Source organism: Salvelinus namaycush, chromosome 4, assembly GCF_016432855.1.
Source record: "Salvelinus namaycush isolate Seneca chromosome 4, SaNama_1.0, whole genome shotgun sequence".
NCBI lineage: Eukaryota > Metazoa > Chordata > Actinopteri > Salmoniformes > Salmonidae > Salvelinus > Salvelinus namaycush.
Window position 1 is genome coordinate 38,985,579 of NC_052310.1, and position 144,179 is coordinate 39,129,757.

The following is a 144,179-nucleotide window of genomic DNA, read 5'->3' on the forward strand; positions in this document are numbered from 1 at the left end:
AATTCTCGCTCAAAAAACTCCCGTGGCTTATTTTTCAAAATGGCATGTTTTGGTTCTAAATTGTTGCCCAAACATGAAGATTACATCGAGTTGTGAGATAGTACTATAACACACTTTGGCTGAGGAAAGGCACCTTTCCCAATATAAGTGAACCCCAAATCAATGTAGTTCTCATCATATTTGCACCTCTTTGATGGTCCAACTTCCCGGTCTGTTGTTCGGTGCTTTCCCGGGTAAGGGGACAGTAGCTTTTCAGCTGCATCAGATTCACAACTGTCATGCTAGCTGGGCTAACAACAAATGTAGAATTACTGATGCTAGCATTGGATGTACTCGCAGAAGCAGAACAACTTGTGTCATTGACAGGTGCAGGTGTAACCTTAATTTAACTAGGCAAGTCATTTAAGAACGAATTCTCATTTACAATGACGGCCTAACCCAGCCAAACACGGATGACGCTGGGCCAAATGTGCACCTCCCTATGGGACTTCCAATCACAGCCGGATGTGATACAGCCTAGAATCGAACCAGGGACTGTAGTGACACCTCTTGCACTGAGATGCAGTTCCTTAGACCACTGCGCCACTTGGGAGTACTGCTACTATTGCTGGTAGTAGCAGTACTACGAGTAGAGCTGGTATGTGTCTCTATGGACGCAGGCCTTTCTTTTCTTGAACCATTTATCAATTTTCGAGCAAACAGAATGAGCAGCAGCTACGTTTGGCTACATACGGACCGTTAGTGTAATTCCCGCAAGAGAGTAACGGTTGTGATTGGATGTTAATTATTTGACTAGGCTACCTGTATTTGACATTGTGTTGTTATTTCGCTGAACACTAGATGGTTTAGTTTTATTTTTGGCAGTGAAACGAGGCTACTCAGGCGAGAAAAAAATCTCACCCAAATGTATAGCCCCGTTGGAAAATATAAATGGACTGTTTGAAAATGTGAAGATGTTTTATTAAAAAATATATATATGTATTATAATAGTTTTTTAATGTGAATCACATTTTTATTTGGCGTACCCCCGACGGCATTGCTCGTACCCCAGTTTGGGAATACCTGCCTTAAAGTAATCATCTCATCTCTGCTCAGGCAGTGGCAGTCAGCCAGCCAGGCCATTTAACGTTGTGTGCTCCCCATACTGTAATGTCTTTAGTCATCCTATTTAGCTAGCCTGCCTAAGTGTACTGCATTGCTTTCTGACTAAATCATTTTACTAGTTCTTTTAAGTAGATTAGGTATACTTTCACAAACTGTCTCTGTCCCTCTCATCGTTGTGTTGTGGAGGCTACATTCCTCACTCATGCGGTCTATGTGTCTCTAACCTAATGTAGCAGGCATAAAAGTGTATCCGTCCAGAGATATGTACACAATAACAAGATGCTCATGTCTATGAGTCGTTGTCCCAAAGGTGGGAAGGCAGGCGACAAGCTACGCTTAGGTCCAAAATAAGTCCTTAGAAATGCATTGGGCTTATTTTGGACAGATTTTGTTGAGTAAAACTTCTCACGTCGCCTCTTCCTCTCTGATCAGTCTCTGAGCTGGAAAAAACTGTCACAATGGATTATGGTCACTGTAGTTAATTTTCCACATTTAGGTTGAATATTTGCTTAATGAAAACTACAATTCCCTTCAGCCCAGCGTCCCACATAATTTGATTTGATTTCTCAGATTTCTCTCATGAATGATCTAATTTCTCTAGAGAAACGGTGCTTTGGGCTCACAAAAAGAACGACCTAAATGGAATTCAAGTAATTGACCCGATGTTGGTCAATTAGTTGTTTAATAACCAAAAAACCCTGGAACGTTGGAACCTCTTGAAGCTAGGGGGCAGTATTTTTATGTTTGGAAAAATAATGTTCCCAAAGTAAACGGCCTATTTCTCAGGCCCAGATGCTAGAATATGCATATAATTGGCAGATTAGGATAGAAAACTTAATAACCAAAAAACCCTGGAACGTTGGAACCTCTTGAAGCTAGGGGGCAGTATTTTTATGTTTGGAAAAATAATGTTCCCAAAGTAAATGGCCTATTTCTCAGGCCCAGATGCTAGAATATGCATATAATTGGCAGATTAGAATAGAAAACACTCTAAAGTTTCCAAAACTGTCAAAATATTGTCTGTGAGTATAACAGAACTGATTTTGCAGGCGATAACCTGAGGAAATCCAACCAGGAAGTGCCTCTTATTTTGAAAAATCCCTGTTCCATTGCCTGCCTTTCCTCCATTTAAAGGGATATCAACCAGATATCCCTTTAGACATATGTCTCAAGCTTTTATTCTGAAAAATGAGCGAGATTTATCACATCGCGTCAGTGGACTGCCAGATGTCCTTCGATTAGTTCATGAGCGCGACAGCGGTAGCTCGACATTTTCTTTCTCTCTTGTATTGAATAGTTTAGCGTCCGGTTGAAATATTATCGATTATTCATGTTAAAAACAACATGAAGATTGATTATAAAAAACGTTTGATATGTTTCTATGAACTTTACGGATACTATTTGGAATTTTCTGTCTGCCCGTCATGACCTGCACGAGCCTGTGTATTACTCAACAAAACGCGCCAACCAAATGGAGTTTTTTGGATATAAAAATTATCTTTATCGAACAAAACGAACATTTATTGTGTAACTGGGAATCTCGTGAGTGCAAACATCCGAAGATCATCAAAGGTAAGCGATTCATTTTATTGCTTTTCTGACTTGCGTGACCAAGCTACTTTGCTGCTAGCTGTTTGTAATGTTTTGTCTACTGATCGATGTCCTCACACAAACGCTTGGATTGCTTTCGCTGTAAAGCATCTTTTCAAAATCTGACACAACAGGTGGATTAACAACAAGCTAAGCTGTGTTTTGGTATATTACACTTGTGATTTCATGAAATTAAATATTTTTAGTAATTTAATTTGAATTTGGCGCTCTGCAATTCAGCAGATGTTGACGAAAATGATCCCGCTAAAGGGATCTGTGCGCCATTAAATGCTTGGCATTAAAAGTATCACATGGAATGTTTACTCATTCAAGTGTGCTGAGCACAGAAAGAAAATAGTGTAATGTGTTTGATTGAATTTTTAGTAATTTAATTTGAATTTGGCGCTCTGTAATTCAGCAGATGTTGACGAAAATGATCCCGCTAAAGGGATCTGTGCGCCATTAAAAGTATCACATGGAATGTTTACTCATTCAAGTGTGCTGAGCACAGAAAGAAAATAGTGTAATGTGTTTGATTGAAATGAGATGTCTGCGTGTACGTCTACCCAACCATGCATGCTGTAAGAGATATGCATGATTAACATGAAACACTAACCGAGCGTTAAACCCAACAGTGCATGCCGTAATGTGGGAAGATATGTGCACATGCCTAAGTTAAGGTCCAATGCCGACCTGAATGCCTCCCATTGTTACGCTGATTTGTTTAGAAGAGATGCTACGTATGATGCTAGTTAGTACCCAACCACACATGGCGTAATGCGATTTGTAAGACACGAGATGTTTTCTGCTTTAAACCCAGCCGTGCATACGGTAAACGAGCGATGGGAACACATCCCAAAGAGTGTCTGACCCAAAAGCTGAGTGTTTTATGAACGCGGCTTAGGGAGCAGAGGAAGAAAGACCATCCTGGTCAGAGGCACCCATATCCTCACGTCTTGGAATATTCCCCCTTTGCAGGCAAAGATGATTCAGGAGCCTTTCCTTCCCTCTGGGACAACCAACCTCTTATCCCGAGGAAGGAATACCATTGTCTGAGAGTGTTTGTAGGTCAATTGCTGGAATGATAGACATAGCTTCTCCCTCAGGGGAGATATCCAGTCTGACATGACTTAAAACCTCTTAAGGCACCGCCCCCTTTTTTTATTTTCACCTTAAATGACATACTCAAATGTAACTGCCTGTAGCAAGGATATGCATATTCTTGGTACCATTTGAAAGGAAACACTTTGAAGTTTGTAGAAATGTGAAAGGATTTTTACATTTTATTTAACTAAGCAAGTCAGTTAAAAACAAATTACTTTTTTCAATGACAGCCCAGGAACAGTGGGTTAATTGCCTTGTTCAGGGATAGAAAGACAGATTTTTACCTTGTCAGCTCTGGGATTTGAGCTTGCAACCTTTCGGTGACTAGTCCAATGCTCTAACCATTAGGCTACCTGTCACCCATGTAGAATGTAGGAGAATATAACACAATAGATCTGGTAAAAGATAATACAAAGAAAAAGCCAACCGTTCTTTCGTATTTCTTTTGTACCATCATCTTTGAAATGCAAGAGAAAGGCCATAATGTATTATTCCAACCCAGGTGTGATATACATTTTGGCCACTAGATGGCAGCATTGTATGTTCAAAGTTTTAGACTGATCCAATGAACCATTGCATTTCTGTTCATTTCTGTTGTATCAAGACTGCCCAAATATGCCTAATTTGTTTATTAATAACTGTTTATGTTCAAAATTGTGCACTCTCCTCAAACAATAGCATGGTATTATTTCACTGTAATAGCTACTGTAAATTGGACAGTGCAGTTAGATTAACAAGAATTTAAGCTTTCTGCCAATATCAGATATGTCTATGTCCTGGGAAATTGTCTTGTTACTTACAACCTCATGCTAACCGTGGAAGGGACACCGATTCCGAAGAAGTTTTAAACAACACAGAAGCATACTGCTTTACCAGCTGTCCATGTGGCAGCGTTTTGGGTTTGATTCCCACAGGGACCAGTATGATTTTGAAAAAAAATATGCATTCACTACTTTAAGTCACTCTGGAAAAGAGGGTCTGTTAAATGTAAGACTGTTGCTGCAAACCAGGCTGTTGCAGCAACTGGGAGAGGTTTGAGTTGAAAGGAAAGTGATTATTGCATGAGTGAGCCCATAGGTTAATCAGCAACCATGATGGACTTGCCATGCTCATAGGCTGAAGTTAATAGGTGAAAGCATTACACATGCTTGTTAATAGTGAAGGAGGAGGTAACATTATGACACTAACCTATACAGTAAATACCTCCTATGCTGACGAAGTAACATTATAGATACCTGCTATGCTCATGAGATAACATGATAAACACGGGCTATACTGATGTGGCAACATTATAAACACTACCGTATAAATAAATACCTGCTATGCTGATGAGTAAGAGAAAGCCACGTGAGTTATGAGTTTACAAGATGAATGAAAAGTGAAGATCCAATTTACAAAAAAATACACGTAGGCTGATTAATTCACTATGGAGCGGAGAGCAGACCAAGCCGTAACAGTTTGAACACGACACATGGCTCAATATTTGGCTGTGTCATCACATAGTTCCATGGTTAGTGCAGGCAATAGACGAGTGTATACCCTACTATTGTACACTATTCTCTCTATGTACACTAATCTTGCAACATTACCATGGGTTAAAGAACGGAATGAAACATTTAAAAAATCGAACTAAATGATTGGATTACTTGAGAAAAATGAGTTAATTATCTTCCCTACACATAATCCCAACCCTAATCAAATTATGAAGTAATTAATTTGCTCCTCTCCCCACTACATGGCAGAAAGATAGGCTCACTTGAAGCATGCCCTAGAGTTAAGGTGCTTTTGAGTGACATTGGAAGAACGGTTGAGGCTAGAAACACAACTAGTGTATGGTGTTGTTCAGCAGGAAGCCTACACGTGACCATGTGAAATTACCTCTTCACAGTGAAAATTTGGTCCCAAAGACAACAAGGACCTCCCCAAGAACTGTGAATGAGCTAGCCAACCATCCTTCAGGTTCAGTGGATTAATTCATTCTCATCATGGTCCTTAATTTTCTCCCTGCAGTTACACTGTATTCAACCCTGTGGAACGGGTTGAACGGTCAATTCTTAACATAAAGAAGTGAAACTCAGGGCTTTGTTAAAGTGTCCCCTTTAGGCCGTACATTGCATTTCATCTTCCTGTAATTCAAGGAAGGGACTTAATTGGAGGTCAAAGGGGTGTTTTCTAAGGGTTACAAAGGTTGAATTACCAAAATTTTACATAATTGTGTCACAGCACTAATTACATCACATTGAAATAATAATACAGGTTCACTTAGGAATAGTCCTGTTCCTCAGGCATAAAAACTAGTCAAGCCCGGTAAAGTGAACCTGTTTGACCTCAGTCTCACAATGTTCATTCAAAAATGTATGAGTGTGTCAAACCAGTCTCATTCACAAACTCAGAATACAAACATCGGTTCCACACAATAATAATGAGCTCACGATTCACAGTATTCAGTAACAATAACTCAGTATATAAAGCAAACAAATACGGAGGAGATCCCAATGAACACAAATGAAATACCGTAAGTTAAAAAGTTACCAGTCAGTTAGTCGGGTCCGTCAATTCAATCTGTCCATGGAACTCCAGCAGAGAAGAGCAGAGATCAAAGGAGACTTGGCTGTTATTTGTAATCCAACATTTTAAATTAGTGGGTTTGATCTGATCACTTGTTACATTTTAGACACGGCTACAATGCACACTTTATAACCAGTGGTGTAAAGTACTCAAGGAAAAATACTTTGAAGTACTACTTATTTTGGATAACTGTTCTTTACTTTACTGTTTATATTTTGTTGACAACTTTTACTTTTACTCCACTACATTCCTAAAGAATACTTTTTACTCCCAAAATGATTCGTTACATTTCGAATGCTCAGGCAGGACAGCAATATGGTCCAATTCACGCACCTATTAATATAAGGAATTTGATGTATAACATTTACCTTTACTTTTTTCTTTTACTCAAGTATGACAATTTAGTACTTTTTCCACCACTGTACTCAAGTACATTTAAAACCAAATACTTTTAGACTTTTACCTTGAGTCATTTTCTATTAAGGTATCTTTACGTTTACTCAAGTATGACAATTTAGTACTTTTTCCACCACTGTATAAAACACAACAAACGGGATGAAAGAGCTTTGGAACTCAGTTTTTGAACTTTCTCATTCACGCAACAGTCACCATTGTTTGCATCTGATGCGGGCTATTTAATGGGAATTAAAGGGGAAGCACAGCATCAGCAGGGGATGGACGGAGACGGTTCATTTAGGGCTGTCACAACACACTTACAGGTTAGCTACTCATCAGACTGAGTGGGGTTCAGCAGTGTTGGTGGTATTGGTCTGCAGAAGCCTATACCCTGTGTCAGGACTCGTTCTTCCCAGCCTTCCGGCCTTAACACTCTCAAAGTTCAGCAGGCAGGCACAGCTCTATGATTTACACACTGCAGAGTAGTAAAAACAATCTTATGAAAATGTAGAATGTTTGCTGAAGAAGACGGGTGCAAAGAAGAAGAAAATATTACTCAAATGTGTTGGTATAATTAGGCTCATAGCGTCAGGCATGCTGCCAATACGCCACTCCCCTTTAAAACTTACTGGTAAGGGCCTGAGCGTTTCCTACAATATGTTTCTATTTATTGATATGAGACTTTAGAAGGGGTTAATTAAGAGTAGATGTAATAAATATCTCTGTATTTATGAGACCATGTTAATGGCAAATCTCACGGAACACTTTGAAATTGAATCCTAGCTTCCCATATAAATGGCCTAAATTATAATACTGGGGCTATAAATTGTGTTGTCGTGGTGACTAGGGGAGTGACCTAGTTAATGAGAGTTTAAGTTTCTATTTGACCATCATAACGAGACGCCTGTTTTCAATATAGACGGGTTACAATGGTGCACTATGGAATTGCTCAAATATAACTCCGATGTACTGTATATTTCACACAGACAAGCCCTGGATCCCAGCAGTTTATCATACCAAGCTAATGATGAGCAAGTGGACACAGCTCTCACAGTGGAGTCAACCAAGAGTCACAGAGTTCCAAACAATAGTGCTAGGAAGGAGAAGGAAAAGAGTTCACGCACAGGGCCACGCAAACAAACACACAATGGAATATGTGAAATCGGAGCACATAGACTGTAAACAAGTCAACACAAGTGGCCTAAACAATCTTTAAGAATCGGATAGCTATTCCTGAATGTCGGGCAATGTACTAGAGAACAGTCCCCTAGTGAGGATACAGGGGGAAACACTTCAAACAACAGAGTTCAGGAACGATGGAGACCACAGCATACTACACACACTAGAACTATAAAACCCAAACCTGAGTAAACATACACGGAACCACATCAGACAAAAGCAGGTCTGGCTGAAACCTTGAAGAGAGTTCAGGCAACGATGGAGGGATACAGGGAATGACTGGGTCAAACGGAGAGACAGTTTCAGGGCTTCGACTCCCCACAATATATGTACGGACTGTTTGGTGTGTGTGTGTGTGTGTTTGTGTTTAGACTTTGTGTCTTTGAGGAGGCTGGATTGTTCGTGACCTAAGCTCTGTTCCCAGGATCCGGACCGGTCCGGAGAGGACAGATTAAATAAACTAGAAGCACTGATAGAACCCAGGCCCGGCCCAGACCCTAGACACACACACGGACACACACACACAGATGAGCTGCAGCCAACACAAACACACTCTTACCGTCACGCCCCTGGAGCTGCTGGGGACACTGTCCACTCTCTGCACACAACAAATAAGCCAGGTCTGCCTGCAAATGGACCATGACGAGGTGTGTGTTCATAAATCTCTCCACATTCATGTACCATAGAAAAATCCCTATAAAAAATCCCTCTCTGCATTAACCATAGTTATGGTGTAGGTGTAAACAGCACTAATCAATCGCTCCTCTCTCCCCCTCTCTCTCTCTAGACCCCCCCCCCCCCCCCCCCCCCCAACACTCTGAGAGAGACTGCAAGAGAGAGAGCAAGAGAAAGAGAGAGAGATACAGTAGATAGAAACATACTACCCAGATTTTGACAAATATATACCGAACTTTAGACAGATCACTGATGTACACAAACTCCCCGTCCTGTTTGGAGAGGAGCAGAAGTCAGCTAAGTTGGCAGCTAAATGTGTCACCCTGTACCACAACCAGAGAGAGATGGGATAGACTCAGCGATTGTTACCCAGCTAGCACATTTGGTTCCTTTGAAGTTGTGGGAACGTATGTTTTTTGTTTGACATTGGTTGTCGGAACGAAGCCATACGTTTCCTGACTGGTAAGTTTCCTGACAGGTACTGAGAAGGTTTTACTCTGGTTCCTTGAATATTTTTTTTAGGTTTTATTAACGCTTGAGAATAGAAGTTGTAGGTTATTTGGATGTTTTTTGAATTACTTCCTTAAAAGTTTCACTGAATGTTTCAAGGACTTTTAATAACACTGCTAGCTTTATTTGGGTTAACTTTTTTGAACTCCAAGCACAGATAGGACACATGGAAATGAATGTCCTTAGGCATTACTGTCCGGTGTATGTGACAATAAAATAAAATAAATAAGTGAATCATGTGAACATTTGATTTTTTATTGTGACACAGCATCAGGGAGATTCAAACCTATGATTGTCTGTTCTCTATCCATGGAATTAGTCCACTACGCCGCCATACAAAGCATTCAAAGCTGTTCATTTGAGTCTATTCCCATTTCAAATGGAAACAAGCACTCGTTAAGATCAAGTTTGGCCAATTAGACACACCTGAACACACTTAAGAAGATAGTGGCTGGAGAGAGTTTTGTTGATGCTGAGAACAGAATGAATGTGTTTTAAAATAAAATTCTTAGAACATTCTCCTGTGATTTTTATGAAAAGTTTTCTTAATGTTCTGAGAACATTCCCACAGAAGAACGTTGTTTCTTAACGTTCTGGGGACAATTTGAGAATATCATTTTAAATAGAACCATGGGGAAACCTGTAGGAAACGTTATGCTGAAGAACTGAATTTCCCACAGAAGAACATTGTTTCTTAACGTTCTCTTAACTATTTGAGAACATTCCCTATGTCAAACCAGTTGGAGAACGTTTCTAGAACATTAACAAAATTGAAATGAAATGTAACCATTGAACTTTTAGGAAGTGTTCTGTTAAAGTAATATAATACCAATATATATTTTATTTTCTCAAGTTCATTAAAGGGGCTGAGAATGTTCCATTGCCAAGCAATTATCCTGCACCAGTCCCAGAAAGTTATGGGAAGGTTGTATGCAAACCTTCTCAGTACATTATGTGCTAGCTGGGTAGTGTTTTTGTTTTGTTTCCTTTTTGAAGGATTTTACTCATTTTATTTCTGTACATACTCACACACACACCACCTCATGGGGGACCTGTGTCGCCCAGTTGGTAGAGCATGGTGCTTGCAATGCCAGGGTCTTGGGTTCGATTCTCACAGGGGACCAGTACGACAATATACAGTCACCACTATAAGTTGCTTTGGATAAGAGTGTCTGCAAAATGATTAAAATGTAATACACTTATCCTCGCACACCCATACAAAACCATGTGCACAAGTTGGCTTGCGTGCGCACACACTACTGGCACCTTCATGCACATCTATAGATGATTTCATTGTTACGCTGCATGATCTCATTGTACTGATATAGAGTGCCTTCAGAAAGTATTCACACCACTTGCCTTTTCCACATTTTGTTGTGTTATACAACCTGAATTTTATATCAATTAAATGTATATTTTTTTGTCACTGGCCTACATACAATACCCCATAAAGTCCAAGTGGAATTATGTTTTTGGTCATTTTTACAATTTAATAAAAAACTAAAAGCTGAAACGTCTTGAGTCAAAAAGAATTCAACCCCTTTGTTATGGCAAGCCTAAATTATTTCAGGAGTAAAAATGCGCTTAACAAGTGAAATAATAAGTTGTATGGAATCATTTTTAACATGAGTTTTTAATGACTACCTCGTCTTTGTACCCCATTTGTAAGGTCCCTCATTGTACGTTTAGCTAGCTAGCCGACTTTTACATACTACAGATAGTTAACTTCATATTAGCTTGTTATCTTGATGTAGGCCTATTTATCATTGTAAATTAAAAACTCATGCTCCAAATGCATTTGTAGATAACAGCAATGGATTTGGGTGAACGGATTGTCTGCTTCAGCTGTCAGAAAAGGGAGTAGGTGTACTTCTTAGATAAGCAAAGTTGTGGGATGACATTATGCAAATATTCTCCCGTTTTAGAGCCTAGAGAGGAAAACTATGAAGACAGACAGAGAGATAATATTCAGGTCTGTTAAATTTTAATAAAATTAAGATGGTTTCTTTGTGATGTCTGTCCTCAGATATGGAGAGTTGTGAAAGCCTGTCTGCAGATGAAGAGGTCCCAGTGAATGTCCCAAGAGACTGCTGGCACATCCTTGTATGCCATGGGTTGTATGTGCACTTATGTTAGCAAATGATGTACACAACAATACAGTTAAAAGTCACACACAATGTGGGCTACAAACCTATTACAACTGTAGCAGGCCAAATCCTTCTCCTGGAGGTATGCTGGGTGTGCAGGCTTCTATTCCAGCCCTGCACTAGCACACCTTATTCAAATGATCAAACCTAATGAGTTGCTAATAATGTGTATTATAATGTGTATTATTGCTGGGCTGGAATAGAGGTCTGCTCACCCAGGAAATCAAGGAGTGGAGCAAGGTTGGCCACCTCTGGGATGGACTTTTTTGTTCACCTGATATTATGCTTTAGTAATAATAGCGTACTTACTAAAATGTCTAACATTTACAAACAAGTTTGATTATTTGTACATGTTTTAAATATTTTGATTAATTCAATGTTGATTCATTCAAGTGAAGTGTTTATACTTGTTTTAATCATTAACATTCATCACAGATCACAATTCTGCAAATAAAAAGGTGTGAAGGGGATCTGTCTCTACTTTGTCTGTTTCTGTGTTGCTTTCTCAAATGAACATGAACTTTTTGTCCCGTTGTGAGCTCTCCAATTTAAAATTATACCAGTAGATAAGATATATGAGGCTAACCGTACGCCAGATCTTCGACATAATTTTTCTGGCATGAAAATGTTTGGTGCAAATCCAACCCTTCTATTGTAGGTACAGTACCGTACATGAAAATAAGGAGCTGGCAATTTGTAGGCTAATTCAAAATATCAAAAAGGGAAAATGTGGCAGGGCGAGTGTTTTAATTCTACCTTGCTTATTTGCAGAGAATGATTTTAGAATACAGAGACAATCAGAAGGTCAACGGCATGGAAGCGGATTGCAGATATGTTGGTGTGGATGGTAGGTGAAGAGAGATTTGCACAATGTTTGCAAGTCAAAGCTACAATTTATTTTACCCAAAGTACCCATTCATGTCCATGTAGGCCTACTGTATGTATTTTACAGGAAGCGAGCAAAATCATCAATGTCATGACACAAGTATAATGAAAGAGCCATAAGCTATAATATATGAGAATCTTAAGGCTAGGCGTCCCGCTAGCGGGACAACTTCCGGTGAAAATGGAGGGCGCGCAATTCAAATAAATAATCATAAAAATTATGGATATTAAACATTTAAGTACATACAAGTGTCTTTTATTGGTTAAAAGCTTAAATTCTTGTAAATCTAACTGCACTGTCTGAGGCTTTAGGCTGTAGGCTTTACAGCGAAAGCATGCAATGCGATTGTTTGAGGACAGCGCCCCACATCGAAATATTTTTCCACCGGCACAGGTTTCATAAATTCACAAATAGCGATTAAATATTCACTTACTTTTTGAAAATCTTCCCCTGATTTGTCATCCAAAGGGTCCCAGCTACAACATGTAGTGTCGTTTTCTTAGATAAAATCCTTCTTTATATCCCAAAAAGTCAGTTTAGTTGGCGCAATCGATTTGAAGAATCCACTCGTTCAACAGGCAGAGAAAGGAATCCAAAAAGCTACCACTAAATTTTGTTAAAACAAGTCAAAATACATTTCTATTTAATCATCAGATACCCTAAAATGTAATTAAACTATAATATTTCATACGGAAAGAAGTATGTTCAATAGGAAAACGATATTAGCAGGTGCGTGTCCTCTTCGTCGCACACGCATACACGAATTTCCAAGTCTGTGTCCCTGTACTAAAACAAATTATTCTTCCTCATTTTGGAAGAAACAAGCCTGAAACCTTAAACAAAGACTACTGACACCCAGTGGAAGTCATAGGAATTGCATACTGGGAGCTAGATTCCATGATTTCCCTATACGTTCCACTGGAAGAACATGGGCTCTCAAAAAAAAAAAAAATCCATGTTGGTTTTTCTTTGGATTTTCTCCTACCATATCTATTGTGTTATAGTCTCCTACATTCAAATTTCTACAAACTTCAGAGTGTTTTCTTTCCAATGGTACCAATTATATGCATATCCTGTCTTCAGGGCCTGAGCAACAGGCAGTTTACTTTGGGCAGGTCAGTCAGGCGGAAATTGAGAAAAATAGACCCTAGCCTGAAGAAGTTTTTTAAGGTACCATAATCCAATTGGTAGCATATTACATGTGCAATTCATGCTTAGTGTATCATTTACAATGTTATAATTCTTGTTACTGGTGATTTCTGTCCTTTGGTGGGCAAATTTCAAAATTACTCAACACATTTACAAATGGTGGCTTTGATCACGGTTTTCAGGTTATTAAGGTTGCCTGATGTTCATAGCTAGCAGGCAGCACAAGCAAACACTGTTGTGCAAATCTCTCTTCACCCACAATCAACACCAACAATCTCTGCAATCCTCCTCCATGTCATTGACCTTATGATTGTGTCTCTTTATTCTAGCGAAGCTAAATTTGAAAACCAGACACAACGATGATTGGCTTTCCTCCATATTTTTTGGTTTTCCTTGCCCGGAACTAATGACAGGTGGAACTATGTTTCATGAACGGAAGATTTTCAAGCAAACTTCAGCGGTGGCCGTGTGCAATTTGCATAGTAGAGCAGAGATTAACTTGTTATATCGCTCCGCTAGCAGGATTCGCGCCGTTCACCTTCCCACAATCCCCTGGGCATTGCTCCGTGTGTCTCCGTTGAAAATTAATGGGGGCGGAACTTTGTCTGGCGAATTCGGAAGTGGAGCAGTGCATTTCAAACACAGATTCAACCACAAAGACCGGGAAGGTTTTCCAATTCCTCCCAAAGAATAGCACCTCAATAGGTAGATGGGTAAAAAATGTATAATATTATGGCGTGCACCCAGTCACTAAAAAGACACAGGTGACATTCCTAACTCAGTTGCCAGAGAGGAAGGAAACCGCTCAGGGATTTCACCATGAGGCCAATGGTGACTTTAAAACAGTTACAATGGCTGTGGTTTTGTAGTTACTCCACAACACTAACCTAATTGACAGAGTGAAAAGTGAAAAGAAGGAAGCCTGTACAGAATAAAAATACTCAAAAACATGCATCCTGTTTGCAACAAGGCACTTAAGTAATACTGCAAAAAATGTGTCAAAGCAATTAACCTTTTGTCCTGAATACAAAGTGTTATGTTTGGAACAAATCCAGTACAACACATTACTGAGTAATGCCTGCATTATTGTTTGCCACATGTCCTTAAATTGTATCAATTGTTTTTCTCGGTCACCCATGCTATTTCAATTTTTAAATAATAAATCATTAGTTTCTTCCATTGTGTTATTGATGGAGGATTGATTGATTTTCATTTTTAGTATACGTTTTTTTCAAGGTGAGAGATGAGAAGATAATCGTCCAGTCCATTGGATATCTCACTATACCCCCTATGCCATGTCTTGAAGTATGCAGGGAGACGGATTAAAAGTTTACATTGTAAAACTTCTGACAGCCAACTCTCTAGCTCTGCCGTTAACGTTTGGACTTTACAGCATTCCTAGAAAGCATGGATTATTGAATCATTGTTAATTTTACACTTCAGACATGACTGCCATTGTGCTGTCGAATTTGTGAATTTTGTCCCTTGTATAATAAATTCTGTACATTAGTTTATACAGGATTAAGTGTCCAATTTCGATAACTGTAATTTTGTTAGTTATGCTTCCCTCCATCTTGTGCCAAAATCAGTTATTTTTAAGTCTTAGTTCCAATAGTTTTTTTTGTCTAAGAGTTTGTCAGTTGGATATGTTCTCTGCAAGGTTTTGTATATCTTACCTATAATATGAACATATTGTTCTGGCTCAAATAAGATTCCCTTTCTTTTGCTCATCAGTTGTGATATGTAACTTTAAGTTAAAAGTATTTGAAACTATTGGTCAGTCCAAAATTGCTTTTTAATTCTGTCATGGAAATGTATGTATTTCCTGTTACCAAGTAATTTACGGTTTCTATGCCTTTATCTGTGAATTCTGAAAAGCTATCCAAGGATTGTTCCATAGGGTTGAGGTTTTAGGAGTGATATTGGTTCTTGTAGAATACGTTCCATTTTCTTCCATATTGTTATTGTGTTCTTAATTATGGCTGCAGGGGCAGTATTGAGTAGCTTGGATAAAAAAGGTGCCCAGAGGTGCCCAGAGTAAACTGCCTGCTCCTCAGCCCCAGTTGCTAATATATGCATATTATTATTAGTATTGGATAGAAAACACTCTGAAGTTTCTAAAACTGTTTGAATGATGTCTGTGAGTATAACAGAACTCCTATGGCAGGCAAAAAATCCAACCAGGAAGTGGGAAATCTGAAGTTTGTAGGTTTTCAACTCATCGCCTATCGAATACACAGTGGGATATGGGTCAGTTTGCACTTCCTACGGCTTCCACTAGATGTCAACAGTCTTTAGAACCTTGTCTGATGCTTCTACTGTGAAGTGGGGCCGAAGGAGAGAGGAATGAGTAAGGTCTGCCATGAGCTGACCATGCTCTGACCATGCACGTTCACATGAGAGGGAGCTCTGTTCCATCGCACTTCTAAAGACAATGGAATTCTCCGGTTGGAACATTATTGAAGATTTATGTTAAAAACATCCTAAAGATTGATTCAATACAACGTTTGACATGTTTCTACTGACTGTTACGGAACTTTTTGACATTTTGTCTGCTTTTAGTGAACGCACTTCGTGACTTTGGATTTGTTTACCTAACACGCTAACAAAAGTAGCTATTTGGACATAAATGATGGACATTACCGAACAAAACGAACATTTCTTGTGGAAGTGGGAGTCCCGGGAGTGCATTCCGACGAAGATCAGCAAAGGTAAGGGAAGATTTATAATGCTATTTATGACTTTTGTTGACTCCACAATTTGGCGGGTAACTGTATGGCTTCCTTTTGTGGCTGAACGCTGTTCTCAGATTATTGAATATTGTGCTTTTGCCGTAAAGCTTTTTTGAAATCTGACACAGCGGTTGCATTAAGAACAAGTTTGTCTTTAATCTATGTAAAACATGTATCTTTCATCAAAGTTTATGATGAGTATTTCTGTTATTTGATGTGGCTCTCTGCAATTTCTCTAGATATTTTGGAGGCCTTTCTGAACATGGCGCCAATGTAAACTGAGGTTTTTGGATATAAATATGAACTTTATCGAACAAAACATATATGTATTGTGTAACATGAAGTCCTATGAGTGTCATCTGATGAAGATCATCAAAGGTTAGTGATTCATTTTATCTCTATTTCTGCTTTTTGTGACTCCTGTCTTTGGCTGGAAAAATGGCTGTGTTTTTCTGTGATTTTGCGGTGACCTAACATAATCGTTTGTGGTACTTTCACTGTAAAGCCTTTTTGAAATCGGACACTGTGGTGGGATTAACAAGAAGTGTATCTTTAAAATGGTGTGAAATACTTGTATTCTTGAGGAATTATAATTATGAGATTTATGTTGTTTGAATTTGGCGCCCTGCACTTTCACCGGCTGTTGTAACGGCAGTCTATTTCTTCCTCCTCCTCGGACGAGGAGAGGCAAGAAGGATCGGAGGACCAATGTGCAGAGTGGTAAGTTTACATGATTTTAATGTTCACGAAAACAAGACACACTACAAAATAACAAACGAACTAACCTTAACAGTCCCGTGTGGCACAAACACTGACACAGGAAACAAACACCCACAAACCAAACGTGAAACCCAGGCTGCCTAAATATGATTCTCAATCAGGGACAACGATTGACAGCTGCCTCTGATTGAGAATCATACCAGGCCGAACACAAAACCCCAACATAGAAAAACACACATAGACAACCCACCCCAACTCACGCCCTGACCATACTAAATAAATACAAAACAAGGGAAAACAGGTCAGGAACGTGACAGCTGTTGTCATATCGATCCCGTTTATGGGATTGCAGCCCTAAGAAGTTTTAACTATGAAGTTCTAAATGTTCGTAGCTTTATCCTTTGAAAATAGACACGTGAAAAGATTATGGGGATGAGCATGCACATCTTTAGTATATACCCATTTTTCCTCTTTAGTCCATTTAACTATGTGTCACAAGTAAAAGCCTCCGGTAGCGAGTTGATACAATTAAGGTTAAAACCACCCTCAGACTTAGGAAGATATAAACTTTCCTTTTTATTCTATGAATTTTATTTGCTCATATAAAGTCAGTTATGAAAGAGTATAGTTTATTTTTTAAATGTCTTTGATGGGGTAATTGGTATTACCGAAAATAAATACAAAAACTTTGGGAGCCATGCCATTCGAAGAGATTTATACTACCTGTAAGGTTTATGGGAAGATAATTCAATTTAATTAGATCTGCTCTCATATTGTTAAGTAATGGAATAAAGTTATCTTTATACAGTGCATTCGGGAAAGTATTCAGACCCATTCACTTTTCACACATTTTGTTACATTACAGCCTTATTATAAAATGGATTAAAACAAACATGTCCCTCACCAATCTATAAACAATAGCCCATATTCACAAAGCAAAAACAGGTTTTTAGAAAATGTTTCAAATGTATTATGAATCGAAAACAGACCTTTTGCTATGAGACTTGAAATTGACCTCGGGTGCATCCTGTTTCCATTGATCATCCTTGTGATGGTTCAACAACTTGATTGGAGTCTACCTGTGGTAAATTCAAATGATTGGACATGATTTGGAAAAGCACACACCTGTTTATACAAGGTCCCACAGTTGACAGTGCGGGAAATATGAACAGAGCAAAGTATAGAGAGATCCTTGAAGAAAACCTGCTCCAGAGCACTCAGTACCTCAGACTGTGGCGAAGGTTCACCTTCCAACAGGACATCAACCCTAAGCACACAGCCAAGACAACGCAGGAAAGGCTTCTGGACAAGTCTCTGAATGTCCTTGAGTGGACCAGCCAGACCCCGGACTTCAACCCGATCGAACATCTCTGGAGACTTGAAAATAGCTGTGCAGCGACACTCCCCATCCAACCTGACAGAGCTTGATATGATCTGCAGAGAAGAATGGGAGAAACTCCCCAAATACAGGTGTCCCAAGCTTGTAGTGTCATACCCACGAAGACTCGAGGCTGTAATCGATGCCAAAGGTGCTTCAACAAAGTACTGAGTAAAGGTTCTGACTACTTATGTAAATGTAATATTTCATTTTTTATTTTTAATATATTTGCAAAAATGTCTAAAAACCTGTTTTTGCTTTGTCATTATGGGGTATTGTGTGTAGATTAATTAGGGGGGAAACTATTCAATCCATTTTAGAATAAGTCTGTAATGTAAAACATGTGTTTTGTTGTCACTTATTAAGCATCCTAAGTATTTAATATTTTTGTGGTCCACTTAAAGGATTGCTGTAGATCATGAATTATTATTTATATTTTTCCTATTGCCATTATTTCATTTTCTTTCAATATTAACGTTATATATTTTAGATTATTCCCCCCAAAAAATGTTTTATATTGGTCAGGTTTATCAGGAGATCATTTGCAAATAAGTTGAGTTCATATACATTTTTACCAATACTTATACCTGTTACGTTTGGGTCCTAATTCTTTCTGCGAGTGGTTCAATTGCCAGTGCAAACAAATCGGGGGAGAAGGAACATCCCTGTCTTGAGCCTCTTTCTAAAGCAATTTCATCAGATCGTGTATTATTTGTGTATATTTTTTATTTAAAATATGAATGCAACAAACAACAATTTCTAAACTTTTACTGAGTTACAGTTCATTTAAGGAAATCAGTCAATTGAAATAAATTCATTAAGCCCTAATCTATGGATTTCACATGACTGGGATTACAGATATGCATCTGTTGGTCACAGATTCCATATAAAATAACGTAGGGGCGTGGATCTGAAAATCAGTCAGTATCTGGTGTGACCACCATTTGCCTCATGCAGCGAAACACATCCTTCGCATAGAGTTGATCAGGCTGTTGATTGTGGCCTGTGGAATGTTGTCCCACTCCTCTTCAATGGCTGTGTGAAGTTGCTGGACATTGGTGGGAACTGGAACATGCTGTCATACACGCCAATCCAGAGCATCCAAAACATGCTCAATGGGTGACATGTCTGGTGTGTTTGCAGGCCATGGAAGAACTGGGACATTTTCACCTTCCAGGAATTGTGTTCAGATCCTTGCAACATGGGGCCGTGCATTATCATGCTGAAACATGAGGTGATGGTGGCGGATGAATAGCACGACAATGGGCCTCAAGATCTCGTCACGGTATCTCTGTGCATTGAAATTGCCATTGATAAAATGCAATTGTGTTCATTGTTCGTAGCTTATGCCTGCCCAAACCATAACCCCACCGCCACCATGGGGCTCTCTGTTCGCAGCGCTGACATCAGCAAACTGCTCGCCCACACGATACCATACATGCTGTCTGCCATCTGCCCAGTGCAGTTGAAACCGGGATTCATCAGCCAGTGGCCATCGAAGGTGAGCATTTGCCCACTGAAGTCGGTTACGACACAGAACTGCAGTCAGATCAAGACCCTTGTGAGGACGACGAGCATGCAGATGAGCTTCCCTGAGATGGTTTCTGACAGTTTGTGCATAAATTCTTCGGTTGTGCAAACCCATAGCTTCATCAGCTGTCCAGGTGGCTCGTCTCAGTCTGAAGAAGAAGACAGATGTGGAGGTCCTGGGTTGGCGTGGTTACATGTGGTCTGTGGTTGTGGGGCTGGTTGGACTTCCTGCCAAATTCTCTGGAAACAAGTAGAGAAATGGTATAGAAATGAAAAATCTGTGGCATTGTGTTGTGTGACTAAACTGAACATTTTACAGTGTTATTTTGTTGTCCCCAGCACAAGGCGCACCCGTGTAATGATCGTGCTGTTTAATCAGCTTCTTGATATGCCACACCTGTCAGGTGGATGAATTAACTTGGCAAAGAAGAAATGCTCAATGACAGGGATGTAAACAAATTTGTGCACAGAATTTGAGAGAAAGAAGCTTTTTGTGCATATGGAACATTTCTGTGCATTTTATTTCATCTCGTGAAACAATACATGTTGTGTTTATATTTTTGTTCGGTATAATATTTTTATTACATTTATTATTTCCGCTGGAAAGTTGAAAGCTTCCAAAGTTTTGATGCCTTTTGGGCATCAACAGCCATTATTGATCAATCTATTTATTGTTGTTTTGTGTATTGTTTTAAACTGAAACATGTTCTTTGTTTGTAAGTGTCTTTTCTTAAAACCTGTTATGGACAGGGGGCAGTGTTTCCACTTTGAACGAATTGCGTACCCAAACGGAATTTCCTCCTACTCTGCCCCAGAAGGTAATACATGCATATTATTATTACTATTGTATAGAAAACACTCTGAAGTTTCTAAAACTGTTTGAATTATGTCTGTAAGTATAACAGAACTCATTTGGCAGACAAAAACCTGAGAAGACTTCCAAACAGGAAGTGAGAACTCGATTTTCAAAACAGTGCCAAATGATACCCCATATAGTTATGGATAAGCAAACACTTCCTAGGGCTTCCACTAGATGTCACCGTCTTTAGATTTTGGTTATATGATTCTACTATAAAGGAGGGGCTCATAGGAGCTATTTTACTGAGTGGTCTTCAGAAATCTGTCTCATTTTGCGCGCGAGCGAGAGAGAGTGCTCTCGTTCCAATGGTCTTTCTTCAGACAATGAAATTCTCCGGTTGGATCCTTATTGATGATTAATGTTAAACACATCCTAAATATGGATTGCATACATCATTTGACTTGTTTCTACGACCTGTAACGGAACTTTTTGAGTTTTTGTCTGGAGGGATTGCTCGTGCGTCATGAAAATGGATTCGTGGGCTGAACATGCTAACAACACGTGGCTAAATGATGCGCTTTATGGAACTTTTCAGTCATTTATTGTCGTACTGGGAATTCTGGGAGTGCCTTCTGATGAAGTTATTCGAAGGTAAGTGCATATTTATAGTGTTTTTGTAGCTTCTGTTGACGCCAAAATGGCGACTATTTCTTTGGCTGGATTATGCTCTGAGCGCCGTTCTCAGAATATTATTTTTCCGTAAAGTTTATTTTGAAATCTGACACAGCGGTTGCATAGAGGATAAGTTTATCTTTAATTTTGTGAATGACACTTGCATCTTTTATCAATGTTTATTATGAGTATTTCTGCAAAATCACCGGATGTTTTGGAATCAAAACATTACTGCACGTAACGCGCCAATGTAAACTGAGATTTTTTTTTATATATATATATGCACATTATCGAACAAAACATGAATGTATTGTGTAACATGATGTCATATGACTCATCTGATGAAGATGTTCAAAGGTTAGTGATTAATTTTATCTCTATTTGTGGGTTTTGTGAAAGCTATATTTGCTGTGAAAAAATGTCTGTGCTTTTTTGGATTTGGTGGTGAGCTAACATATATATATGTTGTGTTTTCGCTGTAAAACATTTTAAAAATCGGACACGTTGGCTGGATTCACAAGATATTTATCTTTCATTTGCTGTATTGGACTTGTTAATGTGTGAAAGTTAAATATTTCTAAAAAATATTTTTGAATTTTGCGCGCTGCCTTTTCCAGCGGAATGTTGTGGGTGTTCCGCTAGCGGAACCCCTGGGCGAGAAAGGTTAATAAACCCTGTTTGATTGATATGTATCATGTCTGATAAGACTTTTGCAATTCTATTGCTTATAAGCTTTGTTGTTATTTTCTAGTCACAGTTTATTACATGTATGGGTCTATAATCAGTAGGGGATTTTCATAGTTTTAATATAACTGCAATAACTGTTTGATACATGGAAGTAGGAAGTACTCAGTTGAGTGTGACACGTGTGTTGTCATTTGTGTAAATAGGGGTGCTACTTTGTCCCAAAATGTTGAATAGAATTATATGGGAAAGTCATCCATTCCTGGTGCTTTTCTCCATGCAAATGTTTTAACAGTATCTAATATTTCTTTTTGGGTGATCTCTGTTTTTAATGATTGTTTTTTTGTCAGCTGATAGTTGCTTCAGGGTTGTTGAACCTAAGAAGGCTATAGGATCCGTCCAACTGTTGTTTAATTCGGATTTATATAAATGTCATTAACCACGTTGTTATTTCTAATTACCACATTTGTATCGTTATCTTTTAAGATTATCTCTGTTTTAGCATGTATTCGTTTTAGTGAGAGCTGTGAGATATTTACTAGGTTTATTTGCCATTAAGTAAGTATGAGCATGAGATTATTTTATATTATTATTATCTGGGAAGACCCAGATGCAGACAGTGTCGAAGTAACAAAAGTTTATTACTAGGGGCAGGAAAAACGACATGTCAAGGGCAGGCAGAGGTCAGTAATCCAGATCAGAGTGCAAAAGGTACAGAGCGCAGGAAGTCTCTGGGTCAGGGCAGGCAGAGGTCAATAATCCAGGCTGGTGTGACAAGGTAGAGAAACGGGCAAATGTTGCACAATCCAGATCTGTAAATTGTTAGAAAGCCTCACATCTGTAATCGCTGCCAAAGGTATTTCTAACATTGACAAATATAAAGATGTTTCTTCCACTGTGACATTACAGAGTATTTTGTCTAGATCATTGTCCATTGATCAACCCTAATTTGTATGTGGGTAACTCTGGTTCTTCCTTTCCTGTGTTGGTCCTCATGAGAGCCAGTTTCTGCGACTGCACTTGAAGAAACGTTCAAAGTTTCAGACTAACACAGGAAAGGAAGAACCAGAGTTACCTCTGCTGCAGAGGATAAGTTCATTCGAGTTAACTCAGATTGCAGCCCAAATAAATGTGTCACGTTCGTTAAAAGGATCGGACCAAGCTGCAGCGTGCGTAGAGTTCCACATTCTTTAATAGTGAAACTTACAACAAAGAATCTAACAAACGTGCAGTATTGCAGTGCACAAGGCAACTATACAAAAACAAGATCCCACAACACAAATGAAGAAAATGGCTACCTAAATATAGTTCCCAATCAGAGACAACGATAAACAGCTGTCTCTGATTGGGAACCATATCAGGCCAACATAGACATACAAACCCCTAGACATACAAAAACCCTAGACATGCAAAAACTAGAGTACCCAGCCTAGTCACACCCTGACCTAACCAACATATATAGAAAAAACAGAGATCTCTAAGGTCAGGGCGTGACAAAATGCTTCACATAGTTCAAGTAATAGACACATCTCAACATCAACTGTTCAGTGTTCCGGACTGACTGACCTATTAGGTCTTTTACCAAATATGGCTATCTTCTGTATACCACCCCTACCTTGTCACAACACAACTTATTGGCTCAAACGCATTAAGAAGGAAAGAAATTCCACAATTTACTTTTTAACAAGGCACACCTGTTAATCTAAATTCATTCCAGGTGACTACCTCATGAAACTGGTTGAGAGAATGCCAACAGCGTGCAAAGCTGTCATCAAGGCAAAGGGTGGCTACTTTGAAGAATCTCAAATATAAAATATATTTTGATTTGTTTAACACTTGTTTGGTTACTACTGTCACGTTCCTGACCTGTTTTCCCTTGTTTTGTATTTATTTAGTATGGTCAGGGCGTGAGTTGGGTGGGTTGTCTATGTGTTGTTTTCTATGTTGGGGTTTTGTGTGTTCGGCCTGGTATGATTCTCAATCAGAGGCAGCTGTCAATCGTTGTCCCTGATTGAGAATCATACTTAGGCAGCCTGGGTTTCACGTGTGTTTTGTGGGTGTTTGTCTACCGTGTTAGTGTTTTCACCACACGGTACTGTTTCGGTTTTCTGCACTTCGTTTATTGTTTTGTATTTCAGTGTTCAGTTTCGGTTTTAATAAATCATCATGAGCACGAACCACTCTGCATATTGGTCCGATCCTTCTCGCCTCTCCTCGTCCGATGAGGAGGACGAAATAGACAATTGTTACAACTACATGATTCCATGTGTGTTATTTCATAGTGTTGATGTTTTCACTATTATTCTACAATGTAGAAAATAGTCAAAATAAAGAAAAACCCTTGAATGAGTGGGTGTGTCCAAACTTTTCACTGGTACTACACTTTATATATTCCCCTTTCTCTAATTACTATTAGCATGATTTGTTTTTACTGTTATTGTGGATGTCATTATCCCATTTTGCTTTAGCAACAGTGGCGTTGTCATTAAAGCTAATAAAGTTGAATCTGATAAAGAGAAAGACAGAGCGAGAGAGAAAGAGAGAGACAGAGTGAGAGACACAGAGAGTAAGGCAAGGAAAGCTAGTTAAAGAGAGGGAGGAAAAGAGAGAGAGAGAGAGAGAGAGAGAGAGAGAGTAAGAGAGGGAGAGAGAGAGAAAGAGAGAGGGAGAGAGAGAAAGAGTCCTGCAACTAGGAAAAGTCTGAGAGAGGGAAAGAAAGAGAGGGTAATTATCCAGCGCAGCCGCATGAAGGAGCAGCGTTCCATACTGTCTTGTGCACTGGGACTGGGCGAGGATTTATGTCCTGTTTGTGTTGTTGGGGAAGAATTAAGATTCCAGAGGAACCAATGTTCACCCCACAGCCCACAGCCTTCATCCCTCCCAGACTCACTGTGCTCCCCCACTGCTACGGCTTGGCCTCTCACTGGGACCAGAGCAGGCCCTGACACACAAACAGACACACACACCTCCACTGACACGCATACATGTTGCCTTAGCCACGCACAAACATTTGTCTCAACACACGCCAACCATGTGACCTGCAGACCTTCAAACAGAGTCCTACTATGAACAATTTTTGTCCAAAGAACTGTACCCACAGCTACACAATAACACCCTCAGCTACGTCCATGGTGTGTGCTTGACTAATTATTCACTAATGCAATTCATTGTGGAGGTAGCTAGCACATAAGCGCCTTGCTGCACCTTTCATACCTGCTGTGAACGGCGTGTGACAAATGACGTTTGATTTGATTTGATTTGAATGAAACACTAGGTCTATGGTCTCTATTCGGGATGTGTTGACACTTTTTGTAATCGGTACAGAAAGTGAGGCGCCACTGTAGGACATGAAACGATATCTGTGCCGCTTCCAACCGCGCACAGCGTCAGTCCATGGCTCCCAGGCTCCCTGCCTCCCCAGCCTCTAAGCCTCCTGGCACCCTCCACAGTCGGCAGTCCTGTGCATCCGTTTCATTTATGAAGTGTGAGTCCAGAGCCAGTGCACATATGTGACACACATGACTCTGATGTCATGTTTTCATCAGGAAAACGCCAGCCCCTGCTTCTCATTTACAGACACACTCCTGGTTGAGACCCGCTCAGCCATCTCCTCAACCCTCCTGGTCAGAGGCGCTGTAACGGTTCTCGTGGGCTGAAGGAAGAGTGGACCAAGGTGCAGAATTTAAAGTGTTCATGATTTAATCCAAAAAACCACATCGAACAAAAACAACAAACAGGAGAACGAAAGCGAAACAGTTCTGTCTGGTGCAGACACAAAACAGAAAACAACTACCCACAAACCACAGGTAGGAAAAGGCTACCTAAGTATGGTTCTCAATAAGAGACAACGATAGGCAGCTGCCTCTGATTGAGAACCACACCCGGCCAAACACATAGAAATAGAAAACATAGAACAAAAACATAGAATGCCCACCCCAACTCACGCCCTGACCAAACTAAAATAGAGACATAAAAAGGATCTCTAAGGTCAGGGCGTGACAGGCGCTCTGGTATGAACGCGTCCTCTGTCGGAACACACCCGTCCCTCTGGTCAGAGATTAGAGAGGAGGGCTGGAATCTAGTTGTGTTCCATGCTAAATCTTCTGGGTGCTGCTGTCCTCTCCTAGATACATATATTTTTGTCGCTAATTTCCATGGAAATTCATTAGAAATAGAACAATATAATACCGTTTTTTTGCGATTGCTTACACACTTGTTGCGGAATTTGGCTCATTGTGTCAAAACTCTGCGCACAAGCCAAAGAAGACACACCACTTGGAGATTAACATCTCACGTCTATGTCAAAATGAAACTCTGCAATCAAAACCTAACAATCCTTTTTCAAAATGGCATTTTTGCAACAAAACGATACACACATGCACCATTTGAATGACTCTTTCAAAGCAGCGACACGTTGATGTACTTAATACTAAACACTGCTGTCTTTAGTACTTCATAAAGCTTTTTCATTTTCTCATACAGGCTTCTGTGAAAGATTGTTCCAGTACAGTACATCTACTCACATTTCAATGAACACAAGAATAGAAAGGCTTCAGAAAAAAAGATATACAGCTTATTTTTTGCCGTTGCAGGTTTTTACAACAACAAAAAAAAAACACAAAGAAAAGTTGAATTATAGTACAGTAATCAATACAATATGTTACTGTAAACTCTCGCAAGCAAAAATAATTACAGTAACGTTACAGTGCAATGGTAAACAAAAAATAGGGTTGGGTCAGACACATTCAGTCAAAACTACAAGCTACAGGCAAGGCAGGTGCCCCGGCAGAACACCTAGGTCACATACTGCTTTGTCTGAATGTATCTATGCAGTGCCAATAGGACACAATGTACTGCCATTACTGTATTACAGTATAGTACAGTGACACTTACTTGCACAAAGTCATAGCGAAGGTCTTTGACTCTAACGCTGTTCCTCTCAAATGGAACCCTGGACAGCTGCTTCGTCGTAAGTTGGTGTTGATGCAGAGTGTCGACATACTGACACGGTTGATAATACGGAATGTTGTGCGGTCTGCGATGATTTGCTCTCGTAGTTGATGTAGGCGGATGGTGCTGTTTGCCAACACCAGATTGACAATGGCCAGTTCCTGTTCATGTGTGAACAGACGTTGCCTTCCACCCTCAGGAGGTCGTCTGGCAGTTCTGTAGAAAATGCAAGAATGTGATGTCATTGGTTAGGTTATTTTTTACATACTGTACTGTCATACTGTACACAGTAACATCAACTGTATTATATGTACTTCACAGCACTATACCTATTTGTTTGGTTCACTGAGGAGCATAGGCCTAATTTTGTAGGACTACATTGTATTGTACTGTGATGCAGAATGATGTGCAACAATTACATAGGTACAGTCTAGTGTAGAACGTTGAAGGTATAGCTGTTCTCCAGTCTAAATGTCTGTATTATGGATGCTACCGTGTAGCGACTCAGGTTGGGCTGGACTCTCTGCCCAGCCTCCCTCATCGTCAGGCCATGATTTATGACATGGTCCACCAAAATGGCCCTGATGTCACCGGAAATATGTCTCCGTCTATTGCCCAGTCCCCTTCTTTGTTCTTGTCCTCGTCCTCCTCCTACTCTTCCTCTCTCTCTTCCTCTTACCTTTTCCCCTTCCTCTCGCTCTCACTGCCTCCATGTTTGCAAAGTTCTCACAAAAGAGGTGAGCTTACCTGAGGTCTATTTGTGGTGCTGATGCTCAGACTAATTGGTGTTCAATTACTGTAGAAGTGTTTTCATGTGTGTGTGGGTGGGTGTTGCAAATTTCCGGTATGTTTTGCATTTTGAATATAAGTGTTTTCCCAATGATTGCAAGAGATTTCATTCTTGAACGAAGTGTCTAATGTGAGAACCAGTGGGTAGTGTTTTGCAAGTGTGTTGCAGAATTGCAAACAAAGTGCAAAGCAGAACATGTGTTTGTACTTTTGGTGCCTTTGTTTAAGGCATGGTTACAAAAGTTAAGGTTATGATGCTTTTGTCCGAGCATTCACTTTCACTGTGTAAACAATGAAATGTCAAAGTAAATCTCTCCACACTACAGATAATGTTCTAATCGTGTACTGTGCCTTTGTTCATGATTCCAACAAACTGACCAGCAGCCTGTGCTTCTCTATAGCTCAGAGTTTAGGTCCGGTCTTTATACAGGGTTGATGATGGTTCCTCCCTATTAGATGTATGTACCAGCACCAGAGGCTGGTTAGGACGGTGTGTTGGTTCATTCCCCAGTACAACTGTTAGGGGCACACCCAGTGACTAAGCGACTGCCCCAGTTTGAGTCCATCATTCTCCTAACTCAGCAACCAGTCTGCCTCTTTTATTGCGGCAATTTGACTTGGTCTAGGGGTGTGTGTGTGTGTGTGTGTGTGTGTGTGTGTGTGTGTGTGTGTGTGTGTGTGTGTGTGTGTGTGTGTGTGTGTGTGTGTGTGTGTGTGTGTGTGTGTGTGTGTGTGTGTGTGTGTGTGTGTGTGTGTGTGTGTGTGTGTGTCTGTGTGTGTCTGTGCGTGCGTGCGTGCGTGCGTGCGTGCGTGCGTGCGTGCGTGCGTGCGTGTGCGTGCGTGGCACTTCTTCTTTCACATCCAGCTCAGTCTCACCAACCCAATGCTCAACACCATTTCTCCACCTAGAAGCCGTCCAGATATCAAACCATGTCTCCAGTTTGCTGGAGTTCTCAGTTCTCTCTTCCCCTCCCCAACTCAACTCAACCCATACCTTGTATCTTCTTCTCTCTAACCGTGCTCTTCTCCTCTCCTCCTTCTTTTTCAAACTAATTTCCTTCTTTGTCTCGACATACTTCATCCTTTACTTTTCTCTTTCACTTTCTCTGGCTCTCTTTCGCTCACATGTACTTTCTTACTTTCTCTCGGACCCTTATTCCTTTAGCCTCTCCCTCCTCTCTCCCTCTCTTCCTGCCTCTAACTCCTCTCTCTCCCTCTGTCTCTAATTCCTCCCTCTCTCTCTCTCTCTCTCATCTCCTCTCCCTCTCTTATTTTCCTTGGCAGATGACAGAAGGCTATGACATCTGCTGATGATCTAATCCCGCTTGCTGTGGCCAAGACCAAAAGAATCAAAGAACAAAACGTCTATTTACTTTATATTTCACTCTTTATTTAATCTTGAAACCAGAAAGGGCCTCCCTCTCAAAACTCTCTGTTAATCACTTTAATTATACTTTAATAAACCCCACTGTGTTTGGAGTGCTGCTCTCCATTTCGAGGCAGAGGTTTGGCTGAGGACTCAGTTGCTGTTGATCCAAGACAAACACAGAAAGACACAGATCTTATATATATATATATATATATATATATATATATATATATATATATATATATATATATATATACAGTTGAAGTCGGAAGATTACATACACCTTAGCCAAACACATTTAAACTCAGTTTTTCACAATTCCTGACATTTAATCCTAGTAAAAATTCCCTGTCTTCGGGCAGTTAGGATCACCACTTTATTTTAAGAATGTGAAATGTCAGAATAATAGCAGAGAGAATTATTTATTTCAGCTTTTATTTATTTCATCACATTCCCAGTGGGTCAGATGTTTAAATACACTCAATTAGTATTTGGTAGCATTGCCTTTAAATTGTTTAACTATGGTAAAACGTTTCGGGTATCCATCCACAAGCTTCCCACAGTAAGTTGGGTGAATTTCAGGCCATTCCTCCTGACAGAGCTGGTGTAACTGAGTCAGGTTTGTAGGCCTCCTTGCTCGCACACGCTTTTTCAGTTCTGTCCACAAATTTCTTATAGGATTGAGGTCAGGGCTTTGTGATGGCCACTCCAATACCTTGACTTGGTTCTCCTTAAGCCATTTTGCCACAACTTTGAAAGTATGCTTGGGGTCATTGTCCATTTGGAAGACCCATTTGCGACCAAGCTTTATCTTCCTGACTTATGTCTTGAGATGTTGCTTCAATATATCCACATAATTGTCCTGCCTCATGATGCCATCTATTTTGTGAAGTGCACCAGTTCGTCCTGCAGCAAAGCACCCCCACAACATGATGCTGCCACCCCCATGCTTCACGGTTGGGATGGTGTTCTTCGGCTTGCAAGCCTCACCCTTTTCCCTCCAAACATAACAATGTTCTATTTTTGTTTCATCAGACCAGAGGACATTTCTCCAGAAAGTACGATCTTTGTCCCCATGTGCAGTTGCAAACCGTAGTCTGGCTTTTTTATGGTGGTTTTGGAGCAGTGGCTTCTTTCTTGCTGAGCGGCCTCTCAGGTTATGTCGATATAGGACTCGTTTTACTGTAGATATAGATACTTTTATAACTGTTACCTCCAGCATCTTCAAAATGTCCTTTGCTGTTGTTCTGGGGTTGATTTGCACTTTTCGCACCAAAGTACGTTCATCTCTAGGAGACAGAATGCGTCTCCTTCCTGAGCGGTATGACGGCTGCGTGGTCCCATGGTGTTTATACTTGTGTACTATTGTTTGTACAGATGAACGTGGTACCTTCAGGCGTTTGGAAATTGCTCCCAAGGATGAACCAGACTTGTGGAGGTCTACAATTTTTTTTTCTGAGGTCTTGGCTGATTTCTTTTGATTTTCCCATGATGTCAAGCAAAGAGGCACTGAGTTTGAAGGTAGGCCTTGAAATACATCCACAGGTACACTTTCAATTGACTCAAATGATGTAAATTAGCCTATCAGAAGCTTCTAAAACTATGACATAATTTTCTGGAATTTTCTAAGCTGTTTAAAGGCACAGTCCACTTTGAGTTTGTAAACTTCTGACCCACTGGAATTGCGAAACAGTGAATTATAAGTGAAAATAATGTGTCTGTAAACAATTGTTGGAAAAATTACTTGTGTCATGCACACAGTAGATGTCCTAACCGACTTGCCAAAACTATTGTTTGTTAATAAGAAATTTGTGGAGTGGTTGATAAATGAGTTTTAATGACTCCAACCTAAGTGAATGTTAACATCCGACTTCAACTGTATATATATATATATTCTGGACTCTGACATTGCTCGTTCTGATATTTCTTAATTTCTTAATTTTTTACTTTGTAGATTATGTGTGTATTTTTTTGTATTGTTAGGTATTACTACACTGTTGGCGCTAGAAACACAAGCATTTCACTGCACCTGCGAAAACATCTGAAAATCTGTGTATGCGACCAATAAACTTTGATTCGATCTGCTCTGTTAACTGCTTCCTGTCTACCGGTGAGACCACTGGCTGACCACTAGTTCCTGGGAACCACGCCATAAGAGGATCGAGAGATGGTGTGGATGGACAGAATACGTGTGTGTGTGCGTGCATGCGTGTGTATATCAAGGGTGTGTCTCTGTATAGATAGTAGGTAAATTTTCAGAGCTCCAGGACGTTGCATAGCCCTCCTCCTCCTCCAACAAGAGGGCCGTTGTATAGCCAGGCCATGCCGTGTGAATGGCTGAACGAAGGTGTGAGAGGGCCACTCCCCCCCGCCACCCTGCACCTTTTATTCCCACCACATTCTGTCAGTTCAGCAGTTGAGCCTGAATCTGAGTGGTCCATGGGGAATCCATGTGTTTGCTTTTCTGGGATCAGTTAAAATCATGCATGTAATAAGGAGAAAATAGCTTTTAAGCCTGCCTGTTGGAAACGGTGCCCGCCGAGCCGCAGCATTATGCCTTATTAAACACAGACCGGTGAGAGCGCATGAGGACAGTGCAGAGCATAGGGCGACGGGGGGGGGGGGGGGGGCGACGGGGGGGGGGGTTGAGGTTTGCGTGTGCGTTTGTAGGGAGACCAGCCCTAAAAGAGACACAGAGGCACCTCTCACCAGTCCTAACCTACTCCTTGTCTTTCCTGATATCTCTCTCACACTCTCTGCTAATCTGCCCAGTCTCTCTGTCTGTCTCTCTGTTTCTGTGTGGTTCTGTGCCCTAGGTACGACTTAAATATAAAACAGGCCTGTTGTAGCAGGCATGTGTTATATCTGCCTGTTATTTATCCCACTGGCCAAAGCTCTGACCACAGAACTCTTTCTAGAGGAGGTACTCACTGGATAGACCTATATGTCTCAAGGAAGATGTGACCTTATCTGGAAGGACTGGAGTTACAACAGGCATCAGCATGGCCCCCTCCAACAGGTCCTTTAATCTGTGGCAGGTGAGGTGATTATTGAGCAACCCTATGGTGTATAATAACTCGTCCTCCACTTTGATTGACAACTTAATGCCGTTGCCCCCTGACGAGGGATTAGGCCAATGGAGGCTTTGTGCTTCTCAGAATGCCTCCACTGTGACACGGATTGTAGTAAAGACACACTGATCTCTGTTCAGCGTAGCCTCTCTGTGTGACAGGACTTTAATAAGCATGGACTGATCTGTGATCAGAATCCTCACTCTGACAGGCCTTTAATGAATATAGGCTGGTCATAATGGCATCATACTGATGGAGGATGAAGGGCTTATAAGAAGGTATTGATGCACAGCATATATAATTCATAGTGTGTGTGTGTGTGTGTGTGTGTGTGTGTGTGTGTGTGTGTGTGTGTGTGTGTGTGTGTGTGTGTGTGTGTGTGTGTGTGTGTGTGTGTGTGTGTGTGCGTGTGTGTGTGTGTATTAGAGGTCCCTGCGCTGACACGGTACCATGAGGATCAGCCAGGAAAAGCAGTGTGGAATGACGGTCGGTGGAAATCATTCATTTGACTACGCACAACTGAATGGAACTTGGCACAGTGGAACTCAGAGCTTGCACTGATTAAAGACAGAGAGAGGGAGATACGCACACACACACACACACACACACACACCGATCAGATACAAAGAATGAACATGCACACTTAGACGTGCATTCATATAAATACACATGAACATATTTCACATAATGTACAGATGTCAGATCTTAACTTGATCACACTTTTGTCACAGAGAATTATCCTACTGCTTTAGGAAATTCAAATGAGCCTTGTGAGTCCCTGAAAATGAGCAGATCTCCTCCTCTCCATGCGGGGGAAGTCGAGTCCTTGGGATCAGGGCCTGTTATCAAAATAATTGATCTCTCGCTCAAACGCTAGGCCTAGGTCCTATTGCTGCGACATTCAAATGTACAAAAAATGTATCTGAAATGCAGCCATACACATCAACAACTGTCGTTTTATATAGATATTGGTCTACACTAGGATACAACAAATAAGTGTCAAGTGTATCCTAACGTTACGAATGAACTGTCAAACTTTGGTAAAACTTTGGCCTGTGATGGTGTAGCGACTAGGGCCACTGCCTTCAAGTATAGGCCTACCGTATCGGCGTGGGTTTGATTCTGTCCCACGCCCTTCTGGCACAAATATCAATATTACCCCCGATCTTGATAAGAAATAAAAATAAAATAAAATAATAACAGTAGGCTACACCAACATTAGTTTCCATTCATACATAATGTTGGGTAAATTGCTACAGTAGATTTGCCGTGGGAAATAAGGAAATATTTACTTGACACCCAGCGTCATAACACATTATGACATAATGTGTCTTAACAGCTGACATAACTTGTCATAACCTGTCATAATATGGTCATAACACTGTCATTCCCCATATATTTACACCTGTTATAACATACTGTATATTGCGTTATTTTATGGCTGATTATGACACCTGGCGGCGATTCAAAATATTTCTTTAGATATTCAAAAACTGCAAGATTATTTTCTTCCTGTGACGAAACGAGTCAAAATAAGGTCCAACATTTGTACTGACACGCTATAGGTGAGAACCGGGGCAAAAGTAACACTTTTAGTTTTTTTCCTAATTACTCAGAGATCGATAGAGCTAGAGACACCATATATTATGACAAACAATTTATATATGTGACCCGTTTCAGGAAACTAGGCGTATGTCGAGGGTCACTACTTCATAGGAGAGCCGATTGAACGTTAACTTTTTTTTGTATTGCTAGTACTATATGGATTGGGATTATGGTTCCTTGTTCAGCTACCTAGCTAGCTCCATGTATAAACCCAGTACTCCTTAAAACTGACTGTTAGCTAGCTAGCTGATGTTAGATGGCTGGCTCGCTAGCTAACATTACGTTTATGATCTGTGTGTAGTAATGTTATCTCAGAATGCCATTTCGCATTGCAAGTTATAGCATAATGTTAGCTAGCTAACTAACATTGAACCTATTTGGTTGACTTTAGCTAGCTATGGCAATTGGTTTGTATCGCTAGTACTCTATGGTTTAGGATTATAGTTCATTGTTTAGCTAGCATGTCTGAACAAAAGACTCGCCAGGTGATTACATGACCCATCAAGTTAGTCAGGTGTGTCTGAAGGTGATTACGGCTATCTATTGTATAATAATGCCAAAATATTTGTATCTGGAATTTGTCTTTCAGCATCAGTAGAACACACCTGACTCTCCTCCACCAATCATACAAGGAGAATGGTCTAATGCCTCCCATCAAAAAGAGATCTGGCCGAAGCAAGCACAGGTTACACCTAAAGCGTGAGGACTTGCAGCGAGTGGTGAACTTCATCAACAATCACGCAGAGGATAATGCAGTAGTATTACCAGGAAGCCACCCAGGACACAAACACTTTGATGGAAAGCTGCTGCCATCCCATGTGACAAAAGCAGCGGTGTGGTGTCTCTACAAGGAATCGATGACAACACTTGGTATGTAAAGCATAAACACATTTTTATTATTTAATTTACCTACTTTTATTGATCTCACATTATTTCAGTATTTTCCAGAGGTACGTGTAGTTGGGCTGTGTGTTATAATTTTAACTTCCAGTTTCCAATATTATGTTTCTGTATGCAAGGCTGCTGCTCTGCACATTTGCAGGTAAGTGAAACTCTCCTGATAATGACGCATAAAAATGTTTCATTACGTTTTACATAACATTTTCTTTTTATTAACTTATCTTAATGTTTTTTTGTTGTTTGCAGGTGCACTATCCTTCTGAATCTATGCAGCCAGGTCCCATCTACTTTTCAACTCCTCGCAGCTGCAGTGGCCAAAACAAGAGCAAGTTTGTGCTCTGGTATTGTGCCTGGCAGACCATGCACAAGCTGAACCACAGTCTGGACCTTCCTGATCACAGGCCACACCAAGTTTGCCACCGGCTAGTACTTCGGCCTCATCAAGCAGCACTTCAGAAAGACCAGCGTGAACACTTTGTCTGAGATTGCTGGTGTTGTGAAGGACAGCGGTCAACATCCCACAGCTGGTTGGACTGGAGGATGGTACGGTGCTGGTGGAAAGCTATGGCTGGCATAGCTTTTTTATAGCATTTTATGAGGTTATTCTTCTTATCTAAACTTGGGAGGTGAATTGATGTTGTCCTAGGTTGTAATGTCGTCTCAATATGTTTTGTTATTTCCTGTTTTACAGCTTCGATGCTCTGGAGCCTGGTGTTGTTGTCGTCAAGGAGCGTTCGGACTCAGTCAGGACCAGGTTTCAGCTGCTGTGCAACGCTGACATCCTTCCTCCCATAGATGGTCTACAAGCACCGCCTGGACTGGACACAGCTAGACAAACTTTTTGAGAAGATCAGGGAGTTTTGTGACGAAGAGGCTATGGACATCACATGCCCTGCACCAAAGTCAAGGGCAGGACAGAACCAGGCTCTCAGAATATAGATTCCCTTGTTCATGCATGGTTTGGACAGGCCAGTCATCAGCACTATCTGCAGTGCCTCCATTCAAATGATTCTCCTAACACACACATACATTGCTGCTACAATTTTTTTTATCCTGCTGCTCAGCCACTTTACACCTGATTGTATGCATATAACTACCTCATCTATCACTGATATTGTTATTGATATTGATATTGTTCATACCATATTCATATTGACACAATCTATTTTGGATATTGCTACTATGCAAGTAACCATAGAGACCCATCCACTTGGCAAGATGTGGCTGGGGGTTATGGCATTTCTTTCACGTGACCCATCAATTTAGGCAATTGTGTCTGGGTAAGCATCATTTACATCATTTATTTAATTACATTTTTATTTAACTAGGAAAGTCAGTTAAGAACAAATTCGTATTTACAATGATAGCCTACCCCGGCCAAACCCGGACAACACTGGGCCAATTGTGCGTCGCCCTTGAGACTCCCAATCACGGCCGGATGTGATGCAGCCTGAATTTGAACCAGGGACTGCAGCGACACCTCCTGCACTACGATGCAGTGCCCTAGACCGCTGCGCCACTCGGGAGCCGGTCATCTAATATTTATCTGGACACTTTCTGTTTAACTGGAATCTTTCCTTATTGTAGACTACTACTTTTCCACTTTTAGTAGTGTAGTAATCTTTATTACACTACTCACTGTTTAGCACATGACCTCACATGTGAATCCTTAAAGAGTTGGCTGGGGCTGGCTTAAGAGGCTGTGAACAATTCTGAATGGGTGTAGACAGTGGAGAGCTCTCCAGTAGGTGCCAAAACATTCAAAGGCCATTTTCTCAAAAGTGAGTTTCCAAATTTATTAACTTTCAAAGCAGAATTACTTGCCCATTGTTCCTCAAAAAAGCACTGTATGATATACCGTTTTGTAGCTCTGAGTCTCTACTTTTATCCAATGTAAATAACACAATTAAAAATGTTGATACATAAGAGCGATTATAGCCGGTCGGTCACATGCGTCCTCGATCATTAGCAACAGTAATTTAATTTCTAGGTAAAATTTGTTAAAATTAAATAGACAGAGAATAGAACTACCGCAATGTTACTTTTGTACCTGCCGGCGGGGAGGGAAATAACAGCTGGCAAGAAGTGCACAATATCTGTCTTATATCCATGCTTCTGGTTTTTAATGCTTGTTACTTCCAACAAATGTACTATCAGCCATAATTTCATGTTTGTGTTGATTTGTATAATTAATGCTATAGGTTTGAAATTGATGAAAATGAACCATGCGTCAACGTTGCAATGTTACGCAACCACAATATTTTGCCTTACAATATTATATAGACTAAAATGGATCACATAATCTCACTTTAATGGGAATGTAACAGAAGATGTTTTTGTATTTCTTTATGACATTTTGTCTTTAACCCTACCAATCAGGAGCACTCCAGCATGGTCATGCACGCACCTCATGTCTTGATAGAACAAACAAGATACAGTTCCTTCAGAAAGTGTTCATACCCCTTGAGTTATTCCATATTTTGTTGTGTTACAGCCTGAATTAAAAATTGATTAAATCTTTTTTTTTATTCACCCATCTACACATAATACCCCATAATGACAGATTGAAAACATGTTTTTAGTCATTTTAGCAAATTTATTGAAAATTAAATACAGAAATATCTAATTTAGTATTCACACCCCTGAGTCAATACTTTATAGATGCACCGTTGGCAGCGATTACAGCTGGGAATCTTTCTGAGGATGTCTCTAAGAGTTTCCACAACTGAATTGTGCAACATTTGCCCTTCAAAACTCTTCAAGCGCTGCAAAATGTGTTGTTGATCATTGCTAGGCAACCATTTTCAGGTCTTGCCATAGATTTTCAAGTAGTCAAAACTGCAACTCGCCACTCAGGAAGATTCACTGTCTTCTTGGTAAGCAACTCCAGTGTAGATTTGGCTTTGTGTTATAGTTTATTGTCCTGCTGAAAGGTGAATTAATCTCCCAGTGTCTGGTGGAAAGCAGACTGAACCAGGTTTTCTTCTAGGATTTTGCCTGTGCGAGCTTTACCTTAAAAACTCCCCAGTACTTAAGGATTACCCATGACATGATGCAGCCGCCACTATGCTTGGAAATATGGAGAGTGGTACTCAGTAATGTGTTGTGTTGGATTTTCCCCAAACATAACTCTTTGTATTCAGGACAAAAAGTAAATTGCTTTGCCACATTTTTATGCAGTTTTTCTTTAGTTCCTTGTTGCAAACAGGATGCATGTTTGGAATATTTTTATTCTGTACATGCATCCTTCTTTTCACTCTGTCACTCAGGTTAGTATTGTGGGGTAACTACAATGTAACTACAACTACACAAACACACAGCTGCTATGACCTGACACCTCTGGTATTACTCTATGACCCAGGGCCTGGCGTTTACTGCAGAGCAATAACAGCGTCACCCTGACCTGTGCTATGTAGGTGTTTGAGGGATTGGGTGTGTGTGTGTGCGTGCGTGCGTGCGTGTCCGGGACGACATGCCTTTAGTAGTGCCTGGAGTTTTCCTTGGCCTGAGCGGGAAAAAACTCCTGGCCGAATGGAAGGTCTATTGACACACTTACACACGTGTTAGTGCATTGGATAACTCTCAACGGAGAATGCATCGGATAAAGTTGGTAGCTGCAGACATCAGGGCTAACACACATTGATTGCTGTTTGCTGCTAGCTGTTGCCGCCGTCGACCGTGGGTTCAGTAGGAAAACCTCAAACCTCTTCTGGCCGCTTGTGGAATCTTGGAATTCAGACAAAGAATATAATCCAGGACCCAAAGGTAGATCAGTTTCCCCGGCCTCTTTTGGCAGAGCACCACGTTCGGAATCAGAGAGGGGCTCTTTTTTTTCTTTTAGCCCAACAGAAACACAACTGAGTGTTGATGTAACAAATGTCCGGGAGACAACTCAAGTGCAGCGACGTCTTTTCCATTTCAGACAAGCGGAGGATAGGATCCATGCTGCAGCCGTCAAGACTGTCATTGTACTTTATGACTTATTCTTCCTGTGTTCTATCTCTTTGATGGCCTCCAGGGGGCACCGGACCTGCATCGCACCACTCTCCCCCAGCTCAAGGCCCCTCGCCTGGCCATCTATCAGCCCTGTACGGGCCCTACTCTGGCTCTGGCGCAAGGGAAACTCAAAGTGACAGATCTCTCTTACAATGAGGCGGGAATGTATCGTCTAAGGGTCCCCTAGGGAGTGTTTCCTAAAAGCCCTCTGGTTTTCACTTTCTCTGGGCCAAGTCTGGAGGGGAGAAGGCAGGAGGGGAGGTTTCGGTGGACTCCAGCAGGGCACTTTGAAGTGCACTCAGCCAAACGGGACAGGACAGACAGAGTCTGAACCTAGTACTTCTGAGATCAGACAGACTCTCAGCTGACAACTGTCTGTCTGTCTGTGTGTGTGTGTGTGTGTGTGTGTGTGTGTGTGTGTGTGTGTGTGTGTGTGTGTGTGTGTGTGTGTGTGTGTGTGTGTGTGTGTGTGTGTGTGTGTGTGTGTGTGTGTGTGTGTGTGTGTGTGTGTGTGTGTGTGTGAGCATGTTTGAGCCTGCGTGCGAGTGATTTGTGTTTCATGCGGATGATGTTGCCTTTGTGTTTGTGTTGGTGTGGTGTGGTGTGGTCCTTTTTAGCTCAGTCAGTAGAGCATGGTGCTTGTAATGGCAGGGTAGTGGGTTTGATTCCTGGCACCACCCAGGAATGTAAAATATAGGCATGCATAACAGGAAGTCGCTTTGGATAAAATAATCTGTTAAATGGCATATTATTTGGGATGGTTTTTGTCTGTTCTGTCTAAAATGTGTTAGGGTTGATCTGTGTGTGTCTGCGTGCTTGCTGTGTGTGTTTGCACTCCGTGTGTCTGCGTGCTGGCTGTGTGTGTTTGCACTCCGTGTGTCTGCGTGCTCGCTGTGTGTGTTTGCACTCCGTGTGTCTGCGTGCTCGCTGTGTGTGTTTGCACTCCGTGTGTCTGCGTGCTCGCTGTGTGTGTTTGCACTCCGTGTGTCTGCGTGCTCGCTGTGTGTGTTTGCACTCCGTGTGTCTGCGTGCTCGCTGTGTGTGTTTGCACTCCGTGTGTCTGCGTGCTCGCTGTGTGTGTTTGCACTCTGTGTGTCTGCGTGCTCGCTGTGTGTGTTTGCACTCCGTGTGTCTGCGTGCTCGCGAATGTTCGTACGCCGTACGTGCGCGCGTGTCTGCAGGAAGTGTGGAGTGTTCTATAGAGATGTTATTGCAGCTGGATGAGAATAGCAGGAGACAGGCAGTGAAGCGGAGACCCTCAGATCAACGGGGCTGTAATTGGAGAGGAAAAGCTGGAGTAACGGCCCAGCCTTTAGCTCACGCAACACACACACACACACAGTACAAACACACACACACACATTTCATCACACTCAAGCCTTCGCTGGCTCCTATCACACTAACACTGTGAGGACTATACTATATTTGTATTTTATATTTCCTCCCTCTCCTTGGTCTCATAACCAGTGTTTTTCTACTGAGTGTGTCTCCGTGTGATTTATTGCTGTCCGATTTTACAGCCACTCACCCGTGTCAGTATTCAACGTCCATCCATGTCTGAGGACGTTGGGAAATGCGGTGGAAGCCAGGCCACTGGGGCAACAGTGATCGCTGTTACCTTGAAGTAGGTCTGGGTTTTGCCAGGGCATTGTCGACTGGGATGGCGGATGGGCGTAAGCATCTGACCTCTGATTCCAAAAGTTGTGAGCGCAAATCCAGCGATAGAAAGTAGTTTTTTACATTTTTGTTATAAGCCTATCCCAAACCTTAATCCTTACCGTAACCATTTGGAGTTCATGCCTAACCTTTAGAATTCTGAGTTAGCGCCTAAACTTAACCTTAAACACTTCTAAATTTGACATTTGAAACATGGCTGACGCGAAACTGTGAGAGCTTGTAGAACATTTTGTGACAGCATCCAACCGTGTGTGTCTGTGTGTGTGCGCGTGTGCGTGAGATAATGGGAAGTGAGGGAGGAAGAGAAAGGTTTCTTTCTTCCAGGACCCATGCTATGTTCAGTGTGTCTGGGCAGGGTGTGGTGCGGAGACCCCATGCTGGGTCTTGACATCCTGCAGCATCCCCTAGGTCAATAGCATTGCTTATTTTATTTCCTGTCAGACAGTTAACACGGACAACACAGAAAGTATGATAACTCCGCTTTGTGTAAATACGACTGGTCCTTGTTTCAGGTCTGGGCCGAGTTTCCAACATCTTGATAAATCGGGGATGTTTGCAGCAAAGGCTTAATGGGAATCAAATGTGTATTACCAGTTGTTTGCATGTGTTCACGTTTAATGGCCTCGTGAGAGACGAGTGCAGACAGGACCGTAGTTCTGTTCTTCCTCCACATATCCTTCTCTTCTCTCCTGCGTCTCTTTTCTCACTCTCTTCGATTCCTCCTTCTCTCCTACTCTATCTGTCTGTGTCTCTCTGTGGAAAATGTTTTATGTGGCAGCTTACCAAAAGCCGTCGAGTTGCTCAGACAGTAAAATAACCCGGAGCAGTCACTGTTAACGACTTTATTTACTCACCTTTAGCCTCACATAAAAACGGCATGTCAGGCCGCTCACAGAGAGGCATTTTGGCCAGAAGGGGTTTGTGTGCACGCCATTGTCGCTGACAGAAGAAATGTGCTTGTTTTCGGTGGTGACTTTTCTCTTTTTTTATTGGCGAACCTTTTCTTGGCTCTGGCTTATTCCACAGAGTGTGCCATTTTCCAATTCAGTTAGCGTCATCAAACAAAAGTGTAAGGGCCGGAGCGAGGGACAGTTGATTTTCACCACAGTAGAACATTCTGTTGCAGACGTTACTCACATTTCCTTTTCCACTATAGTGCTTTCAAGTGAACAATCATTATGAATAAAAAAGTAATAATCAAGTATCTGGAAGGATTCTGTATGGAGGAATGGTCTAAGATCCCTCCCAATGTGTTCTCCAATTGATAAAATATTCTAGAAAAAGGCTCAGTGCCGTTACCCTTGCAAGATGAGGTATTGAAAACAGGGGTGTTTGGACCCCTACCTTAATAATAATTTGGACCCCTACCTTAATGAGAAAAAAAAATATTACTTGTTAAACAAAATCTCTTTCTCTGAGCAATTGTAGTAGTATAAAATAATATAGTTTCCCATATTTTTGCTAATCTTTATTTATTAAGGTGTCAATCATTTCGGACCCCACTATGATGGATAGGAAGGTTTTGTTTCTCTTCAAAAAAATCAGACACGCCGATATTCTCTCTCCGGACCTGTTAGTCATTTCTAGAACTGCTTCAGTACAGTCCACCCATACCATTAACTTACCGGACTCCCACACACAGGACATGCACACATTTTTACATTCCTATCTGGTTTAAACTGATGTCTGAATTATGAGCACACTGGCTGCTCGTTTGTTTTTCCTTCTGACAAATTTTCCCAAATGATCGTAATTCCATTGATTAAATAATGGACCACTTCCTGCGATCAGACTGTCAGTCTGAGGGCTTGACATCACTGTGTGTGTGTGTGTGTGTGTGTGTGTGTGTGTGTGTGTGTGTGTGTGTGTGTGTGTGTGTGTGTGTGTGTGTGTGTGTGTGTGTGTGTGTGTGTGTGTGTGTGTGTGTGTGTGTGTGCGTGCGTGCGTGCGTGCGTGCGTGCGTGCGTGCGTGCGTGCGTGCGTGCGTGCGTGCGTGCGTGCGTGCGTGCGGTAGAGCATGAGGAGATGGATAAGCTGTCTATCACACCAGCACACGGCTCCCCAGCATCCAACAGCAGCCAAAAGAAGCTTGGTCCTGCATCTCAACCATGCTTTATCACTTTTCTCCTAGTTCATGAAGTTTGATCTGTGTAGGCCATTAGGCATCTAGTGTGAAAATCATGGATGCTGAAAGATAAAGATGAAGAAGCAGAGAAGGGAAGAGAAGGGTGAGGGACTTGAGGCTGGGATGGTAGCAGATGAGAAAGAGGAGAAGGAGGATGAAGAGGTGTAGGAAGGAGGAGGAGGATGAAGGAGGAGGGGTATGATGGAGGAGGAGGATGGAGAAGGAGGAGGAGTAGGATGAAGGAGGTGGGTGGAGGAAGAGGCGTAGGAGGACGAAGTGGAAGAGGAGGCATTCCACAGCCTGTTGCAGCGACCTCAACTACCAGCCTATAAAAATAAATCACACATCTGCTTCCAATGAAGCCGTGACATATTAATGGTTTTATGCTTGTTATGAAATTCTTGTAACGTTCTCCACCCTCTCCCTCCATTCAGGGGAGTGTGTATACACCCATCATCCCCCTGGGGATTCTACTATCTGTTCATCGCTCTCTATCACATCAAAACAAGCTCCCTCCTACTCGCCTACATATAAGTACACATGAAAGGTCACTATCTTTAGCCCCCCCCCCCCCCTTTCTCTCTCTCTCATGCATGTTGAGATACCCAGGCCAGTGGGTGTATAAGTTCAGCAGCAACCACTATGTATTCCATACCAAAGGGACAGCTGGGAACATAGAGAACATAGAGAATAGAGAGGGAGGCCGATAAAGACAACAAAGACATAGATAGAGAGGGGAGAGCTGAGCTGAGCTCTCTGCCCATAACCCGTCCCAGGATGTGAAAACAGATGATTATAGATAAAAGGAGGATTATGAACAAACACATTCCAGTGTCCTCTTCTCCCCCACCTCTTCCTCACCAGGGGCCTGAAACAGGGCTCTCTCTCACACGTGGCACCGTTTAGAGAACCATCAAACCCAGGCGGAAAACAGAGGACAGGAGAGAAGGGGAGGGCGGCCACGGGCCTTTGAAGCGTACGTGAATCCCTCGGCAGGTCCTTAATTAGCCACAGACAATGCAAATCCACAGTTTATTTGTGAGAGTGAGGCGGCTGAGGCCTGTGTGCCAGAAGGTAGGGCTGGAGACAGGCTACATGCTCTGTCTCTATCTAGGAGTGGCCATGTGGAACCAAATTTGGCTTCCATGATGATGAGCTCAAACCATCCCTGTCCCACAACTGAGTCAGAGGAGCTCTCAGCAGCATGCCGACTCTGGAATAGCTACTCAGGATGACGAGAGTAGAGCAGGGAGAGCAGGTGGATCCTACATACTCTTTGACAATGACTGCTTGGCAAAAGCAAACACATTGAATTCCGTGTGAGGGTAATGACTGTTTGGCAAAAGCAAATGCAATGAGTTGCGTGTGAGGGTACAATTTAATGGAAAGCACGTGTGAACTCATTCTCATCCATGAGATGGCAGTGAGTGAATGAAGTTTTGGCATTGTACCACAAGATGTCAGTGGTGTCTTCCCACATTGGAACAGCTCTATAACAGAGCCATTCAGAGTGTCTTAGGGGGCTAGACCACACTCAATCAAATTTTCAAAAATACCCCCCTCTAGCTTTTATGGTAGGATTGTTTGTGTCTCCATGTGATTAATAATTATATATAATCTTACTCTATAAATTCAAAGTCAAGTCAATGGCAGTAAATCAAACATTTTGGACAAAATGACAACAAAAAAACACCTGTCTATGACAATTATCAGAATTTGATCCTTAAATCAGATCTAACAATATAATCTAACTTGGTATCCTGTTACTTTTGGAGAGAAACCAATGTCATAATGACATTTACAGCAAGGGTGGGCACACGTGTGGGCGTGCCAGGGGTTTGCCCATACTTTCAGGCCCTGACGTACCCAACCACCACACGCTGGCTATAATAATACTGTTCTATCATGGATGGGCGTGAGTTTTGCTGGCGCAGTTTCATTGCGTGCGGATCTGCGTGTGACTCTGTGCCCCTGTAAACGGATCGGGCAGTAATTCACTGCAATCCCAAGGCTGACTCTAATCTTGTCCACAGCGTGCAAATAATAGGGGTACCTCTTGCTGATTCAGAACTCACACACTTTCCTTCCTCTCGAGGTGTTAATACCTCACCCCTGAAAGCTGTCCATCAATCAACCCTGCTGTCAAGCAATACTGAAAAAGAATATCAACGCAACATGCAACAATTTCAAAGATTTACTGAGTTACAGTTCATAGAAGGAAATCAGTCAATTGAAATTCATTTCATTAGGCTCATTCATTAGGCTCTAAACTAAGGATTTCACATGACTGGGCAGATGCCCAGCCATGGGTGGGCCTGGGAGGGTATAGGCCCAGCCACTTTAGTGCCAGGTCCACCCACTGGCTTTCTTAAAGACAGAAATACTCCTCAGCACCCCCGCCCCCCCGACGATCCCACAGATGAAGAGGCTGGGTGTGGAGGTCCTGGGCTGGCGTGGTTACACGTGGTCTGCGGTTGTGAGGCCAGTTGGATGTACTGCCAAATTCTCTAAAACAAAGTTGGAGGTGGCTTATGGTAGAGAAATTAACATTCAGTCAGCATGCCAATTGCACGGTCCCTTAGAACTTGAGACATCTGTGGCATTTTAAAGTGGCCTTTGATTGTCCCCACAAGGTGCACCTGTGTAATGATCATGCTGTTTAATCAGCTTCTTGATATGACACCTGTCAGGTGGATGGATGATCTTGGCAAAGGAGAAATGGTCACTAAAAGGGATGTAAACACATTTGTGCACAAAATTTGAGCATTTTTTTTGCGTATGAAACATTTCTGGGATCTTTTATTTCAGCTTGTGAAAAATGGGACAAACACTTTACATGTTGCATTTATATTTTTGTTCAGTATACTTTTCCCACTCCTTAAACATGGGGCCACGGTAGACTGGTGGTTGCATCAGCAGCATCAACTGAGTTTTCTCTGGGCTTCTTTTAAAACTTTCACAAAAAGTTAGGAAAAACTCAAACCAAAAGCATTGTTCAGCCTCTTGTCCATTGGATTGTATCCACTGTGCATTTTGATTGGTCACTGAGAGGCATTATAATCAGAAGCATATTAGCATTGCTACTGCTAAACCTGAGCTCTCCCCTCTTACCCACCTGGATCCAGCAGTGTCAGCCTCTTGTCCTGGGTAAAGCTGATTCCAGAGGGGGAGTTACGATCAAAACGATCAAAAAATACATACAAAAATGTCTCCATCCACCTGCCCGCATCCTCCCTCCCCATCCGGAAACCATGTTTCCCACCCCGCCTAAAGCATAGTTCACATTGTTTAAGGGATATATTAGTGAAGACCACCTCTTCCAGGGCCATAGGAGATACCATATTTCCCTCTATACTGTCTAAACAAACCAAAAATGTTTTTGTGTGTGTGTGTGTGTGTGTGTGTGTGTGTGTGTGTGTGTGTGTGTGTGTGTGTGTGTGTGTGTGTGTGTGTGTGTGTGTGTGTCCTGCTTCAAACTCCTCCTCCACTGCAAAGTGAGATAAGAGAGATTTGAAAGAATTACAACCTTGCCCTGTAGTGTGGGCTGTTGACTACTCTACCTCTTCATAGATCCTCCTGTGTGGGTAGTTTTATCTGGAAGCCATGGTAGAAGGTGGTGGGCAGCATCCTCCAGAGAAGTGAAGGGGGACAGGTCTGGGTCCAGGACCCTGGCATGGTCCTGCTCTATCTCCTGGAGGATACACGCACGCACGCACACACACACACACACACACACACACACACACACACACACACACACACACACACACACACACACACACACACACACACACACACACACACACACACACACACACACACACACACACACACACACAATCAATAACTACCTCAGTTTCACAGTCATAGAGAGGTGCGGAGTCTACTGTTTTGGCTATACAGTTCAGGGAGAGGTAAGGCAGTAGCTATAAGGACAAGTAGGTATGTCAGCTATTTATATAAGCTGTATAAGGTGGCCAGTTAATGTTGGAACTGGATTTCCCAGTTGAGCTGAGCTTCACAGGCAGATAAAAGTACTTACAGGTCTCCTTTAGGGAACTGCTGAGTGGGAGGTCTGTTAAGTCCATCATGTTATGGGGAGGAGAAGAGGATACATTATGCATGTAATCTCTGTCACTGATCGTGTTTGACATTTGATTAGAACAACTGTGAGAAGAGAGGGGAAGTAGTGAAGAAAAAACAGTGAATTATGAACAAATATGAATGACAAACATTACATGACTGAGTAAATGTGTATTGCCAGAGAGATCTGTATAGGTTATCATGATGTTCTTACCTGGAAACTTGCTTCAGTCGCCGTTTTTCAACAGGCGGTTTTCCGGGAACCCAGAGTTCTGCCCAGTAACTGGCTCAGCCTCAGCTCTGTGATTGGCCAGTATATCCCCGGAAAGGATGGTACATTGATAATTAGGGTGGTGGTCTCTGTGGATCCAGTCAGTTGAGTCTGATGCACTGGTCTATTCAGGTCCTGCCCTGGGCCTGGAGTGGGTTGGACTATAATGTGGTGGACCATCTGGGGGCTGCTGGTGGGTCTCTTCTGGCCAGTGTGGTTGACTGTGACCTCCTGGGGGCTGTGTCTGGTATCAGTGGAGGAGAGACACTGTAGGCCCATACTGGTGACAGCCCCTGGGATGTGCTAGGCCCAGGCTGGATTCTACTGTTATGAACCTGTGTGTCCACAACGAAAGAGGGGGTGAACCCTGCACTGAGAACCACCCCGTCCCTGCAACAGACCTGCTCTCTTCCACTCAGGCAAAGACCAATTGTACATGACTGAATGCTGGATTGAATCATTTTGAAGAGGCTGTGGGTTGGTTAACTGAACCCGGTGAAGAAAGCCCTGCTTCAGAACATTGCCTGGAAGTTGTCCCCTTGGTGACCAACCTTTTGGGAACCACTGATCCAGGGGATGCATAGTAGGCAACCGATCATAATCCATAGTGACTGAAGTGGAGAGATGCAGGGTGGGGGTATCGTTGTAGTCCTTGGTCACTATGGAGAAATGTCGGAAAAAAGAAGAGGCAGAAATGTGTGTTATGTGCTTGGAGAGCATAAACACCTGGGTTAGTTTTGTCTGATATCTAAAAGGGCTGATCCATTATTTCCTAACTGTGATGCCAGCTGCTGTCTTGACCATTGACATCACATTTACGAGTAGGTTTAGGACAGGCTATAGCTGGATACGAAAGGAGATTAACACCAAGTGTCACCATACTTTACAGGACTATTCACAAAAGAATCTAACTATTTGCAATTTGGAAAATGTTTTACTTCCAATTATTTATATGTCACCTATTACTAAGGGAGAGATCGACAATTACAAAATGGTTACCTGGAGGAAAATGGGGGAGGGACATGCTTTTTCAATTTCAGTCAAGGGGAGTTAAAAATAAAAAAAAATCTAGTCCTGGGTAGGGTCATGTAATTTGTAATTGATGAAATTTCAATATTTCTCAGTGTTTTAGAATTAGTTGCTTATTAGGCTATATATTGATGTGTGCCCAATGCTGCTCCTCATCTCTGACTCTCCGCTGGGCGAGCAATATCAATTGCGCCTATAGGCTATTTAGTGTGGTCTCAATCAAATGATCCATCCCCTATAGGCTACGAAGTGCATGCTCAGAGTCGCACAGAGCCAAGTTATATTTCTAAGATAGCTGCTGGGATGGTGTAAATAAAACCAGGCTGCATTACAAACTGCAATGGATATTCCAAACCTGAGCCCTGGCCTGCTCTGCTCTTGCTGATCAAAAACGTTTGCGTATGCTGCTTAGTTAACCAATGGCTGTGCTGTGTCGGGCTACAATGGCAGTTCAGGAGGAGAATCAAAGATTTCTTCTGAAAATATATTTGATTAGGCCTAGTCCCAAAACGGCATTATTGACCTCAAAATAAACTCACAATAAACCAGATTCTAGCAATTTACATTGTGGTGCTGAAACTTGAAAGCAGCTGCGGCACGATCCCTCGGAAATGGACAGCTCATGGTGCTGAAAGTAGGCAAATTAGAGTAGGCATAATTAATTTCAACCGTCTTCATTTTAATTGGACTTTACTAACAACAAGAGGGCTTTGTGTTGGAGACTAATTTCTTCCTATTGAAGAAATAAGACGTAGGCCTATCTAACTGACTTGCCTAGTTAAATAATTAGGCTATAGGCTGCTATATCCATAGATTTGTCGTCAACTCCTCCACCCACCATGCACTCTTTAAATAGCCTACCTCCGTGTCAGTAAAGGGCTGTTAAGTTAAAACCAAGACTCAAATTAAGGTGGTATGAGAGGTCTAACTTTTATTAAAGAAAATGGCTAAAAGCACAAACCTATCTCTCTGTCCATTCTTAGTCTGTATTTTCGGTAATTTGCGTTGTAGGCTATTAAAAAAATAAAATATATCGGACCTAGAAACACGACGATAGATTAATTCAATGCTTTTACTATAAAGGAGATCTTTCCACCCCTACTCTTGTCCAAGGTGGTCTGCGAACCCGCAACCTTGTGCCACGCAGCCGTGTGCGCTATCAACATCCCCGCTTTGACACGTAATGCTACATGATGAAGAACAGCTTCTAAAAAAACGGAATATCTGGTCTGTGTCCAAGAAGTGAGAGTAAACGGTAGACATGTTCTCTGCTATTTATTTTTGTTTTAATTCGCCTACTATTTTTGATATAGGGACAGTTATTTTATTTTTATTTTTTCAAGCGGGAGAGTTTTGGTAAAATATATTTTGCTGAAGTGAGGGCCATCCATATTCATTTCAGATAGGTCCGATTTTCACCATGTAACCCTTATTATAAAACGTTTACTCCTTAAACTCTTACTTGTCCATCATTTCCAGTCAGATGGATTTTCCCGCCAATTAACCTTTTACGTATGGTTTTCACCACTTCCGAATTCGCCAGACGAAGTTGCGCCCCCATTCATTTTCTATGGGAGCAGGCGGAGCAATACGCATGGGATTGTGGGAAGGTGAGTGGCACGAACCCTGCTAGCGGAGCGATAGAGAAAGCTCTGCTCTAGGATACTTTATGCAAATTACACGCAACAACCGCTGCCCTTAACCAATTAGGTGAGGAGCAGATGTTTGCTTGAAAATCTTCCCTTCATGAAACATAGTTCCGGGCAAGCACAACCAAAAATGATAGAGGAATGCCAATCATTGCAGTGTCTGGTTTTGCTACAGAGACGGTCATAAGGTCAATGGCATAGAGGATTGCAGAGTTGGTGTTGATGGTGGGTGAATTTGAGATTTGCACAATAGTGTTTGCTTGTGCTGCCTGCTAGCTATGAACGTCAAGCAACCTAAACCTCAAAACTGTGATTATAGCCACCATGTGTGAATGTGTTGAGTAAATTAAATAGCGAAATTTGCCCATCAAAGGACAGAAATCACCAGTAACACGCATTATACCATTGTAAATTATACACTAAGCATGAATTTCTCATGTAATATGCTACCAATTAGATTATGGTATCTTAACATTATGATTCTCATATATTATAGCTTATGGCTCTTTCATTATACTGGTGTCATGACATTGATGATTTTGCTCACTTCCTGTAAAATACATACAGTAGGCCTACATGGACATGAATGGGTACTTTGGGTAAAGGAAATTGTGGCTTTGACTAGCAAACATTGTTGTGCAAATCTCTCTTTACCCACCAACATCTGTGCAATCCTCCTCCATGCCATTCTACGAGGTAGAATTACAACACTCCCCATTAGCCTACAAACATGCAGTGCATAAAGAAAGACCCCTTCCATTTCCCTCATTCTGTTACATTCTTATTCTAAAATGTATTAAATATGTTTTTCCCTCATCAATCTACACACAATACCTCATAATGACGAATTTAAATTTACATTTTTGCAAATGTATTATAAAAACAAAAAACAGAAATACCTTATCTACATAAGTATTCAGACCCTTTGCTATGAGAATCAAAATTGAGCTCAGGTGCATCATGTTTCCATTGATCATCCTTGGGATGTTTCTACATCTTGATTGGAGTCCACCTGTGGTAAATTCAATTGATTGGACATGATTTGGAAAGGCACACACCTGTCTATATAAGGCCCCACAGCATGTCAGAGCAAAAACCAAGCCATGAGGTCAAAGAAATTGTCTGTAGAGCTGCTTTAGATGTACAATGACAAGGGGCACGTTGATGGACATGCCTATTAGGTCAGTAATGCCATCATACTTTAGGACTATAGCTGCATTGGTGATGCATGCCTTTATGATAAGCTGCAAAATGGATTCACATGGCTGATATCCTGAGAGTGACAATCAAATGAAACTGATTGGAGAGCTCACAACTGGACAAAAAGGTCATGCTACTTCACGAAAGCAACACAGAAACAGACAAATTAGAGACAGATCCTCTTCACACCTTTTTATTTCAGAATTGTGTTCTGTCATGAATGAACATTGCCACTAGTTCATCATGAATAATGTTTTAAGTTAACAATTAAAACCAGTTTAAACACTTCAATGAATCAACATTGAATGGATCAAACTATAATTAAAAAAATGTACAAGTTTGTACAAAAAATCCATACCAGAGTTTGCCAACCTTGCTCCACTCCCTGATATACTGGGTGAGCAGGCTTCTATTCCAGCCCAGCAAAAATACACATTCTCAACTCATTAGGTTTGAATCAGGTGTTAGTGCTGGGCTTGAACAAAAGCCTGCACACCCAGCATACCTCCAGGAGAAGGATTGGCCTTCTACAGTTGTAATAAGTTTGTAGCCCACATTGTGTGTGACTTTTAACTGTATTGTTGTGTACATCATTTGCTAACATAAGTGCACATACAACCCATGGCATACAAGGATGTGCCAGCAGTCTCTTGGGACATTCACTGGGACCTCTTCATCTACAGACAGGCTTTCACAGCTTTCCATATCTGAGGACAGACATCACAAATAAACAGGCTTCATTTTATTACAATTTAACAGTCCTGACAATTAAACAGTCTGTCTTCATAATTCTCCCCTCTAGGGACTAAAACTGGAGAATATTTGCATAATATTATCCCACAACTTTGCTTATCTAAGTAGTACACCTACTCCCTTTTCTGACAGCTGAAGCAGACAATCCTTTCACCCAATTCCATTGCTGTTATCTACAAATGCATTTGGAGCATGAGTTTTTAATTAACAATGACAAATAGGCCTACATCAAGATAACAAGCTAATAAGAAGTTAACTATCTGATGATATTTCACTTGGCTACATTATGTAAAGTTGGCTAGCTAACAATTAGCTCATTATTAAACACATAATGGCCTGCTGAAGCTAGCTAGCAAACAATACATAGTTTAACATTTTCAAATTGTATTTACTTACTTACTGTACTTGAATAGGTTCACGCCTACGCCCACGAAGCGGCCAATCTTTGAGCCAAGAGTTGTCAAACGGAGGCATCGCTTCTGGTCGAAACTTCCCTAACTGCTTTTAGAGACTGTTGTGTAATCGTCCTAATCGAAACCATCTATGTATGTCTAAACTTTTGTTTAGGTGACCACACATTTTTCCTAAACTAGCCTGTATAATATTTGGCATAAACTACAGTAAACTCACAGTTTTATTTAATCTCTTGGACATGTTCTGAATACCGTAAGGAAAGCCCTGTGAAAGTCTGTCCTGAAAGCGCGTGGATGTGAATAATATAACGACAGATTTCAAATTGGAAACCGGCTAATTTAACAGTTTATAACGTCTATTATATCACATGAAAACAATACTAGTAGATTATACTGAAACTGAATTAGCCTATTGAGTATTTTTTTCAGCCATTATCTGGACACATGCATTAAATAGCTAGTATTTTTCATTGAAACTGCAAAAATTCTGGGTAGGATTAAATAAAGGCTTTCTGGTGGATTATAAACAACATCACATGAATTCACAAGAATATAGGTTACCCAGCTAGCACACAACGTTCGGATAACCATATGTTTCTTAGAGCTTGGTGAGAGTGGTTGTCCTAGAGTTATTTTGCATATAACCTTTCCACAGTTTCCTGGGACTGGTGCAGGATTATCTTGGTATTTCATTGCTTTAACAGAACATTTCCTAAAATTTCAAACATGGTTACATTTCATTTCAATTTTGGTAATGTTCTAGGAACGCTCTCCAACTGGTTTGACATTGGGAAGGTTCTCAAATTGTTCCAAGAATGTTAAGAAACAATGTTTTTCAGTGAGAATTTCAGTACATCAGCATAACATTTCCTACATTTATTGATCCTCATCGTTCTGATTAAATTAATGTTCTCAAAATGTTCCGAGAACGTTAAGAAACACCATTATTCTGTGGGAATTTCAGTGCTTCCACAGAAGATTCCACATAAGTTCCCATGTGGTTCTATTAATATATTTACTACATTCTGGGCAAGTTCTCAAAAATGGTGTGACTTAAGCGATATTCTCAGAATGTTCAGTGACTGTATGGTTGGTTCTCCTTTATGACAGTTCTTGGCAATATTCTAGGAATGTTCTAAAAAAAATTGAATTCTACACAAACATCAATAAGCTCAAAATTTTGTTTTCAGAACATGAAGAGAACTTTCCATAAAAACCACAAGAACTTTAGTAATGTTTAGAGAATAATACATTCCGTTCTCATTAACAACAAAAATCTCTCTATCCTCTATCTTGTTAATAAGTATGTTCAGGTGTGTTGATCTTAACCCTTTACACTCGTACCAGTATACAGGTTGAAAATGGCAGATTGGCACTGATAAGCACCTACATTGGAACACAGTGGCTGTACAGTGACATGCTATAAACATGATCTGATGAAGGCATAACTGCCGAAACGCATTAGCCTGCCCAGGCCAAAAATAAAAAGGTCAGACATTTTGGAGTGCCGCCGTTTCCTAATGTTCTTGAACTTGGGATTTCATTTGAAGCCATTGTCACATATGGCAGAGCAACCAGCTAATAAAGCGAGACAGCGCACCTGTTACACACTACACAATGCTAGAAATGAGGTCAGAACTCAGGCTCTGAGCTTCATAGCGCTGTATGGGTTTTGACTGACAGACGTTCTGAAAGTATTTCCCCTATGTAGTCAGCCTGGTCTCATAAACTAGACGTATTATAGTAAATTTATATACGGGAACACTCAAATTAGTATGATATGTTACATTTTGTATGGTTATATAAGACAAGGTTACTTAAAGGGTGGATAGGTGGGCATAGAACATGAACTTCTAGCAACCCAAAGGTTGCATGTTCGAATCTCATCACGGACAACTTGAGAATTTTAGCTAATTATCAACTTTGCAACTACTTAGCATGTTAGCTAACCCTTCCCCTAATCTTAACCCTTTAAACTTTTTTTAAAAACGTTTTAACTCCTAACCTTGACCATTAGCCGCCTAGCTAACGTTAGTTAGTTGCCTAGCTAACGTTAGCCATAGCCACCTAGCTAACATTAGCCACAACAAATTGGAATTCGTAAAATATACATTTTGAAAATTATTAACATATTGTACGAATTGCAATTTGTAACATATCATACTCATTTGAATTTGTAACATATCATACGAGATGGATGATGAACATCCACAAATAAAATACATACCATACGAAACGTGACATCTCATACTAATTGGAGTGTCCCAGAATTACATTTACTATGTTACGTCTACCCCTGAGTCCAGGTTGATGTAGTTGGGGTGGGGAACAAAGCCTTTTGTAAATGCCTAGGCCTATTCATACTTTTAAGACAATGATAGGCCTAGAGTAAATACTAAAACAAATGTGGGCCACAAATTGGATTAAGGTTGGGCTAAATAAAGCTGGCTCTCTGAGCCAAACATATAATTATACATTTTTGCACTGGAAAAGGAAACTACATTAGCCACCAGCAATTTGTCAATTTTATGGAAAGTCCTATGAAAGTTAATGTTCTAAACAGTTATATTTATTGACCCTTATAAACATTAGCAACTATAGAATTGGAACAGGGTGTGCCTCAGAGTGATATGTGGAGCCAACAGAGAAAAGGCACGTGTATTTGTATTTATCTCCACAATAAAGATGGTGAAGCTACAACAATACAAAAAAAGCATTTTAGGTGATCATTTTGTGCTACATTCTGCTCTGCACTAAGACTTTGAATTTAGAGCCTCAAAGGAAGGGAAGGAAGTAATAATACATTGCCTTAACCTTAATCCAAACGCTGACAACACAAGGAGATAATGAGGATCCTTTGTTCTTGTTTGCAAGGAATAAATGAGAGATTCTGTTTGGTGAAGAGGCAAAATTATGTTATGCTGTGACCTTATTAGGTAGCTATTTTGGCAAACACTTTAGGCAGTACAGTCTTACTCTTAAAACACCACCCAGGCTGTCACCCAATGGTTCATACTTGACAGGTTAGAGGTTCCTGCGGCCGCAAGACTGTCTCCGGTCTCCCCATCCCAGCACAGGCCGGTAATGGAGGAAGTTGACTCTTAAGCAACAAATCAATTATATGGTAAGACAAGAGATTAGAGCCCAGGGCTCATCTGCTGCAAATGGGATCAGGGCTGATTAGCGGAGTTTAGGATGACGTACTGCAACTTTGTGGCTCGATCACTCTGCTACTCGCCTGGCTACCTCCTTTTGCAGGAAAAAGATCCACCCGGAATAGCTGTGTAGCCCACCATCCTGTCATTTTGAGGGATTTTATGTGAATATTTTGGGGTGGAATTTTGGGTGGCAGGCTCCTCTGCCCACCCAGCACTATGGACTTTCCTGATTTGAGGGTGGTCAAAATGGATATGAAGAGGGAAACCCTTGCCAAAACACATTCTGCAGCTCCCTTCTGGAATGGATTACAATTTTCCAACTGAAACTCTCCATAGGAACATAGTTGCCTAAGGTCAACTGAAATCCTTACCTGTTACATAAGAAAAAACATTGAAAAACTAGTTTAGAATCTTTTGTAAATTCAAATTAGTTTCTTTAAAACAAATCCATTTGGGAATAGCATACACTCTGAGGTAAGGCATGGCGTTGATGAAGGTAAAGTTTGACTTGCCCAAGCGGGTGAAGCTTGCCCAGGGTCTATGGCTCATGTACTGGCTGGCAGTGATGACCGGCATTCTGGTCTTCAGTCTGGGGCTGTTCTTTAAGATCGAGCTCCGGAAGAGGAGTGAGATGATGGACAACAACGAGAGCCATTTTGTGCCCAACCTGTTGATCCTAGTAGGCCTAGCTGCTTGCGGGCTCAATGTTTTTGGCGGAAAAGTGTGCCACGACTCTCTGGATGCTATGAAGTTCGCCAAGTGGAAGCCCATGGTCAAGGGCTACCTGATGGGCTGCTTCGCTTTCAACATCCTCCTGTTCTTCACAGCTCTGCTGTGCTTCTGCATGCAGTTCCAGCTGTACTTCGCCCTGGCCGAGGGTCTGAAGAATGGGATCAAATTCTACAAGGATACGGATACACCTGGACGCTGCTTCATGAAGAGGACGCTGGACATGACCCAGATCGAGTTCCGCTGCTGTGGCAACAACAACTATAGGGATTGGTTCGAGGTCCAGTGGATCAGTAACCGCTATCTGGACTTCAGCAACGATGAAGTCAAAGAGTGAGTACTAGAATCCGTAGCTGAGTGAGAGCAATGTTGGGTTGATTAGGGTACCCAGAAGGCCAAAAAGCACCATGTACAGTAAAAGTTGACCGTCTCTCTGGGTGTCAGCCAGAACAGATAACTCTACCTTTCCACCAAATCTCCTTGGCCTCATAAGCTGCCTTTAGTCTTTCAATTGAGAGAAAAAAAGGCTATTTTAGGAAAGAAACTGTTTGTTTAATCCACGCTAAGTCTTATGAAACATATTTGACATTGCTGCTACATAATAGCTTTCCCCACTCCTGCCCATAGTCTCCATCTTTACCCATATGATCTCTTGTGATCTTGTGCAGGAAGCTTGAGATAGAGAACGGGCCAAGGTAGCATATGCTTTTGCTTGTGTATGGTAGTGACAACTTAGTTCATGTAAAACATACATACAAAACAAGTAGTTTAGTTAGTCGCCTACTTTCAGTTATTTGCTACATTTAGAAATCAACACTTTTATTGGGACAAAATGCTATATTTATGAAATGGGTGGAGTTTTTGGGGGGAGCGGAGGGTTGTACCTTAACCTTTTTCAAGGTGTACATTAAAGGGGGCCAGGACAGGATACCAGTGTAAGTGAAGTCAGGTTCATGTGCCATGTGATAAGTAGATCATCTCCATGGATCTAAATTCCACGTCCTTCACAGCTTACTGTCCCCCTAAATCATAATAAAACAGCAGTTAACTGTCACTAATAGACAGACGCAAACACACTACCCCCCTCTCTCCCTAATATTGTGCCCTGGTGGCAACTGATACTTCGTTGAGCTACACAACTATTTGAGATTCTTTAGGATAATTTGGACATTGAGAGAATATAATTGGAAGTGTGTGGCAATGTGTGGATAGTACATGTGTAACAGCGTGCATGTTCAAATGCTTTAGAGTAAGTTCATGTACGTATGTATACGTGTGTGCATGTACAGTGCAATTGACTGTGCTTTATGCAATCATGTTTAATGTTAATTTACTCAAGAGATATCGGCTCGAATGCACGAATGATCACATCAAGAGGATCCTCATGAACCCGGTTTAAACTCAACACCTGTCAATATTAGCCAGAAGACCCACCCACTTTTCTCCTGTCAACAGAAATTCAGCCAAGGCCTCTATATGATACACCTGCCAAACACTGATTGATGATTTACTCATACAGTTAGTCTAAACTGACCCTCGACATGTGGCCAGTTACGATCACATACGTTACCATGTGAGCTGTTCATTTGTTTACTCTTCCTACCGAGGCTCATGGGTTCACCGTTTTTATAATCACTGCCCCTTACATCATTTAAATATCCACGCCTCATATGTCTGTGTTACGGCAACTGGCATACACCCGTCACTCGAATGCCATACTTTGTGTCACATGGCTGACATTACTTGGGACCGATCTGACGTGTCTCTCTTGGCCTTTCCACAGCCGTGTCCTGAGCAACGTGGAGGGGAAGTTTCTGATGGAGAGTGTACCCTTCAGCTGCTGCAACCCCGGCTCCCCCAGACCCTGCATCCAGCACCAACTGACCAACAACTCAGCCCACTATGACTACGACCACCACACCGAGGAGCTCAACATCTGGACCCGGGGCTGCCGCGAGTCCCTGGTCGCCTACTACGGAGGCATGATGAACAGCATCGGGGGCCTGATGCTACTGTACATCATACTGGAGGTGAGAAAGAGAAGAATACGGAACTGAAAGGGAAATGGCTAGTGGTATTTTCGGGAGGTCCTGTCAATGTCCTTCACTTCAGAGGGTAGCCGGCTACAAACGCTAAAGATCAATTGATGCGACCTCCCACGCAAGACTGAAAAGTAATTGATTAGCTGATGATTTGATTCAATTACCGTCTTAAAAGGCATGTGTAGGTAAGTAGCAGGGCAGGGCTAGGCCCAGTGCTGGGGAGAAGAGGATTTGAAAAGAAGGCTTTCCATATGTTTCCCATTGTGGAAGACGACAGGCATTTCTAAGTATCTAGCTCAGTGAGTTTTATTAGGAAAGGTCCAGCTGTTCCAAGTTGGCCACAGCTGACCAGTTCATTGGGCACACATGCCAACCCTCCTGCCTTTGACTTTGAGAGAACACGTGGCACACAACAAGCCAACGATCACTGTACCTTTGACCTTCTGGCAAGCAGGCACTAAAACATGCCATTTCCTTGGTTGGTCTTAGCACTCACTTGGCTCGACTTGACTTCCATCTAACTGACTTTCCAAAAGGCTGAGGTGTTGAAAATCTCAAGTACAGCTCCAGTGTCTGATCTATGATACACAGATGAATGCCACGCATCCACCCACCCACCAATAAATAGGTCTACCTTACCTTCATTACCATATTCCACTGTTTGAAATGAAATCTGATTATAAACTCTTTTTCCATTGAAAGAGTGACTATGTGAGTGACTCTTTTTTGTTGTTGTTCAAACCTCCCTATATTCACTGAGTTATAAACTGACCGTGGGGAAAACTACCCTGGGCAGATTATAGCCCATAACGACAGCTAAAGGAATCTTGGGACTGAAAGGGTGAGGGATTACGTCATGTGGGGGTGGTATAGGCGGTGAGGGAGGCTCAGGGTTTCTTAGAGGGGTTAATCTGGGCAGAGCAAAGTGCAACAGGTAGCCTTCCTGGAAGCAGGATCTCACTGTGCTAACTTACAGACTGAGCACTAACTGGGTTGCTATCTGGGTCAAAACAACAACACTAAATTGTCAGTTTGGACCAAATCCAAATTTGAGATCTGTGTCAATTGATTGATGTCCAATTGACATCAATGGGAGATTTGATCTAAAAGCCAAGCCTTAGTGACTATAAATCCATTTGATTTGGATCAGTGATTTAATAGATTTAGAATCACTGTTTTCTAAATCCAAAAAAAGAATGGATAGCAGAGATCTCTGGTGGTTCAGAGGCCATACAGATTGTTTAATTGCAGTGTGTCTGTATAGAGACTCTGTCAGTGATGTACATATCTTGTTTGTGTGGTCCTCAGTCAGGAGTGATGGTGGGCTTACAGTACCTGACCACTTCTCTGGAGACCATGGCAGACCCAGAGAACCCGGAGAGTGAGAGCGAAGGCTGGCTCCTGGAGAAGAGTGTGAAGGAGACGGTGGCAGACTTCATAGCAAAGATCAAGGGTCTGGCCGGTGCAGGGAACCAGGTGGGGGAGGGGGAGGAGGCGGTGGCCACTGTGAGTTGAGAGGGTCCCACCCAAAGGGACTGAGGCTTGTCCTATCGATGGGAGCTCAAAGAGAAAGAGGAGTGAGAGGAGAGCGATCTTCTCAGTGAAACAACGCACACAAATGTAAACACATGAAAACAAATGCGTACACAAACATACACACACAGACATGGACACACATGCACACACCCTTTGAAAAGTGAAGAACTTAACCAACTGCTCAGATGAAGTAAGAACCAAACTCTAAAATGTGAATGTATATCCTGTCCATAATAATTATGTATATATGTTAATCATTCAATTTATTTTTTTAAATAATGAAAAATATATTTGGGTTGTCAAAACATCTGTACAGTATACATGAATTTGGGCTTGTGAATATGAAGAAAATGTAATTAATGAATAATTATCTCCTCCCCTGCCTGGCAATCCTCTCCATGAAGAATGATGGGCAGACCCTGAGACCATCAAGCCTAATACAGTTTCTCTATGCTCATATCTAATAGTTTTACTCCTATGTCCTTGTTACACTCCACAACTTGTGTTGCGTGGACATGTAACCTGACAGCCACACAAATATATATGTAGTTCTGTGAAGTGATTTAGTCTGCTCAATTCAACCGACTCCAAAACTCAACATTACCAGTGCCCAATGCAACCCGGTCAAATGTCCCCTTATGGCAGCTTAAATTGGGTAGCTGCGGAACTGGGGTCCTGGCTGTCCCAGCCCCCTGTCACAGTGTCCCCATACAGGTCCTGGCAGTGCAGGGCCATATGCATTCACACCTATACAACACACACTTTTACATTCATTAGTTATGTATCAGTGTTGCTATCGGGTTATATGTCTGCTTCGTGTACGATGCAGTTTTAACTCTGGTTTTGTACTCCTTTGAGGGGATACAGTGGGCTGAGTGGCCAGATGAAGTGCTGGGGGAACTTAGAAGAGGAATGTTCTGTACTTTTTGGAGAGCAAAATATGATCCGATCGGCAGTTTAAATCAGCGTGTGAGTACATAGAGATACGGGTCAGTTTTCCGTGGATACAAAAAGTCTTATCAGTTGTAATATTTTTACTTTCTGTGTGACCATTTTTCTTCCTTTGTAATATTGAGAGTTAATATTTTCTGTAAATTTGGATTTTGATCAGCAAAACTGTCTGTCTTGTGGGTTGGCTGGAGAATTTAGCAGCTCCACTGTGTAAGATAAAGATATATAATGAGAACAAGAGTATGATTGTCCGTTTTGTCCATAGGGGTTTGTCTGACATGGGTCATTTCTAAATTGGTATTCCACACTTACAGAATATGCCTATGACAGGAAGATTGTCTGTACATTCATACAGTATTTTTCATAATACACAAGGTATTACCGTACACAACCTCTCTTGTTGAGGTCCTCAGCCTTATTTCAACTAATCATGAAGCTAGCAGAGAATGAGTGAAAGAATGAGGGGAGAAATGCAGATTGTCGGCTGCATGGACATGGTGAATAAGAAGTTAAGGAGAGCCGGAGGTTCACAGCAGATGAGGGAGATGAGGGTACAGTACATGTAAAGAACCCAGGAGGCCAGCTTTACCTGATGAGATCAGCAGGAATGTGTGGATTCCACTCAGCGGGGATCCAGTCCTCAGTCCTGTTCCAGGACAAACAGGTGACTAGAGTCACTTTAACTGGGCCACCCTCAGAAGATAGGAAATCTATGGAATCCATGCTAGAAAACAAACATGTTATCTAATAATTAATCTGTAGTTATCAGGTCTCAATTGTGAAAGAGGTCTTCTGACTTCAAAGGCACTTCCTGGTTAAATAAAGCTTAAATAAGTTTAAGTGTTGGATAATTCATATTGAAAGGTTGAGGTACATTTTGCCAAGACATTTGAAAGGATACATAGGCTTACCTATACCTCAATGTGTCCAACTAAGCTATGATCGGAGGTATCCTTATCTGAGAGGTGGGTTCAGTTGAGCAGGTACAGTAAAGACACTTGTATACGTGAGTGGTAGTGGGTGGTAACAGGGACATCTGTCACCTGGAATAATAACCCTAAAGCACATAAACAGCAGATGAGGAGATAAGAGCAGTAAGAGGCTTTGATGTGCAGCTTAGCCCCGTCAGGTGATGGCAAGGACAGGTGCCTCTAACGCAGGGAGATGCCCAAAGCATCTTGGGACGGATGGGACGGGGCAACCCCAACTCCCTCCTGCAGGATACAAACCAATTATGTTCTCAAATCCTCAGGATGCCTGGATATGTGTCCAGTGCCAGAACGTTACAGCTAATGATGGTGCAAAAAAAACAAAAAACTAGGAAACTTAGTGATGCACATTTATCACAGGAGTTTTATTAGTACAGGATACATGGTATACACCGTCCAATGAAATGCATACTTGCAGGTTCTTTCTCGACAATGCAGCAACAATAAGAAATAATAAAAGATAAGAATACAAAGTAAATGGCTGAATAGAATAGATTAAACATTTTAGCATAAGTATAATACAGGAAGGCACAATTTATTGTCCAATGTTTACATGTTTTAGGTAAGGACGATTGGGGGGGTAAGTGTGAAGATGTTTTGGTTAGTTTTAAAGAAAAAGTTGCTTCTCCTTTTGAAAATGTACCATGTGGCATCGATGTCAGTCAGAAACACTTATTAAAGTGTAAATAGGATAATTTAGGTCAAAGTCAGTATGAAAAAAATGGTACGTCATGGAATGAAGGGTATATCGTAACAATTCTGTGTGTCGGGTTTATTTTCATCCTGCCCTCATCTGGCAGCATCCAAGTAATCATCAATTCGGAGCATTTAAATAAAAGATGTGCAACATGAAAATATTGATAGACTACCCAAAGTCAAACCAACATTCACAGCTGGCTGAAGCTAATTGGCTAATAACTCCTTCCCACCTGCAAACAAGAGACACTCACATCAAACCACACCCAAAACCAACTCACGTCTGAATACAGTCATGGCTACTAGCATTTCTTAATGAACCAAATCTAAAACAAGGCTAAATCAGGAAGTGCAGTCACCCTTTAATCTCATCCCCAGACTAGTGGCTATGAACGAGATTGGGTTCATTTCATTGATCTTATATATACACACTATGTAAATTAACCAAGGAAACCATATGATTTACCTTTTCATAAGAATAGGAATGTATACTGAAAAAAATAACACATGTAAGTTTTGCTCCCAGGCTTCATGAACTGAAATAAAAGACCACAGAAATGTTCTATACGTACAATAAGCTTCTCTCTCCAATTTTATTTACATCCCTGTTAGTGGGCATTTCTCCTTTGCCAAGATGATCCATCTACCTGACAGGTGTTGCATATCAAGAAGCTGTCTGCCATCTGCCCGGTACAGTTGAAACCAGGATTCATCCGTGAAGAGCACACTTCCTTAGCCTCAGCTTCGTTGTATACCTGGTTAACCGGTTAAGTGTTCTCATTACACCATCAGCTCTTTCTCCAGCTGGGCCTTGGGAGCCTAATGCCGTGTTCAGATGCTAGTCGGAACTAGGAAACTCACTTCGACTTTCTGATTCGTTGAACGTGGCACGTGTAGAACTACGACCAGTAAGCAAGTCGGGAAATATCCAAGTTTCCTAGTTCCGACTAGCACTTGAACGCAGCACAATCCACCGTATTCTCCTGGCCTGTCTCCATGGTGGTCATGCTGGGAGGCCCTGACCGATCTGGGACAAGTGCTTCTCACAGCAATAGGGATATTGATATTACATAGGTGTCTCTCACACACTAATCCCAGTAGGGTCTTCGTAATAAGGCTGGGTATTGGCCTCATGACACAAATCATATCCCGATACATGTCACATGTATTGCGAATGGATTTTGTTAGTCACTCTCACTCAGATATAGTAACATGGCATAAGTCATGGCAGGACATTTCCTGTAAAACTGCTAAATGTTCTCTATGCACCATGGCAAACACTATAGAACTGCAGCTGTCAAGAGGGGGGCCATTAAAATGTTTTCCTCATAGGTGGGCCCCCTCCCTACAGAATTTCACTTAGAGCCCCCAAAAGACTGGGGCCAGGAAGAACACTTTTTGCCTGATTAATGCATTTACTGTCAGAATATATTTGTCGTTGCATGTAATTTAACTGTTAAATGAACACAACCAAATATCACGATTCCAAGATTCGTAAGCCATTGAATCGATTCACTATTGCAAAAACAAGTATCATCATATCTAGTATCTAATCCAAAGCCCACAAATAGACAACACTCAGGCCTTCCTTTTCCTTTTGATTTATTTTGGTATTCTTTTACAATATAGTACAATGTACTCGTTTATACAGTAATTCACATATTAACAAGTCTGACACGATAATAATACAGCCTCGATATTGGGAGCGTGTCAAAGAATGGGGTGGGGGTGGTTACCAGGAAAACATGCCAACGGAGTGATGGGATGAAGAATATAGAGCTTCAGGTCCCAGCATCAGAGAGAACCTGCATCAAAGAGCAGTGTGTGTGTGTGTGTGTGTGTGTTCCTCTAAAGTGCCTTGCGAGCCTGGACTAATCTATTCTGTTTCAAAGCCTTAAGGACGATATTTGACCCAATGCGTCAGACCACCCAGCCGTAGCTGTGGAAAAATGGTACAGTCCAGAGGCAACCTTATGAGGGCTAAGACTTTTACCTGACCAAAAAAATGATAACTAAGATGGAGTTTTGTTCCAGGTCGGGTCAGGCAAACCAACTGGTCCATATTCAAAAAACAAGTCGAGGGATATGTTTCTGCATTCTCTTCTCATACAGACATTTTTTTCTTCTGAACATTTAAAAAAAGGTACAATACAAAAACAATTACCAAAACAAAACCCATCAATGCACATCAGATAAAATTGACTACAACCAATCACACACGCACACATTAGCAAAAAAGGAAGGGACAGCCTTGCCTTAAAAGGCTCATATCTGTGGGTTAAGGGGTTCATTTAAATAGTGTTAAAAAACAAAAGCACTGACAGTCTGGATACATTCAAAACCTGCAAAAAGACTTAACACACTCCAACATACACCCGGACACATTTAAAAACCAGAACACGGGCACTCAGGAGTAAAACACAGAAACACAAACATTCACACCAGTGTGTTACCGCACTTCCTTACATTGGCTTGTATTCTCTGAGTACTGTGTATTTGGGTGTCCATCAGACTGGAGAATAACTAATGGGGGGGGTCAATACATTTCAGGACGTTAATTGAAATTCCAAATCGAAAGCTGAAAAGCACCATTTATTTTCAATAAGGATTTTTCAGCTCTTAGGTTGAAATTTAAATAGAATGGATCCCAATACTGGTAAGGGGCACAATCTGACCTCACCTATCTGATGAGATTGTGTCCCAAACTCTGAAATGAGCAGTCACTGGCTGACCAAGAGCAAGAAGGAAAACCTGGTGCTTAGTCCAAAATGTTTAGCATCGAAGCAAATCCAACTGTAAATAAACCAATACGTCAGCCATCTACCTTAGAAATAATTTCATGGTATTTGAATAGGCAGAAATTAAATAACATTCCTATAAAATAAGTTATACTCTTGAGTATTCATGTTACACCCGAGCCAGTCCATGGGTGCCCGATGCGTCGGCTATATGCTTGAGAGCAATGTGTATATATATACTCTTTTATATTAAATTAAAGAAAATAGAGGAACATTCTTTCCAGGGAGAAACAGCAAAAACAAAAAGGAGAAAAATCTACATGCATTCATCCACTCTCAGACGGGAGGGGGGCGACACTCACCCCTTCTCCAATCGGGATGGAGGAGCAAAAGAGGTGAGGCTGTGTTGCCTTGACAACCATTCCGCACCCCCATGTGCCGTGCTCCCCCCCTTCGGTTTGGAGAAGGGGTGTGTCTGACACCGGTAGATATGACCTAAGACATCACAGGTGCTGCCAGTCGATGCCAACCAGGGTTTGGTTGGCTTCCTGGGCATGGCCTATCTCCTCGGTGATGCTGTGCTGGCGCCACAGCTTCTGGATCTTGCGGTAGCGCTCGTGGCACAGGTGCAATGGGTTCCCCCGCCTGGATAAACACAGAGACAAACTGCTTTAAAAAATAAATAAATACCCGCAATGACACAAGGCATCTTTCAGCACAGACCAATAACATGTACAGCAATGGGTCTCAAAGCTGGTTCTGGGAGACTAGTGAGCGCAGGTGTTTGTTCCGACCTTTCGAGAAGCCATTTCGAGAACCACTACTCTACTGTAACGAGTGAATGTGCAGTGTCGTTCACCTTAGGCCCTGGTCCGTCTCTCCATAGTCGTCCAGGTATGGAGGAGCGTAGAAACAGCCCTTAGTTTTACCAGCCAGGAACAGAACCTGGCTCTCTCTCACTCTGCAACAGAAGGGAAAGCATTAGACTTGCACACTCATGAACGAAGGCACACACACGCCCAAGGTCGGGTCTGTACCTGAGGAAGATGCCTACTCCGGCTCCACAGGCGAAGGTGTGAGCAGTGCAGGCTCCCACGTCCTCTCCCTCCAGCTCTGTCTGGCAGCAGTAGCTCTGAGAACACAGCATGGAACCACACACCAGGCACAGGGTGGGCGCACGGGACTTATCCCCACCCGACTTAGGGCACCTGGGGGGAGAGAGAGGAGGGCATAAACACATATTTACTCACATTTTCTATAGCAGGGTTTCCCAAACTGGAACCCCCCCCCCCCCCGGTGCAAGTGTTGGTTTTTGCCCTAGCACTACACAGCTGATTAAAATAATCAAAGCTTGATGAGTTGGTTATTTGAATCAGCTGTGTAGTGCTAAGGCAAAAACCAACATGTGCACCAGGGGTGGGGGGGTCCAGTTTGGGGAAACCCTGTTGTATAGGACAGTGAGGAGCGCAATGAGATCCAATCGCTCCCGATTGTCATTTTGTAAGCCTGTGTTGTGTCGTGACATCTTTTGAATGACCAATGGACAGTTGTTCTTCGGGTACTCACGTGAAGCTGGAGGCTTGGTTTATGAGGGCACTGTAGTCATCTGGGAGGTCAATCAGGCTGTTGGACTCCCGAGGGAAACTGGACAAAGGGAGGATTGGTCAGCACCTAGAGCTCTTAACAGCATCAACAACGACTTGAACTGTATTGTTCTAACACCACACTGGACCACACAATCATTTATACTAATATCCAACCTAAGTAATCAGAGTCCCCCCCTCTCATATCAGGAATGGAAAGAAGTGGCGAGTCGAGGCGCAACCCAACATATAAATATAATTGAAAAGTCTGAACGCTTGCTCACCATTCCAACTCAATGTTTTATAGTTGAGTAATTTACCACTTATCCAGACCGACTTACAAGCCCAAAAAGTAAAGTGCACAATGACAGATGTTTCACCTAGTCAGTTTGGGGATTCAAACTAGCAACGTTTCGGTTACTGGTCCAACGCTCTTAACCGCTAAGCTACTTGCCACCTTTTATTTGAGCAAAGGTAAAAAGCTTGATGTTTCAGCCTTCATTAGAATACACCCCCCCCCCATCATATCAGACAGTAAAATAGCAGGACTGACCTCACAAGAACACCACCTCCCTGAAGGGTCTGCTGTACACCTGGGTGAGTGCACCACCTACAGGACAGGAGGACAAAATGCAAGACAAACTTCACTCCAAAAGGTGTTACTCCTCCCCCCTCTCCCCATCGCCACTAAAGACACTTGATATGCATATTTATTGATTTAGCGGTGTGCCGATTTGTTGTTTATGACTTATTGATGATGCACTGTCCATATAATTGGGTCCCATCTTTTTACTTTTATATTGTACGACGTCATTGGTTGAGAGCAATAGGATCAAATAAACCTGAGCACTACATCATTCAGTCATGTAGCTGGCACTTCTGAACCAATCAGAAGATACAAGAGGAGAAAAGACAGGTTACCGGTGAGTGGGAGTGTGAGTGTGTGAGAGAGACTCTTACCCATGCAGTAAGGGCTCCAGTAGCTCCTGTTGACTGTGGAAGAGCTGCAGCAGGTTGGAGGGCAGACTGAGGTATCCGCACAGCACCTCCCACTGACCAGGACACAGAGCTAGGAGACACACACACACACCGAGAGAACATCAACACCCGCATGGCTCTGCTTGGTACCGCGTAGGTGTTCAAAGAGTAAAAGAGAGCGAGTGTGTTGGTGCGTCGTATTGACCATGCAGCTCTGGGGGTGCAGGAACTCCGTTGAGGTGGTGGAAGAACAGCGCCGCACCTCTCAGGTAGGGCAGGATGCCAGTCTTCACACAACGCCACAGGTGCCAACCAGAGCCCACCTCAGATAGGGAACTGTCATCACACACACAATATAAAAATCACACTCACAGCATGGGTTAAACACAACGTGTGAAGGCCGAGGAAAAGCCGGGCTGCTTGGTGGATTATGATAGGCGAGTGCGTATTTCAGGGGAGTTCTCCATGGCTACAGGGTCAGCGTTACCTCACCTGCCCACGTGTGTTCTGAGGGTGTTGTAGAGACGGCAGGCGCCTTCCTCCTCCCCCCGCTCCGCCTCGCCGCTCTCCTGCTCCATGGTCACCTCCTCTGTTGACACACGGAATGTCATGTTTGTTCCCTTCTCTACGCCATACGACAGTGGTTGAACGGCAATGACCCTCTCTTCCAACTATCCAGAAGGTAAGATCTTAACCGGTGTTTAGACAACTTTCCAACGGTCTGGTAAGCATGCACACACTCACAGGTATTGGGTTCGCGCTCTCCTTACCTGGGCCAGAAGTGAGCAGTATTTGGACCATGTGAGCCACAGTGATGAGATGGAAGAGGTGCAGCTGGACAGCGTCCATGCTCAGCCCTGATGAGTCCTGGGAGTGGACCGACCCGTAGGACAGAACCACACTTACCTGAGAGTGGGTGAGAGAGAGACACAGGGATTAGTGTTGAGGTTTTACGGTAGTGTCAACAATGGGTTTTGCGTCTGATCTGGCAACCCAGAGAGACGACATGCCACTGGTCATGTATACCTGTGTGGCTGATGGTATTATTGGTGTGTTGATGAGAATGAGGTCGGGGGTTCGGGGGGGGACTCACCAGCAGGTGCAACATGTCCACGTCCAGGATACACGGAGAGGCCTCCACCTGGGGGTCTGGAATCAAAGCTACACAAACATACACACTCCATCACTATAACGATGAAACTGTAAACCCTCAACCCCCCCCAAAATAAAATGTAAATAAAAGAAACACCTCTACACATAAAAAGTGAACGTGGCTTCAGGCACTGAATAGGCCATCCGAAATGGATTGAGTCCCGCAGGTCCCTGTTAAGTCTCTGTCCTACCTGCTACCAGTCGGATGAAGTGGCCTTGCACGGTGGGCTGACAGGCCGCGGTCCAACACGCTGAGCCGAACCTGGCCAGGGAGCTCAGGCAGTCGTCCTGTACACAGAAACACACTCGACACTGGCGTCGGATCTCTCTACACGTGGAACTGTCTCAAAGACGGGTTGGAATTAAAAGGAAGAACGTGTTACCTGTCTGCAAGGTAAACTTCCAAATAAAGGCTTCTTCTCGTCCACCAACAGTCGCTCTGCAAAAGGAAGGAGGAGGGAAAAAGTCAGTTGAACGTGGCGTTGAGACAAACATCCATTCTAAAAATGGGCGTCTACGCTCTAGCGGTGTTTGAACATTGTGGACCATTGGCAGCAGTTGAAACATTCATTTACCCGTTAAATAATGAAGACATAACTCAATCCCACATGAATGCCTTTGATATGAGTTTTATCGTCACTGTAAACTAGGTTTGTTGCTCTGATTCTATTATTATCTTGGTTTTTCCCATCCGTGTGGGGGACCAGAATTCCTCAAGGATAGTAAAACAAAGAAAAAGCCATACAAGTGGGGCCATTTCGCTGGTCCCCACAAGGAAATCGGCTATTTTAGGCTTAGGGGTTAGGTTTAGGGAAAATAGGATTTTGAATGGGAATCAATTGTTTGGTCCCCATAAGGATAGTAAAACAAATGTGTGTGTGTGTGTGTGTGTGTGTGTGTGGGGGGTTCTCACCTATGGACTGGATGGTGTAGGCACAGCTGCCCCAGCACATGATGGGGACGCGAGGGTCCTGCTCGTTGGGGTGCACCTTAAGGCCAACTTTGTAGGTCGCTGTCCCAAAAGTGGTCAGCATCTCTTTTATGGTGCTGGAGTAGGGATTCCTGAAGAGGGTAAAAAAAGGCACGGTCAAGTCAACGTGGTAACTCATCTCAAGACTTCAAAATGTCCTGTCTTTCTCTCCTGTTCCCTCAGGGGTCACGGTCACGTACGTGGGAATGTAGTTCACAGTGAAAACCTCAGGGGCAGGGCACTCTTCTTCCACTGTCTCTTCAACAGTACCTGCACACACACACACACACACACACACACCTTAGTGACGTAACTTGAACGCATAGACACAGTAGTGTTATCGATCACAATTTCCTCTCTACGCCGGTGTAAATGGGACCTCTGCGTAACAATGACATCGGACATTTGTCGGACGACAGGAACATGTGGGTGCCTTTAACTTTTTAGGGATAGGGGGCAGCATTTTCACTTGGATGAATAGCATGCCCAGAGTGAACTGCCTCCTACTCTGTCCCAGATGCTAATATATGCATATTATTATTACTATTGGATAGAAACTTCAGAGTGTATTCTAACTGTTTGAATGATATCTGTGAGTATAACAGAACTCATATGGCAGGCAAAAACCTGAGAAAAAATCCAAACAGGAAGTGGAAATTCTGAGGCTGGTCGATTTTCAACTCATCGCCTATTGAAATCCCTGTGGGATATGGATCTGTTTGCACTTCCTACGCCTTCCACTAGATGTCAACAGTCTGTAGAACGTTGAATGAAGCTTCTACTGTGATGTTGAGCCGGACGGGAGCTGTTTGAGTCAATGGTCTGGCAAGAGTGCCAAGTCCTGGTCACGCGCATTCCACATGATATCGACTTGCGTTCCATTACTTCTATAGACACAAAGGAATTCTCCGGTTGGAACGTTATTGAATATTTATGATAACAACATCCTAAAGATTTATTCTATACTTAGTTTGACAAGTTTATTCGACCTGTAATATAACTTTTTGAAGTTTTCGTCCAAAGTTCGTCTGGACCTGCGCGAGCGTTTGGATATGTGTACTAAACGTGCTAACAAAAGTAGCTATTTGGACAAAAATAAATGGACATTATCGAAAAAAACAACAATTTATTATGGAACTAGGATTCCTGGGAGTGCATTCTGATGAATATCATCAAAGGTAAGGGAATATTTATGATGTAATTTCGTATTTCTGTTGACTCCAACATGGCGGATAAATGTTGTTTTTATCTGAGCGCCGTCTCAGATTATTGCATGGTTTGCTTTTTCCTCAAAGTTTTTTTTAAATCTGACACAGCGGTTGCATTAAGAACAAGTGTTTCTTTAATTCTATGTAAAACATGTATCTTTCATCAAAGTTTATGATGAGTATTTCTGTTATTTGATGTGGCTCTCTGCAATTTCTCCAGATATTTTGGAGGCATTTCTGAACATGGCGCCAATGTACCGGTAAACAGATTTTTGGATATAAATATGCACATTATCGAACAAAACATACATGTATTGTGTAACATCATGTCCTATGAGTGTCATCTGATGAAGATCATCAAAGGTTCGTGATTAATTTTATCTCTATTTCTGCGACTCCTATCTTTGGCTGGGAAAATGGCTGTGTTTTTTGGACTTGGCGGTGATCTAACATAATCATATGTTGTGTTTTCGCTGTAAAGCATTTATTTATTTTAAAATCGGACACGATGGGTAGATTAACAAGATGTTTATCTTTCATTTGCTGTATTGGACGTGTTAGTGTGAAAGTTACATATTTCAAAAAAATATTTTTTAATTTCCCACGCTGCCTTTTCAGCGGAATGTTGTCGAGGGGTTCCGCTAGCAGAACGTGTGTCCTAGACAGGTTAACACAATGTTCTGCGTTCCAATACTCACTGACGGGCTGGAGTTTCCTGTGGGCAGAGTGCATGGCCTTTATCTGCTGACCGCTGGTCTTCAGCCACTGACCCAGTCCAGGCTGCTCACAACTGGAAAGAAGGAGACTGTCAGTGGACGAGACAAGGCATTGACCTACTCATTAATACACTTCTGGACAGCTTATGAATACGGGCTGGCCCTTGCTTCTTCAATTGACATGCTAAATAAACAAGGCTGTTGGTATAGATGAATCAAAGCCGTTCCGATTGATTGAAATCCATCCATTTTAGCAGGTACACATTTTCTTTTACAATACTGACCGGAAATATATAAAAAGACCCAAAACATACGTTTGCTAGCTTCTTCCCTGGTCTTTCAATCTTTGAGCCCTTTTCTCAGCCCTCGCTTCGTGAAACGGTCTGAAGGACCTCTGCGGTTGTGGAGGTGACAACTTTAATATATATAACTTAGCAAAAAAAGAAACGTCCTCTCACTGTCAACTGTGTTTATTTTCAGCAAACATGTGTAAATATTTGTATGACCATAACAAGATTCAACAACTGAGACATAAACTGAACAAGTTCCACAGACATGTGACTAACAGAAATGGAATAATGTGTCCCTGAACAAAGGGGGGGAGAGGGGGTCAAAATCAAAAGTAACAGTCAGCATCTGGTGTGGCCACCAGCTGCATTAAGTACTGCAGTGAATCTCCTCCTCATGGACTGCACCAGATTTGCCAGTTCTTGCTGTGAGATGTTACCCCACTCTTCCACCAAGTCACCTGCAAGTTACCGGAATTTCTGGGGGGAATGGCCCTAGCCCTCACCCTCCGATCCAACAGGTTCCAGACGTGCTCAATGGGATTGAGATACGGGCTCTTCGCTGGCCATGGCAGAACACTGACATTCCCGTCTTGCACGAAATCACACACAGAACGAGCAGAATGGCTGCTGGCATTGTCATGCTGGAGGGTCATGTCAGGATGAGCCTGCAGGAAGAGTAGGAGGATGTCTTCCCTGCAACTCACAGCGTTCAGATTGCCTGCAATGACAACAAGCTCAGTCCGATGATGCTGTGACACACCGCCCCCAGACCATGACAGTCCCTCCACCTCCAAATCGATCCCCCTCCAGAGTACAGGCCTCGGTGTAACGCTCATTCCTAAGACGATAAACGCAAAATCGGCCATCACTCCAGTGAGACAAAACCGCGACTCGTCAGTGAAGAGCACTTTTTGCCAGTCCTATCTGGTCCAGCGACGGTGGGCATAGGCGACGTTGTTGCCGGTGATGTCTGGTGAGGACCTGCCTTACAAGCCCTCAGTCCAGCCTCTCTCAGCCTATTGCAGATAGTCTGAGCACTGATGGAGGGATGGTGCATTCCTGGTGTAACTCAGGCAGTTGTTGTTGCCATCCTATACCTATCCCGCAGGTGTGATGTTCGGATGTACCGATCCTGTGCAGGTGTTGTTACACGTGGTCTGCCACTGCGAGGACGATCAGCTGTCCGTCCTGTCTCCCTTTAGCGCTGTCTTAGGCGTCTCACAGTACGAACATTGCTATTTATTGCCCTGGCCACATCTGCAGTCCCCCTGCCTCCCTGTAGCATGCCTAAGGCACGTTCACGCAGATGAGCAGGGACCCTGGGCATCTTTCTTCAATGACGGCCTACACCGGCCCGGACGATGCTGGGCCAACTGTGTGGCGCCCTATGGGACTCCCAATCACGGCCGGTTGTGATACAGCCTGGAATCGAACCAGGATCTATAGTGACGCCTCTAGCACTAAGATGCAGTGCCTTAGACCGCTGCGCCACTCGGGAGCCCAACGACTGAGCGAGCCTTAGTTCAGAGTGAGCCTTGACCTCGGGTGAGTGTGGTACCAGTGACATCAGAACTCTCAAGGGGATTACGCTGGTTTAACTGGGGGGGGGATGGAATGAGAAGCGAGTGACCAGAGGGGGTTCATCTCGTGACAACCACTAAACAGTCTGGGGTTGCTGTGGCCATGTACCCACTACCAGTCAAAAGTTTGGTTTCCTGACCGAGGGTGCATCTCAATAGTCTTAAGTGGCTTCCTCTCGTCGTCTCCTTCATCTGTGCTAATCTAAAAAGGTATTGGACGGGGAAAGACAATTCCCATTGAGAATTTACTATAGACCTTCTTTCACCTATCCCTTTTCAGATCAGCACAGATAGAGGAAAGGGGAGGAAACAATATGACTTGAGACACACCTCAAAGTAACGTGTGTATGTGAGAGAGACAGATTGGGTACCTGCTGGAGCCCTTAGTTCGGGGGAGCAGGGGGATGACGGTGTTGCTGAGGCACTCGCACAGCGGACACAGGAACTCCCCGTTCCCCACATCGTAGCTGGTGTGGACACGCAGTCGCTGCTGACGCCGCTGCTCCTTGGCCTGCACCGCCTCGAAGTACCTGTACACACACGAAAACTACTGGCCAAAGTTTTTCCAGAGAAAATGTATCATTTATGCTGACGCTCTTTGCTTTTCAAGAGAGTGGTGTGTGTAGCCTGTTAGCCAATCATAAGTCATCAAAGCGGCAATAGGCTACAGTTATAGAGCCTCCATGTGGGGCAAAAGTTAGGAGATATCTAGCCAATGGAAAAGTGAATGAAAATGACAGAATTAAAAGTTAAAGGAGAAAGATAGGCTACAAAGACCAAGAGCCAACAGGTAGACTGCTACTAGCGTGTCACACCTCTCTCGCTCTTTATCGGCTCTGGTTAATAAACTAGCTTCATTTTACTTTTCTCACTCATATCAGGTCTGGATCCAGACCAGGTATACACGTAACGGGTCTAGTTATCCTCGGGTCCATTTGAAACAGGTCCAAATGTTTTACTTATGCATATCGGGTCCGGATGGCAAAGCCTCTGTCCATTTTGGAACAGGGCCAACTTTTTGGACCCGTGAAGGCCTCTACTACCAGTGTGTTGTAGAACCCGGAGCCTGGCTCACCTCTGCCAACAGTGAGAGTGCATGATGTGGCCACAGCTGCCTGTGTGCGTGCCGAACGACAGGTCAGGGTGCATGAAGAGAGGGTCGTAGCGCTCTGGAAAACACACCAAAAAGTCAAGCAATGCTAGTATATCATTCACAGACAAAAACGCAAGACCATGGAAGGGATGTAGGTTGAAGACGGGATGTAGGTTGACACTGATCTTAAAATCGTTAAAGTAACAATTTGGAGGAGGGAAAGCTGATCCTAGATCTGTACCTAAGGGCAACTTCGACCCATCTGCGACCTAAAGCCCTCCATTCTCTCTTCCACTCACTGGGGTCGTGCGGTGGTCTCTTGCGGTTCTTGGACATGACGGTGGAGCGCTGGACGAAGGCAGCCAGCACCATGGCCTTGCCGTCAGCCCGGATCTCCTGCTCCTCCTGGCACAGGATACACGTAACAACCTGCCTCTTCTCCCTGGGACGTGACCGCCTGGGGCCCACACACGCCAGGGCTGCGTCTGACGACGTGGGGCTGTAGGAGGGGTGAAAGACAAACTTTATAAGCCTACGGTGGGGATTTGGGTGGTGAAATAAAAGTGTGTGTGTGTGGTGGGGGGATATAGTTTAAAAACAGTACCTGTGCTCCAGTGAGGTAGAGGTGGAAGCATCCAGCTCCTCTAGACTCTGCTGGAACAGCTCCTTGTTCTCGTTGATAAAGTGCCTCTGCATCTCCGACATCTGGGCCATGACCTTCTCCCTGCGCAGGCGGGCCATCTCCGCCTTCCTCTTCCTCTCCGCCTTGTCCTTGTCGCACGCTGTCTGAAAGAGGGGAGACGCAGATGTGTCCGTACACACTTTTCGCTTTTCAAATTCACGGAGAAACCAAAAATGGCTCCTCGTAGGATGTGCTCGACCCACCTCTTCCTGACCGCGGCTCCCGCTGGCGGTCACCGTGGAAGTGGAAGCGCTGCGCTCCCGCAGCGTCTTAATGCCGGCCACCGTCTGCACAAGGACACAATAACGTTACCACGGCAAACAGGGTGGGGGGGGAAAAAATATTCTAATAATAAATCTTTGTATTCTGATATTGGAAGTCATCGTAGATATGTATTAGTCATGAGGACCACTGGTTGCATGCTGTCCTATGCTGCCTCCTGGTGGCCATGGCATGTACAATATTGTACCAACTCAAATAGATGTCACCCTTGGATGAGATGTCGTAGGGTGACCACATATCCCCGATTGCGCGGGACAGTCCCGAATTTTGACCCTTTGTGACAACCAAACAATCACGTCTCGGATTTTATCAATACATTTTTTTTTAAATGTACTGTATTTCAGTGAGATTTCCTATTCATTTGATGAGAATAGACATTCCAACCCGTCTCTTTCGCAGTCACTTGCACTTCTGACAAGATATTCGATAAGGATGTGGTACTGGTGATGTTAAACACTTCTCCAATCGTTATTGAGATGTGATATTCTGAGCAGCGCAATAGGCCAATGTCATATCGTCAGCCAGTCACATTTGTCAAATCCTTTCGGGCTAAATTCCAGCTAAACTTGGAGAGGCCGGTTAACTACTTACAAAAAGTGTGCGTCTAACGAAGAGCTACAAAAATAAGGAAATAGCCGTATTAGACTGAAAGATAAGGTTATTTCGTCAAACGTGTAAGGCCCTCCATGCTCATTAGTTGCTCATTCAACAGATTTGCTGCTACTTCACTTTAAAACCGTTTTTTTAAGTCTCCCTTCCAAACTGTTTACGGAATGTGAGACCAACCAGAAATGTTTTCTTGGTCAAACAAGCGGTCTTATTTATGCATCACCAGATTTTGCGCAAGGCAAAAGAGAAGGCAACATGCGCTTGAATTAGCTCGCTCGGTCCAGCGGGAAGAAGACTGACTGTGGGGGGGAGGGATTATTCATGTATAGGCTACACTGTCCTGCAAAAATCAGCCCGTTGTCCCGCATTTGGGTATTTAAAATGTGGTCACCCCAACTGTGAGAGTTGTATTGGTAGTGGAGGTTGTAATAACGGTGACCTACCTTGAGGAGCCAACGGATCATGTCCTTGTGGACCTCCAGGTGAGGGGCATTCTGTAGGTTCTCCAGGAGGGCCAGGACACTGGCTGTGTTACTGGGGGCTTCCCCTGGACCTAGGACACACACACAGCAGTATATACACTAGTTAGAAAGTAGTGGAAATATTACAAAATCTTGCCATTTAAACAAAAGAAAACTACAATAAACTGGGCCGTTCAAACACAGTGTGCAGGTATTCTCCTTTTTCAGTTTCACAGCGGGAGAGAAAGTTAGCAAAACAGGTTCTGGACTTCAGGCTAACAATCCACTCCTTGTACTCCACGTCATGTTTAGCATGACAAGGAGTAGAATGATAACTCAGACTGGTACCCAGGCTAAGAGAGAGAGAGAGACTTACGGGACATTTTGAGGGTGAAGTTGAAGTAGACGTCGTTGTCCTCACTACTGTTCTCTAACTGCTGCCGTTCCTCCAGTAAAGCCATGCCTATTAGGTGGAGCACCTGGAGACGGACAGACACGGTTATGTACAGCGATACCTCGAATGGTCCCGCGAATAAACATAGGACACTAACACACACACACAGCGTGGTCCTGGTCTCTCTCACCCTCTGCAGCATGGACTCAGACCAGTGTCCTGCGCTGGGCTCCACGGCCCACTGGAGCACGGCTCCCAGCATGCCCAGCAGTACGTCACACTGCAGAATGTTCACCAGGCTGGCAAACAGTGGGCAGAACGGGGGCAGCACCGGAGGAGGGAGGGCTACAACACAGATTTAAACCGAGTGGACAAAATATTAAGAACACCTTCCTAATATTGAGTTTCACCCAATCATTTTGCCTTCGGAACAGCCTCAATTAGTCGGGTCATGGACTCTACAAGGTGTCGAAAGCGTTCCGCAGGGATGCTGGTTGACTGCAATGCTTCCCACAGTTGTGTCAAGTTGGCTGATGTCCTTTGGGTGGTGGACCATTCTTGACACACATGGGAAACTGTTGAGCATGAAAATCAGCGTAGCAGTTCTTGACACAAACCGGTGCGCCTGGCACCTACTACCATACCCCACTCAAAGACACCTAAATATTTTGTTCACCCTCTGAACGGCTCACGTACACAACCCATGTCTCAAGGCTTAAAAATCCTTCTTTAACCCGTCTCCTCCCCTCCATCTACATTGACTGAAGTGGATTTAACAGGTGACATCAATAAGAGATCAAAGCTTTCACCTGGATTCACCTGGTCAGTCTCATGGAAAGAGCAGGTGTTCCTAATGTTTTGTACGCTCAGTGTATACATTTAGAGCAAAACAGCACACGATAGACAGCTGAAATACCACAAGCAATCACCACAATGTCTGCAACAATCACTTCTAATCAATTCCATTTAATACTAACTTCCAAGATGTTCTTGTATACCACGACCAATCACCACAGAGATGAAGCAAGTGTTTCTCGTTGAGACTCTCTACCTGTGTCCTCTCCGTTCTGTCTCTTCAGCTTTCTCTGGGCTTCCTCTGCCTTGGACTGGTCGGCCCGGGAGTAGTGGTGGAAGTAGAGGTTGAACTGCTTGGCACACTCTGGCCTGAGCTCATACAGCCCTCTGCCTGTCACGCCAGGCTTCCTGTGGGCACAGAGGGCATGTGTGATCAACATGTCACACAACTGGACACAACGGGCGTATCCAATTGTCAGATCTTCATTTAGCCAAGTAAACAGGAACAAACTATTTTACGTAAACAACCTGGGTGGTCAGGAAGTGGTCAGTTGAAACTTAATGTAACATCAGAACGACTGACGAAAGCTACTTACTTAAACGACGCAACACAGTCGATCACTCTCTCCATACCAGTCTCCTTGTTCTCCTAAAGGATAAAGTGTCAGACACATACAGGTTGGCTTGAGTATAGCCTCGTTCCTAGCGGTCATTTGGCCAAGCTTCATCTCATGTGGACAGACTACGTAAACATATCTGACCAAATCACGCAACATTTTAGTTCTGGGTTAACCGTCCGAGATGACTAGCTTTTGACTTGCACCTGTCCTGCACTGCCTAGATTCGCCACTAGGTGTCAGGCTAGTCAAATAGATACACTATTAATCCACTTGCAGAGAAAACGTCACCCAAAAGTCCAGATGGTGTGTAGATCATGGGAAATAGGAGCCGTCTAAGCAGATGCCACGACAGCTTTTGTAACTAGTTAAATATTGTTGGCTATAACTCGTTTGTTGAGATATTCCAAGTGGAAACTGCAGCAGGGAAGTCAGCCTGATCTAGGTGTGGTGAGACAGGGAGGGAGGGAGAGGCAGAGAGAGAGCGCGAGTGAAATGCCTTACGTTCTCAGGCAGGGCTTTGACCAGCTCGCTGTGGGCCATGGGTCTAATACAAAGCTGGTGAAGGATCTCCCGCTTGATCTCGTCACAGCCTTCCACCTGGCCGATACCAGCTTCAAAACGCTCACCTGAAAACGCACATACCCGTCAGGTACTGTAGCCAAACCCCAACCATTTACCAGCCAAATCCCAACCATTTACCAGCCAAACCCCAACCATTTACCCACTTAAATGTTTTTTTAAAAAGTCAATAACATAAGGAAACAAGTCAAACAGACGCTCAGAGTACAATGTACGCTGAAACAAAACAAGTCCTAGTGAACAGTAGCGTAGCTTAGCACTCACCCACAACCATCATGACGAGGTGCAGCATCTCCTCCGTTAGGGTGTTGTTCTGCTGGACCACGTCCTGACAGAGGCACAGGGAGTCAGGTCAGTCCGAGATGAGCAAAAGCATAAAGCCTAATCTAAGTTGTCATTGTCAGCGAGAGAGCAGACCTTGTTGGCGGTCTCCCGGTTGTATCTCTTCCTGCAGTCGGCGGAGCTGAAGATGTGGTAGAGCTCGAAGCGGCTCAGGACTATCATCAGGAAGTGGTTGGGATCCATCATGGAAGCGCCGGCCTGTAGAGAACGCAAACGGCGACAGACGCGCGCGCGCACGCTCTCGTTAAAGCCCGAAGCGCGTTGCTTAACGTTAGCGTCATTAAGTTGTCAGCTGGAAAAAAACTGACCTGCAGCATAATGAGGTCCTTGTCAAACATCTCCACTCTGCACTTGACATTGTGGTAGTAGTAGATCTGCAACCAGAGTACACTATGAACGACCTTCATTATAAATGCCACAAGAACAACAACACACACAAGTGTTAGGGTTCTGATACACAGCGCAGAGGGAAAAGAAAAAAGGTATTATAGTGATGGAAGGGGAAATTTTACCTGATTGACCAATGAGAAGCCGTTTCTCCTCCACATCCCAGCGTGCACTTGGGCACAGAGGACCAGGCAGCGAAGGGGGTGTTCTATTAGCATGGGGGGGCTGAGCTCACTCTGTAGACAATGAGATACATTTATTGGAAAAGACACACGTTTTGCTACAAAAACACAGAGACAACTCCTGCATGCTTACCAGTAGGGCTGTGGCAGTGATGAAAATGTGTCAGCTGGTGATTGTCAAGCAAATTAACTGCCGGTCTCACGGTAATTGACAAACACATTTAGCATCTCCTGGCTTCCACGCATAGCCTACAAGCCACTGATGCAGACCTCTTTAAAACGTAGATGTTCCAAAGTCTAATAAATCCATGTAATATAGCCTACACCTTCACAATAAATCCATTATTTATTTTAGACAGGTCTAAGGAAGCATGATATGAAGAAAATGTAGTCTATTTCAGAAGAACAGAATAGCATGCTCGGAGTTGTCCTTAAGTTAGACCCTGATCCGGCTATGCCATATGGCTGTGGGCTACACTAGTTCATTTAGCAGACAAGATTTGCATAGAATTCAGTGGCATTATTTTATAGTAGGAAGAATACAATTGAACATAGCTGAATGAAATGGAAAGGATATTCTCTCCAAGCGATTTCTGAGGGAGTGCGCGCATTCTGTGTTGAGCGGTTAACAAAGAAACAGGTCCTCCTATATGCTTCATTTAGAGGTATTTATGTAACTAGGTTGTTCTACAAATGTTGGGCTATATGTTTTGATTTTAATACATTCTAAGGCTGCATGACGAGACTAATGAAGATTTGGAGAGAAAAAAAAGAAAAACGCATGAAAAGACACGAGCTCTGCTTCGTTTTTTGTTGTGCAGGCAGCACACGTTTAAGCAGTCTCTCATTCACATTTTCACATGCACTTGATAATTCCTCGAATTCCCCGGCGGCATCCCCTTTGTGGCCATAATGATCCCTAAAAAAAAAATCCATGCTTTTTGCGGCCGTTGTGCCCTTGGGTTGAATATAATAACTATAATTCCCTTCTGCCCACTGTGTGCGCCGAAGCGCCTCACACTCACATGGCTCTCTCAGATACTGTATCTCAATTCTTATTAGCCAATGCCTGTCAAGTGATCGGGTCCTGCAGGCATCACGGGTCCTTCTCACAGGCTACAAGTGAAGACAGACACGTCGGGGACGCAACTGCGCGTGTCCTTATCAAATTCCGAGGCGCTTATATTGAAGATGTTGGAAGAACTGTACACATTTACTGTCAGCCAACAAGATGAGCAGGCCTAACGAACAGCAAAAGCACAAACCCATGACATTCTACTATACCCCATAGTACAAAAGTTGACCTATTCTATTGGTCAACTTGTCCTTCTGTGCAGGAAATAAATACTCCAAAACATAGTCTGGTATGTGACAGATTACCACTAACATAAAAAATTTAACTTTTAAAAGCAATGAGGCTGATGCAACAGATCAGAACGTTTAGGTTCAAATGTTGATAAACTATTTCTTCACATGAATAGCGCAGCAATGCGCACACGGCAATTGGCTATAATGTTACAACATGCAAACAATTAGCGGGGGGGGGGGGGGGGGGGGGGGGAGACACCATTCTCAAAAGTGACCGCAAAAGCAATTATGCATGTAATGCTTTATTAAAAAAGGTGCATTTTTACAGTAATGGTTCTCTTACCCAAACTTGAAACTCACACGCCGCCTATGTATGCCAGTTAGACTCTACACCGGTTGATTAATGTGCTTCATTTTAAAGAAGTTCATTGGCAACTTTAGTTGTGATACAAACCTTACCAGAAAATATAGGCCTATGGGCTAAGCTACATGACGTGTGCAACTATGATTAGAAAAAGTCGCAAAAAAAAAGGCATGAAAAAGTGATATGGTAATATTGTCACCAATCAGACTATTCTTGATTTAAATCTTGCCTTTACATATACTAAATAATAGTATATATATTATTTAGTATATGTGTGAAATTTGTTTTGATTTGGACCATTATCCTGCATTTTCACGCCAGCCAGGTAGGCTATACTCCTGTTGTAATGAGAAGCAATGTGGTTAATATTAAGAACGTTGAGAAATAAATATAGTAAGCCTAGCCTATAGAAAGCTGATTGGGATCCTCTTTTTAATGGAGGACATCACTGTTTTCTCACGCAACTGCATAGCCTATAGAAATGTTGCGCAACATGAGCTCATGGGCTCTCATGGAGTGTTTGAATCAGATGTTCAATGACATTTGCATTGATGTCAGGGTGATTAGAGGGACAATAGAGTGCAAAGTACCAGACAAGTAGCGCATTTGGTAGGCTACTAATGACCATCAACAGCAGCAGAGCTTGGAGAAGCCTAATTACCGTGACTAATAAGTCACGTGGAATTTGACTGCGGTCGTGACCTCGTGACTGCCGGTAATACGGTCACAGTGACAGCCCTACTTACCAGCGGAAGCTGTTCAGGGAATCTGTAGGCCACCTCCATCTTACTGAGGAGAACGTGGAGACCTAAAGAGAAAAAGCAGTGACCATATTAACAAAGGGTAGAATCTCCGTCAATATCATAGCCAAAGCATCAGCGGTCTGTCATTCAGCTGTGCGCTAGTGTCCGACCTGCAAGTAAGCGGGACACAGGCAGGTGGATGCTGACTTTCTCCTGAGACACACAGTAGCGGATGGTGTCCACAGAATGTCCACACATGCTCAGTGTGATGGGCTGCTCCCCGTCGGCGAAGCCACTGTGGCAGTGTGTAAGGGCTGTCAGGCATTTCTTATAGGCTTCAATCAGCACACGCTCCTGTACACACGCAGGAAGAAGAAAAACTGTAGGAGCCACAGGTGAGAAAAGGCAGGTGCATGTTTGTGAGTGACCAATAGAGAGTTTGTGAGAGAGTGTGTGTGTGTGTGTGTCCATGTATATGTCAAGTCACTCACATCTGTAGCGCACCACTCCTGTATCATGGAGATGATGTGTGTGAGCTTCATCTGCAGGGTGAAGGCTGCCTCCCACTCAGGCTCCATCTCAATGTGCTGGCCCACCTGCCTCACAACCGGGTCCATTCCCTGATGAGGGAGAGACAGAAAGCACAGACGCTGCTAAACACCACCCCCAAAATGAACCAGACATGGGGAGGAACATAAGAGTCTGAAATGCATTCCTCTGATCTAAATTCCTCGTTCTTCTCTGATGTGAAAGAACTGGACAGGTGGAAGCAAGTTCTACTGAAGGCTAGTCTACCATCATATTTCTTTCACCAAATCTTATTTTTTAGGGCAGTGTAGGTGAATCAGGGGAGACAGAGGAAGCACCTTTAGACTACCGAGATGCACAGACACATCGTCACTCTGTTGCATAGACCCGTAGTCTCAATCAAGCCCAGAGGGGTTACGGACCCCCAGTCTCCCACCACTAACGGTGACTAGTTCTAACCTGCATGCACTTGAGCAGCTCCAGGAAGGTGTCCAGACCCTCCAGGAACTTCTCCCTGAGTTGGTCACTCCACTCTGTGGGCCGACTGATGAGGACGTACCTGCGCACACACACACACAGCAACAACATTGTTTACAACACACTGGCTCTGTACAACATTTACTTAACTAATCTACACACACAGCCCAGTGTTTGCACAGTCATCTTACTTGAGGTCTCCGATGAGGCTCTGGACGCGGCGGAACTTGAAAGCCTGCTGGGCGGTGTAGCGCTCAAACTGAAAGCGGCCCTGCAAGTCGCGGTGGCGCAGGTGGTCCACAAAGGTCCTGATTATGGTGGTCATCAGGTTCTCCTCGGTGATCAGCATCCGCGCCTGGAGTCGGGGGGGGGGGGGAGAGGATGAGGGTTAGAGGCCTCAAGTAGAAGGACATTCCGGAGTCACATCACCCCTAAACACAATGTAGGCAAATCTATGTAAAAATATGACGATATACTACAGACTTAAAAAGGGATATTGCGATATTCTGGCATTTCAGCCCAATTTACCCAGTTGTGGATACCGTTTTTATGTCTCCGCGTGCAGTACGCAGGAAGTTACCGGTTATGCTACCACACCTGTAGACTTCCAGTCATTGCGCTAACGCTAGTTAGCATTGGCTCGTAAAACTACCGCTAACATCCTTCATACTGTACCGCACGCAGAGATATATATTTTTTTTTAAACGGTATCCACGAGTTTATCCGACTCCGGGTAAGTAGAATCTTGCAGTATCCCTTTAAAACTACACTACAGCATACAACTGGAATAGCATACTTTGCTAGGGTGATCACAAATCTTTAAACAGATTCATTTCTATAAACAGTTATTGCGATAAACACATGAAATGGGATCCTAGCAGTATAATGTTGTTTTACTTAAGAAACATCTAAAACATCAGTTTGGCATGCAACACCCTTTTCAAGGAATCAACGATGAGAACGGAGATATTCTGAACATAATGAAGATGACACACTCGTGGTTAAGACGGCCATCCTTTCACTCTATGGACGTGACATCAATTAACAGTCTAAAAATCCTTGTGGTTCTCAGCATGCGTCCCATCTCGGGTGATACTCACTCACGTCACCCCGACCCGTGCGTCCTGTACTCACCAGGGAGGGCACTGTGAACATTTGCACCGAGAGGTCAGTGACCGAGAACTCCCTGTCGTGGTCATCTTTCACATAGTCGCTCTGCAAGCGCTCATAATTCTAACAGCAGTGGCATGGGGGAAGACAAGAGAAGAGTTGTGTGTTGAGAGGTGTGCGGTCAGGCGTGGAGTTTTGGGTTACTCACCATGGTGGGGACGGTGAAGAGCTGAACTGACAGAGAGGTCACTGACACTACACGCTCGTGGTCATCCTCCATAAAATCTGTCTGGAGGCGCCGGTAATTCTAAATGACAAGGGGGACATTCACCTCCTGGTCAAAGGCCGTGGGCCCCCCCTTCCCCAATCCCTTTCTAAGCTCTGATGAGCAGTTACCCCTAGACACAGATCTAGGATCAGCTTACTTGCCAAATCGTAAGCTTAACCCTTTCGGAGAGGGAAAGCAAAACTGACCTCAGATGAGTGTCAACGGGCAACTTCATCCTACTCCCCCTACTAAGCCTCTAAAGCGCTCTGATCCTTGCCAACCAGGTCTCAGAGAGCATAGATACAGAATCACAAAATAGTATCAGAGACCAATTGAGTCTAATCAAAAAGTTTGGATTCAATATTCCTCCACGTAAGACTTTGGGCAGCCAATCTTATCCAATATCCGGTCTAAGTCTTAGCTCATGTGATCTAGTGAGTGCATATCTATGCTCTCAGGTTCAGCTTGTGTGATCTAGTGAGTGCATATCTATGCTCTCAGGTTCAGCTTGTGTGATCTAGTGAGTGCATATCTATGCTCTCAGGTTCAGTTCAAGACACCTGTAGAGCTTTGGGTTTGGGTGTGTGAGAGCAGAGCGGACAGCCTAGGATTTTGGGTTGAGGGGGTCCGACAGGGACTGGGCATGTGTGGGGCTGTGTTACATGTCAAGCAGGCTGAGAGAAAAGATGGCTGTAAAGCCGGCTGTCTTTCCGTTCTCTCAGCTATGCCACCCAGGAGGACAAAGTAAAAGGATGTGATGGACACAGTTAACGCCCCAACAAGGCCTCGTGCCAAAACACCCTCAATCTGCTGTTATGATAAGACTATACCCGCTTTGGTGTGTGTGTGTTTACATGACCAAATGGGTATGGTGTCAGTCTCTGTCAGAGAACTCATGGGATGATCTTTATAAAAACACATACAATACATTTGTTCAACATATCAATCTTCAATTCAAGACAGTATCAAATCATCTTTCATAGCTATACCCTAACCGTATGTTTTAGGGATGTTAACGGGTAACTATTAAATACGGTTAGCCGGCGAAAATACATTTGACCGGTCGTGCTTATCGGTCTATCCTTTCATTTGCATAATTTTGTGGAATTAAAATCACACGCGCTCAGCAATGCTGAGCCTAGTTTGAGGAGCGGAATAGACTACCACCTGTCAAACATCGCGAGAGTGGCTCCTCAAAAAGTCTGTAGGCAACTGGAGTGAAACCTGCTTTTGCAAGCCCGGCCATCGCGCAACAAAAAATTCAAATGCAAATCGCATGTTGAAAACTTTGCTGGCCACGGGAAAAAAGTTTTTTTCCCTCTTTTTTCTCAATCTCAACTAGTAAAGCGCACCTCCCATTCGCCATTTGGATGCATAGGACTATAGCCTGCCTACCGTTGACTATCAGAGCATCACCCACCACTTCGCAATGTGAGCCTGAGGAAATATAAGTGGTTTAAACCTCAACGTTTTAATGTACTTCAAATAATGAGCCATGCCTTAACTTGTGAAAATCCATCCATAGAAACGTGGAGGCAATTACTTTCTAAAGACTTCCTCATGCCACCAAGCAGCATTTCTCTGCTGTTCTATTGGTTTTCCTAACAACTTTCTTTCGTTGTCCAGAGGCCAAAGACCCAATCCTAGTCATATTAGCAACCCATCATAGTAGTTGCTAGATACCCCCCTCTTTCTAAGTTTTCATCCCTGTCACATATGCAATTGCTCGCATTAAGTGAGCAGTTTAGAATTGGGTTTTCCGCAAATTGCATTTGGGCAAATGTTTGAAATGGCATTTAATTCGCTGCTTCATTACAGGACTTGCTATAGCCTTTTGACTAAGACGATAGGCTTGTTATTGTTGCATGTTTCGATTAAGTTCTGAAATGAAAAATGTTCTGTCCTTGCATGCAGGGTTGGAAGAGACGAAGCGAGAAGTTTCACTCTCGCCAAAATAAGTCCACTGCGTTACTATGGGCTGATGCTGGGCCTTCCCGCCTTATGACGACTCCCATCGTTAGGGCGGAAACATAAGCATCTCGTCATTATATACTCCGATAGTAACTTCTCTTGATCAGGTCATTTTACTGTTTGGATTATTTTATTTTTTAACCACTTGCTGACCAGCTAACGACACGCAGTCGGCAGCAAAATGGACAGAAATGTGCATCCAGAGCATGTTTACATTCGAGAGACATGGAGCTGGCGCTTATGTACATTAGGACTAAAACCTCGTCCTTGCTGATGTGATATTGACACATTAGTTCCACATTAAGGGGGGGGGGGGGGGGGGTCAGCTGGAGAAGCAGTTAGTTTGACATTAGCACTTTCAGCCTTTCCCCTAATGCAGAATGCACTACGACTTCCCACATACTAGGCGGCCATACTGGCTCTTCATATTAAGGATCAAAAGAAGCTTACTTTTGCGAACTGGATAGCAAACATCTTCTTGTATTTGAGGTCCATGAGAAGGCTGCTCATAAAGAGCTGGTGGTAGACATTCCTGGCTCCTAGAGTGGAAATTGGCTGTTAAGAGTCAGAACGCATGGAAGTGTTTGTGTTTTATGTGCATTGCAGGAGACAGGGTTGGGGTCGGTCAATACCCATCCCAAACCTGAGGATTTTTACAAATGTATTATTGAGTGAAACTGTTCCCAAAGCTGTCAGAAGAACTAAAAAGATGCAGTTCCTCCTCACCTTTCCACATCTTGGAGTCACAGAGCATGAGCGTGTCCACCAGGGAGGAGTTCTCACCCTCTGGGCCCCTCTCTAGGCCCACCTGACACAGGATCCTCCTCAGAGCATCTACACACACACACACAAAGTCAATGGGCCCTCGGGCACACGTGGGTTCCCCCCACCCCCAATAAACATTTAAATATTGTGTTAAGTTCTTTATATTTCAAGAGGATACTGAGTGCACCATCCAACGGCAGGTAGACAATACTCACGTTAATAGTTTGGAGAGCGGAAGGAGACTGACCTGAGTATCCTATGACGTGGCCCAGCCAGTGGAGGGCTTTGAGAGCGAAGCACTGATGAGCCACCACCGAGGAGTGCATTACCTGGACCCGCAAGGGCTTGGACTGACGACTCGTGTTCCTCTGCACACGCACACACACACAATTAATATATAGAGACTCATGAAAAATGACTTAACAGATTAATTGGTGGCAGCGGTGTGATGTCATCGTGAGATTTCAATGAGATGCATCCAGCTCCCCAGACCAGGCTACTCACCACAATGACCGACTTGGCCAGCTCACAGAAAGCGAAGTCGCCAAAGCGCACCGATTTCCTTCCCTGTATAGCAGGAGATGATTACACACATATCAAGCCATTAGTCAATGATGCCGTAGGTTTGCGGGCTACACACACACACACACACACACCACTCACATCTCTGTCCACTGTGGTGGCGAAGCTGACTGCTTCTTTCTGGGTGCAGTTGACCGCCTTCTGGAGGGTGTAGATGACTTGCTCGTAGGTGTGCACCTCGTCATTGAAGAGCATGCAGTAATAGGTGTCACTTCGGTCTCTGAGAAATAAGAAGCAGACAGACATGACAATCAACTGGATATAGATGGAAATTATTGGGCTGTCATGATGACCAGCAAGAACATGAAAACTGATCACAAATTACTTTGTGTGTGTATGTGTGTGTTTACGTACGGCGGCTCCAGGCCCGGGGGCAGCTCATCCTCCTTGTCCCAGGTGAGCATGTCCACGGCGTATTTCAGCACAATGGAGAAGACATTATAGCAGCGGGCAATCATGTCTGTTGAGAGGTGGGCCAGGGGATCCTGCAAATAGACAATTAAATAATGATCAGCCAAATATACAGCACTTTCGGAAAGTATTCAGACCCCTTGACTTTTTCCACATTTTGTTATTTTACAAACTTATTCTAAAATATATTAAATTATTTTTTCTTCAACCTACACACAGTACCCAATAATGACAAAGCAAAAACAGGTTTTTAGAAATGTATTACAAAAAAAAAAAAAAACATAAATATCAAATGTACTTAAGTACTCAGACCTTTTACACAGTACTTTGTTGAACCACCTTTGGCACTGATTACAGCCTCGAGTATGACGCTACAAGCTTGACACCTGTATTTGAGGAGTTTCTCCCATTCCTCTGCAGATCCTCTCAAGCCCTGACAGGTTGGATGGGGAGTGTTGCTGCACAGCTATTTTCAGTCCGGGCTCTGGATGGGCCACTGAAGGACATTCAGAGACTTGTCTCGAAGCCACTCCTGCATCGTCTTGATGTGTGCTTAGGGCCATTGTCCTGTTGGAAGGTGAACCGTCGCTCCAGTCTGAGGTCCTGAGCGCTCTGGAACAGGTTTTCATCAAGGATCTCTCTGTACTCTGCTCTGTTCATCTTTTCCTCAATGCTGACTAGTCTCCCAGTCCCTGCTGCTGAAAAACATCCCCACAGAATGATGCCGCTACCGCAGTGCTTCACCGTAGTGATGGTGCCAGGTTTCTTCCAGATGTGACGCTTGACAAAGAGTTCAATCTTGGTTTCATCAGACCAGAGAATCTTGTTTCTCATGGTTTGAGGTTCTTTAGGTGTCTTTTGGCAAACTCCAAGCAGGCTGGCATGTGCCTTTTACTGAGGAGTGGCTTCCATCTGGCCACCCTACCATAAAGGCCTGAATGGTAGAGTGCTGTTGTCCTTCTGGGAGGTTCTCCCATCTCCACAGAGGAACTCCAGAGATCTGTCAGAGCGTCCATTGGAGTCTTGCTGATTCCAAAATTCTTCCATTTAAGAATGATGGAGGCCACCGTGTTCTTGGGGACCTTCAATGCTGCAGACATTTTTTGGTACCCTTTCGTAGGATCTGTGTCTAGACACAATCCTGTCTCAGAGCTGTAGGGACATTTCCTTCAACCTCATGGCTTGGTATTTGCTCTGACATACACTGTCAACTGTGGGACCTTATATAGACAGGTGTGTGCCTTTCCAAATCATGTCCAATCAATTTAATTTACCACAGGTGGACTCCAATCAAGTTGTAGAAACATCTCAAGGATGATCAATGGAAACAGGATGTACCGAAGCTCAATTTCAAGTCTCACAGCAAAGGGTCTGAATACTTATGTAAATAAGGTATGTTAATTTATTTTTTCTAATACATTTGCTAAAATGTAAAAAAAAAAACAGTTTTCGCTTTGCCATTACGGGGTATTGTGTGTAGATTGTCATTACGGGATATTCATTTTCACAAAGTTTGCTGCCTCAGTGTCTTTAGATATTTTTGTCAGATGTTACTGTGGAATACTGAAGTATAATTACAAGCATTTCATAAGTGTCAAAGGCTTTTATTGACAATTACATGAAGTTGATGCAAAGAATATTTGCAGTGTTGACCTTTCTTTTTCAAGAACTCTGCAATCCACCCTGGCATGCTGTCAATTAACTTCTGGGCCACATCCTGACTGATGACAGCCCATTCTTGCATAATCAATGCTTGGAGTTTATCAGAATTGGTGGGTTTTTGTTTGTCCACCCGCCTCTTGAGGATTGACCACAAATTCTCAATGGGATTAAGGTCTGGGGAGTTTCCTGGCCATGGACCCAAAATATCGATGTTTTGTTCCCCGAGCCACTTAGTTATCACTTTTGCCTTATGGCAAGGTGCTCCATCATGCTGGAAAAGGCATTGATCGTCACCAAACTGTTCCTGGACGGTTGGGAGAAGTTGCTCTCGGAGGATGTGTTGGTACCATTCTTTATTCATGGCTGTGTTCTTAGGAAAAAATTGTGAGTGAGCCCTTGGCTGAGAAGCAACACATGAATGGTTTCAGGATGCTTTACTGTTGGCATGACACAGGACTGATGGTAGCGCTCACCTTGTCTTCTCTGGACAAGCTTTTTTCCGGATGACCCAAACAATCGGAAAGGGGATTCATCAGAGAAAATGACTTTACCCCAGTCCTCAGCAGTCCAATCCCTGTACCTTTTGCAGAATATCAGTCTGTCCCTGATGTTTTTCCTGGAGAGAAGTGGCTTCTTTGCTGCCCTTCTTGACACCAGGCCATCCTCCAAAGGTCTTCGCCTCACTGTGCGTGCAGATGCACTCAAACCAGCCTGCTGCCATTCCTGTACCGGTGGTGCCCCGATCCCGCAGCTGAATCAACTTTAGGAGACGGTCCTGGCGCTTGCTGGACTTTCTTGGGCGCCCTGAAGCCTTCTTCACAACAATTGAACCGCTCTCCTTGAAGTTCTTGATGATCCAATAAAATGGTTGATTTAGGTGCAATCTTACTGGCAGTAATATCCTTGCCTGTGAAGACATTTTTGTGCAAAGCAATGATGACGGCACGCGTTTCCGTGCAGATAACCATGGTTGACATAGGAAGAACAATGATTCCAAGCACCAACCTCCTTTTGAAGCTTCCAGTCTGTTATTCGAACTCAATCAGCATGACCGAGTGATCTCCAGCCTTGTCCTCGTCAACACTCACACCTGTGTTAACTAGAAAATCACTGACATGATGTCAGCTGGTCCTTTTGTGGCAGGGCTGAAATGCAGTGGAAATGTTTTTGGGGGATTCAGCTCATTTGCATTTCAAAGAGGGACTTTGCAATTAATTGCAATTCATCTGATCACTCTTCATAATTCTGGAGTATATGCAAATTGCCATCATACAAACTGAGTGAGCAGACTTTGTGAAACTTTATATTTGTGTCATTCTCAAAACTTTTGGCCACGACTATAGATTGTCATCATGGGGTATTGTGTGTAAACAGCCTTATTCTAAAATGGATTTTAGTAACATTTATTTTTGTAACATAACAAAATGTGGAAAAAGTCAAGGGGTCTGAATACTTTCCAAATGCACCGTAACTATGGGAGTGTCGAACTCAAACAATGATTACATCAAATGAAGTAGCCTATTTTAGAGCTCCAATTAGCAATCTCTAACAACTTGTAACGTAATAACGAGTGTAAGAGCAACAGCAGTGAATGAACTGTGTGTAGTTATTGGATGTCAATGAGACGCAATATAGCTGTGGCTAAGAGATGCTCACCTCATGACAGGAGTCACTGATGTTGGGCTCGTGTTTCTGACAGTAAGGGCCCTTCTTCCATGCCTCTGTGTCTCCACAGTCACAGAAACCCCCTCCCCCAGAGGTCGTCATCTGGGGGGCAGACAAGAGATGTGAGGCAAGACAACACTTGTGTACACACACACGCACGCAGTAGACAGAGAAGCTGCTGGATCATTTACATTTAGAAGACGACAACAACTAGAACCTTCTACATAACATGTAAAAGACATACGTACAGCTGATTGCCCTGAACTAGAATGTTCTACAATGCTCTAGAACACAAACAAGTGGAGTAAGATAAGACCAGAATGCATGAGTCAGCACTCCGGGTCAGATCTGCCATGGATCAATTCACGCTATCCCCAATCCTAACCTTAATCGTTAATAGGACTACAACTACATATATTTGACCCTGTATCAGGGCTTAGGGGCAACTTGTACCTACTCCTAAATGAACAGAGCTGAGAAGCCTAGGTGCACCCATCCTGAGGACCACATGGCAGCAGAGTGGCCAGCCCCAAATGGGATTAGCCTTCCTGATCCTCAGCCTGGATTCAGAGCAGCAACTGAGTGACCCGTCTTCATGCCAATCACTCACTCACTTACCCATTCTGAGACAGCACCTCTACAGACACCTAGCCATTGTTTAGGCTGCTGGTCTGCCTCTACTGAACCATTGAGTGCGTGGTAGAGGTTGTCACCGTCGTTCTTACCCTGTAGCGATGCTCTTTATGCACACTGCCCAGGAAACACTGCATACACAGCACACAGGTGGGGTCTGCAGCACATTCCCTGCAGGAGAGAGACTGACTGAGTGAGACAGGAGGAACAGCCAAGTGTCAAACATCATCTTCCAATGTTCAACCAGGTCATGTCTTGATCCCATATTAACATGACCCAGTGAACATGTCACTCAAAGCCAATACAAAGGAGTTCAAGAAAAATTTAAAACAGCAATACTCATGGAATGGATGTACAACTAGGCTATACAATAAGCATGGGTATGCGTCCTAATGGTTTTCCATTGAACACACACCTGAGTGTATGGAATTGGCTAGTAATAGCAAGCTGCTCCTGTAAACGGAAGGGACCTAGACTTTATCCAGACAGTACCGCTTACCAGGAAGCTTACGGTTTGACCCCTGAGACTTAACACAGGGCTAACCTGACCCAATTCACAGGAAAGGACAGCTAGTATGTACGCGCACTGTCTGAACGAGACCTTAACTACCCCCACCTGCACGAGTAGGTGGGCTCTCCCACTTTGAAGACGTGTCCGCAGAGCTGTGAGGGCTGGTTGTTCTGCTCCAGCTTGGCCAGGCCCGTGGAGGGGTCCTCCCCACACAGGTACCACTCCAGAGGGGCCTGCAGCAGCATCTGGGCCAGCAAGTCCTCACTCTGGGGGTTCAGGTTGGGCCCCAGGCAGTAGATCTTTGGAACATAGCGGGCCAGGTGATGGTACACCTCCTTGTACAGGTCAGTCACCTGGAGCCATTTCTGTGTAGAGGAGGGCAACAGTGAGACCGTGAATATTATAACAAACCAGTTTTTAGACATGTAGGCATGTGGCAACACACTCCAAGTTCAACTTGTATGAATTTGACCAAGTTACAATGCCTTCAGAAAGTATTCACACTCTGTTTTTTCCCCACACATTTTGTTATATGTTAAGTGCCTGAATTTAAAATAGAATAAATATTTTAAAAATTACTCAAAAGTAGAGTTGTGTTTTTCTAAATTTCTTGAGTCAAGTATTCAACACCATAGTTATGGTAAGTCTAAACAGTAAAAATGTGCTTAATAAGTCACATTAACTCTGTGTGCAATAATAGTGTTTAACATGACGACCTCATCCATGTACCACACACATACAGATAATTGTATGGTCCCTCAGTCAACAGTGAATTTCAAACACAGATTCAACCATAAGACCAGAGAGGTTTTCCAATGCCTCGCAAAGAGCACCTATTGGTAAAATGTAGGACGGATCAACAACATTGAAGTTACTCCACAATACTAACCTGATTGACAGAGTGAAAAAGAGGAAGCCTGTACAGAATAAAAATATTCCAAAACATGCACCCTGTTTGCAACAAAGCACTCAAGTGATACTGAAAAAAAGATATTAAAAAAATGCCAAAGCAATTCACTTTCTGTCCCTAATACAAATGTTTGTGGCAAATCCAATACAACTCATTACTGAGTACCACTCTCCACATTTTCAAGGATAGTGGTGGTGGCTGCATCATGTTATGGGTATGCTTGTAATTGTTAAGGACTGGAGTTTCAGGATAAAAAGTAAATGGAATGGAGCTAAACACAAGCAACATCCTGGAGGAAAAGCTGGGTCAGTCTGCCGTCCAACAGACATGGGGAGATGAATTCACTTTTAAGAAGGACAATAACCTAACACACAAAGCCAAATATACACTGTAGTTGCTTACCAAGAAGACGGTGAATGTTCCTGAGTGGTCGAGATCGTTTTTTATTTAAATCTACGGAGACAGGAGCGTGCCAAAATGTGCATCTGTAATTGTGAGTGAGCTTTATTGGGAAAAACTGCAATGTTTTTTTAGGACACAGAATTTACTGTTAGAGGAATACATGGCTACCAGCAGTGGGTATTATAGAGTTCGAGACAGTGACCAAAATACCCTTAGACTTGGCAGTGCAACACTCATTATTAACTGGTCACTAGGCTGGCAGTAAAAAAAAAATTGGGCTGGTCACGTTAGTTTAGTCAGAGAGGAAGACGCAAAGCGAGAGGGTCCACTCCGGTTAATCTGTCCACTAATGTTTATTATAGAAAAATGTAGCCATCTACATTTCCTAATGTTTTGCTTATAATTAATCTTGCATTTACTGGAGAAAAGTAGGCAAGCCTGAAAAAAGTACCAAAGAAAAGTAGCTGATGGGATGCCCGTTTGTGAATTCTCAGAGTGGAGAATTGCAACTGAAGCCGAGCAGAAATTAAACTAAGAAGCATTTTAGATCAGCGTTTAAAGACATTTCTAATGCGTTCTCTTTTTTTTATTGTGAAATGCAACCTGACACCATCTTGTCATTATATAAAGTACCTCTATTACAGTCAATGAACTAAGTAGACCAGACCTAGCTGTTGTATGGTAGAGCCACCCCCTTAAGCAGACCGGAACTGACCATTTTTTCATGGAAAACAGCCTGAGTGAACTCTACATTTATCCACCATCTTTGGTACTTAATCGAAACTAGAACATTACTAGTACTAAAATTTTGGGTATTTTCGGCACTTCGGTCAAATGTGTCTTGCATCTACTGATTGAAAAAGACAGACTTGGTCCTATCAGCACAGCTGATGTCCCCTTACATAGCGCGAGAGCACCTTGCCTGCTCCACTTACTCATTGCTAGAATTAGCCTGTCCTGGAGAACCACTGCACTCATTGGGCTGCATCAATTTAACTCCCCACAGAAGTTAACGCACTTAAATAACGCACCGCAGCATGTAGAAAATGGCAACTGTTAATTACTGTTCGCAAAACAAATGTCCATTACAGGCTAGAACACTTTACAATGCAAGACGACACCGGTAGCTTCTAGCATTGTAGGCCAATTTTCTTATTAGCTTACTGCTGAAGCTAACATCAATTCACTACCCAAAACACCATGAACCCTAAACCCACTCAAATTCGCATACCGCCCCAACAGATGATGTAATCTCTATTGCACTCCACACCTGGACAAAAGGAACACCTATATGAGAATGCTATTCATTGACTAAAGCTCAGCATTCAACACCATAGTGCCCTCAAAGCTCATCACTAAGCTAAGGACCCTGGGACTAAAACACCTCACTCCGCAACTGGATCCTGCACTTCCTGACAGGCCGAAGCCAGGTGGTAAGGGTAGGTAACACATCCGCCACGCTGATCCTCAACACGGAGGCCATTCAGGGGTGTGTTCTCAGTCCCCTCCAGTACTCCCTGTTCCCTCATGACTGCATGGCCAGGCACGACTCCAACACCATCATTAAGTTTGCCGATGACAACAGCGGTAGGCCTGATCACCGACAACGATGAGACAGCCTATAGGGAGGAGATCAGAGACCTGACCGTGTGGTGCCAGGACAACAACCTCTCCCTCAACATGATCAAGACAAAGGAGATGATTTTGGACTACAGGAAAAGGAGGACCGAGGACGCCACCATTCCCATCTGCAGGGCTGCAGTGGAGCAGGTTGAGAGCTTCAAGTTCCTTGGTGTCCACATCACCAACAAACTATCATGGTCCTAACACATCAAGACAGTTGTGAAGAGGGCACGACAAAGCCTATGCCCCCTCAAAAGACTGAAAAGATTTGTCATGGGTTCTCAGATCCTCAAAGTTCTACAGCTGCACCATTGAGAGCATCCTGACTGGTTGCGTCACTGCCTGGTACGGCAACTGCTCGGCCTCTGACCGCAAGACACTACAGAAGGTAGTGTGTACTGCCCAGTACATCACTGGGGCCAAGCTTCCTGCCATCCAGGACCTCTATACCAGGCGGTGACAGAGGAAGGCCCTAAAAATTGTCAGACTCCAGCCACCCTAATCATAGACTGTTCTCTCTGCTACCGCATGGGCAAGCGGTACCGGAACGCCAAGTCTAGGTCCAAAATGCTTCTTAACAGCTTCTACCCCCAAGCCATAAGACTCCTGAACAGCTACTCAGACTATTTGCATTGTCCCCCCCCCCCCCCCCCCCCCCCCCTCTTTTACACTGCTGCTACACTTTATATCTATGGATAGTCACTAACTCTACCTACATGTACAGTTGAAGTCAGAAGTTTACATCCACTTAGGTTAGAGTCATTAAAACACATTTTTCAACCACTCCACAAATGTCTTGTTAACCAACTATAGTTTTGGCAAGTCAGTTAGGACATCTACTTTGTGCATGACACAAGTAATTTGTCCAACAATTGTTGACAGATTATTTCACTGTATCACAATTCAGACAGATTATCTCACTTATAATTCACTGTATCACAATTCCAGTGGGTGAGACGTTTACATACACTAAGTTGACTGTGCCTTTAAACAGCTTGGAAGATTCCAGAAAATTGTCATGGCTTTAGAAGCTTCTGATAGGCTAATTGACATCATTTGAGTCAATTGGAGGTGTACCTGTGGATGTATTTCAAGGCCTACCTTCAAACTCAGTGCCTCTTTGCTTGACATCATTGGAAAATCTAAAGAAATCAGCCAAGACCTCAGAAAAAATATTGTAGACCTCTACAAGTCTGGTTCATCCTTGGGAGCAATTTCCAAACGCCTGAAGATACCATGTTCATCTGTACAAGCAATAGAACGCAAGTATAAACACCATGGGACCACGCAGCCATCATACTTTGGTGCGAAAAGTGCAAATCAATCCCAGAACAACAGCAAAGGACCTTGTGAAGATGCTGGAGGAAACGGGTACAAAAGTATCTATATCCACAGTAGAACGAGTCCTATAGCAACATAACCTGAAAGGCCGCTCAGCAAGGAAGAAGCCACAGCTCCAAAACCGCCATAAAAAAAGCCAGACTACGGTTTGCAACTGCACATGGGGACAAAGATCATACTTCTTGGAGAAATGTCCTCTGGTCTGATGAAACAAAAATAGAACTGTTTGGCCATAATGACCATAATTATGTTTGGAGGAAAAAGGGGGAGGCTTGCAAGCCTAAGAACAACATCCCAACCGTGAAGCTTGGGGGTGGCAACATTATGTTGCGGGGGTGCTTTGCTGCAGGAGGGACTGGTGTACTTTACAAAATAGATGGCATCATGAAGAGGAAAATTGTGTGGATATATTGAAGCAACATCTCAAGACATCAGTCAAGAAGTTAAAGCTTGGTCGCAAATGGGTCTTCCAAAAATGGACAATGACCTCAAGCGTACTTCCAAAGTTGTGGCAAGATGGCTTAAGGACAACAAAGTCAAGGTATTGGAGTGGCCATCACAAAGCCCTGATCTCAATCCTATAGAAAATTTGTGGGCAGAACTGATAAAGCGTGTGCGAGCAAGGAGGCCTACAAACCGGACTCAGTTACACCAGCTCTGTCAGGAGGAATGGGCCAAAATTCACCCAACTTATTGTGGGAAGCTTGTGGAAGGCTACCCGAAACTTTTGACCATAGTTAAACAATTTAAAAGGCAATGCTACCAAATACTAATTGAGTGTATGTAAACTTCCGACCCACTGGGAATGTGATGAAATAAATAAAAGCTGAAATAAATCACTCTCTACTATTATTCACATTCCCAGTGGGAATGTCACATTCTTAAAAAAAAAAAACTTAGGTTTACATACACCTTAGCCAAATACATTTAAAACTTCCGACTTCAACTGTATATATTACCTTGACTAACTGGTGACTCCGCATATTGACTCTGTACCAGTACCCCCTGTATATAAAAAGTACAAATCTGTCACCCTGCCCCTGAACAAGGCAGTTAACCCACTGTTCCTAGGCCGTCATTGAAAAGAAGAATTTGTTCTTAACTGACTTGCCTAGTTAAATAAAGGTAAAATAAAATGTTAAAAATATATACTCGCTACTGTTAAAGAGCTGCAGTAAAATAAGTAAAAAATAACTTAACACATATTTTTCTTAACTGCATTGTTGGTTAAGGGCTTGTAAATTAGCATTTCACTGTACGGGTGTAGTCGGCGCATGTGAGAAATACAAATTAATTTTATTTAGTACTTCGTAGTGTTGTCACGATACCAACATTTTAGTAACGACACCAGGCCAAGTATCAAGGTAACACGGGGGGGGGGGGGGGTACAATTCAGTAGCCTTGCATCCTGTTCGCCCTGTCCCCTGGTCGCTCGTTCCCTGAGTTTATGCGCATGTGCTACGCAAAACACTGTCACTGATATTCACAACACTTATTGAATTAACTTCACACTGTGTAATAGAAAACCGCATATAAATGGCTGATTTGCTCATAAACTCAGCAAAAAAAAAAAGAAACGTCCCCTTTCAGGACCCTGTCTTTCAAAGATAATTCATAAAAATCCAAATTACAATGAAGATCTGTGAAGTTAAGGGTTTAAACACTGTTTCCCATGCTTCTTCAATGAACCATAAACAATTAATGAACATGCACCTGTGGAATGGTCGTTAAGACACTAACAGTTTACAGACGGTAGGCAATTAAGGTCACAGTTATGAAAACTTAGAGGACACTAAAGAGGCCTTTCTACCAGCTCTGAAAAACACCAAAAGAAAGATGCCCAGGGTCCCTGCTCATCTGCATGAACATGCTGCAAGGAGGCGTGAGGACTGCAGATGTGACCAGGGCAATAAATTCAAATGTCCGTACTGTGAGACGCCTAAGACAGGGCTAAAGGGAGACAGGACAGACAGCTGATCATCCTCCCAGTGGCAGACCACGTGTAACAAGACCTGCACAGGATCGGTACATCCAAACATCACACATGCGGGACAGGTGCAGGATGGCAACAACAACTGCCCGAGCTACACCAGAAACGCACAATCCCTCCATCAGTGCTCAGACTGTCCGCAATAGGCTTAGAGAGGCTGGACTGAGTGCTTGTAGGCCTGTTGTAAGACAGGTCCTCACCAGACATCACCGGCAACAACGTCACCTATGGGCACAAAACCACCGTCACTGGACCAGACAGGACTGGCATAGAGTGCTCTTCACTGATGAGTTGTGGTTGTGTCTCACTAGGGTTGATGGTCGGATTCGCGCATATCGTCGAAGGAATGAGAGTTACACCAAGGCCTGTACTCTGGAGCGGGGTCGATTTTGAGGTGGAGGTCCGTCATGGTCTGGGGCGGTGTGTCACAGCATCATCGGACTGAGCCAGAAATGTCCGGGAACTTGCAGGTGCCTTGGTGGAAGAGTGGGGTAACATCTCACAGCAAGAACTGGAAAATCTGGTGCAGTCCATGAGGAGGAGATGCACTGCAGTACTTAATACAGCTGGTGGAAACACCAGACACTGACTGTTACTCTTGATTTTGACCCCCCCTTTGGTCAGGGACACACTATTCCATTTCTGTTAGTCGCATGTCTGTGGAACTTGTTCAGTTTGTGTGTCAGTTGTTGAATCTTGTTATGTTCATACAAATATTTACACATGTTAAGTTTGCTGAAAATAAACACAGTTGACAGTGAGAGGACTTTTCTTTTTTTGCTGAGTTTATTTGCAAAGGCCCAACTGTGACTTGTCTGTAGGAATAAACATGCATAATGATCTGCATTTCATTGGGGCAGTAAGGGGAAAATACTGCATGAAACCTTCTTTACTCTTCCTGCATGAAACCTTCTTCCACGCACGGTCTCCCCCTCTCACACAAACACTGCTCCCAACTTCAAAAACATTACGTACCAAACATAATTTAAGGAGTACCAGAAAGAGTTGAGGCTTACTTTTGGCCTATATGAATCCTACCGTTGAAGCACATTCATGAGTAGCGGACCGCTTTCCTTTCCTCCTGTGCCAATCAAATTTGCCTAGACCTACTGTCACGTTAGCAGGTTAACTAGCAGCTAGTTAGGTAACATGACTGAACAACGTTTGTTAAGAAACCAATAATTAGCGACCTGGGATTAGTTTAAAAACAGCCAGCGGCATGGCTTGTGTAATGTGTGCAAAATCATGTGCGAAAAATGTGTGCGAAATCGCTCAGGAAGAAAAAAAGGTAGCTCCGGTAATACGGTCAGATTTCTTTTTAACCATTTGGGCTAGAGAGAGACGCCATTTTTTGCTTTAAAGCTACAAGCATGCCTGTCGCGGAGCTGCGCTCCATTTTCCTCTGTCACTCAGAAGCTGCATGAGAGATACAATACCTCAACTACCTTGTGCACCTGCACATTGACTCTGTACCGGTACCCCCTGTATATAGCCTCACTACCGTTATTTTACTGCTGCTCTTTAATCATTTTTGTTAAAACTGCATTGTTGGTTAAGGCCTTGTAAGTAAGCATTTCACTGTAAGGTCTTCACCTGTTGTATTCGGACCATGTGACAAATAACATTTGATTTGACAGCAAACACGCAACTGCAAAGCCTACTCCGACTGGCCTGTGCTCTTGGTTACACCAGGCAATGAACTTATACAAAGTATCAACTTTGCTCACTCTGCTCCAATTTATAAAATTTAACAGAAGACTTATTAGGGTCTGTATCCCCAATTGCCATCACGGCTCAATTATATATATCTTTTTAAACTGACGGAGGAATAGATGTGCAGGAGGAGCGAACGGAGAGAAGCAGGTGAGTGATGGCTGGAAGTGATAGTTGCCACACTTGAGATGCCATGAAAGTGGACATTGGACTGGCGCATACATTTTTCCCAGCAACTAGTCTCTTGTAACTGAATTTATAAACAAAACTGACTTTACCAAGATTTTATAAGCAGGTGCCAGCTGGTTCTTTAGCTCGGTAGGGCTGAAACATTTGGTAGTATCATTTGAAATGGTACTATGGTACTCAAATGTTGGCATCATAAGTATCATGCTATTTCCGTACCATGATATTGATATGGTGCCAGTATACCGTGTAACACTAGTACTTTGTTCGCAAACCATAACGCAAAATATGCTGATTTCAAAGACGATTGTCACCAAAAACCAGTCATTGCCAAAAACATTATTAATTCTCCCTTTCTCTCACTGCAGTGTTTATCCTATATGAATTTATCAGCAGCAGGCCGTCACTACAATTGTTCTTATTTAAAAAATAAATAAAAAATGTTTAAGTATTTCTTTACATAATTTTCAGGATAGTAAAACACTTTCAGTGTGAACTGAAATGACTAAAACCAGATAAATTATGTAGAAAAGATAATGGAGCTATATTTCTTTTTTTTTTAAATAAGATCAGAATATAAACTAGTCAGGGAGAATCTCACATTTCAAAAAATGTCGTGGGGGCCCAATTGATTTTGTTATAATGTTTGAGTCACTCAGATGCATATGCCGTGTTTCTTATGCTATGGCAAAATGTGTAGAATTGCAGCAAATTTGCTTAAAAAAAAACTGAACATTTTCTCTCGGCCCATCACAAAATGGGTAGAATTGCTGGAAACCAGCTTTAAGACTGTAAAATGTTATTTCCACCCCCATGACAATGCCCCCGTGCACAAAGCAAGGTCCATACAGAAATGGTTTGTCAAGATCGGTGTGGAAGAACTTGACTGGCCTGCACAGAGCCATGACCTCAACCCCATCGAACTCCTTTCGGATGAATTGGGACGCCGACTGCGAGCCAGGCCTAATCACCCAACATCTTTGGCATTTGATTAGGAGCCCCATTAACTGTTGCAAAAGCAGCAGTTACTCTTCCTGGGGTCCACACAAAACAGGACATAATACAGCACATTAATAGACAAGACAAGAACTGCTCAAGGACAGAACTACATAAAAAAAAATAACTTCTACTGGATCGGTGTCTCCCCGCGGGACAGTTGAGCTAACATAGTCTAATGTGATTAGCATGAGGTTGTAAGTAACAAGAACATTTCCCAGGACATAGACATATCTGATATGGGCAGAAAGCTTGAATTCTTGTTAATCTAACTACACTGTCCAATTCAGTCGCTATTACAGTGAAAGAAGACCATGCAATTGTTTGAGGAGAGTGCACAGTTATGAACTTAAATGTATTAATAAACCAAATTAGGCACATTTGGGCAGGGTTGATACAACATTTTGAACAGAAATGCAATGGTTCAACACAATGTTTCTTATAAAAATAAGAAGTGATGCAGTCAGTCTCTCCTCAACTCTTAGCCAAGAGAGACTGGCATGCATAGTATCTATAATCAGCCCTCTGATTACAATGATGAGCAAGACGTTCCGCTCTGTTCTGGGCCAGCTGCAGCTTATCTAAGTCTTTCCTTGCAGAGCCTGACCACACGACTGATCAATAATCAAGATAAGACAAAACTAGAGCCTGCAGAACTTGCTTTTTGGAGTATAGTGTCAAAAAAGCAGTGCCCATCCTCACTAATGCTCTTGTGGCTGAATGGAAGCAAGTCCCCGCAGCAATGTTCCAACGTCTAGTCAAAATACTTCCCAGAAGAGTGGATGCTGTTATAGCAGCAAGGGGGGCACCTCATGATTTCAGAATGCGATGTTCAACAAGCAGGTGTCCACATACTTTTGGTCATGTAGTGTAGTTACATGAAAAAAAACATGTAATGTAACATCGTATACAGTCCCCTGGGAAACACTGACCAACACTATGTGTCCTACCATGTCACAATAATTCATCCCTGGCTTATTCATTTGTCGTCATGTCAAACAACAATGTATTCAAAGTGCTGCACACTATATTCCAAATCCATGATTCCAACAATTCACCAATAAACTAGGCCTAGATTGTTTGCCCAAAATGCATATCTATCATGCAGCCCTAAGTGGCACAGTGTGGAATGTATTACAAAAGTGCAGGAGACGCAAAAATGGATGAAAAGGCTGACAATTTGTTTTTGGTTGAAGTTAGATTGAACAGTATAAAACAATCAGAATGGCGAAAGCCCCATTGAAATCACGTAATGTGTGTGTTGCCACACTAGAGTAGAGTCTCGAACTACTCATATTTATAACTTATGCATATTTTGAGCTTTTATTATTTAAAACAATAGTTAAAATGACGGCAAATACAGTCATACATTTAAAAAATATATATCGCCCAACCATGTTACGGGGTTTTGATTAGCAAGTTTGCCAGGATAGCTACTGCTGTGCTAGCTATGGCGTTAACAGCAGCAACAACAACAGCAACAGAAGCAGCAGCAGCAGTAGCAGCAACAGAAGCAGCAGCAGCAGTAGCAGCAACAGCAACAGAAGCAGCAGCAACAGCTCGTACGCAGAGACGAGCAAATTAATATTGTTTTGTCTGCCAAGTGAACAGCTAGCTGTTCGCTATCTAAGAAATAAAACACTAGCTAGTTACCGGGAGCTAGCTAAAGTACATATGTTTTTAAATAATCCTGGACACATCTCTCAATATAAAATATCTGGAATATTATCACATCTAATCATTCTTACGTTAATGCAGTGCCATATATTAGCTGAAATACAATTTTCTAGAAGGATAGCTAACGTTAGCTAGCTAGTAAGCGTTAGCCAAGTTCCCGTATTGCCATCATCGCATAGAAGAAAAACAAGTCGAGATGGAAAAATAGAGAAATAAATATTAGCGATGAAATTGGTGCGCTCTGATCCCTTCGATAAGAACAATCACATTAAATATATACACATATAACAACTGTCGCTTACCGAAGCTGTGTCTTTGACAGAGAAATTCAGGAATTCAGTACACAGAGCAGAAGGTACTTCACGATCAGATTCGGCCGCCGCCATCTTCACTCCCTCTCCCAGTGCGGAAGAAATCGGATATCAGCCGTTACTTCGTATTGCGAGCGAGAGAGTGGGGAAACTTTTAAGCTGACTAATGGGAAATGAGAGGCTGTGCAGGATCAACGCTTACACAACAGGGTCAGGGAAAGCCAACCTAAGTTACTTGTTTCAAAGATGCACTGGGGACATAAGACACGCTGTAGTTGTAAAATCAGAATAGTTCAACATATTAATAATGCTGATGATGTTGAGGATGATGATGCTGTTGGTGATGATGTTGTTGATGATGATGATGATAATGATTAGGCTGATGATAATTGTAGTGACATTCTCCATAAAGTCATTGCAAAAGGGCATATGTGGAATAGATTTATTTACACTGTACAATAATAATGTTGAGATTGTATAGACAGACTGCCAGACATTAGTGGATCATTGCTAAGTCACATTTAAAGCCAGCTTCATATTCCAAGCAGATCAGTAAAATTACAACTAAATGGGTGGCTCTTGATTCACTCTTGAAAACGCAAAGCCTTATATTTAGATGAGAATGCAGGTTATAAGGATCTGGGACAACTAAGTCAAATAAATAGGCTAAATAGCATTAATAATGCACGTGTTGTAGTCATGTAGATGTTAGTTAGAAGGCTTCATCCTTATTTTCTGGTCATGTATCTCTGGTTGCTGGTGCTGGTACAGTCTCTATGGTTACAGTCATCTTCAGCATCAAGAGTCAGCCTGTTGAGGCCCTGGAGGACTGGAGAGTACAACACTTGTGAGTTCAAAGTAAACAGGTCAAATTAGACAGACTTCTTAGACACACTGTGACCATCTGCAGAGTGCACTATGCAATTACAGGCTTACGACAAAGAGACATTACAGAAAATCAAGATGCATAAACCACTGATACCTCACCTATATGGTGGAGCTTCAACAGTCTCTGACACAGTGCTTTCTGCTGCCTTCACACCACAGCCCACGCCTGCACAGAGACACAATAATGTAATCTATCAGCTATGGAAAGACAGGAGACTGTGAAACATATACTCTAGCACAGAGATACACAGAAGAAACAGGCACAGAGACAGGTTATCATAGTAGGCCTAAATAGAACTAATGTAGTGTAGTTTGACTGGGTCAAAGAGTAAACTCCATAGATTATATTTCTATGGTAGGCCTTCTCTTATTTAAACGACGTCAGTACGAATTACATCATCATGTGAAAAGACTCTGATTTTAGCTCTCAATCTATATATGCACTCTCTCAGGTTTTGAATGGACTTCACTCTTTGTTTAGTCTTTGACCCAGTCAGACTACACTAGACTAGTTATTTGGTCTGTCTTAGTGTCAACCTAGTACTGACATGAGCTGGTCTGAGACTGGATCTGTTGGTGGATCAGGGCCTGCAGGATCTTCATGTCTGCCCTCAGGGCACTGAGGTCCTGGCTCTGCTGGGTCTCGTCCATCTGGAGCCTCTGAAGAGTCTGCAGGTGTTCCCCCTGCACAGGAGATGAGAAGCGCCTCCCCCTAGGAGAGTCAGGATGAGAGAGATCTTGACACATGCCTGGAAATATTCCACAATACAGCAAAGTTGCGTCGTACTCTTAAATTCAGGTAAAAGAGAGGCAGTGCTGTGCCTACCCTGAGCCCCTGTCACTATCACCAGATCTTCCTTGTTCGGAGCGATTCACTTCATTTTGCATCTCCAGGAACTCATCTAGGGTCTCCTGAAGTGTCGAAAACAAGTAAAAAAGCATGTGTAAGAGAAACAAGCACTCTCCCTCCCTGAGCTTAACCACCCACAGGCAGACACAGCTATACAGTACTGTATACAGACGTACAGTTCAAAATGCAGGTGTTAAAGATGAATGTCCCATTCCGTCACCTTGATCTGAGCGGTGATCGTCTTCATCTCTGCGCGCCGCTTTGGGTCAGTTCTGATGTCATCGTCGTAAAGCTCCCCAAGCGGGGCACAGAAGCGGTGGATGTGGTGGTCATCAAAGTAACGGCAGAGACGGGGCATGGATTCCTCCACCTGCAGGATAATGGCTGCTTGCTGCATCACTGCATTTGCCAGTGCATTGTCATACACCCTGACAGAAGAGATTCGTACACACAGTGAGTGCGATACACTCATTCATACTGATGCTGAGAGTGACAGATGCATACTGAGTGATATGTTGGTTTGTTGAGAATGGGACAAACACTGATACCTGATGAAGACAAACAATATACAGTTCTTGAGTGAGTACACGAGTGTAAGCTGTAAAGGCTTATACACACACTGATATGCACACAGATCCCCTAGCTCAGTGGTTCCCAAACTTTTTATAGTCCCGTACCCCTTCAAACATTCAACCTGCAGCTGCGTACCCCCTCTAACACCAGGGTCAGCGCACTCTCAAATGTTGTTTTTTTGCCATCATTGTAAGCCTGCCACACACACACACTACGCAATACATTTATTAAACATAAGAATGAGTGTGAGTTTGTCACAACCTGGCTCGTGGGAAGTGACAAAGAGTTCTTATAGGACCAGGGCACAAATAATAATACAATAATAATCAATAATTTTGCTCTTTATTTAGCCATCTTACATATAAAACCTTATTTGTTCATCAAAAATGGTGAATAACTCACCACAGGTTAATGAGAAGGGTGTGCTTGAAAGGATGCACATAACTCTGCAATGTTGGGTTGTATTAGAGAGAGTCTCAGTCTTAAATAATATTCCGCACACAGGCTGTGCCTGTATTTCGTTTTCTTGCTAGTGAGGGCCAAGAATCCACTCTCACATAGGTACGTGGTTGCAAAGGGCATCAGTGTCTTAACAGCGCGATTTGCCAAGGCAAAAAACTCTGAGCGCAGCCTTATCCATAAAACTGGGAGTGGCTTCTGATTAAATTTGATTTTCACAGAATCGCTTGTTGCATTTTCAATGAGGCTCTCTTGTTCAGATATCGGTAAATGGACTGGAGGCAGGGCATGAAAGGGATAACGAATCCAGTTGTTTGTGTCGTCCGTTTCGGGAAAGTACCTGAGTGATTGCGCACCCAGCTCACTCAGGTGCTTCACTATATCACATTTGACATTGTGCGTAAGCTTGAGTTAATTTGCACACAAAAAATCATACAATGATGGAAAGACCTGTGTGTTGTCGTTGTTAATGCAAACAGAAAAGAGATCCAACTTCTTAATCATAGCCTCAATTTTGTCCCGCACATTGAATATAGTTGAGGAGAGTCCCTGTAATCATGGATTCCGATCATTCAGGTGAGAAAAAACATCACCCAGATAGGCCAACTCGTTATCATACAAGCGGTCAGACAAGTGAAAATGATGGTCAGTAAAGAAAACTTTAAGCTCATCTCTCAATTTTTTTAAATGTGTCAATTCTTTGCCCCTTGATAACCTGGGCACTTCTGTATGTTGTTAAAACGTTACATGGTCACTGCCCATATCATTGCATAATGCAGAAAATACACAAGAGTTCTGGGGCCTTGCTATAACAAATTAACAATTTTCACTGTAGTGTCCAAAACGTCTTTCAAGCTGTCAGGCATTCCCTTAGCAGCAAGAGCCTCTCGGTGGATGCTGCAGTGTACCCAAGTGACGTCGGGACCAACTGCTTGCACGCGCGTTACCAGTCCACTATGTCTCCCTGTCATGGCTTTTGCTCCATCAGTACAGATACCAACACATCTTGACCACCAAAGTCCATTTGATGTCACAAAGCTGTCCAGTACTTTAAAAATATCCTCTTATATTGTCCTGGTTTCCAGTGGTTTGCAGAAGAGGATGCCTTCATTAATTGACCCCCCATAAACGTAACGGACATATACCAGGAGCTGTGCCAGGCCCGCCACTTCTGTTGACTCATCCAGCTGTAATTCACTGGTTTGTATAAATCGCAATAATTGTTTCAAAACATCTCCTGCCATGTCACTGATGAGTTGTGAAACAGTGTTGTTTGATGAAGGCATTGTCTGTGTCGTTTTTTGGGCTTTTTCCCCCAGCATTGTCCTAGCCATATCCACGGCAGCAGGAAGAGTTAAGTCCTCCACAATCGTATGGGGCTTGCCTGTCCTAGCCACTCGGTAGCTCACCATATAATACGCTCCTAGCACTTTCTTATTAATGGAATCTGTTGGTTTTATACATGTCTTACTACTCGGAAAGTCATCTTTATTCTCGCTCAAAAAACTCCTGTGGCTTATTTTTCTAATTGTCATGTTTCGTTTCTAAATGTCTGCGCAAGAGTGAAGGTTTCCCGTGAGAGAGTAACGGTTAATGTGATTGGATGTTGATTACTTGACTAGGCTACCTGTATTTGACATTGTGTTGTTATTTCGCTGAACACTAGATGGGTTCATTTTATTTTTTGGCAGTGAAACGAGGCTACTCAGGCGAGAAAAAAACCTCACCCAAATGTATAGCCCCGTTGGAAAATACAAATGTACTGTTCAAAAATGTGAAGAATTTATAATAATAATTTTTTTAAATGTGAATCATTTTTATTTGGCGTACCCACGACGGCATTGCGCGTACTCCAGTTTGGGAATACCTGCCCTAACTCTTCAAATTGGGGCGACAGGTAGCCTAGTGGTTAGAGCGTTGGGCCAGTAACCGAAAGATTGCTAGATCGAATCTGTCGTTCTGTCCATGATACAAGGCAGTTAACCCACTGTTCCTAGACCGTCATTGTAAATAAGAATTTGTTCTTAATAACCTTTTGTCAATAGGGGGAGCAGTTAGCATTTTTTTTTTCTGGGTGTTGCCAAATTAAACTGCCTCGTACTCAATTCTTGCTCGTACAATATGCATATTATTAATTCTATTGGATAGAAAACACTCTCTAGTTTCATAAACCGTTGGAATTATGTCTGTGGGTGACCCAGAACTCTTTCTACAGCGAAATCCATGACAGGTACTGCGAAGGTCTGAGAGCGAAGCTCTGGTCTCAGATCAGTTTTAAAGGTCTGTGTGTATCCTATGGAACGACATGAACTGCACCCGCCTTCCCCTGGATGTCAGTAACCAATGAGAAGTGGAATGGGCTTTATACGTAGCTCTCAGAGGTTATAAAAGGCCAAGGAGTGAGGTGCGCCTTCTTTTCGACGCTGACCATTGCGCAGAGAAGGACCTCAGGATGCCATTTTCAAACGCTCAGTTATCAACCTTAGATGTATCCGTCTGTAATTTAATTCGATATAGGTGTTAGAAACATCATAACGAAGCTATTTTAAACCGAGTTATATCAGATTATGCGAGTATATTGCTATTTTTCGGAATTTCCTCAGTATTGCGTCTTGAGGATTTGGACACGTTGGGGCAAAATAGCTATTGTTAGCTATTGTTAGCTGCTATATCAGAAGTTGAATGCAACGTTTTACAACCAAGCAACGATTCTTTTGGACAAAGGACCACTTGGCCAAGATTCTGATGGAAGCTCGTCGAAAAGTAAGAGCTATTTATGATGTTATTCCGTTTTTATGTGGAAAAATGTAAACTCAATAATGGCGACTAGTGACGCCATTATTGCGGCACTAGTCTGGCTGTAACGCACACTGTATGTCTAGTAACGTTAATTTTTAAAATCTAACTCAGCGGTTGCATTAATAACTAATGCATCTTTCATTTCATGTCCAACCTGTATTTTTTTAGTCAAGTTTATGAATAGTTTTCGATAAAAATAGTTGTATTTTCAAAATGGCGCCGGGCAGATTGCTTGAGTAGTTGGACACTATTTCCATTGTGTAAGCACGATTTGTGCCGCTAAATATGCACATTTTCGATCAAACTCTATATGGATTGTGTAATATGATGTTACAGGAGTGTCATCGGAAGAATTCTGAGAAGGTTAGTGAAAAAATTAATGTATTTTGGTGATGATAACGCTATAGCTAATTTTGCCTTGAATCAATGCTCGGGTAACGTTTGCAAATGTGGTATGCTAATATAACGATTTATTGTGTTTTCGCTGTAAGACACTTTGAAAATCTGAAATATTGTCTGAATTCACAAGATCTGTGTCTATCCATTGCTGTGAGCTGTGTATTTTTAAGAAATGTTTTATGATGAGTAAATTGGTAATACACGTTGCTCTATGTAGTAATTCTAGTCGCTTTGGGGAGATTTGTGATGGTGGCTGCAATTGCAAACTATGATTTATACCTGAAATATGCACATTTTTCTAACAAAACCTATGCTATACAATAAATATGTTATCAGACTGTCATCTGATGAGGTTTTTTCTTGGTTAGTGGCTATCAATATCTTTATTTGGCCGAATTGGTGATAGCACCTGATGGAGTAAGAAACTGATGGAGTTAGAAAAGTGGTGTCTTTTGCTAACGTGGTTAGCTAATAGATTTACATATTTTGTCTTCCCTGTAAAACATTTTAAAAATCTGAAATGGTGGCTTTATTCACAAGATCTGTATCTTTCATTTGGTGTCTTGGACTTGTGATTTAATGATATTTAGATGCTACTATTTAATTGTGACGCTATGCTAGCGATGCTAATCAGTGTGGGGGGGGTGGGGGGTGATCCCGGATCCGGGTTTCTGAGGCGGTAAAAGTTAACTGACTTGCCTGGTTACATCTTTTTAAATATATATAATTTTATCGGGCCTTACCTTTGAAAGGTATCCGAGAGGAGGGCGATCAACAGGTTGACACACATAATGGAGGACAGAGCCAGGAAGGTGCCACAGAGGAAGTGGGCCATGATAGAGTACACTTCCACCATGGCATTAAACTTGTGCTCATCCACCAGAGTGATGCAGTACAGGCTGTAGAGCAGCTGTGGCACAGTCCGTATACTGGGTATTAACGCCTGACCCGGGGAGGACAGTTCACACAGACTCAGATACCGTAAACATATTTCTCTATGTGTATTTTTTTATCATACTAGCACAGCTACAGTAGTGTATACTATGTCATTTTGTGGGTATCTGTCACGATCGTCTTCTGGTGAAAGAGGGGACCAAGTCGCAGCGTGATATGAATACATCTTCCCTTTCATTTATAACGAAGATGAACACGAAACAAAACACTTTTACAAACTATACAAAACAACAAACGACCGTGACGCTACAAAACGAAAGTGCACACACACGCTACTAACGTTTAGACATAGACAATTACCCACAATCACCTAAAGCCTATGGCTGCCTTAAATATGGCTCCCAATCAGAGACAACAATAAACAGCTGTCTCTGATTGAGAACCAAACCAGGCAACCATAGACTTTCCTAAACCTCTATACTGAACACAACCCCATACACTATACACAACCCCCTAAACAATACACACACCCTAAACTAGACAAAACACACAAACATCCCCCATGTCACACCCTGACCTAACTAAACTAATAAAGAAAATCAATATAACAGAGGCCAGGGTGTGACAGTATCTGTTTGATCAAATTGGGTTTGCCTCCGAAATATAATCCAGAAGTCACATGCATAAGGGACAAAGATCTCTGCATATAGGAAGAGAAAACGTAGGACATCCCCCACAATCTTCCCCAGCATGACAATGAAAGTAATCATAACCCTGTATAAAATGAGGATGAAAGGTAGTGGTATTGGTGTTGTGGATGATTCTAAGATCAGTATTATGTGTATTATATTTGGTTACTTTATACTTCAAAATATCCAGACATGCTGTTTCAAAAAAGTATCCTATTTTGGACAGGAGGGCCATGACCATGTTGGGGCCTATGAGCTCTATTTCCTTTCTTGTCATGGCTACAGTGGAGACAATGTTGCGCCCCATTCATGTGTTGTTGTCATGGAACCTGAGAACATCAGGTGTACCCATGAGGACACTGACCAGGTGTCACGATTATACCTGAGCTACCCCATGAACAATACCCATTGCTATGAGAACCCAACACCCGGTCCATGTGATCTGTTTAGCTATGTTTTTCCATTGTTTTGTTCCCTTCCATGATCCATTGGGTACCAGGGAACGGTCTTGAATGGTGAAGTTCGGCAGTAAAGACTCATTCATCTCCACCACCTGATTGGTGCTCTAAAATGAAGGGATAGTGAGATCAAGTAAAGAAATGGGGCCAAAAAGAGGAATCTATTTAGTGGTTGCAGTGTGGACGTGCTTCATCCCCCGGAGCCAGAGGGAAATGACGACCACAGCAAAGAGGCAAAGGCTCTAGTCTCGCAGCGTGCCTGCCAGCAAGAAGATATCTGCCACATGGATCCCAAACACTGCCATCAGCAGAATGTACACCGGCCAATCAAAGATGTTCCTGTGACACAGCCAAAATCGATATCATCGCCTGCTTGCCAGCTAGGCCAGAGTTAAATCATATCCATATGAGATGTATTGTGTATAAGACAAACACGTTCACCAGGGGTCTTTGTAAGTTGCACATTACATTCTTAATGGGATTATAACAACCTATAGCCTTACAAAGGGCATACTACCAATAGGGGGACTCTCCTTAGATCTTAATTAAGTTTCATTTGGGTAACTGTGTAAGCCTAGATCAGGTCTAGAAACTTCAGTAAGATGTGTGTCTGTGTGTTTCTACTGGATGAGAAAAGGTGCTGTACGCCTCCCAAGTGAAACAGTAGTCTAAGGCGCTGCATCGAAGTGCTAGCTGTGCCACTAGAGAATCTGGGTTCGAGTCCAGGCTCTGTCGCAGCCGGCCGCGACTGGGAGACCCATGGGGCGGCGCACAATTGGCCCAGCGTCGTCAGGGTTAGGGGAGGGTTTTGCCGGCAGGGATGTCCTTGTCCCATCGTGCACTAGTGACTCCTGTGGCGGGCCGGGCACAGTGCACGCTGACACGGTCGCCAGGTGTACAGTGTTTCCTCCGACGCATTGGTGCGGCTGGCTTCCGGGTGAAGTGGGCATTGTGTCAAGAAGCAGTGTGGCTTGGTTGGGTTGTGTTTCGGAGGACGCACGGCTCTCGACCTTTGCCTCTCCCAAGTCCGTACGGGAGTTGCAGCGATGAGACAAGACTAACTATTAATTGGATACCACGAAATTGGGGAGAAAAGGGGTAAAAAAAAAAACCCATCTGGGGTCTCGACACACCTGCCACTCCCTTCTGGCAAAAGTCTCTCTCTCTCTCTCTCTCTCTCTCTCTCTCTCTCTCTCTCTCTCTCTCTCTCTCTCTCTCTCTCTCTCTCTCTCTCTCTCTCTCTCTCTCTCTCTCTCTCTCTCTCTCTCTCTCTCTCTCTCTCTCTCTCTCTCTCTCTCTCTCTCTCTCTCTCTCTCTCTCTCTCTCTCTCTCTCTCTCTCTCTCTCTCTCTCTCTCTCTCTCTCTCTCTCTCTCTCTCTCTCTCTCTCTCTCTCTCTCTCTCTCTCTCTCTCTCTCTCTCTCTCTCTCTCTCTCTCTCTCTCTCTCTCTCTCTCTCTCTCTCTCTCTCTCTCTCTCTCTCTCTCTCTCTCTATAGTTTCCACTTGTCAGTGATGAGCTTAAGAACCGCATGATGAGATCCAGCAAATGTGGTGAGATAGAGAGGAAAAACTGCTCAGAGAAAATTCATACAGCAATTATCATCAAATTAGTTGACTCATTTGACAAATTTGGCTCATACGTAGTCTTCCATTTTAGTTTTCATCCATTATCACTTTATTAGTCTGTTTAGCCTTGAAGAGAAGGACATACTGGTAATGTAGGCTCACTGCCCACTCTCTCTGGAAGACAAGAAAAGAGAAATTAGAGATAATAAAAAAGTTAGAAAATAAAAATCCCCAAAGTCTAGATGAGCTGTTTTTATTTTTAACTGTTTAGACAGGTTACCTTGTGAGCCCTGTGCTGGTGGATTCTGCTTGCAGGGTGGCTCTGGCTCCAGCAGGTGGAGGTAGTAGAACTGCTGCCTGGTCATCCGTTCAGTCACATGGAACTGGTTCATCACCAAATGAGCCTGACAAGACCAAAGAGAGCTAAACAAAGCTATAGGATGACCACATACAGAACCCACTAATTCACAACAACTAGCACATTGTCAGGCCTAACTATACAATTGGAGGTGTATACTGTGACTCATTGGGTCCGTGACCATCCAACCCTTATTTACCACTGAGGTCATCTTGTCAATCATGGCGGTGATGCAGAATTGACCATCAGAGTCTATCACCCCAGCATCGGACCCCGGGACCACTAGCGTCCGTGCAGCCTCAGTCCGGTCTGAATACACAGGAGCACCACAAAAGCAGTATGATCAGGTACAGTATAACTGTGTCATGTGCAATGTAGTTATTTGTAAGGTGAGGTCGAGGGCACGTTTCCATTTACGGATGGACAATAAAGTTGTTTTATTCTATTCTAAAACAACGTATTTGAATGTGAAATTAACAGAATCACAGTGCACACAGAGGCAAGTACAGATGTAGGATCTTAATTTGATCACTCTTTTGTTGCTGAGCTTTTTCCTGCAGAGCAGGAAATTAAAACTTGTAGTGTATTTTAGTTTTAAAAAGGCTTCTAAAGTTTGTAATTTCCACTTTGAAATTCCAGACTTGATGTGCTCTAATGAAAAACATATCAGCCCCTACAGAAATGTCCCTTCATTATAATCCACATAATTATTCCCATTTCTTGTTGCTGCACGATAATTTTTCTGCTGTAGCAAACTGGCTCAAATTAAGATCCTTCATCTGTAAGGGTAGCAGTACCTAGGTTAGCAGCCAATTGTAGAGGGGTTCTCTTTTTGTAGTCTTGTGCGATGTCTGCCCCATACTGCATCAGCACCCTGAGTGCCCCCACCGCGTCGTTCTTAGCTGCGTAATGGAGAGGCGTCTGATGGTCCATGTTGGTCTTAGCACCAATGTCAGCTGAAGGGATGGGACATGCATATGTGAACTACAGTACAGTACACATTAAAAGTACTCACGCACACACAAACAAGTGGCAAACACGTTTGACTTCTGACCTTTCCTCTCCAACAGGAAGTGGATCATCTCCACATAGTCTAGAGCTGCAGCAATATGCAGGGGCGTGACCCCGTAGGAGTCAGGACGCAGGACATCAGCCCCCTCTCCAGGAAGAAACGCCTCACGTCCACATTGTCAGGACCCGGTGTGAGAAACAGTCACTAAAAGTCGGCAGAACCCAGAAGATGAGGCAGACACAGCAGTACTAGAGACGGTGGTTTAATCAAAGTAAAAGATCTTCAGGCAAAAATATAAATCTACAACGTCAAAAGTAAAGCCAAGAGACAAAAATGGATATCCTCCAAAATACAAAGAAAATCCACAAAGTGGTAAGAACAGCAAGGGAAAAAAACAAACCTCAAAAGACTAATCAAAAATAAACAAGAACAAAACCAGAGTACCTCTGGAAAATCCAACAAGAGAAATAAGTTCATAGCATGGCTGGGGCTGGGTGCTAACATACAAACACTGAGCAAAGAACTGAGGAACACACAGGGTTTAAATACCAACAAGGGAACGACACACAGGTGCAAACAATAATTAGAGCAAGGAAAAAACAAAAGGTTCAAAAAAGGTGCAATGGGGACATCTAGTGACCAAAACCTGAACAGTCCTGGCCTAAACCTGACACACATTCCACGCCCTCCAGATCTACAACCAGGTAGAAGAGCCCAACATACACTGTCTGGAGGCCTTCGCTGAGAACGATCTGCCACAACAGAAGGTATTTGAGTCATTTGATCACGTGTGAAGACTTCAGTAAGACAGTTTGCCCGAACCTGTCTGTTGAGTTGGGGTCGGCTCCATCTACGACCACATCATTCAGGTACTGAAGGTCCACCTATGAACAAACAGGATGAGTGATTGTACGAATCAGACCATATCTAATCTATATCTTAATCTACACCTTTAGCCCCAATTTACAATATAAAGGCGGAATGCCATCCACCCCTCACCTCATCAGGGTCCTGATTGCTGGAAGCCAGATCTCTGAAATGGTCTAGCAGACTTTTATTGAGGTTGAAGCTTCTATCTCCTCCATCTATGATGTCCTCATCCCAGACCGGGCCTTTGTACATGCTCTCAAAGAATTCCCTTTTAAACAAAAAAGGTTATCATACTGTATGATATCAATCTGAGATTAGAGAGTGAGTGAAACTTCTTTGAAGTAAAGGGCTGAGACACCGTGGAAAGAACTGCAAATGGCACAGGAAGTTGAATGGTTAAATGACTTGGTTGTGGCATGCAGGCGTTATGAGGTTAGAGTAGTTATTCTGAACTGTAAGTTATTCTGTGTGTCAGTGGTGTCCAGTGTCCACTGAAAGAGTGTTGAGTATTTGAAGTCCTATCTGAGTTTGGTGTGTCGTCTGCAATGTTACCTGTGGGTTTTCTCCTCACACACTGAAGGCACGCTCGTTTCCGGCGGCTGCGGGTATAAGACGCCCACTGGGCAGTCGCCCTGACAGCACTCGACACCGATGTCTTAGAGATCTGAATTCCATCAACTGGCTGCCGTTTAGACTGCAGTGACACACATACAGTACATCACACATGCAGTACATCACACTGCAGTACATCACACTGCAGTACATCACACTGCATCATAGCATACTCAAATGACCAATCCTAAAATGTATCACCCAATAAAAGCAAGTATAGAAACACACCACTCTATAATCATATACAGTTTGGAACTGAGTAGCGATGATTGAAAATGTGTTGAGAAGAGGGTGTCGGATTACGTACTCTAGAAAGAAATGAAAAAATATCAACAAATAACCAGTTGTGGAAAAAGTACCCAATTGTCATACTTGACTAAAAGTAAAGATACCTTAATAGAAAATGACTCAAGTAAATGTGAAAGTCATCCAGTATGATACGACTTGAGTAAAAGCCTAAAAGTATTTGGTCTGAAATATACTTAACTATCAAAAGTAAATGTCATTGCTAAAATATACTTAAGTATCAAAAGTAAAAGTATAAATAATAAAACATTCCTTATATTCAACAAATCACCACCATTTTTCAGACGACACCAAGGAAGGTATGTTTAGTGAGCCCGCCAGAACAGAGGCAGTAGGGATGACCAGGGATGATATTTTGATGTGTGTGAATTGGACCATTTTCTGTCCTGCTAAGCATTCAAAATGTAATGAGTACTTTTGGGTGTCAGGGAAAATGTATGGAGTAAAAAGTACATTATTTTCTTTAGGAATGTAGTGAAGTAAAAGTAAAAGTTGCCAAAAATATAAATAGTAAAGTACAGATACCCCAAAAATGTAGTACTTTAACCTATTTTTTTACTTTTGTACTTTACACCACTGCAAATAACAACATTGAGAGGCTGATTGATTAAACTTCAAAGTGCTAGTTTCTCCTCACCTGGTTGACCACTCCATCAGTCATCTCCATTTCCATGGCCGGGTTGTCATGGCCAGGAGCACTAACCTGGTTCATCCTCCTCATTCTGCTGTGTTCCAGGCCTCAAGGCCTCTCTGCAAACAACTAACCACACAGCATTAATATGACTACGACCAGCCTGCCAGCGTAGGTACAGTACCTCTGCAATGAGCGACTATTTCCAAACAAAGGCTTTCACTCAAAACACAGGCAGTTGGTAGATTCCGATAGATTCTGAACCTGCAAAAGCCTTGTGATCCACAGGGATAAGGAGTGGATTGTTGTTAGGCAGATAGCAGGTAAAAGGAAAGTCTTCTGCGGGCCTATTCACTGTTTCTCATTCAAGCTGTTTGTTTACTAGTGAGAAGTGTTCCCTGTCTGTAGTACTGTACTTGAACAATATGGTACATTCTGACCCATGTCTGACCCACGTGCATGTTTTGCAACACCCTAAACAGCCTTTATGTCATAGAGTTGACAGGCAATGACACTGACAAAGCAATGGTCTTATCTTCTAATGTTTAACAGCGTTGGAGTTTGTATTAACTGTTAAGAGGGGTTGAAGAAACTGTGTGCATGTTTATGGCTTCTTATCAGCTGATGTGGGCTCAGTGCAGATGCATTTTGGCTTGTTACGGTACATATAATCACCAAGTATGCAAGTAATCATCTATGCATAGTCACTTTAACTATACCTACATGTACATATTACCTCAATTACCTCGACACCGCCGCCCCCCCGCACATTGACTCTGTACCGGTACCACCTGTATATAGCCTCGCTACTGTTATTTTCACTGTCATTTTACAGTTTTATTTTATTTCTTTACTTATATATTGTTTACCTAATACCTGTTGGTTAGGGCCTGTAAGTAAGCATTTCACTGTAAGGTCTACACCTGTTGTATTCGGGGCACGTGACAAATAAACTTTGATTTGATTTGACACACATGTGGCCCCGCTCTTGACAAACAACCAGTTTCATGCCTAGACATAGGATTCCAATGGTGTTTTCATATCTTAGAAAAAGCCTCCAAAATGACAACACCATGACTTGGCCATATGCAGCGACAGCTCAGAGCTGTCATTGATTGACAGGACGTGGTCACCATAACAATGTGATTGACAGGTGCCACAATAATGTCAAAAGAAGGGTGGAGTGTTGAAGAGCTAAAGTCCACTCTGGGTCAACAAAGCACGTGAAAAAAAGAAAGACTACAGACCATTGGGTAACGTAAAGACTGAAAAAGTGGTCATCTGTAACTCAGATGATAGAGCATGGTATTTGCAACACCAGGATAGTGGGTTCAATTCCCGGGACCACTGGTACGTGAAATGTATGCACACATGTCAATTTGGATAAAAGCGTTTGCTAAATGGCATCTATTATATAAACACAGAAATAATTGCGTTCTTATAACAAGTGTAACGACTCTCCTCGTCTGATGATGAAGAATAGGAATCATCGGACCAAAACGCAGCGTGGTAAGTGTTCATTGTAATTGAATTAAATAAACTGAACACTGAATGACAACAAAAACAACAAAGAGAGTGAACGAAACGACGAAACAGTTCTGTAAGGTGAAAACACACAAAAGAGAAAACTACCCACAAACACGGGTGGGAAAAGGCTACCTAAGTATGGTTCTCAATCAGAGACAATGATAGACAGCTGCCTCTGATTGAGAACCACACCCGGCCAAACACATAGAACTAGACAACATAGAACACAACATAGAATGCCCACCCCAACTCACGCCCTGACCAACCAAAATAGAGACATAAAAATGATCTCTAAGGTCAGGGCGTGACAACAAGGTTGTGATGTACAGTACAATGACCGCAGAGACACCCTTTGACAAGAAGAAAAAAAGGGACATGTGTAATCCAATATGTTGTCCAGTTAAAATTGGTTCTGTCTTCATACAATGTGACTGAAGGCAATGAGGTCACTACTTGAGAGTTTGTGGTAGGGCAGGGAAAAGCCTTATTGAGTCTTTAAAACACATGATTGATTTCGCATTCCAATCCTTGGTACGGATTCCTGAGTGGCAGCATGCCTTCCTGAGGTCATAAAGTCAGCCAAACCAGCGGTTGCCCATACACTCCCTGTTCCACTCCACAAGACAGATCCAGCAGCACTCAAACTTACACTGGGCAGGGGGGCACACCATGTGCATACAGACCCCTGGGACCACAGTATAGAAACACTACATTACAGACAGGCAAGAAGGAGAAATCTATTATATAGTGAGAATGAGAAAAACATAGATATAGAACCTAATGTGTATGTATTGGAACAAGGATCAGAGAATGGATGGAGAGAGATGGAGGGATGGAGAAACAGAGTGCCTCTACCACCCTTCTCCACAGGGACCTTGCAATGTGGACATGGGCATCTAAAGTCTCATCTATAGTCTCCTGCGAGGCGTGCTCCCACTGAGCCTGAAGAGCTGTTATTTTCCTGGCACCACACTCCCAGAGCCCTCGACTCCTCCCTGTAGGCTGTCTCATCGTTGTTGGTAATCAAGCCCACTACTGTTGTGTCGTCTGCAAACTTGATGATTGGGTTGGAGGCGTGCTTGGCCACGCAGTTCTGGGTGAACAGGGAGTACAGGAGGGGGCTGAGCACACACCCCTGTGGGGCCCTAGTGTTGAGGATAGTGTTGTTTCCTACCTTCACCACCCGAGGGTGGCACGTCAGGAAGTCCAGGACTCAGTTGCACAGGGCGGGGTTCAGACCCAGGGCCACACTTGTAATACAAGCCATTACAAGTGTGTTTCAGAGTGTTCCCTCATCAGTGTAGAGATACTAATGCTGGTTATGTCACAGTAGGGGGGCAGCAGAGACAGTGCATCAGTGGGCAGCACATAGCTGATTGGCTCAGTTACCTGCAGAGCTCCTCCTGTGACAGGTGCTGACCTCACACCACATTCCCCCTCATGGAACCCCTCCTTGCAGTCACAGCAGAACACAAACTGCAAGGAGACACACAACACCTTGCCTGAATAATATTATCCATTTATTCACACTGAAAACCTGAACTGGGATCCATCTTAATAGTCTATAGTGGCTCCCTTTCCTTTCCAATGGATGTCAGCCATTAATTTGCTTTCATCAGTCAAGTTCCATCACGTCACTGCAGATGAGGGGAAACGAGTCGTGGAGAGGAAGTCATCTTTGCCTATTGAGATGCACCCCTGGTTTCAGGCTGAATCTTCTCCCACAGGTTGTATACAAGTTCCTAAGATAGACACTGGGTGGTGCTATCTCTCTATCCTCCCCCACTAGCAGCAACCCAACCTGCATGTGAAAGTCTAGAAGATGTTTTGTATTTTTAGCTCGACCGGATCTTTTGGAGCGCAACAGTGATTTTGCACTTCATCAAAGGGGCTGGAGTTTTGAAGGGAAGGGGGCTTGTTGTTGTTTTTTTCCTTGTATTATCAGCTGTTTTTAAGTGTGACAGATAGCAGCTCTCCTCTCAGGGTCTGGGTGACAAACGCCGCTTCGTTTCCCAAACTCCTGCACGGCGCCGCCTGTGATGAGACGAGGAGGAGAAGAGGAGCACTTCTGACAGGCTCTTTCTTCCTCCCCCTCCCTCGTTCTTTCCCAGTCTTCCCTCAGATGAGCCTCCATCACCATCTTCGGCAGAAAACTCTGAACAGTCACTTCATCAAACCGCCCGAGCTTGTCAGAGACACACAGCGATGTGCAGATCTGCCCAAATGGGGGGACTTTCAGGACTATACTAAACTGCTGCACATTGACCTGATTGTCTGTGAAGTACGTTTTAATGCTTTACTGCAACATTCACAGTAGCTTGTCTTAAGTCTCACTTCAGCAGAGGCGTCATATCACTATAACAAACTCAAATTGAAAACTGTTTGACGGCTAGAGCCTATCTACAAAAGCCTATGACCAGGGTTCTGTTTTTCCTGATCAGGTCACTTGGTCAGCAAAAACAAAGACTCTAAGTCTTTTGTCTAGCTAAGTTGGGTTGGGTGGAGGGTGAGGGTGGGGGTGAGGTTTGAGGGTTGCGTTGAGGGGTTGAGGGCTGGCCAGCGGCTGGGTTGCATGGCTGGTACAAAGACAGAGCTGCCCAATGGAGTGTGGAAGACACATGAGTGGGTGTAGCAAGGGATACAGCAGGGCTCCAGTGGCTGATAAACCCATTTCCTCTTGCCTCCCTCCACCGAGCAACACAACGGATCACAGTACCCCAGACAGCACCCTCAGAGGGCAAACATACACACATACGCTGACACAAAGAAATACATGGTCACATTAACACATAGACACACTAACAGGCCCTCACGCACCCGCCCATTGGCCAGCTGGGTGTTTAGCCTTTGGTGATTGGAACACCCACCCGTCCACACACACACACACGCAGACAGGCAGGCAGGCAGGCAGACAGACAGACAGACAGACAGACAGACAGACAGACAGACAGACAGGCAGGCAGGCAGGCAGGCAGGCAGGCAGGCAGGCAGGCAGGCAGGCAGGCAGGCAGACAGACAGACAGACAGACAGACAGACAGACAGACAGACAGACAGACAGACAGACAGACAGACAGACAGACAGACAGACAGACAGACAGACAGACAGACAGACAGACAGACAGACAGACAGACAGACAGACAGACAGACAGACAGACAGACAGACAGACAGGACAGACTTGTAGGTTCAGGACACTGCAGAGTCTGTCTCAGTACAGAAGCATGAAGGTTTGAACTAAGTCTGACAGCAGCAGCGCGAACTCATCTAAATGAGTGCATTCTAGTGAAGATCTAAGAAGAGCTCTGTGAGAGAGCTTACTGATGAAGTGCCAAAGTCGTCCCCCTTCTGCCCTCACTGACACCCTTCCTTTCTCTCCGTCTCCCTCTTCATCCCCCTCTCTCTCTCATAAGAAGAAAGCCTCTGACTCTCACACAGTCATGTCAGTTCAGACACAAGACACTCTCTTGCTGTACATCTGCTAACGAAAATTACACCGACACACAAAAGACTCAAGGGAATATTGCATGGTTATCTCTCTAACACAAACAGACACACACACACACATACAAACACACAGTATATGATCACCCACACACACCCTGCAGTTCTCCCTATCCAGCCCTAAAGACCTCCCCTGACTGAGTTCAGATTCTGTGCTAGGGCCTGTCCCCCGGCTAATTGCAACCGAGAGCCTGCTGGTGGACGAGACGAGGACCTGCACGGCCAGAGAGATAACCAGTCCTATTCCATGTTTACAGGTCGCCTCTCCTGACCACAGTATCTATTGGCGCTTACGGCTGCAGCCGGGTCCGCCAGAGCCTATCTGAGCTGTACTTCCTGACAGAGGTGCAGCAGGGGGCTCCTAAAGCTAGCTCACAAACACTAGCAGGGAGGACATAAAAAGGACAGGGGGGGGGGGCGGTTTTGATTTATGTATGTGGAGTCTGTGAGAGAAGCCAGCTCACCAATATCCTACTGCCTTGAGAACATCAACCCCCCCCCCCCGAAAGAGAACTGAATCTCGGGGAGTGTTAAAGTGACAGGACCCCCCTCTTATAGTAGCAGCCGGACACCTATAAAGGGTTTATCTGCTTCCCCCAGACCTCTGGATGGACTGGAACACACACACACACAGGCACAAACTCCTTCTTTCTATCTCTTTCTCTCTTTTTAAAACAGCAGTCTTGAGTGACGTATATCTCTTTGAAGGCAAGGAGACTCCTGTGGCTCCAATAAAATAACCTTGTTTCGATTAGTGGAGCCAGAGAGAGAGAGACAGAGAAAATAAAAAGTGTGAGAGAGAGATGTAATGATGATGTTGATGTTTGCAAACATGCAATCAGTCAGCCCTAATGAATGGTGAACTACATCCTAATCTTTAATCGACTGGCTAATTAGAGAACATCATGCAAATTGTGTCATAATTACATCTTAATTGTACTATGATTGCATTTGCGTGATGGAGGGCAGGGAGGGCGTTGCTGATGGAAACACCAATCCGAGAAGAGATGAGGAGGGGCCAAGGGTCAGGGTACCCAATCTAAATGAAGGGCAGTGAACAATAGATCCAGTGTCTTTTCATGTGTTGTGTGCTTGCGTCTGTGTGTGTCTCTCCCTGCATCCCAAACCGTTGCTGAGCAGACACTGGATCATCCTTCTGTCGTCCTCAGGCAGCAGGCCTGCTCCACAGAGGGCTGGACACAACACTCCTCCCATCTAGACACAACACTCCTCCCATCTGGAGTAGGCACTCCTCCGCTGCATACCGCTGGTACCGCTTCTACTGATACACACAGAGAGAGATTCAGTAGTTACTTCATCAGTTATTTATGAATTTCCGCTTTGGCAATATGGCATTTCATGTCTTTATTAAGTCTTTAAATGAGAGAAAGATATAAGAAGAGAGAGAGAGAGAGAGAGAGAGAGAGAGAGAGAGAGAGAGAGAGAGAGAGAGAGAGAGAGAGAGAGAGAGAGAGAGAGAGCACAAGCACATACACATTATACAGTTCATACACACAACCACAGACACACACACAGCATTATGACCAGACACATATTCATGCTAATTGTTTCTGTGACAAAGGCTAATTGCCTTCATTAATGCATGCCTCAATCACATATCTGCATAAACGGCCAGCTCTGGGAGGGGCTTTTAACCATCCAGTTCACACAACTTAAAGGGACAATTCAAGAATGTTTAAATAAAGCCCTTTATCTACTTCCCCAGAGACAAATTAACTTGTGGATACCATTTTTACGTCTCTGCGTGCATTTTGAAGAAAGGCGCAACTAGTGTTAGCACAATTGCTAACTAGTGTAAGCGCAATGACTGGAATTCTATGGTAATTGCTAGCATGCTAGTAGATACCATAGACTGACAGTCATTTCGGTAGCTCTAGTTAGCATTGGCTCGTGAATCTACCTCTAAATTCCTCCATACTGGATGCAGAGACATAAAAATGCTATCCATGTGTTAATTTGACTCTCGGGAAGTATAAAGAGCTTCATTGCCAAAATTGCCAAAAATCCAGAAGTATCCCTTTAAGCTTACAAAATGTAGCATTTCACTGAGTGATGGAGCCACAGGGCACCCTTAGAGTTGATTAAGTATTCAGATTTAGAATTCAAAGCCATGCGAATGACTCATGCAATAGAAGCATTGTTTCATTAGTTCATTATGTTTATTATGGAAAATGTGCTAATGCTATGTTGGAGTTAATTGAAATAATGTTAAAGAAAGTGTGTTTGCCTGAAGAGTGTCAGGAGTGAATGGCAGAAAATAGATGTATGGTCACTTTTATAGGTGAGATATTCTTTTCATCATCGCTATGCAAACAAGGCTGATTTCAAATCTGGACCTCGAAGCCAGTTCCACTGCTTTTCCCCCCATCCTTCCCCTCTAATCAGGGACTGATTTAGACCTGGGACACCAGGTCTATCAAGTAGAACAGAAAAAAACATCAGCTATGGACCTCGTACGGTAAGATTTGGGTAAGATTTGAATACCCCTGGTATAGGGGTTGAATAAAGTGTATTGAGCGGTAGAGTAGAGAGAATTACACGGAACCCAAACCGGCTACGCGCGTGCGCCATCGTGCATACATTTATTTTCTCTCCCCACACCAAACGCGATCACGACATGCAGGTTAAAATATCAAAACAGACTCTGAACCAATTATATTAATTTGGGGACAGGTCGAAAAGCATTAAACATGTATGGCAATTTAGCTAGCTAGCTTGCACATGCTAGCTAATTTGTCCTATTTAGCTAGCTTGCTGTTGCTAGCTAATTTGTCCTGGGATATAAACATTGAGTTGTTATTTTACCTGAAATGCACAAGGTCCTCTACTCCCACAATTAATCCACATATAAAACGGTCAACCGAATCGTTTCTAGTCATCTCTCCTCCTTCCAGGCTTTTTCATCTTTGAACTTATATGGTGATTGGCATCTAAACTTTCATAGTATTACCACGATGACAGGCAAATAGTTTGTCTTTCAATCACCCATGTGGGTATAACCAATGAGGAGATGGCACATGGGTACCTGCTTCTATAAACCAATGAGGAGATGGGAGAGGCAGGACTTGCAGCGCAATCTGCGTCACAAATAGGAATGACTTCTATTTTAGCCCTTGGCAACGCAGACGCTCGTTGGCGCGCACGAGCAGTGTGGGTGCAATAATTGAATAACATGGATCTCAAAATGTATTTTGCAACGCTCGCGCACGCGACGTGTCCGGTCTGGTCAGCATGTTAGATGTTCCCTTTTAAAACCCTCTCGTCCACTCCGAGGAAGGGAATGACTCCTGCTCTCCCTGGCTGAGGGGTTGAGGGATGGATGGAGAGAAAGGTGTTGCTCCTTAGGACAGATGTTAGGCTGTTTGGAGGTGTGGCACCAGAGGAGACAATAAAGGAGTGTCAGATGAGACAATGTGACAGAGAGACCATGGCAGGTTTCCCATGTGACCTGAATGAGACAGGATGGCTGAGGTTGAGACTGGGGGTAGAGGTGGGTATTCTAGTTTCCCTCAAAATAGGAGTTTGGGGTGGGGTTGTTTGTTTGTGTACACTGTTCATCACCGAGGGCCCGAAAGTGATGCAACTCCATTATGAGAGAGTCTGGACAGCCAGCTAGCCTCTATGGGAGTGATGCCCCCCCCCCCCCCTCGCGGGATGGTTAAGCTAACATGCGCTAATGTGATTAGCATGACATTGTAAGTAACAAGAACATTTTCCAGGACATAGACATGTCTTATACGGGCAGAAAGCTTAAATTCTTGTTAATCTAACTGCACTGACCAATTTACAGTAGCTATTACAGTGAAAAAAAAGACAATGCTTGTTTGAGGATGTTGCACAGTGATGTACTTGAAAATGTATCAATTGACCAATTAGGCACATTTGGGCAGACTTGATACAACATTTTGAACAGCAATGCAATGGTTCATTTGATCAGTCTAAAACTTTGCACATACACTGCTGCCATCTAGTGGCCAACATCTAAATTGCGCCTAGACTCCTAAGTCATATAATGGCTTTTCTCTTGCATTTCAAAGATGATGGAACAACAACAAAAAATGAAAACGCATGTTGTTTTCTTTGTATTATCTTTTACCAGATCTAATGTGTTATATTGTCCTACATTAATTTCACATTTCCACAAACTTCAAAGTGTTTCCTTTCAAATGGTATCAAGAATATGCATATCCTTGCTTCAGGTCCTGAGCTACAGGCAGTTAGATTTGGGTATGTCATTTTAGGCAAAACATTTTTTTTTTAAAGGGTTAGATCCTTAAGAGGCTAGTGACAGAAAGAAAGTGAAGAAAATGGTGAAAGAGAGAAAGAAAACGAGAAGGGGAAGGAGATAGAAAGGGGGAGAGAGAGATTGATCATCGTCAATGAGCAAAACAAATACTGTCATTTGTGCCACACAACACGCAGACACCCACACACTCATTGGAAAAAGGCGCAGTGTAAAACTCCAACTGTGAGAGAAAAGGACCCTCATCACAGCCCAGAAATTCCCATGAGAAGCAGTATTGTAGAACATCAATGGGATGCTGTGTCATAAAGGTCCTCCATTTTATCTGACTGGATCACCTTGAAATCTACATAGGATAATCACACGCAGAAAATGGACTGTGACACAGGTGTGTGTATGTATGTGTGACCAAACCAGGTGTGTGGGGTCCTCTGTTTTCTTTTAACAAGCTGGGTATAATTATGTGGTCCCCTTCACAGATAAATTGTGTGCTTTGGACCAAAAGATTCTCCTGGGAACCACACAGCCAGGGGTGGAGCTTCACCATGGCAGCCAATGAGAGGGGCCCCCAAGAACCTTTGTCATATTGCAAAAAAATTGTCACAAGCAGGATAAATTATATTATGAATTTGTTGTTGTTGATTGCTATATTTAGTTTCGAAAATAGGTATTTTGGCATTGATAAGTAATTTAAATCTGCATTAATTTAATACTAGAAAAGCCTGGTGTCGACGGACCCCCCTTCAAGCCAATGATGAGTCTTTTGGATGTCAACATTCGAACAGTCTAATAAATACATTTCATTATGCAAACCCCAAAAGAATAATTCAGTTGTGTTTATGAAGGTCTTAAGTAACATTAGAATAAAAAAAGAAAATGTATGTTAAAGAACACGATAGCATTTTCATTAGTTTATGTAACTGTAGGCTATATGAACAAATGAAAAACCACTAAAACACCACAATTGAAGTGTTAAAATCCATTAAACAAACACCATTACAAAGATAATTCATTATAAAGGAGTTAAGGTAGGTCTTAAAGAATTATGAATTTAAGAAAATGCATTTCAAAAGAACAGAATGGCATATTTTTTTGTTTAAATATACAGTATTACTGTGCTTTGAGTGTTGAGAGTGCAGGTGCAGGTTGTCTTGTTTTGTACAAAATAATAAAATGCAGTACTACAGGATATTTCTTAACGTAGCTCTTTATTAGCTAGCTATATGTCCACGTATTTCCAACCATGATCAACTGACCATGACCTAACCATCTCGGTGGTCTTAACCAACCATAGCACAGTATGATACGGCGGTAAAATGCATCCAATTATAATTCAGTATATTTACACATATGAATATTACACAGGGAACACAAGGACTTGTGATAATTCTGGCAAAAAGTTATAGGTTATATTAGGCTAAGTTATAGAGCTCAAGGGGTAATTTTTAAGAGTTGTTTGTCAAAGATAGGTGATTTGGGGCGGCAGGTAGCCTAGTGGTTAGAGCGTTGGGCCAGTAACCGAAAGGTTGCTGGATCGAATCCCTGAGCTGACAAGGTAAAAATCTGTCGTTCTGCCCCTGAACAAGGCAGTAAACCCACAGTTCCCCGGTAGGCCGTTATTGTAAATAAAAATGTGTTCTTAACTGACTTGCCTAGTTAAAAAAATATATAAATTATAATTGGAAACCACAAAATCAGCTTTTTCTGATACTATATAGATATCAAAATATGTGATTCTGTAGAAGAGAAACGTGTGATTCTTTTTGGCGTCGCTTCCTTGCCTCTGTTAAATTGTAGGCCTATATGAAGAAAATGATGAACAGCACAGGTAGGAATTGACACAATCAATTCATTTGCTCAACCATCAGACTTTTGTCAATTTAATTGTGTCTTTAGGCTAACTCTACTATTAGCCTAAACATCAGAAGCGCGCAGACAGAGCAGTCTTTCAGCTGTCTGAAGTTGATTAAAACTTGAAGGGCCTCTCTTGCCTTGCTCTTCTTTTTGTTGAATAAGAAATTACAGAGAAGGACAGAAAACGTTGCCCACATGAAGGTCAGGAAAGTGGCATTCTGATTTGCCCACGTCTTGGGAGCTGTCCAGAGAGAGACAGTGCTGAAATATTTTTTGAAAATCCTTTTCATGAATCCTAGATGAATCCTGTTCAATTTGTACCTTTATAGCCTAATGTTGCCCCCCTGCCCTATGTACATAGACATGGAACACAGGTTACTTTAATAATGGAACACTGGTCACTTTAATATGTGATTCCGTACGAGGTCCATAGCTGATGTTCTTTTCTGTTCTACCTGGTAAATAATTCCACAACCTGGTGTCCCAGGTCTAAATCAGTCCCTGATTAGAGGGGAAGGATGAAAAAAAGCAGTGGAACTGGCTTCGAGGTCCAGATTTGAAATCAGCCTTGTTTGCATAGCGATGATGAAAAGAATATCTCACCTATAAAAGTGACCATAAGCCTGTTTTTTTATTTTCTGCCATTCACTCCTGACACTCTTCAGGCAAACACACTTTCTTCAACATTATTTCAACTCTTCAACCTAATTTAATTTTACTCCAACATAGCATTACCGCGTTTTCCATACCTAAGATAATGAACTACTGAAACAATGCTTCCATTGCATGAGTCATTGGCATGACTTTGAATTCTAAATCTGAATACTTAATCAACTCTAAGGGTGCCCTATTCAACTATTGCTGTACACATACTATTCTATCCACGTATTCTTCAGATATACTATATATTCTATCCACATACTGTCCATAATGTCTGTACATCCCATCACACATACATACATATATACACAGTACCAGTAAAACGTTTGGACACACCTACTCATTCAAGAGTTTCTTAATTTTTACTCTTTTCTACATAATATAATAATAACGAAGACATCAAAACTATGAAATAACACATATGGAATCATGTAGTAAATAAGTGTTAAACAAATCTAAATATATTTGAGATTCTTCAAAGCAGCCGCCCTTTGCCTTGACGACAGCTTTGCACACTCTTGGCATTCTCTCAACCAGCTTCATGAGGTAGTCACCTGGAACGGATTTAAATTAACAGGTGTGCCTTGTTAAAGGTTAATTTGTGGAATTTCTTTCCTTCTTCATGCGTTTGAGCAAATCAGTTGTGTTGTGACAAGGTAAGCTTGGTATACAGAAGATAGCCCTATTTGGTGAAAGACGAAGTCCTTATTATGGCAAGAACAGCTCAAATAAGCTAAGAGAAGTGTCGTGTCTTTGCTATCGTTAAATTGAAGACTTATAGTTTTTATCAAAGATTCCTGTAATTAGGGATTACGCGATCACTTGAGTAATAACGTAACTAATTAACTATGAATTCGAGGGCACCAGGGAAAGTTATTAGATTACAAAGTTATAATTTCCCAATATAACCTTTCAGATATTTTCATATCTGATCAATAGTCTTCTAATTAATGATTTATTTACTTTACCTCACGTTAGTCTCATTCCAAACGTCGTAAATTGTTGATTATCTGCACGAACCCAGTCTTCACTATGAGTCATCCATACATCAATTGTCTTAAATCATTTATTTATTACTAACTAATTCATTCACAGAAATGCATAAACAAACAAACAAACTTAAAAATAGTTACATGAAATGATGGGAGAAATATGCCCTAGTGGGCTGAACCGGCATTGTGGCTTGTTAGACAAAGGGAAAGTTGCGTTCGACTAAGAATTCACTACAGAGTCCATAATTATAACAATTGACATGCTAATCCTTACACATGAACGCTCACTCATTCGGGAACAATTGCAATCAATATATATATAGTTACGCTCGGTGTGTGTCGTCTTGATCGTTGGAGAGAAGTTCATTTTGGTTGGAGTTCCTTCAGTCTCGGTTATTGTGGGTAGTTCAGAGTGACATTCGTTATAGAATGGATGTTTCGGCGGTTGTCTTTCTTCGCGTTCAATGATACCGAATTCCTAGCTGCAGACTAGTAGTCAATATCAAAACTTGTTCTTATTAGTATAAGAGTTTAACCACGTGGTATGGTTAAAGATTCAGCAATGTTAACTTAACCTTCGTTCTCCCCATGGAGAGAAAACATGGTCTAATGGTAATTTCTCAGAGTTTACTTTTATTCAGATAGCAGGAAGGGGCTGTCCTTGGACGTCTGACCCAACTGGCTCAGGGGCGGGTCCTCGGGTTTAGTTCAAATCAAAAAGGGATTTGTATTTTCTTAGTCCAAAATCATATTACACAATTATACAAACAGTATCATACTCACTCATTCATTTTATACAACAAACAGGTGTAAACCTCATATCTGAGGTTATTATATAAACAGTGGTATGGTAATGTAGTCCCACAGTCTCTCATGAGTTTCCCCCGTGGTGACCAATGGGCATGTTAATAGCTGGACTCCCCACCGATCTTTTATACTTTTGCAGGAACATGAAATATGTTCGTACCTCAAGTTCTGTGAGGTGGGAGAAAATTCCTTTGTCCTGAAAGTTTACCCTCTCTCTTAATACTGTTTGGCCATGAGGAGATTCTCAGGAATTTACGACGTCTCTGTGATCACCGCATGGGTTGTGGTGGAAAGGGTGTCATGTTTTGTCTTTGATCTTCATGTCTTGTCCCTGTGCTTCCCTCTGCTGGTCTTATTAGGTTCTTTCCCTCTTTCTCTCTCTCTCTCTCTATCGTTCCGTTCCTGCTCCCAGCTGTTCCTCATTTTCCCTACTACTTCATTACTCTTTCACACCTGTCCCCTATTTTGCCCTCTGATTAGAGTCCCTATTTCTCCCTCTGTTTTCCGCTTCTGTCTTTGTCGGATTCTTGTTTGATGTTTGCTGTCCTGTGTCCTTGTTCCGCCCTGTCGTGTTTTTGCCTTCTTCAGATGCTGCGTGTGAGCAGGTGTCTAGGTCAGCTACGGCCTGTGCCCTCCTGAAGCGACCTGCAGTCTGTGGTCGCGTCTCCAGTCGCTCCTCTCTACTGACGAGAGGATTTGCCTATGTTAATTTCCAGGAGAATCATTGTTTGTTTTAGCCTGGAATAAAGACTCTGTTTCCTTAAGTCGCTTTTGGGTCCTCATTCACCCTCACAACAGAAGAATCCGACCAAGAATGGACCCAGCGACTACGGATTCTCGCAACACTGCCGTCGAGTTCCAGGGAGCAATGCTCGGCAGACACGAGCAGGAATTGTTTGCTGCTCGTCATGCCGTTGAAACCCTGGCCGCTCAGGTCTCCGATCTCTCTGGACAGTTTCAGAGTCTTCGTCTCGTGCCACCAGATACTTCCTGGTCTTCCGAGTCTCCGGAACCTAGGGTTAATAACCCACCATGTTACTCTGGGCAGCCCACTGAGTGTCGCTCCTTTCTCACCCAGTGTGATATTGTGTTCTCTCTCCAGCCCAACACGTACTCAAGAGAGAGAGCTCGGATCGCTTACGTCATATCACTCCTTACTGGTCGGGCTCGGGAGTGGGGCACAGCCATCTGGGAGGCAAGGGCTGAGTGTTCTATCGATTATCCGAACTTTAAAGAGGAGATGATACGGGTTTTTGATCGTTCAGTTTTTGGGAAGGAGGCTTCCAGGGCCCTGGCTTCCCTATGTCAAGGTGATCGATCCATAACGGATTACTCTATAGAGTTTCGCACTCTTGCTGCCTCCAGTGACTGGAACGAGCCGGCGTTGCTCGCTTGTTTTCTGGAGGGACTCCACGCTGAGGTTAAGGATGAGATTCTCTCCCGGGAGGTTCCTTCCAGCGTGGACTCTTTGATTGCACTCGCCATCCGTATAGAACGACGGGTAGATCTTCGTCACCGAGCTCGTGGAAGAGAGCTCGCGTTAACGGTGTTTCCCCTCTCCGCATCTCAACCATCTCTTCCCCCCGGCTCAGAGACTGAGCCCATGCAGCTGGGAGGTATTCGCATCTCGACTAAGGAGAAGGAACGGAGAATCACCAACCGCCTTTGCCTCTATTGCGGTTCTGCTGGACATTTTGTCATGTCATGTCCAGTAAAAGGCCAGAGCTCATCAGTAAGCGGAGGGCTACTGGTGAGCGCTACTACTCCTGTCTCTCCATCAAGATCCTGTACTACCTTGTCGGTCCATCTACGCTGGACCGGTTCAGCTGCTTCCTGCAGTGCCTTGATAGACTCTGGGGCTGAGGGTTGTTTTATGGACGAAGCATGGGCTCGGAAACATGACATTCCTCTCAGACAGTTAGGGAAGCCCACGCCCATGTTCGCCTTAGATGGTAGTCTTCTCCCCAGTATCAGATGTGAGACACTACCTTTAACCCTCACAGTATCTGGTAACCACAGTGAGACCATTTCCTTTTTGATTTTTCGTTCACCTTTTACACCTGTTGTTTTGGGTCATCCCTGGCTAGTATGTCATAATCCTTCTATTGATTGGTCTAGTAATTCTATCCTATCCTGGAACGTTTCTTGTCATGTGAAGTGTTTAATGTCTGCTATCCCTCCTGTGTCTTCTGTCCCCTCTACTCAGGAGGAACCTGGTGATTTGACAGGAGTGCCGGAGGAATATCATGATCTGCGCACGGTCTTCAGTCGGTCCAGAGCCAGCTCCCTTCCTCCTCACCGGTCGTATGATTGTTGTATTGATCTCCTTCCGGGGACCACTCCCCCTCGGGGTAGACTATACTCTCTGTCGGCTCCCGAACGTAAGGCTCTCGAGGATTATCTGTCTGTTTCTCTCAACGCCGGTACCGTGGTGCCTTCTTCCTCTCCCGCCGGAGCGGGATTTTTCTTTGTTAAGAAGAAGGACGGTACTCTGCGCCCCTGCGTGGATTATCGAGGGCTGAATGACATAACGGTTAAGAATCGTTATCCGCTTCCCCTTATGTCGTCAGCCTTCGAGATTTTGCAGGGAGCCAGGTTCTTTACTAAGTTGGACCTTCGTAACGCTTACCATCTCGTACGCATCAGAGAGGGGGACGAGTGGAAGACAGCGTTTAACACTCCGTTAGGGCATTTTGAATACCGGGTTCTGCCGTTCGGTCTCGCTAATGCTCCAGCTGTCTTTCAGGCATTAGTTAATGATGTACTGAGAGACATGCTGAACATCTTTGTTTTCGTTTACCTTGACGATATCCTGATTTTTTCACCGTCACTCGAGATTCATGTTCAGCACGTTCGACGTGTACTCCAGCGCCTTTTAGAGAATTGTCTCTACGTGAAGGCTGAGAAGTGCGCCTTTCATGTCTCCTCTGTCACATTTCTCGGTTCTGTTATTTCCGCTGAAGGCATTCAGATGGATCCCGCTAAGGTCCAGGCTGTCAGCGATTGGCCCGTTCCTAAGTCACGTGTCGAGTTGCAGCGCTTTCTCGGTTTCGCTAATTTCTATCGGCGTTTCATTCGTAATTTCGGTCAAGTGGCTGCCCCTCTCACAGCTCTGACTTCTGTCAAGACTTGCTTTAAGTGGTCCGGTTCCGCCCAGGGAGCTTTTGATCTCCTCAAGAAGCGTTTTACATCCGCCCCTATCCTTGTTACTCCTGACGTCACTAAACAATTCATTGTCGAGGTTGACGCTTCAGAGGTGGGCGTGGGAGCCATTCTGTCCCAGCGCTTCCATTCTGACGATAAGGTCCATCCTTGCGCTTACTTTTCTCATCGCCTGTCGCCATCGGAACGCAACTATGATGTGGGTAACCGCGAACTGCTGGCCATCCGCTTAGCCATAGGCGAATGGCGACAGTGGTTGGAGGGGGCGACCGTCCCTTTTGTCGTTTGGACTGACCATAAGAACCTTGAGTACATCCGTTCTGCCAAACGACTTAATGCACGTCAAGCTCGTTGGGCGTTGTTTTTCGCTCGTTTCGAGTTCGTGATTTCCTATCGCCCGGGAAATAAGAACACCAAGCCTGATGCCTTATCCCGTCTCTTTAGTTCTTCTGTGGCTTCTACCGACTCCGAGGGGATTCTCCCTGAAGGGCGTGTTGTCGGGTTGACTGTCTGGGGAATTGAGAGACAGGTAAAGCAAGCACTCACTCACACTGCGTCGCCGCGCGCTTGTCCTAGTAACCTTCTGTTCGTTCCTGTCTCTACTCGTCTGGCTGTTCTTCAGTGGGCTCACTCTGCCAAGTTAGCTGGCCACCCCGGCGTTCGGGGTACGCTTGCTTCTATTCGCCAGCGGTTTTGGTGGCCTACTCAGGAGCGTGACACGCGCCGTTTCGTGGCTGCTTGTTCGGACTGCGCGCAGACTAAGTCAGGTAACTCTCCTCCTGCCGGTCGTCTCAGACCGCTTCCCATTCCTTCTCGACCATGGTCTCACATCGCCTTAGACTTTATTACCGGGTTGCCTTCGTCTGCGGGGAAGACTGTGATTCTTACGGTTATCGATAGGTTCTCTAAGGCGGCACATTTCATTCCCCTCGCTAAGCTTCCTTCCGCTAAGGAGACGGCACAGATCATCATTGAGAATGTGTTCAGAATTCATGGCCTCCCGTTAGACGCCGTTTCAGACAGAGGTCCGCAATTCACGTCACAGTTTTGGAGGGAGTTCTGTCGTTTGATCGGTGCTTCCGTCAGTCTCTCTTCCGGGTTTCATCCCCAATCTAACGGTCAAGCAGAAAGGGCCAATCAGTCGATTGGTCGCATATTACGCAGCCTTTCGTTTCGAAACCCTGCGTCTTGGGCAGAACAGCTCCCCTGGGCTGAGTACGCTCACAACTCGCTTCCTTCGTCTGCTACCGGGCTATCTCCGTTTCAGAGTAGTCTTGGGTACCAGCCTCCTCTGTTCTCGTCCCAGCTCGCCGAGTCCAGCGTTCCCTCCGCTCAGGCTTTTGTCCAACGTTGTGAGCGCACCTGGAGGAGGGTCAGGTCTGCACTTTGCCGTTACAGGGCGCAGACTGTGAGAGCCGCCAATAAACGTAGGATAAGGAGTCCTAGGTATTGTCGCGGTCAGAGAGTGTGGCTTTCCACTCGTAACCTTCCCCTTACGACAGCTTCTCGCAAGTTGACTCCGCGGTTCATTGGTCCGTTCCGTGTCTCTCAGGTCGTCAATCCTGTCGCTGTGCGACTGCTTCTTCCGCGACATCTTCGTCGCGTCCACCCTGTTTTCCATGTCTCCTGTATCAAGCCTTTTCTTCGCGCCCCCGTTCGTCTTTCCTCCCCCCCCCCCGTCCTTGTCGAGGGCGCACCTATTTACAAGGTACGGAGGATCATGGATATGCGTTCTCGGGGACGTGGTCACCAGTACTTAGTGGATTGGGAGGGTTACGGTCCTGAGGAGAGGAGTTGGGTTCCATCTCGGGACGTGCTGGACCGTTCGTTGATTGATGAGTTCCTCCGTTGCCGCCAGGGTTCCTCCTCGAGTGCGCCAGGAGGCGCTCGGTGAGTGGGGGGGTACTGTCATGTTTTGTCTTTGATCTTCATGTCTTGTCCCTGTGCTTCCCTCTGCTGGTCTTATTAGGTTCTTTCCCTCTTTCTCTCTCTCTCTCTCTATCGTTCCGTTCCTGCTCCCAGCTGTTCCTCATTTTCCCTACTACTTCATTACTCTTTCACACCTGTCCCCTATTTTGCCCTCTGATTAGAGTCCCTATTTCTCCCTCTGTTTTCCGCTTCTGTCTTTGTCGGATTCTTGTTTGATGTTTGCTGTCCTGTGTCCTTGTTCCGCCCTGTCGTGTTTTTGCCTTCTTCAGATGCTGCGTGTGAGCAGGTGTCTAGGTCAGCTACGGCCTGTGCCCTCCTGAAGCGACCTGCAGTCTGTGGTCGCGTCTCCAGTCGCTCCTCTCTACTGACGAGAGGATTTGCCTATGTTAATTTCCAGGAGAATCATTGTTTGTTTTAGCCTGGAATAAAGACTCTGTTTCCTTAAGTCGCTTTTGGGTCCTCATTCACCCTCACAACAAAGGGAGAGGCAGGCAGAGGGGGATGGGGTTTGCAATACCCAAGCAGGCAACATCATGACAGAAGTGGCACTGCATAATTACTTTAAGACATGAATGGTAGATAAAACTTGCTTAAACCATTGGAAAATTATATTAAAAACAATATTCTCTGTACATGTTCAACTTGGAAAATCAGGTAGCGATTGCCCATACTGGGCACAATTTTACGCACAGAAGGGGGCCCCTGGCTATGCCTCCCATGGGAGTGAAAGCTAAGCTCCGCCCCTGCAGACAGCAATTATCCCAGTGGATATGATGATTACTCTCATTTGCATCTGTTCACACACTCCTCCTATCATCATCCTTGTTCCACCTGCCTCCACACCCCCCCCCCCATACACAGCCCACCTCTACACACACAAACTGCACAGCAACCCTATACAAACACAGAGGGAGCGCTATGAAGTGGGACAGAGTGCTGTTACACTGGCAGAAAGACTGTCCATGGAGAAAAACTGCATGCTGCAGAGGGACAGAGAGATGGTTATAGACAGCATCTCTGGATTCAGTAAATGGGACAAGGTGACAGAAAGGTGTCCATTGCCACAGGTGTAAACGAAGCAAGCTCTGGGACAAACTTTCAGCCCTGTGTTGTCTCTGAGCCAGACTCCTGCACATATCCCCTGATGATAGCAGTAGCCTGTCCTGCTCCTCTCTCCGTGATGTATCTGCACACCGTCAGCAAAATACTGCTACCTATTTATGGCGAAGGCCCTTTCCAGCTGTGTGGTGGTCTCAAAGTCTCAAAGCAGGCCGGGGCAATTACGTTTAATCTCAGCCAAGGCTGGGCATTGCTGCTGATGGACTGTGACACAGAGTCGTCTTCTCTCTCTCTCTGTGTGTGTGTGTGTGTGTGTGTGTGTGTGTGTGTGTGTGTGTGTGTGTGTGTGTGTGTGTGTGTGTGTGTGTGTGTCTGTGTGTGTCTGTGTGTGTCTGTGTGAGAGTGTGAGAGAGAGAGAGAGAATGTATCATGAGACAGAATGTGTGTGTCTATGTGTGTGAGAGTGTCTATGTTTGTGTGTGTGTAGCTGTGTAGCTGTGATGGCTACTCCATTCTCTCAATGTTGATTTCCTTCAGCACAGTGGAGTCATTTCATTCCTGACCCCAGGAATGAGTATCAGTGCTGCGTGAGTTAATATTAGTGCTGCAGTAGTTGATATCAGTCCTGCAGTAGTTGATATCAGTGCTGCGTGAGTTGATATTAGTGCTGCAGTAGTTGATATCAGTGCTGCAGTAGTTGATATTAGTGCTGCAGTAGTTGATATCAGTGCTGCAGTAGTTGATATCAGTTCTGCAGTAGTTGATATCAGTTCTGCAGTAGTTGATATCAGTTCTGCAGTAGTTGATATCAGTTCTGCAGTAGTTGATATCAGTTCTGCAGTAGCTGATATCAGTTCTGCAGTAGTTGATATCAGTTCTGCAGTAGCTGATATCAGTTCTGCAGTAGTTGATATCAGTTCTGCAGTAGTTGATATCAGTTCTGCAGTAGTTGATATCAGTTCTGCAGTAGTTGATATCAGTTCTGCAGTAGTTGATATCAGTTCTGCAGTAGCTGATATCAGTTCTGCAGTAGTTGATTCTCTGGGAATCTCATCTCTGGGATCAGATGTATAGAATGGTATGGACAGTGAGATGAATGACTTGGCTTCTCTGTCCTGTCAAAAGCATAGAAAACCCCCCAGCCAACAACCCCATAGACAAGAAAAGCCCCTTGGCAAACAAGCAGCTCTTGTAAGCTCAGATTCCAGGCCAGATCCACACTAACCAAGATACTGCACTAAAAGGACTTTTAAAATTGGATTTAGTTAGACTTACCCTAGCCCAGGTCTGGGGATCCTAGGACAGAGTAAGTACTAGGCCCATAGGAAACCTGTGTACAATTACAGAGATCATATTAGTTATAATACTGCATGTAAATTGTATCTGTCCAACCTTCAACTGTCCATGTTTCTCTCTAAGAAGCTGATCAGTGGAGCCTCCTGCACAGACACAGTCAGTTGTAGGAAGGGCCCTGTAGGCTCCAGCATGCTAATGTCGCTAATCTCTCCTGGGGTCTCCTACACCACATCGCTGCCGCCGCTGTCTCACTGTGCTTATGCAAATCCATCCGGCGAATGCTAATCACGTTTAGCCCGAGCTGGGAGGGAAGGTTCCGACGGGGGAATGTGAAAAAGAGGAAGAAGAAAAAAAACAGACACTGACTTTTGTCTAAATGTAATTAAAGATACAGATGGAGACAGCAACAGAGTGACACGCTGTTGTCATGGTGATGTGACAACAGAGGCGCAGCCCTTGGTAAACTTGCAGAGGTATCAATCGAGTGACAGAGGGGGGTAGAGAGAAAGAGATTGACAGACAAAGTCAGACAGATAATAGGAGGAAGAGGGGAAGAGAGAGAGAAAGGAAAATAAATAGAGTTGGGGTAGACAGACAAAGAGAAATGACGAGGGATTCTCTCGTGTAGCTTCGCTCAGAACAAAAGACATAAGAGTAACTAAAGATCGTGAGGTCACAGGTCAAATGAGGATTCGACACCTGGATGTGTGTTTTGCCGTTTCGCAACGTAGTCCACCTCTCTGTGGAGTCCACTCTGCTGTTCAACCGAAAGGACAACCAGTTAGGAAGGAGATCCGTTTCTCTCAGTGTCAAATCAATTCACTCAGCGCTTCCTTAATGACTGTTGTTTAACCATTGTGCTCAATAGTTTATTGATCCCTTCATAACAGTGTGGAAAATGGCCTTAAGACGTCCGTATGGAGTTTGTACGGCTAAAAGGAAAAGACGGGGTCAGAGGATGTGGAGAGGCTGGAATGGTTGGTTATCATCTGTACATGATGATAACCAGTAAAGCATAAATTGTCATTTGTAATATAAAAGAATGACACTTTGATAAGAGCAAGAGTATCACTTGGCTCTGATGTAGTTCTGAATAAAGCCATTGTAACCAGTACACCAAATATTTACTGTTGATGTGAGCCATGACCAGCCTTTCAAAGCACTTCATGGCTACCGACGGGAGTGCGACGGGGCGGTAGTCATTTAGGCAGGTTACCTTCACATTCTTGGGCACAGGGACTACGGTGGTCTGCTTGAAACATGTAGGTATTACAGACTCGGTCAGGGAGAGAAAATGTCAATGAAGACACTTGCCAGTTGTTCCGCACATGCTCTGAGTACACGCCCTGGTAATCCGTCTGGCCCCACGGCCTTGTGTATGTTGACCTGTTTAAAGGTCTTGCTCACATCGGATACAGAGAGCGTGATCACAAAGTCATCCGGAGTAGCAGGTGCTCTCATGCATGCTTCAGTGTTGCTTGCCTCGAAGCAAACATAAAAGGCATTTAGCACCTCTGGTCAGCTAGCATCACCGAGCAGCTCGTGGCTGGGTTTCCGTTTGTAGTCCGTAACAATTTTCAAGCCCTGCCACATCCGACGAGCATCAGAGCCTGTGTAGTAGGATTAAATTATAGCCCTGTATTGACACTTTGCCTTTTTGATGGTTCGTCTCAGGGCATAGCGGGATTTCTTATAAGCGTCCAGATTAGTGTCCCGCTCCTTGAAAGCAGCAGCTGTAGCCTTTAGCTCGGTGCGGATGTTGCCTGTAATCTATGGCTATCTGGTTGGGATGTGTACGTACGGTCACTGTGGGGACGACGTCGTCGATGCACTTATTAATGAAGCCGGGGACTGAGGTGGTATACACCTCAATGCCATTGGATGAACCACGGAACATATTCCAGTTTGTGCTAGCAAAACAGCTCTGTAGAGTATCATCCGCTTCATCTGACCACTTCTGCATTGAGCGAGTCACTGGTACTTCCTGCTTTAGTTTTTGCTTGTAAGCAAGATTCAGAAGAATATAATTATAGTCAGATTTGCCAAATGGAGGGCAGTATATCCTTCGCATAGGACTCATTAAAGAAAAAATCTTTGTCCAGTTCGAGGTGAGTAATCACTGTTCTGATGCCCAGAAGCTCTTTTCGGTCATAAGAGACGATAGAAGCAACTTTATGTACAAAATAAGTTACAAAAAATGCGAAAAATTAACAAAATAGCAAAGTTGGTTAGGAGCCTGTATAAAGGCAGCCTTCCCCTCGGACGCCATTATATCTACAATCAGAATACAAAGATTGCATTGAAAAGATGGGTCTAGACACACAAAAGTTGCTTTGTGGTATGATTGTGTTCAGATCTGGCTGACAACTTCAGGAGGTGGTCAAGGATGCATTGAGTGCAGATTTCTCCTCAGTCTGGACTCAATCAGGCTACCGAAAGCGCACACAGTGGGCGACTTCATCAGCACTCCTCCCACAAGTCTCCAGAAAACTTGTGTTTTGGGACCGAGGCACCTTTCCATTAAAACGTTGGAGGAATACGTTGCTAGCGTGTGAGAAACGTATTTGCTGGCCTCATAAATGCTAGCCAGCTAGCTAATATTTAGAAAAATAATAATAATTTGGCTAGAGTTATGCTAATCCATTTGCAATCCCTTTAGCGTTGCTTGCTAGCTTGCTGGTTAGCTACAGAGGTTAGCTAGCTAGTTAGCTACAGTATTTAGCTACTGCCAACATTTGCTGTTGTGTTATTATCATATTTAGCCTATTCCACCTTTTGTAGAATGCATACTGGCATTAGAATATAGCACAGGAACACATTTAAATGTAGGTGTCGACGCATAACGCGTTTGGAATTCCATGATCAGAACTCTATGATCAGAATACTAAAGCTGCATTAACTGTCAAGTCTAGACACGGCCTGAGAAACTATAAAAGAGCTTCAGGAAAGAATGTTAGTTTCCTTGTTCCTGGTCTGTTACAGTACATATCATGTTTCATAACGTTTTTTTGTGAGATTTGGCCCGCAGGCAATGATGGGTTTGCAGTGGCATCAGCCCTAAGGGGTTATGGTTGTTCATTCATCTACTGATGCATTGGGGATTCTCTTTGTGTTGTAACATATTAGAACTGTATCAATACTGATGCAGTGCAATGTGGATGTTTTTGTGAATATAAGTCTATTGATCTATCTCAGTTCTTCACTCTAAAATCAGGAGAGAGTAATACCAATCAATTTCTCTAGAGACATTCTGAACTCTAAAATGAGTTTTAGTACAGCACAGCAATGTTCCCTCTAAGCACACGTGCATCTCCCAGGGACTGCTGTGCAGAATAAATACCAGCATGAGATTGAACTTCACTCAAGTTTCCCCCGTTAGTTAATAACGCTACCAACATTTCCCTCTACCGTGGGAATTGTGATAGAGTCAACTTAATACTAGCCACTTTCAATGCTACATACGGAAACATAACTAAATATGCGAGAGGTTTTCCATAGCGCATCGGAGTATGATTCTATCGCTACCGACAGGCACTAGCGGTTGCGAGTAGATGCGTTTGTTTTGAGATAAACGCGAGAGCTGCATGTAGTCACGTGTGCACATTTGTTCATATTCGTTGCTTGTTATTGAGTTATTAGTTCAGTTATAGCTCATTTCTGGTCAGCAATGGGGGAGGGATTGCTTCCTACAAGAGCACAAAATGTGTACATTTTTAGACATCTTTGAAAAACGAGTCAGCTAAATAGCTTTTTATGTCTTAAAGGAGCAGTGCTGTGTTTTGAGAAAGGCTTCAAAAAGCATACATTTTTGTCTGATTCTCTGTAATAATACTAGTAATATTTTTAAGGGGTTTCTTGCATCAAACACATTACAACAACATTTTCAGTCACCTCCTTGTCTGAAGAACAAGTGGATAACAAGGTTAAACACATACACCAGTGAAAATCTTTTTTTTTTTCAGCTGAAAGACAATGACCTGTGATGTTGCACTTTTTAAGTCAATAAGTCATTGTTTGAGTCAATATATTTGGGCTTGAACCCGGTCCGCGTCTATACCGTGTGTTTCATGATAAAAATGACGTACATTTATATCTGACTATACGTGTCTTGCGTTGGATGGTTTTGTTTTATCTGGAACCACCTACAAAACATGTACATTACTTATTACTTCCCATTTACAACCTGGTGCTACGGCTTACTGCTGTCTGTAATGCACTTAGTTCGATCTGGAGCTGTTGGGTGGGGTGACAGTGAAACGGTGAGTAGGAAAAGAGCAAATATTATTCTGATTAGCTACTGGCATTCACTTGGCAGCCTGTTAATAACCTGTTTGGGATAGGGGGCAGCATTTTCACTTTTGGATGAAAAGCATGCCCAGATTAAACTTCCTCCTACTCAGTCCCAGATGCTAATATATGCATATTATTAGTAGTATTGGATAGAAAACACTCTGAAGTTTCTAAAACTGTTTGAATGATGTCTGTGAGTATAACAGAACTCATATGGCAGGCGAAAACCTGAGAAAAATCCAACCATGAAGTGGGAAATCTGAGGTTTGTAGTTTTTGAAAGCTTGGCCTATCGAATACACAGTGTCTATGGGGTCATTGTGCACTTCCTAAGGCTTCCACTAGATGTCAACCGTCTTAAGAAACTTGTTTGAGGCTTCTACTGTAAAGGAGGGGCTCATAAGTGCTCTTTGACGTGAGTGGACGCTCTCGTTCCATGGCTTTTCTACAGACAAAGGATTTCTCCGATTGTAACATTATTGAAGATTTATGTTAAAAACATCCTAAAGATTGATTCTATACATCGTTTGAAATGTTTCTACGGTCTGTAACGGAACTTTTGGACTTTGTCTGGACGTAGTGCTCGCGTCTCATGAAGATGGATTACTGGGCTGAACGCGCTAAAGACAAGGAGGTATTTGGACATAAATTATGGACTTTATCGAACAAAACAAACATTTATTGTGGAACTGGGATTCCTGGGAGTGCATTCTGATGAAGATCAAAGGTAAGTGAATATTTATAATGCTATTTCTGACTTCTGTTGACTCCACAACATGGCGGGTACCTGTATGGCTTGTTTTTGTGTCTGAGCGCTGTACTCAGATTATTGCTTTTTCCGTAAGTTTTTTTGTAATCTGACACAGCGGTTGCATTAAGGAGAAGTATATCTTTAATTCTCTGCATAACAGTTGTATCTTTTTTCAAAGTTTATGATGAGTATTTCTGTAAATTGATGTGGCTCTCTGAAAATTCGCCGGATGTTTTCGAGGCACAACATTACTGACCGTAACGCGCCAATGTAAACTGAGATTTTTGGATATAAATATAAACTTTATTGAACAAAACATAAATGTATTGTGTAACATGAAGTCCTATGAGTGCCATCTGATGAAGATCATCAAAGGTTAGTGATTCATTTTATCTCTATTTCTGCTTTTTGTGACTCCTGTCTTTGGTTGGAAATTGGCTGAATGAGTTTTTGTGACTAGGCTCTGACCTAACATAATCATATGGTGTGCTTTCGCTGTAAAGCTTTTTTGAAATCGGACACGATGGGTAGATTAACAAGACGTTAAGCTTTAATTTGGTGTATTGCACTTGTGAATGTATGAAAGTTACATATTTCCAAAATATATGTTTGAGTTTCGCGCTCTGCCTTTTCAGCGGAATGTTGTTCCGCTAGCGGAACCCCTAGCCATAAGAAGATAATTTATCCTGTTGGGTATATATATGTAAATCTGTGTGATTATTTAGGTATTTAGTAACTAAATAATTAAGCCAATTTGTGTATTGCTGATTCAACTTGTTTAGCCAGGGTTCGTGCAGATAACCAAGTACTTTACGACCATCAGAATGAGACTGAATAAGGTGACGATTAATAATTGACTGCTAATGATATAAAAGATCTTCAGATCTTTAAGAGTTTATTCTGAAGACAGCAGCTCTATAAACACTGTTCTGTGGTCAGGTTATTGATGAGTTAATTGTTGCATGTTTAATTCAATCACGTAATCAATTAAGCTTTAGGTAATCGAATTGACAAAATAGCCTGTCATCTCATTTAATCAGTCAGCGATTTGACAAGGAACGTAATCAGGGAGTAATGAAGTCCAGGTGTGACTGATGATGAGACGCAGGTTTGAGAATAGATGGGTTTCCAGG

At 43.1% G+C, this 144,179-nt stretch overlaps 2 protein-coding genes and 1 pseudogene across 6 annotated transcripts; 1 reads left to right on the forward strand and 2 right to left on the reverse strand.

Annotated features, from left to right (window-relative positions):
* Positions 1-55,342: 55,342 nt before the first annotated feature.
* On the forward strand, positions 55,343-59,147 carry LOC120045608 (peripherin-2-like). The gene is made up of 3 exons (XM_038990511.1): positions 55,343-55,923; positions 57,374-57,620; positions 58,941-59,147. Exons 1-3 carry the CDS (start codon positions 55,343-55,345, stop codon positions 59,145-59,147), a joined length of 1,035 nt encoding a protein of 344 aa, XP_038846439.1.
* Positions 59,148-63,395: 4,248 nt separating this feature from the next.
* On the reverse strand, positions 63,396-103,701 carry LOC120046506 (E3 ubiquitin-protein ligase UBR2-like). 5 transcript variants are annotated; one of them, XM_038991797.1, is made up of 46 exons: positions 103,584-103,701; positions 92,549-92,808; positions 92,025-92,103; positions 91,291-91,401; positions 87,916-88,046; positions 87,643-87,781; positions 87,484-87,546; positions 87,227-87,347; positions 86,941-87,048; positions 86,665-86,753; positions 84,000-84,098; positions 83,057-83,220; positions 82,848-82,947; positions 82,352-82,480; positions 82,031-82,214; positions 81,864-81,925; positions 79,389-79,499; positions 79,185-79,250; positions 78,952-79,074; positions 78,799-78,862; positions 78,457-78,581; positions 77,932-77,984; positions 77,592-77,743; positions 76,731-76,885; positions 76,523-76,625; positions 76,129-76,238; positions 74,998-75,081; positions 74,717-74,898; positions 74,412-74,611; positions 74,095-74,188; positions 73,391-73,549; positions 71,132-71,223; positions 69,426-69,495; positions 69,169-69,317; positions 68,639-68,694; positions 68,447-68,543; positions 68,197-68,264; positions 67,874-68,009; positions 67,596-67,692; positions 67,309-67,439; positions 67,086-67,194; positions 66,679-66,735; positions 66,109-66,186; positions 65,580-65,750; positions 65,402-65,503; positions 63,396-65,187 (listed from the first exon to the last, which is right to left on the reverse strand). In XM_038991797.1, the coding sequence occupies exons 1-46, from the start codon at positions 103,665-103,667 to the stop codon at positions 65,046-65,048; spliced, it is 5,259 nt and encodes a 1,752-aa protein (XP_038847725.1). In that variant the 5' UTR covers positions 103,668-103,701; the 3' UTR covers positions 63,396-65,045. The 5 variants fall into 5 exon arrangements, with proteins under 5 accessions (XP_038847725.1, XP_038847724.1, XP_038847726.1 ...); XM_038991796.1 differs by having other exon boundaries at positions 79,185-79,277; XM_038991798.1 differs by lacking the exon at positions 84,000-84,098 and adding an exon at positions 84,184-84,282.
* Positions 103,702-104,390: 689 nt separating this feature from the next.
* On the reverse strand, positions 104,391-117,045 carry LOC120045857 (annotated as a pseudogene).
* Between the last annotated feature and the right edge of the window lie 27,134 nt (positions 117,046-144,179).

Coding starts and splice junctions, on each gene's coding strand:
- LOC120045608 (XM_038990511.1), top strand. CDS start 55,343: ATGGCGTTGATGAAGGTAAAGTTTGACTTGCCCAAGCGGGTGAAGCTT. Junction 55,924..57,373: donor AGCAACGATGAAGTCAAAGA/GTGAGTACTAGA, acceptor GCCTTTCCACAG/CCGTGTCCTGAGCAACGTGG. Junction 57,621..58,940: donor TACTGTACATCATACTGGAG/GTGAGAAAGAGA, acceptor TGTGGTCCTCAG/TCAGGAGTGATGGTGGGCTT.
- LOC120046506 (XM_038991794.1), bottom strand. CDS start 103,667: ATGGCGGCGGCCGAATCTGATCGTGAAGTACCTTCTGCTCTGTGTACT. Junction 82,481..82,847: donor AGCTGCTCAAGTGCATGCAG/GTTAGAACTAGT, acceptor CTCCCTCATCAG/GGAATGGACCCGGTTGTGAG. Junction 79,278..79,388: donor GCTTCTCATTGGTCAATCAG/GTAAAATTTCCC, acceptor TTTATAATGAAG/GTCGTTCATAGTGTACTCTG.